The 128,479-nt window shown below is 48.9% G+C and overlaps 1 protein-coding gene across 4 annotated transcripts; it reads left to right on the top strand.

Moving 5' to 3' along the window:
* The first annotated feature begins 13,037 nt into the window (after positions 1-13,037).
* On the top strand, positions 13,038-120,854 carry SAMD4A (sterile alpha motif domain containing 4A). 4 transcript variants are annotated; one of them, XR_003987630.1, is made up of 13 exons: positions 13,038-13,098; positions 14,282-14,489; positions 81,392-81,922; positions 100,787-101,050; positions 105,447-105,556; positions 106,232-106,318; positions 108,940-109,252; positions 110,617-110,702; positions 112,617-112,735; positions 116,016-116,217; positions 116,497-116,623; positions 118,439-119,575; positions 120,589-120,854. XR_003987630.1 is itself a non-coding variant. In XM_030451568.1 (13 exons), the coding sequence occupies exons 1-13, from the start codon at positions 13,090-13,092 to the stop codon at positions 120,615-120,617; spliced, it is 2,169 nt and encodes a 722-aa protein (XP_030307428.1). In that variant the 5' UTR covers positions 13,038-13,089; the 3' UTR covers positions 120,618-120,854. The 4 variants fall into 4 exon arrangements, 2 of the variants coding, with proteins under 2 accessions (XP_030307428.1, XP_030307427.1); XM_030451568.1 differs by having other exon boundaries at positions 118,439-118,522; XR_003987631.1 differs by lacking the exon at positions 100,787-101,050.
* The last annotated feature ends 7,625 nt before the right edge of the window (positions 120,855-128,479 follow it).

The following is a 128,479-nucleotide window of genomic DNA, read 5'->3' as shown; positions in this document are numbered from 1 at the left end:
TTTTTCTTTTTTTTGTCATGATCCTGCTTGCAAACTCCTGGCAATCGTCTCTGAGGAAGAGATTTAGGTGGTGGAAAGAGTTGTTAAGACAGGGAGAGGTTGGGAATTGATGAGTGCAGCCACAGATTTCCAGCCAGTGATCAGCAGGTTGTTTGTAAGACAATTTATTAGGCCTATGTAAAATGATCTTCCTTGCCAGGGACAACATAGAAATAAACTGCTGGCCAAATCAGCCTTTTGTTTGCACTGTATACCAAACAGGAATTCAATACCCAGGTGTCTGTGGGGACTGCTCAGTGCTTGCAGAGAACTTTAGGAGACAGATGGTTCTGTGTGGAAGTCATCATGGTGAAGAATGGTGTCTGTGCTGCTCTTCAAGAGGCTGAGAACCTGAAGCAGAGAGGAGCTGTGATAGCAGAAGGAATGCATGCTGGTGGCAGCAAGGCTGTGCTTCAGGTGAGAGCACAAGGCAGATGTGGGATGCAACTCAAATAGAACCAGAGCTGCCTGTATTTAGATGTATAAAACTGGGACCATGGTTCTGTGTCTTTACCTCTCAGGAGAGGTCACAGAGCCATGATGAAGACCCCCCTGGCAGTGTCTCAGCCCAGGCTGGATGGGGCTTGGAGCAGCCTGGGCTGGTGGGAGGTGTCCCTGACCTTGGCAGGGGGTTGGAGCCAGATGATTTTTAAGGTCCTTTACAACAGATTGTCATTTAATTACTTGTCCTCTGTCACTAGGGGCAACCCTCACAGGCCCACTTTGCCACGTGTGTCCTAGTGAGAACGTGAATGTGCAAGAATGAGTGGGGGAAATCAGGCTTAAAACTCAAAATCCCCTTCACTTTCTCTGTGGTCTCATTGAGTTTTGCCACCAGAACACCTGACAGAGGCAGTGGCTGAGTGTAGTCTCCTAACCTTGTTCTGCCCTTAAAGGGGAGCAGCTAATGTGAGGATTGTGGAACTAATTACACTTCAGACTTTCCTTGATAAGCATGTGGCACTGTTGTGAAATGGAGAGCTGGGGTAAATTATTCTGGGCCTCTCTGAGCTCTCAGTAAAAATAATGTAAGGACCAAAGAACCTGAGAACAGCCATTTCCATACAAACAGCTTAAAGTGCCAGCATTTGGGATTGTGCTGTGCAGATTGTTATTCCTGAGGAGCAGCTTCATGCTGCACTTGCTCCAACCTGGAGTTGGGCACTTCTTGATAGTTACTAGGGACTTTGTTTCTCCACTTGGGTGATCAGAGAGGTGTTGTTTACTGCTTGACTACAGCAGTCCCTGATGTTAAATTAAGTAATTGTAATTTCCCAACGAGACAGCATGATCCAAGCCTGTGGGTTTGTTATATCTGAAAGTGAAATGGTGTTCAAGTAAAGCCCACAGAGAACTGCCTGCTCTGTCTCATCCTTCAGCCAATCGATGCCAGTATTAAATAATAATGGCAGACAGGATGTAGCTGTGCAGGGCTGCCAGGCCAATCTATTTACCACTAAGTCTGTCCCAGCTTTTCATTTGTTTCGTGTTCTTTTAATAGCCTTTTCCAGAGATGCTTAGTTTGCTTGATCAGATTTAAAAAGCTTTCTTGCTGGCTCAAATCAAAAACCTAACTGAGAGTTATAGAAAGTACAGTGTCTGGCTTTATTATGTTTGCCCTTCTGCTAAGAAGCCATCTCAAAATATAGATCAGGTGAGATGTGAAAGGAGCAGCTCTAAAGCTGCCGTGTGTGTCCCTGGGTTGTCTTAAAGCAGGAATTCAAGGCTTTAGGCAAGAAATAAAACCACCTTGTGACCCACACAGGCTGTTCTGCTCTGTCACCCTGTTCCTAACAGATGTAATATAACATTCCTCTTCCTCTCATTATAGATGATGTCTATGGATTGGGTGACATCAAGGAGCCTATGCAGACTTTTGATAACCAGACTTGATTCTTTAGCAGTGTTGCTGTAAGACAAATCTGCAATGATTTTTGCTGCAGGAGAGAGGTGGGAGCTACCTCACCACTTGGCTTGGTTCATCAGCTGTGATCAGAGCTGAGAATTTGCAATGAGTTCATCAATCTAAGTGATGTTGCTTAGGGATATCCCAAGGTACTTTTCCAAATGCCAGTGGACTATGAAGTGGACATCTTCCTTTCTGTAGAGAAAGTTGCTCTGTTAGGATTTTCCTTCCTTCCCCATGCCTCCTCCAAGTAGAGAAGAGGGCAAATGGTAGGAGGAGACAATTCAGGTCAATTCATCTTAAAATGGTCTTCCCATTTCTGGGGGGAATTCAGAATTAACATAAAGTGCTTTGAGGACTGGCTAATTCCCTAACCCCTTACTCCTCCTAGGCTGAAATGCTGCTGTGTACCACTACAGACTCAGCAGAGACTCACCACTACCACTGAGGATGACCCTTGGCCATCAGAGCTGAGCTACCAGTAGCCATCCCTTCCAGCTTGCCACAGTGCTGTTCCTCATCAGGGAATTAAGGGAGGGGGGAGTTCAGCATCTCAGGTTTAGTTGGGTCTGAGAGATGAGAACCCACATTCACATTTTTGTTCAGCTTTATGCTGAGTTTCTGAATGACTGATTAAAATGATTCATTTCCTTGATAACATCAGAGTTAAAACTATAAATACGAGGAGCCAGGAATCAGGGCCTGAGTGTCTCCTGGTGGTTTGTGTGTTGCTCAGTCTCCCCATGCCCTGGTGAAGCTCTGTAAGGTCTGTCAGGTGAAGGAGGTGTGGGACAGGGAGGTCCCTGCAGTGAGTGTCAGGATTTCCTCAGGTGTCCTGATACCCAGAACAAACAAGGAGTAGCCTCTGGCACTGCAGCAGATGTGCAGCCCCTGCAGAGGCTGTCCCTGGTGTCCTGTATGTTTATAGCTAATGTAATTAATGCCAGGAATAGCTGGATTTTTATCTGATACAGCAGTAAGTCCTCTGAGCTAAGCCATTAGTAAGGCTTGATATTGTCTCCCTGGAGTATGCTGGGCAGGAGTGGCAAAGAGGACCAGGATTTGGGTTATATTTCTGGATAATGAGTATTATTACCATTTCCATATTGTTTTGATGGCACAGAGTGGTGCTTTGTAATGCAAATGCACACCTTAGTGCAGCTCTCAGGCCATCACCATGCACTGGATAGCCCCTTACTATGCAAAACCAGCCTCCAAAACCAGCCAAACCCCATTCCCTACCTTGCCACCACTCTCTGGAGCAGTGATAGCCACAGTCTTCTTGGATGCTTGCCCAGCCAGTGGCCACAGAGGGGTTTGGAAAGTCTCTGCTGTACAGAGCAAAGTCACTCAGGTGTCTCCACATTGTTTCTGTATTGCTTTTACTCCCTCATGTCTGGGAGCAGTGTGGGTGGAGAGATACCAGCTTGCAGCACAGCAATGGTTATGACTGTAAAAAGGGGCTTCTACTGGTCTGGTTCCATAAATTTCTAGGAATGTGCAACACCTACATAAAGGCACCTTTGTCTGGATGCTGCTGCATCTGAGTGAGGAGAGTTCCTGCTTTAATTACCCCATTTCATAATGGGATTACTGAAAACAGTAAAAGCACTGTATGGAAACGTAGTCTCAAGACTAGATGAAGTCTTTCACAGAGTCTGCTGTCCAAAGTGAGGAGTCTTTCTGTTTCTCTGACAGTCTTGTGGAAGGGAATGACAGCATAAAAATTCCCTCTGAGGTTACTGAGCCTTCATCAGGGTTCAGGGAAACCCAAGAAACTCCTTTTACTCCTCCCTACATGTGTGCTCCCCAGCCACAGACACTTCCCATAGTCATGACAAGGAGTCACAGCATTTCCATTCTGTAAAAAATATCTGTACTACCTGTGCAGTGTCCAGGTACTCCTGAGGGTTGAGTGAATCCCAAAATTTCTTCTGTAGGACCAGCAATAAATTATCTGGACACTTAGTTCCTTCCTGTTTCATATCCTCAGTCTGTGGCATCCTTGTACCAGCAGCAGATTTGTACCTAGAAAGCTTTTCTAGGTTTTAGGTGCCTCCTCCAGCTTTTTTGTCTCAATCACAGGAGGGTTTTTGGTGGTTCCTAATGGTTTTTTACTCTCCCATGGCATAGTTACCTCACATCTAATATTTCTTGGCAGATATTTCAGTAGTTGTGTAGTCAGGGGACTGGTGAAAAGTCTAATGCATCACTTCTCTTTCTCATAGTGCTATTTATTTTGGTGTCTATCAGCTCCTTGCAAGCAATATTTTAACAAACAGGCTAGAGGGAGGCTTGCTAAGTTGTGAATTTGTTTGATAGTTGTTCCTCTTCTCTTTTTTCTTTTAACTCTGCAGATGCTGCTGAGTTTGGAGGCAGTAAGACCCCAGAGATATCCCAGGGGTCATCATGCATCAATCTGCTGCCCCCAGAACTGACCAGGAGATACAGCTCTTCTCTTCCTTCTTAGCTGATCAGATGCAACACAGAGACTTGAAGCTACTTGATTTTGATCTCTAATTCCTGAAGACCCTCAATTTCAAGAATTTCTCATGGAGGGCAATAGCTCTTAAACTGCAAGCCCAAAATGCCCCAGTTTGCAGGAAGCCTGGGGTGGGGATCTTGCTGGCAGTGAGGCTGAGGACAATTCCAGCAAGCGGGGAGCCCCGAGGGAGTCAGGCACCGTATTTTCTGCTCCACTTGCCAAGGTTAGCAGACCCCTTTCTGTGGCAGCACATTTCATTGATCAAAGTAAGAGCAGGGCCCTGATTTATGGCAGATGACAGCTTGGAAAGCAATGCTTTTCACCAGGCACTGCCATACGTGGAGACAAGATTGACAGCCCAGCTGCTGCCTTTCTTTTGAAAGCTGGCTGCTTCCTAGGTGGTCTTTACCCAAACTCTCCTCCCCTGGGACTGCTTGCTCCAAGGCCAGCTTGAATCACTCAAGAAGTTACCTTTACATTTTCTTATAGGGCTCAAAAAGAGATGTTTGCCAAGTGCTGGTGGATTCTCATTTAAGAATGGTTATTCCAGGCTTTCAGTCTTGAAGTGTCTTTCCCAGGTGCATGAAAATGTCTTCAATCTGCCAGCCCCAGTGTTCCAGCAACTTCTTAAAAAACAGAAAAAAGTCTCCATCAAGTCTAACAGCATTTAATGCTCTATCATTAACAAACCATTTGTTTTCTCCTGTCCTGAAAAAAGTATTTGATAATTAAAGGACTTTTGACCCTATGACATATTTAGATGGGAGTCATTTATATCTTTCATTTTAGCAGCCTATGCCTTAAGTGTTCCCACAGTCTTACTGTTGAATCTACTCACAGTGACTCTTACTAGGCATTTATTTCACAGCACCTGATGGACTCAGAAGGTTCCAGGCTTTGCAGCAGTGCACCCTCAGCAGTGCTTTGCTGGCCTTCATTTTGGGGGGTTTGACAGGCAGGGAGGCAATGAGCAGATTTCTCTGCAGTTTCATAGAATCATAGAATTGGCTGGGTTGGAAGGGACCTCAGAGATCATCAAGTCCAACCCTTGATCCACTCCCACTGCAGTTCCCAGCCCATGGCACTCAGTGCCACATCCAGGCTCTTTGGAAATATCTCCAGACACGGAGAATCCACTACTTCCCTGGGCAGCCCATTCCAATGCCTGATCACCCTCTCCAGAAAGAAATTCTTTCTCATCTCCAACCTAAACCTCCCCTGGCACAACTGGAGACCCTGCCCTCTTGTCTTGCTGAGAGTTGCCTGGGAAAAGAGCCCAACCCCCCCCTGGCTCCAACCTCCTTTCAGGGAGTTGGAGAGAGTGATGAGGTCTCCCCTGAGCCTCCTCTTCTCCAGCCTCAACACCCCCAGCTCCCTCAGCCTCATAGGATCTTTTTCCTTCTATTCTTGTGACTGCAGCCAGTGAGACCTCAGCAACTCAGGGCTTCTCTATCCCCCTCTGGATACATCTGCTGTCGCTACCTGGGACAGGTGGACCTCCATTAGGCCACATTTTCAATAGTGTCTTTAAATGGTTCTAGTTGCTGCAGGGAGAAGAAGAAACCCATTTTGGGGGGGTTCTTTGGGGGTCTTTTTCAACCCCTTTCTTTGCAAACCCGAAGATGTCTCCACTTCTTTGATGAAGAGCCTTGTTTCTTCAAATGAGCTCCTTAAAGCATGAGGGTAGGAATAATTTGCAGTCTTTTCTATGTCTCTTCTGTGGAGCAACATAATCCTTTGTAGCAGAATTTGGATATGGACCTTGGTCTGGCTCACACTACAGAGTCAGATCTACTCACACAGATCTGATCTAATAAGGGGGTTTTATCCCTTCTTTGTATCTCCTTATTTCCACCAGAAGATTTTCCTTTTATTTTCCCACCTCTTGCTGAGAAACTTTTTGATACCCAATGAAGACAAGATTGGTGCGTTTGGGGACATTTGTGGATATTGCACCAAGGGTGTTGGGTGGCCCATGGTCAGAGCTGCCAGGGTCCCCCATCCTTGGAGAAGTGATGACTTCTGCTGTGCTCTACTGGGTGGTGGCTGGAAATGAGCTGGAGCAGCTGAGTTTGGTAAATACAAAACAAAAATTACATATTTCTTTTTAAAATATGTTTCTTTTTTAAAATTTAAAATTTTTTAACATTTCTTTTTAAATTTAAGCACCAGGTGGAACATCAAATGACCAGTCTGGTTCATCAGGGTGTTAGGGCTGGTTAGTCCTTGACAGCCTTTACTTACAGAGCTCTCCTGAGGACTCTTGAGCAGCAACCTCCATACCAGGGTGAGCAGACCACATCCTGAGCAAGCAAGTGGCCCAAGATGTGGTGGGATGTGGAAGGAGATGTGAGGATGATGTGCAGGGCACAGCTGAGACCTGATCCTCCCTGCCAGACCCATCCTACCTCTGAAGTACACAGTACCTCTTTCTCCAGCTCATGCCAAGTTTCACAGCTTTTCCCTTTCTTGGCTCTTCTTGTAACATGCTCAGAGGACTCAAAAAAAAAAAAAAAAAGCAGAATAGGTCTTAGTAGATCATTTCTAGCTGTGTGGACATACACTTGTTCTGCCTGCAGTCCTAGGTGTGACTTGTGTGGGCTTTGATGGAATCTGCATGTTTGGGGGCAGGAGAATCAAGGTGAGCAGTTTCCCCTTACGTTTGCCTTTCATGCTTAGATCCTCTGCCATTTCACCTGGTGAAAGTATGAAGGTTTTCCTCCACCCCATGTAGCATCCTGGCTACATCAAAAACCTCACCCAACCTGGCAACTCTTCCACTCTCCTTTAAGGAAATTTTCTTTACATTACCATCACTTTGTCAGCACCAGGCAATGTTCATTGTTAGTAACTGCCATAGCATCAGTGCTGCTGACATGTCTTGAGTTGGAACCAGGCTTCCGAAGCTAATTGCTTGAAAGGGATAGTTAGGGAAGTAATTTCCTCAATACTGAGTGCTAATGCACATCTCCAAGCCTGTCTTGGAGCTGCTGGAGCCAGGGAGTCGAGCAGCTCTGTTGAATGGTGCCTCCTTGGGGATCAGCTTCTTTTTTCATCAGGGCCATCTGCTCGCAACGCAGCCTCAGTCAGCTCCAAGTCCTACAAGCAGCTGCTTTCATTGCAGGCTGGAAATGGTTTGAAAAATCTGAGTGTTGTAGGTAAACATGATGTGAGGCTATGGGATACAGCCATCCAGGGACCTACCTAACCAGCAGGCATTTATGGGGTGTTAGTGAGGGGCCCAAAGCTTCTTAGACATCTTGCTGAAGACCCATCTGAGGTGTGAGCTGGACCTGTGCTCTGTGCTTGTGCTGATGTCTGGTTGGAGGGGCTGGGATGGGGCAGGACATGCCTCAAACCACCACACCAAATAACCAGGCTGCCCTGAAGGCCCAGCAGGGTTTGAGTCAGGTTTTGGCCACAACACACGCAGTGGTCTCAGTTTTGCAAGGATAAATCCTGCAAATCTTCATTTGCTGCTGATGGGATGAGGAGGTTTTGCCCCTTACATCCCAGGGGCTATTTGAAACTGGAAGAGCCCAATGAAAATTACTGCTCCCCTGGTTAAATAAATCCTCTGCGTCTTCTTCCACCTCAGCTCCTTCTCATCACCCATTCTGTGTGTCAGTGGCCAGAAGAACAGCCTGTGACATATGCAAGGGGTGATTTTTTCAGAACCATTAGTTAAGCTGATTTATTTTGTTGCTTCTGTGTCCCTGGAGTCCCTGTGAGCCAGCTCAGGGCAGAGCTGATGGTGCTGGAGAAGCAGATGCCAGTGCACTCACAGCACAACTTGGAGGTGTTCTCAGTGATGGAGTGGGGTCTGCTTGAGGCAACCCCTAAACAAACCTAACACGAGCAGCATTTTCCATGCTAACCAGTATTTCCCAGTCCACACATGCTGTGTTCATGAGGATTTAGGCTGCAACAGCTTATTTACCACTAACAGGGCTCAAGAAGGAGAGCTTGGGCATCCAGACTGCAAATGGATCTGTGTGGCAGGGTCATGCATGAAGGCCAGAAGTTGAGTGTTTCACACTGACCCAAAACAGTTCCAGCAAACTGTGGTGTCTGTAGAGCCAGGTGAGGTATTCCAGGGCCAGGAATTCTATTTTCTTCAGTGCAGAAGAAACCTGTGTTCCAGTCTCATGTAGACTTATGTAGGAAAAACCTTGGAAGATCACTACTGCTTTCATGGTGGATTCAGACCCAAGGTCAGCCTTGAACCCCAGGCTGGGCACAGGAGAGTTGAATTTAAATATAAATTTTTATCTGCTGCCTCCTGTTTGGAGGTTTTATCATTTTATAATTTTTATCATTTACTTTTTATTTTTACTTATGTTTCTTCTTTGTGTGTGTGTTTGTATTTGGCAGAACTTATTTCTATGAATTGCACAGCTCCACCACCCAAGGTAAGGAAAACTCTAGCATCCCAGTGGCCAGTTCCCACATCCCAGTGGCCAATTCTCACTCTGTTTAGGAACAAATGGAAGAGATGTAATTATCTCAGCCTGCCTACCATGGTATTTTCACTAATTCTGGGGGTTAATGAGCTAGGAAAGCTGGGCTGTTGTGTGCTGGTGGATATACTCATCCCTCCTTCAGCTAAGTATGTTATGGGCTGGCTTCCACTGAGATGAGCAACTGCTTCCTTCCAACTCCTGAATCCTTAAGATTCACTAATTTGCTCAGACCACCTGCTTGGCTAATATTACCACAGGCCTCTTGTTTTTGCTCTGAAGTGATAAACAAAATTGTAGGTGGTGCCTCAGTATTGCTCTGCTGAGCCACCCCACCATACTGGCAGTGGAGGTCAGCCAGGAATTGTCATATAAAACAGAATTATCCTGCTTCTCCCTTTGGCTGGGGTGTATCTGCTCCCAGGACACAGCATCTGCACATTGGATGCTCCATCCTTGGGGAAGAGAGTTCATAGAATCAGGGAATGTTAGGAGTTGGAAGGGACTTCCAACTCATTGAGTCCAACCCCCTGGTTGGATCCCCCAGCAGGATCCCCCAGGGCAGGACACACAGAACACATCCAGGGGGGTTGGAAAGGCTCCAGAGGAGACTCTAGAACCTCTCTGGGCAGCCTGTGCTCCCTCACCCTTGCAGTAAAGAAGTTTCTGTGCATATTGAGGTGGAACTTCCTTCACCATGGAGATGCTGATGGGTCCCCTCACCACAGCTGATCAGCTTGGAGATCCTTCTCTTGCACTGATCTGCACAGGCACCCACTCCACAGTGGATCTCGTGATGCACTGGGTATTTCTTCCTCAGGCTGCAGGTTTATTTTTATAATCACCATAGAAACCTCCAAACATCCCAGTGTCTGCAGTCGGGTCAGGATCTCCTCTGTGTCTGCTTCCTGGGGGTGCCACAGGCAATAGATGCTTGTAATTGCCTGAGTGACAGATGAATATTTTGGGGTTTATTATCAGGTTTGTTCTTGATGTCAAGAATCAGGTTTGTTTGTTATTGTTTTATTTATTATCAGGTTTGTTCTTGACAGAATCTGTGGCTTTGGCTTATTCATAACTTTCTCTGCATGATGGGGACACATCTCTCACCAACCCACCCAGCCTCGTGGAGTGCTGCATTTGATGCTTCAGCCCTAAATACTCATCCAGTGGCTTCTGTTACCTTTAGATGTGCAAAAGGACGTGCAATGAGGATGTTCAGAGGGCTGGAGCACCTCTGCTATGAAGCCAGACTGAGAGAGTTGGGGTTATTCAGTTTGGAGAAGCCTTGTGTGGCCTCAAAGGGGCTACAAGAAAGCTGGGGAGGGGTTCTTGAGGATCCCAGGTAGTGTTAGGACTAGGGGGGGTGGATTAAAACTAGAGGTGGGAGGTAGATTCAGATTAGATGTTAGAAAAAGTTCTTCACCATGAGGGTGGTGAAGGAACAGGCTGCCCATGGAGGTGGTGGAAGCCCCAGCCCTGGAAGTTTTTAAGGCTGGATGAGGCTGTGAGCAACCTGATCTGGTGGGAAGTGTCCCTGGCCACCATGCAGGGGGTGGGACTGGGTGAGCTTTAAGGTCCCTTCCATCCCTGACAATCCTATGATTCTATACAATGCAAAACCTGAGAGGTGTTATCAGGCAAAGCCAGCTTGGCAACCCTTAAATCAGCACCATGAACACAGCCTGGAGCTCCTGGTGTTGTGCACGCTGATGTTTCCTGTGTAAGACATCCCACACCAGTGCATCCCTGTGGCTCCACAGCCCATCCCGCTGGACATGGGGATGGTGGGAGCAGTGTCAGCCTCCAGGTGAGGGGAAAAGGGCTCTCGGAGGGGCCATTTATTGGGATGGAGCCGGAGGATGAGACAGATGGCTGAGAGAACTCCTGTTTGTTGAGCTGGACACCAGATGTCTGGACAGGTAAAACATGTTACGTGTGAACTCGTGAGCTGGGGGGTTGCATGTGGACCATTTGTTCTTGATGTAGAGGAGCTGCTGGAAGCCTCGTGGTGATCCTCAGCACAGACCCTATGAGGAGAGGCTGAGGGAGCTGGGGGTGTTGAGGCTGGAGAAGAGGAGGCTCAGGGGAGACCTCATCACTCTCTCCAACTCCCTGAAAGGAGGTTGGAGCCAGGGGGGGGTTGGGCTCTTTTCCCAGGCAACTCTCAGCAAGACAAGAGGGCAGGGTCTCAAGTTGTGCCAGGGGAGGTTTAGGTTGGAGATGAGAAAGAATTTCTTTCTGGAGAGGGTGATCAGGCATTGGAATGGGCTGCCCAGGGAAGTAGTGGATTCTCCGTGTCTGGAGATCTTTCCAAAGAGCCTGGATGTGGCACTGAGTGCCATGGGCTGGGAACTGCAGTGGGAGTGGATCAAGGGTTGGACTTGATGATCTCTGAGGTCCCTTCCAACCCAGCCAATTCTGTGATTCTATGATTCTATGATCTCAAGTCCTACTGCAGGACTGATGCTCCTGCACACAGCACCAGGTGATCCCAGTGGCTTCAGGCACCCTTTGTCTCCTCACTACTTATTTCCCCCCCCCCCAAAAAATGGACTTTTTAAAGCCAAAGTGGGGCCACAAACCCCGAGTTTGTTTTTCTCCAGCACCCACCCAGGCACACCAGTGCTTTCAGGGAGTGGATCCACCCATGAAAGGCTTTTCCAGGTTTGCCACGATCTCCTCACATCTCCCTTCCCTCACCATCTCCTGACACCTCACCTGCAAAGTGAGGAGGACCTTGCTGCAAAGGCACTGGTGGCACTTGTCCCCGCAGCACGAGGATGGGCCTTGGCTGCACCCAATAAACACCCTTCCCACCTTAGGGATGCTTCTCCAGGTGTTGGATTCTGCTGGATCTTTGCAAACCCCTTGAGCTGGGGTGTCTGGCTGCCTCCCTTTTTCCTTTCTTGGGACATGTGTGTATCGCTCCTCCCTTGCACACCAGGGGGAAAAAAAAAAAGAGGAAAAAAAAAAAAAGTAAAAAAAAATAAAAAAGGAAAAGAAAGGAAGGGAAAGGGGAAGGGAAGGGGAGGAAAGGAAAAGGGAAGGGGAGGAAAGGAAAAGGGAAGGGGAAAGGAAAGGAAAGAGGAAAGGAAAGGAAAGAGGAAAGGAAAGGAAAGAGGAAAGGAAAGGAAAGAGGAAAGGAAAGGAAAGAGGAAAGGAAAGGAAAGAGGAAAGGAAAGGAAAGAGGAAAGGAAAGGAAAGAGGAAAGGAAAGGAAAGGAAAGGAAAGGAAAGGAAAGGAAAGGAAAGGAAAGGAAAGGGAAGGGGAAGGAAAGGAAAGGAAAGGAAAGGAAAGGAAAGGAAAGGAAGGAAAGGAAAGGAAAGGAAAGGGAAAGGAAAGGAAGGGAAGGGGAAGGGAAGGAAAGGAAAGGAAAGGAAAGGAAAGGGAAAGAAAAAGAAGGAAAAGGGAAAGGAAAGGGAAAGGAAAAGAAGGAAAAGGAAAGGGAACGAAAGCCATAATCAATTTATAAACAATAATTTCTAAAATCCCTTTTTCCCGGTACTTAGCGGAGCAGAAAGTAGTATTTCCCCCCCCCCCCAAAAAAAAAAAAAAAAAACCCAACCCTGCCATTACCCTGCAATCCACTAGATGGTGGTTTCCTCCAGCGGGAAACCCGCAGATTTTTTTATTTTTTTATTTTCCTTCGTGGGGGGGGGGCAATGACTTCGTGGACTCTTCTCCAACCCCTCAAAAAAGAATTAATTTGGGGGGGGTGAAGGGGTCGCAACAGATCCGCAACCCTGCAGGGGGGAGTCTGGAGTGGGGGACGCGATCCACACCCCCCCACTCCCCCGGCAAAACACGACCCACGCCCCGCCCCCCACGCCCCGCCCCTTATGACGTCACCGCTATGCAAATGACGGCATGTGGTGGGGAGCGGGGGTTCGGCGCGGCGCTGGGCTCAGTCTCGCACCGCCGGGCCGCCGCCGCCGCTCGCGCCCCGCGCACCCCCCCCTTCCCCCCCTTTTTTTTTTTTTCCCTCCCCAAATCCCCCTTCCCCCCCCCCCCCCCCACCCCTCCATCCCTTCTCCCCTTTTCCCCTCCTTTCCCTTTCCCCCTTCCCCTCCCTTTCCCCGCCATGGCACGGCCCCCCCCGCACCCTCCTCACCACACACCGCGCTGACGCCCCCCCCCCCCCTTCCCTCCTCCTCCTCCCCCGCACACTCACCACCCCCCCCCCCCCTGGGGCCGGTATGAGTCAGGTGAGTAACTTTGGGGTGGGCTGTATGGTTTTTTTGGGGGGAGGGGGGAAGAAGCACTCGCTGTCGTGTCCCCCCCGCCCCCTCCCCCTCAATCCTCCCTCTTCCTTTTGGCTTTGCGGGGTTGGATGCATTCAAGAGGGTCTTTACCCCTCCCCCCCCCCCCCCCATAAGGTTGTTGCGGGGGGGGGATTTTCCTTCCTTCCCCCCCCCCCCTCCTCTCCTCCTCCCTGTGGTGTTTTGGGGGGGTTGTTTGTGTCCCTGACGTACGGAGGGGTTGTTGTTGGTGTCGTGTTCCTATCGCTGCTCTGTGTTGTGTCCTGTGGTGCTTGGATGCTTTTTATTCTTTTTTTTTTTTTTTTTTTTTTTTTTTGGGGGGGGGGTTCCCCCATGCCTGGGGTGCTGTGGGAGGGGAGTTCCCTCCTTTCTTCCCCCCCCCCCCCCCACCTCAGGGAGCGCCATGCGTGAGGGGGGGGGGGACCACCAACCCCACTCCCCCCCCCAACCCACCCCAACATTGGGGGGTGCTGGGTGCAGCGCTGGAGGGTGCTTGGAGAGGGGGGGGCGGGGGGCTCCCCTTAGCCTGGAGGGTGCCGGAGATCGGGGGAGGAGGGGGGGTGTGAGGAAGAACCTTCCTCCTCCCCCCTGACCCCCCCCTTCTGTCTTCCAGGTGTGAGGCCCCGCCGGCAGGAGCAGCCCCCGCCGCCCCCTCCCTCCGCCTCCTGCCTGGGGGCAGCCCGCACGCTGGGGTTTTCCTTTTTTTGGGTTTTTTTTTGGGTTGTTTGGGGTTGTTGGCTTTTTTTTTTTTTTTCGGCCTTGTTATTTTTTTTTAATTTTTTTTTTGCCCCCCCCTTCTCCAACACCTCCGCCTCCTCCCTCCCTCCCTCTTTCCCTCCCCGCCGTGTCGCCGTCAGGGACTCCAGCACTGCACCCAAACCAGAAGAGAGGGAGCAAAGCCCAACCCCAGCTGCGTCCAAACCAAAAACCCACCCTTTTTACTGCAAAGGAGATTATTTTTTTTTTTCCTCTTTCTTCCATTTCATTTTATTTTTTTAAATATATATATATATTTAAATTATTATTATTCCTGACCTAAAAAACCTAGGGGAGGAAGCAGAGTCGGGGGAAGGCTTTCCCGGTTATTTATTTTTCTCCCCCCTCCCCTCTCCCCACCTCCCCTCCGCAGAGGTGTCTTCACCATGATGTTTCGAGACCAGGTCGGCGTGTTGGCCGGATGGTTCAAGGGCTGGAACGAGTGCGAGCAGACTGTTGCGTTGCTCTCCCTGCTGAAACGCGTCAGCCGGACCCAGGCTCGTTTCCTCCAGCTCTGCCTGGAGCACTCCCTGGCAGACTGCACCGAGCTCCACATCCTCGAAGGGGAGCCAACAACCCCGGTGAGTGGTTTAGTCTTTTTTTTTATTTTATTTTTTATTTTTCCTGTTTATTTATTTATTTTTGTTGCTGCAAACCTCGGCCGATGGATGCTCTAATGCAGGCAGAATTAAAAAAAAAATAAAATAAAACGGCAAAAACACAACATAAAACCCACTTCGTGGCTCCGTTGCCTTGAACAGCTTCTCATCTTTTATTTTTCAAACGGGTGATGGCTTATTTCAGTTTGATTTTTCACAGCAAACTACTCTGGTCTATGGCATGGCGTAACTACGGTAGCATGAATGATTGGTGGTTTTCTTCTTTTTCTTTTTTTTTTTTTTTCCTCTCTCCCTCCCTCCCCCCCCCTCTCCCTCCCCTTCCTCCTTCCATGCAGTTTCCTGTGAAATAAGTAAGTCAGGTCACGTAGAGTCTGGATTTTCTAGGCTTCTTTTTGGACAACGTGGCTTGGCTTTGCTTTCTGCAACATGCAGAACCAGCCCGTCACTACCTTAGAAAAACTGTTATTTTTTTTTAAAAGTCTGACTGAGCTGATTTATCCTTTTTTTTTTTTTTTTTCTTTAAAACAAAAATAATAAAAATGTGGCAATTCCTATTTCATCATTCAGATCCTGTTTGGACGCATTTTTTTTTTTTCCCCTGCAGCTCTGAATACCCCCTTGTGTTTCAGTGGAGCTCTAAGAAAATATGAGTAGCCTGTTTTGTGTTACTGAGCATTGAGAGGAGGAGGCATTGCAGAAAATGTGCAGGGCTGCAAAAGTCTGATTTTTAGTGTTATTTAGACATAACTACAAGTTACTCAACTCCACAGAACTAAATGGAGGCAGAGCAGGATGAGCCATGTGCGAGTTGTGCTGTGCATTAATGTATTTCTTTAGTGGGGTTTGTGCATCACAAACAGGTCTGTTCCCAAGTGTGTACGTGTGGATATACGTTGAGGTGCAAGTTGGTTGTAAGCAGAGTTTCTGAAATACAGAGTGCAAGTAGACAAGGGAAAAAAAAAAAAAAAGTTGCAGCATTCTGTGTCCCTTGGAAAAACAACTAAAAGAGAGAAAAAAAGTGCAGGGGAAAAAAAAGCCACAAAACAAAAAAGCATCCCATTTAGATAAAATCCCAAGGGGGTGTCCAGGAGCTTTTGCTTTTTTGGGTTGTGCATGTCAGAGCAGTGCTGGGGAGCAACGTTTTGGGCTGGCTGGAAACCTTGTGGGCTGGAGGCGGCCGGATCCCGAACAGAGCCCCCAGTGTTGCCGGGGCGGGAGGAATGCAGGGTCCTTTTTCCAGCTGTTCCCTATTAGAGCACCGAGCCGGCAGGATTTGGCAGCTGCTTGTGCTGCCATTTGATGACAAGGTCCAGCCCAACACTGCAGTCTTCCATCGAGGAACATGGGATTTTGGTTCTTCTGCAGGAAACCCAGCCCCGGGGCTGCTCCGGAGCGAAGGGATCGGGGCTGGCGGTGGGGGGAGCAGGCTTGGAATTGGCTGTTCCCTTATATAGCTCGCAGGAATGAGAAGGGAGGAATGCTGCTGAGTGCAATAACTGCAGCTTTTATAAACAGCTGAAGGGCCCAACCTCAGCCAGTTGGGTGGGGAGGCCCCCGGGGGGGGGGGGGAATGGATGGGGATAGGGAGGGAGTTTGCTCCAAACTCAGCTACTCCGGGATGAATGTGCAGCCTCCCGTGTCGGGTGTAGCAAGGGCTTGCTGTGATTCCTGCTGTGACACATTTTTAATTTAATTTAATTTTTATTTTTTTTTAAATCAGTGCCGCAGTTTCTCGTTCAGATGGAATTCCTGGTGGTAGCTATGTCCCTGTGGTTGGTTAATCTAATGAGAGGAGAGGGAGGGGGTGATCTAACTCCTGACCACAGAAAAGGCGAATTATAACAGGAAAAAAAAGTGTTTCAAAGTCTTCCCAGATGCAAAGGCAGTGTGGGGGCATTGGCTTGATGGAAAGCAGGGTGGAAAGCAGGAGTTGGGCCCTTCCCATCTCTACTCGTGCGAGCAATCCCTGCTTGCCCCTGTAATCCCATTGACCTTGCTTGGCACGAGGATTTCTCCTGTGAGCAAAACTTGGCATCCAGCCTCCTGCCTGTCCCTTTGGGGAGCTGCTCGTGCTTTCCCTGACGTTTCTTCCAAAAATGAGTTGTTCCTCCAGGGCATTTGTAACTGCGACAGCAAAACCTGGATCCATTGAGTTCTTTCTTGCCAAACACCCCTCCATATGGCTCTCCCAGGAGGTGGGCACTTCTATGCATCCCATGGAGCAGGACACGTGTTTTTACAAGCTTGGCAATCCCATTGTGGTGGGGAGGGAAGGGCAGCTGAGGTTTGTAACCAAGAACTACTGGGAAATAGCTTTTGGTCTCCAATGTTAACACTGTCTGCTTCATAAAACTACCTCTCTTTTTTTAAATTGCTTCTGTTCAGTGTCCATTTCACAGGCAGCCATTTGTCTCTTGCCTGGCAGTGGAATCACACCAAGTTCTTCTGAAAAGCAGTGTCATCATCTAACCTTGTGTTACTCCTCAGTGTCTAAATCCTGTTGTTTGCTTAACTAATTTGGGCTTCATTCCTTCCCAGGCTGGGGCTGAGGTGGCTCCTGGTGTGTTTTTTGGGCATTTGGTGTCTTGGAAACAGTGGTTTCCTGCTTGTAGGTGTCCTACCAGCATCCTTGTTGATGTTGGGGATGTGGCATTGGTGGTCTGCAAGGGGTTTGGGGCAATGGGTGCACAGTTTAAATGGGGTGTAGGAGGTGGCTGTAAGTCACAGTGTAGTAAGCCAGGAGTTAAGCAATGCTGGTCTGAATGCAACGTGCTGGTCTAATGTCCAAGTTGACTTCAGTGGTGGCTCCTCATGAGAAAGGATTTGGTTTGTGGGAGCAGGACCTGTTGCTTGCCCCAAACTTCTTGAAGAAGTGGAAAAACTTGAACATTACTCCTAGGTCACAGCTGCTAGAAGGAAGTGGCTGCCCTGCTGTGTTTGTTGGTGGATGGGCATCATCCTTGGGAACTTCATCACTAACAAGTGAGATGAGGAGAGGTCCAGAGGGAGAAGGGAGCCTGAAATCCTCACTGGCTGGTGGAGCTGGGCTCATGAGCTGTTGGATGTGTGGGTCAGACATGGAGGAAAGCTCCTACCAGCAAAGGTGTTCAGGTTCATTTTTGCCTGGTAGGCTCCAAAAGTCTGCTGGATGGCAGATGAGGTGGGAAAACCTCAAGCAAGAATAACAACTCTTTTTCAACTTATTAACTCACATGAAGAAGCAAGTATATTTATTATACAGGAGTTCTATCTTAATTTTTTTCCAAGTGTTGAGGGTATTTTTGATCATGACAGCCAAGCCCTCTTTGTTTGGACTGCAGTACTAATGGGGCTCTGCTGTGTACAGCCACGTGTGACACTCAGAAAGCCCTGAGGAACCTCTCCTGCTTCAGTGGCTCTAGAAATACCTGCTCAAGCATGGAGGGGTGGGATATATAACCCCACTGCCCACCTCAGATGAGAGAGACATCTTGCAGAAAGCTACATGGGTGTCTCCTAGCAGGCTGGAGATGTGGGTGCATGTGGTGCAGGGCCTGCAAGACCATCCAGAGTGTGTTTAAGCCTATTGCTTGATGGTAGAAGATAAAATAGAAGTGAGAAGCAAACACAACAAGAAACCTATAGGTTAGGTGAAGCATACAGCTGGTGGTTATCCTACCTACATGGTGGCTATAAGGAGGCTCACTGACCTTCAGTGGTTTTAACTGGTGAAGAATGTGTCTCAGAGCTGAGTTAGAGCACAAATGGGTTGGCATTTGGTGCGTGGAGAAGAATATGGAAACCATATTATCCATGCTCAGAAATAGAAGTTTCAGGTATTCCATAGTGCTATTTAAAAGCCTGCTATAACTTCCTTCCTTCCTTCCAGCCTGGCCTTGCTGGGTGACTGCAGTCCCAGCTGCTCAGAGCTGTCAGGACAGGGCGACCTCCTTCCAGCTGCCAGTAAAGGTCAGGCAGAAGAAGTGGGATGTGCCCTGTGGTGGGAGCAGGACCTCTGGTGTGCCTGGGCCAGCTGGCTGGGGCTGAGACACCAGGGCTTGCCAGGTATAGCTGCTCTGTGGGGTATAGATCCCATGAGGAGATGGGGGCTGCTGTATCCATGGAATGCACACTGGAGGCCTTTGGTGTTGAGTGCAGGATATGCTTCAGCTCCCACCTGCTCAGGTATCCCCTCTCTGGTGGCCAGAGTTGTCACTGAGGTTTTTTTCTGGAGTAGTAGTCCCACATCCCATTCCACCAGCTTCTCAGGTGCTGTGGTTCCTCACTCCTGCAGTCTCATCTGGTCAACAGAGATGCCCAAAGGCTCCTGTGGGTCCTGCAGGCATCCGAGCACCCTGCTACACTGAGGGCAGTGGAGAGACAGCTTGAAATCTTGTGGTCTTGGAAGGACAACAAGCTTCCTTTGCTCCGTGCACAGGACATTAACTACTTCACATGTGAAGGCCAAAATCTTTATTTGATTTCAGCAGGCTGTCAAGTATCACAATGGGAACATCAGAATGACCTAGATTTCTTGTCCTGGGAAGAACTGGCTGGAGAAAGAGGCAAGGGTTGCAGGGAGCTGTCATGTCTTTAATTAGACCAAGTGATGCAGCTGGAAAAAACAGCCAAGCACAAAGGTGCACCAGCTCAAAGAAGGGCTTGTGTGGTTCTGGATCATTTGTTTTTATTTTCCCTTTACTTTACCAGCTGGCTAAAAGGTATTCCCCACCCTGCAGACCTCACCTCAGATCCTAAAGTTCTTGTGGCTCCAGCCCAATGACTGTTACTGCCACCGTGGCCTCCCAACTCATCAGGAAGCTGCCACTCCTCCCCTGTGCAAGTTTCACAGTGACCCCCATAGATGCAAACTCATCCCAGTGCCCAGCTTGTAGATAGTTTCTTGATATTTAATTTTAATTTAATTTTTCTTGGGTTTGCCATTGCAATGCTGAGCTCTGGGAGTGATGGGAAGTTTGAAGTTTTGGCATCCTGTGGTCCCTCCACTCATCACTGCCCTGAGGGGGGGTATGAGCAGCCTTGCCAGCTCTGCTCATTAAAAAACATGAGCTGGGACTCTTCAAGGGTGAGATCTGCTGAGCTGTTGGACATTGGTTTCTTTTAATCTGCGTGCTCTTGCTTGAGCTGCTGCCATGCATCTCGCCCAGGTTTTGTTTGCTAACCTGAGGGCTAAAAGCTATCTGTGCTGGGTTTTTTGGAGAGCAGCAAGGGGAGGAGTGATGTTAGCCAGGGGATTGAAACAAGGCCCAGTACTCTTGCCATTCAAAGATATTTTTATTTTTATGGATGCTTTTCAGAGTAGCAGTGAGATTCAGTGCAGGCCAACATTTGGCTTGCACCAACCCTGGCTGGAGGCAGGTCTGTGGCACGGTGTGAAGAAGGTTCCTCTGGGCTCTCCTCTTCCCCCTGCTGATGGGACTTAGAGGAGACACCCCTGGGCTTGCAGTTGACTCTTTGTTTTCTCTTATTTGCCAACAACACCTTCCCTGGTGGTTCCTGGCACTCCCTTGCAGTTGGAGGAGGAGGAGAAGCTCTCTGTTGGCTCATTCCCCAGACACCAGCAGTACCTAATGGTCCAGGTTTTGCTCTGTGGGGCAGGAGCTAGCAAGGGTCAGGTCATTTGGGTGGCTAGGGTGCTTGTGGAGCTTGCTGGGGGAAAGCTGCTTTATTTATGTATTTATTTATGTATTTTAAGGTAGCAGTGCTTAAAACAGGAGAGAGGGTGGAAAAAATTAGCTAATGAGAGCAGTGTGATTTGCTCCCTGGAGCATCATGAGGTGCAAGAGGGTTTGCCCACGAGTGGGCTGCTCTCTGCTAAAGAGACCCTTGCTTTGCAGTGTCCTTCTGCCATTTTGTTCATATAATGCATGCCTGATTTTGGGGTTAATTCCCCCAGTGACTGTAGTTGGGGAAAAACAGGAGGGCTGGGAGCAGCTCTGGCTCTGGAGCCAGGCTGAGAGAGTTGGGGGTGTTCAGACTGTGAAGAGAAGGCTGCAATGGGTGACCTTAGAGCACCTTCCAGTGCCTGAAGGGGCTCCAGGAAAGCTGGGGAGGGACTGGGGACAAGAGCAGGGAGGGGATGGGATGAGGGGGAAGGGTTTCAAACTGAAAAGGGGAGATGGAGATGAGATGTGAGGAAGAAATAGTTTGGTGTGAGGGTGCTGAGACTGTGGAACAGATTGCCCAGAGAAGCTGTGGCTGCCCCATCCCTGGCAGATGTCTCAGCCCAGTTTGGATGGGGACTTGAGCAACCTGGGCTGGTGGGAAGTGTCCCTGCCGGTGGTGTTGGACAAAATGAATCTTTAAGGTCCTTTCCAACCCAAATCAGCCTGGGTTCTGTGAAAACCCCACCACTGAAGTGTGCGTAGAAGATGCAGAGAAGCGTTTGAGCATTATCGCAGATCAGAGTCCAGAGTTTTCTGCCTGGACAGGTTGTTGTCCCTTGATTTCTATCCAAATGCTATGCTTCTGCACTGATACCTTCTCTTTGTGATTGGAAAAGTAGTTGGGATTAAGTTTTGCCCCAAGGTTATGAGTGTAGGGAGGAACCACACAGGGTACAGCAATCTCAACCCATCAAGTATGGCTTGATGAGAAAAGCCCAAATCTAGCTTTAAGTCAGAACCAACACAGAGCCATCAACTAAAATAATCCAGTTCATGAATAACATATCTCCAAATGAGAATAAAATGGATGAATGGGCAAAGCACTCTGCTCATACCCCAGGCTCCTGCTGGTGGATCACTGTTTTGCACAGTTTGTGTCCTTTGGCATCTTGGGCCTCAGCATCCGAGTGGAGCTGCTGTGTGCCTGTCTCACCATTTATATGTCACACGTTTGCATTTGGGCCAGTTGCTTTTAAAACAGCTGATGCTCAGGTTCAGCCAAAGTTTCCTGCAAAGTCTCCCTAAAGCAGTTGTTGGAAGGTTTCTGAGGACGCCAGTGGATCGTGGTACAAATTCTCATCTTCCTCGCAATTTTGTGAGCCCCAGTCTGTCTTCTTCTCATCCCCACCAAAAATACTATTATTATTTAGCTGAATTTTGTGGCTCCTGAAAGTATTTTTTTTTCCTCAAACCAGGAGTTATGTTTGCAGTCAGTGTGAGTAACTGAAATAGTAATTAATGTGGAACACTTGCTTTATTTTAAGATGCATTCGTCAGTGCTGTAAGCTCTCCAGCTTCGTGCTTGTGTCTAATGTTACTGGCAGATAACTGTGGAGAAAGGGCACCTCTTGCACTGCTGCTGCATCCCAACCTCAGACCCAGAGCTTGACAGCTCCTTGGGGCTGGATTCATCCAAGGGTGGAGGAAGCTGGTGGATCCAGCAGCTGCTGGGCTGTTGCTTTGTGGTTCCCCCCTGATCTCGCCCACTTTTTGGGTGATGCCAAATGAGCGCAGGAGCCCCGGCTGAGCACAAATCCTGTCTGAAACCTGGGAGCTGCGCGTTTGGCACCAAAGAGTTCCAGCTGGGATGACCCCAGCATGACTCATGGTGTGCATATGTATCTCTGGATGTGCAACATGCCCCTTGCATTTTCTCTCTTTTTCACCTGAATAAACAAGGGCACTGCTTTATTTGCTAACTCCTGGTTGCACAAGACCTGCTGAGACATTTAAAGGGGCTGCAGGCCCTGGTGCAGGGACACCTTGATGTGTTTAGTTTTGCATGCTCTGACCCTAAAGAGGGGAGACCCCAGAGATTTGCAGAGGTCACTGCTGAGTGTGACTGTGGCAGTGGCAAACAGCCAAGCCTGTGGATTCCATCTTGGCTTCAGGAATGACAAATAAAGTTGAGGTTGGAGCGAGCAGATCCGTTCCCCGGACTTTCGCCTGGCGTGCCGCTTCCTCGTCCGCAGCAGATGCGTTGAGTGGAGGGGCAGGATCCCAGCAAAACAAGGTTGGGATTGTTTCTGTGTTGGAGAAGGTGGTGCTGGCTCTTTTGGAAGGAGTTTTACAGGCAGAGGATTGCAGGCTGTGTGTTTTCTCCCGGAACAGAGGGCTTGGGATAGTCATGCTCATCCCGTGATGGTTGTGCAGTTTGGTCTGCTCTGATTCTGGGTGAGAGAATGAGCCTGGTTGGGGTGGGGAGTCCAGATCCAGAGCGAGAAACAAACCCAGTTTGCTTTGTGCCAGGTGGGGGTGGCTGTGTGAGACAGATGGTATTGGGCTTCTTACTGACCTTTCCATGCAGGAGGCAAGGTGTCTGTGTAAGGCTTTAGCAGATCCTAAGGGAAGGATTTTATAGAATCACAGAATCATTTTGGTTTGGAAAAGGCCTTTAAGATCATCCAGTCCAGTTGTTAACCTGCCCACTGCCAAGGCCACCCCTGCCCCATGTCCCTCATCCAACATCTCCAGGGCTTCTGAAAACCACTCCAGGCATGATGGGGACTTCCAGCCCTGCCCTGGGCAGCCTGGGCCAGGCCCTGACAACCCTGCCAGGGAGAAAATTCTTCCCCAGCTCCAACCTAAACCTCCCCTGCCACAACTTGAGGCTCTTTCCTCTTGGCCCATCCCTTGTTCCTTGGGAGCAGAGCCCGAACCCCGCCTGGCTCCCAACCTCCTCTCAGGGGGTTGCAGAGAGCCAGAAGGTCTCCCCTCAGCCTCCTCTGCTCCAGGATCAACACCCCAGCTCCCTCAGCTGCTCCTGGGGCAGAGACTTCTGCTCCATACCCTTCCCCAGCTCCATTCCCTTCTCTGGACACAACACATTCCCCCACCCAGGTTTCACAATTCACAGTTTTATTTCTGGTACTTGCACATGGTGACTTCATGACATGGGTGTACCCAAGATTTTGGTGATGTTTTTTGTGATGGGACTGTGTGCTCACAGAGATGTGTGGGGTGCAGCAACCTCATCTGTGCTTCCTGGGGCTTGGAGCTCCTGCCTGGCCTCAGAGAGGGCTCTGCCTCCTTGCTGGTGAAATCTGTGGACTTCTGATCTCTTGAGATTGGGTGGTAACCATGTGTGTTTGCTACTATTAATTCTGCCTGCTGCCCTTGCATTGATTTCTGGGCATTTGCAGTGCTTGAGCTAGAGGAGAAAAACTTTTTTTGACATTATATAAAAATAATCCAGGAGGTGGAGAAAGCTTTTTGCTGTATGTGCTACCTGCTTGAACAAACTTGTGGTCATTTTGTGTTGTGAACGTGGGACTTTCTCTGTGTGGAAGACATGGATGGGTGGTGCTGATGGCTTGGGAGCACCAAGGGCTGAGCCACCTTCTGCTGTGATCCCTGCAAACCTTCCCTGACATTTTCAGGAGGTGCACATGGCCCAGCATGTTGAGCTATGGTGCCTGAAAATGCTATTTTACTTAAAGTAAGGTTTAATATTGTGAGTGGTGTCTGCAGGATCCAGCAGCTTTTGCTCCACTTGAGGCAGCCCTGGAGTGGAAGCACAGGGGTGCTTTAAAAAGCTTTTCTGTTACTGATCCTTGCAAGTAATTTGTCCCAGGTTTCTCTATGTGTTTTGTTTGTTTTTTTTTTTAAGTAAAACTTACTTCAGACAACCCCCAAACCTGCCTGCCTTGTAACCACTTTGTTCTGCTCCTTGCCCATGCTCTGTTGCCTGCTGGGGTATGGGCATGTGTTGAGTTTTAATTGTTAAAAGAAGTGATTGAGTGGGTGGTGGATAAAACAGGGCTTGGCCAGGCTTAGCTTGAAACATTTTAAAACTTGCTTTCCATTCTGTTGTGTTTTTTCTTGTTTCTGTGTTTTGAAAGAAAGAAACCCAACCCTGAACATCACAGATTGGGTCGTCTTAATTTTTAAAAACTTTCTGTTCTCCCTTGGTCCCTCATCTGCCATGGGAAGTCAAGAAGGAAGAAAACTGGGAGAGAAATGTAAAGGAAAAAAACCACAACTCTTGTGTAGAAACTTGCCTGATCTGACATTTGCAGGCAGAACATGGTGTTTCTGCAGCAGCTGTGGTCCCTGTTCATGCATGTCCCTGTTTTTTGTAGTTTTGCCTGTTGGGATATTTCCCCTTGTTTCTCAGGGCAGCAAACATCAGTGTGATTTTTCTCCCTTTTTTCAGTGTGTTCCCCAATGTGTTCAAATTGCCTGTGGGGTCAGTGTTGTTCTGGGTAGTTGTTGTTAGTTTTTTTACCAAAAAAAAAAAATGTCTTACAATTCTGAAGAAGTGGATTATTAAAAAAAGAATACCAAGTCCCCAGGCTGTTCCCTCCAGATAATGTGAATGTAAAGTTGAATTATAACTACCTGAGTGACCTTTAGATAAGAATTGTGTTGACTGGTGGTATTAGTTAAACTGATAAGAATTCTTTTTAAAAGAGGAGGGAAAAAAAAAAAAAACCAACAAACCCTCCAGTAACCATAACAACTTACTCAGCAGCACAGGGCTCCTTCCTGATGCTGGGATCCCACCCAGCAGCCCCTTAGGGGGACCAGGGAAACCTCCCAGAGCTTCAGGTTGGTGCTGTGAGGATGGCTTGAAGTCACTCAGCTGCTCTGTTGTGTCAGCCTCTGCATGTTTCATCACCTGTAAGGAGTTGTAGCTGGAAAGTTGGGCTGGACTTGGTTCTCTCTTGGCAGAGTGCGTGGATTTGAGTGTTGGGAGGGTGGGTGCAAGAGGAGAAGGTGCTGGCAGCAGAAGATGTTTTTGGAGTCAAAGGAAGATGCTTTTGATGGTCCTTGCCTAGAAATAGCAACTGGGTAAGGAAGCTCTTTCCTACCATTGCTTGTGCTGGCTGCACAGTGCAGTCCTTGAGCCCCCATTGGAGCTGGGTCCCATCTGTGTGCCCAGCAGATTGCCACTCCTGTTTCAGGTGTATTATACGGAGTTTGGAGGCTGATGTGAACATACACACACTTAAAGCCTTCTTACACCCAGCTGAGCCCTTCTCAGTACGTTTGCACGTGTTGCTCCTGGGGAAGAGGTCAGTTTAAAGCAGAATTTGTACTTTTGCCATGGTCTTGGCTACCTGCTGTTATCAGCAGTTGCCACTGAGATTATTAGTGCTAAAGAAAACCAACTGTGAGAAATTGATTTTTCTTACCACCTGCTTTTCTTCTCCCTTCTCCATCCCTTTGCACTGGTAGTACCTGTGTGTCCCAAGGTTTTTGTGGGAATATCCATGCTCCTGGCTTGCAGGCTGAGGGTGAGCCCAAAAGTCATCACACAAGAAACAGCAGCTTGGAAAGCAGAGACTTAGGAGGTCTGAAAGGAGAGGAGACAGGCCTGATAGAAGGAAAAAATATCCTAAATATCTTTGAATTTGGTCTAGTAAAAAAATCAATAAATCGTTTTAATGGATCCAGAAGAGGCAAAGGTGTGCAACTATTCAGGAAACCAATTAACTTAAACCTGCTTGGTTAAAAGAGTGGTGCAGCAGCCGTGAATTCTTTTAATGGCAGCTCTTATGCTGTGTAAAGGTGTCTTCTCAAGGCTGTGCTCAGTAACCTTTCATCACATTCTTCTGAAGCGTCAGTTGATGCTGAATGCTTTTTGTAAGCCCATGTCAAATCTCGGTCAGCCAGAGAGCCTTTATAAAAAGAGGTGTCTGCTTGTACTCAGGCATACGTGGATAATAGCTGCTGTAATTCAGCTGCCTGACTGGGCTACCCAGCTTTTATAAATGACTGATGAAATTCCACAGGAATGAGTATTCTAAGTGATGGGCTGCTGAAAGTGGTCTCTGTACTGAGAAGTAGAGGGAGTCTCTGTCCCCAGGACAGGTGGCCAGCCCTGTCCTCCTTCCACTGACATCCTGGGTTTGTATTTCACACAAAGCAAACGTTGCAGTAAATAAAACTTTCGTGTTGTGGTTAAATTGCAAGGCTCTGCATTAGCTTTATCTGAGCCCTGCTCAAATCTTTCAGATTTGTAATTGTGTTTATTATTTCCACCCCCCTTCCCCCCTTTTTTTTTTTTTAATGGGAGAGGGTGAATGCTCGAGATCTCTCTGGACAAGCCAGAGCAGCTGGAGATACTGGTTTCTCTATGGAGTGAAGGAATTTCATCAGAGGAGCTATTGTTCAACGTGTGTTCTCAGCATTTTGGCAAACTGTTCTTTAGATTTAACCCTACAGAAAAGGGAGGTGCTCTTTGCTGGGCCTGAAATAATTGCAAAAATGTGGGCAGATGCTTTTGCATTGTTAGAAGTCAATACTGGTTGGTATGGGGAAGGATGGTGGGGGATTAAGGCACGAAGAAGCCCAAGTTCTTTAAATCCCTCCTGAAGCCAACTGGATGTTAGATTGAGTTTCTGGTTGCTTTCTGGTTTTAAAATAGAAATAGGCTTGTGCTATTGAGAGGTCCATAATTCTTGGTGTGTAATACCCAGGGGTCCTGGACACCCACAGACCCCCCAGATCCCACTCCAGCAAGTTCTTGTGCCTGAGCAGGAAGATCTGGTACAAGAGTAAGGATCCCATGCATGGCTTAGCTATGCAAGTGGGAAAGAACCACCTCCAGCTCTGAAATGCTTGTGCCTAGCTTACCTTGATGCAGGGCCCTTCTAAAACTTCTTTCTCCTTGAATTATTTATTCCTATCTTGCAGTTTGAGTCCTAGCAGAGCTCTTTGCATCACTGTGCATCCATGTGCAGCTTTCCTCAGCCCTTTTTGCCCTTTGCATCTCCTGCAGCAAACATCTCAGCAGAATGTGCCTTCACTGGGTGACTTTATTTGCTTGGGTTTTTTTCAGTGTAAAAAAACCCAAACAAACCAACCCAAAAAGGGGAGACAGGTCAGCACTTGTTAATGACTTCTTGCATTCCAAGGTTCTTGTCCCTGTCCTGCATTGGAGAAGCAGGGCTATCCTGATGCTCACATGCTGCTTCCTTTTTGGTCTCTCCCAGCACTGCAGATCCCAGAGTGTTGGAGTTAGGAAAGGATCTCTGGGATGATCCAGTCCAACCCACTTTACCAGAGCATGGTTCACCCAGAGCAGGTTGCACAGGATGTGTCCATCTGGTTTGGAATATCTCCAGAGATGGGAGACTCCACCACCTCTCTGGGCAGCCTGCATCAGTGCTGTGTTACCCTCAAAGTACAGAAGTTCCTCCTCACGTGTAGACAGAGCTTCCTGTGATGCATTTTGTGCCCATTCCCTCTTGTCCTGTCATTGGGCCACCACTGAAAAAGACTGACCCATCCTCCTGACTCCCACCCTTTTAGGGTATTTCTAAGCCTTACAAGATCCCTTACTAAGTCTTTTCCAAACTAAAGACACCCACCAGCCAAGCTTGGATCCCTCTGCTGAATTCCACCCTTTAACCTGTCCACCTGGGATGATGGGAACAAGAGAGAAGTAATGTGCTGCTTGATGAACAACCCTGCTGAAGTCAGCCATGCTTTTAGCTGGGTTTCATTCCAGCTGGCAAGTCTTGCTCACCAGTGAAACAGATAAAAAATAACTTTGGGGCTTTTCCAGGCCATCTAGCCTGGGCTTCAACACTGCCAGGGATGGGGGCAGCCACAGCTTCTCTGGGAAACCTGGCACAGGAAACCTCAAGTACCCTCACAACAAACTATTCCTTCCTCACATCTCATCTCAGTCTCCCCTCTTGCAGATGGAAACCCTTCCCCCTCATCCCATCCCTCCCTGCCCTTGTCCCCAGTCCCTCCCCAGCTTTCCTGGAGCCCCTTCAGGCACTGGAAGGTGCTCTAAGGTCTCCCCATTGCAGCCTTCTCTTCTCCAGCCTCAACACCCCCAACTCTCTCAGCCCTGGCTCCAGAGCAGAGCTGCTCCAGCCCTCCCAGCAGCTCCAGGGCCTCCTCTGGGTGATGGATGAGAAGGTGGCTTGAAACAAGGAGTGTAAATTACACCTGGGTGTAAATCTGGAGGGGTAACTCTGTGGACAGAACAAACTTGCTGTGCATACAGCAGTTTTCACAAGTAGTCTGGGCTCATCCAGGAGGGTGTTGCCCACCCGTCACCCCAGCATCATCTCTCACAGGGGAACCAGAGGAGAAGCTGGAAGCCATCAGCAGTGGTCAAAGGGATGATGGAGCTCCTCACTCACCCTGCAAGGCAACTTCTTCTTCAGCCCATTCCTGCAGAGCTTCATTCAGCCTCAGCTTCACCAGTTGCCAGCCTCTGCAAACCATACCTGAGGGGTTTTTATTTTAATCTGACTTATGTTGGTTCAGTTTACCCATGCGATTACCCTAATTTGCTTTATTATGTGCAAGAGATTAAAAATACATCTAGCAGGGAGGATTAAAAGCTGCTAATCGGGCTGTTAAGAAACAGGTGATGTTGCAGGATTTCCTTTCCAGGTGTGGTGGAGCTCTGCAGCAGAAGCAAAACCTGATCCTTTGTAGTTGCAGTTTTGGAGCTCATTAACACCCGTGTGATTGTTCAAGGAAATGAGAAATGGATGAACTGAAAATAGAAGACTAAATCCTACCACATAAAAGCAGTAGTCATGATTTAAGAGCTGATTTTTGTTTGTTTTGGTTTTTTTGGGTTTTGGTTTGGGTTTTTTTTTGTTGGTTTTTTTTTTTTTTTTTGATGTGAACCTGGAACAATTGGGTTGCTTTCCCTGTTAAAGGATTTAAACAACTCACTCTGATTTTCTTTAATGTTGCAGTGCTTTAAAATAATGCAAGGGTCAGTCTGAATGTAAACTTAATTCCACTTTCAAAGCAGAGGGTAACCAATTTCTCTATAGATTTAGAATTTAACTTTGAGAGGGACATAGCAGGAAATGAGAATGCTGGACTCCTGGCTAAAAAAATATGTGCTTGGGGACTTTTCTCCTTTTTTGAATGAGGAGGAGGGGAACCCTATAAAAGTCAAGTTTCCTTTAATTCTGTGTGCTTTCATAAGTGTTCCTGGCCCAAGAGGACATGTGGCAGGAGGTTAAGACATGGTGAAGGTGGCCACACATCTTTCAGAAGCTGGCAAACCCCTCTGAAGGTGTTATCTTTTGTGTTCCTCATCACTTGATTTGTCCAGGTTTACCTGTCCCAAGGATGCTGGGAGCTTTTCCCCTGGGTCTGAGTTGGTTTGGTGCTGCTGTGTTGATCCCTGTCACACCATCCCAGATGGGTGTTTGGCTTTCAAAGGTTGCCACCTCTTGATTTTTCAAAATCTTTTTTGTTGTACCATTAAATCTGTGTGTTAATATTAGCTTCATCATCTTAATATAAGAAAAAGCAAAACAACCTGTTTGAGTTTGGATAGCTTTTGGTGTGGTACCTGTTCTGGCCTCCCATGTTAACAAGATTCTGCCCCTGTACTCAGCCACAGCTTGAGTCCTGTGTCCAGTTCTGGGCCCTCAGCTCAGGAAGGAGATTGAGGTGCTGGAGGCAGGGTCCAGAGAAGAGCAAGGAGGCTGTGAAGGGATCCAGCACAGTCCTGTGAGAAGGGCTGAGGGAGCTGGGGTGTTGAGGCTGGAGAAGAGGAGGCTCAGGGGAGACCTCATCACTCTCTCCAACTCCCTGAAAGGAGGTTGGAGCCAGGGGGGGTTGGGCTCTGCTCCCAGGACAAGAGGCCATGGGCTTCAGCTCTGCCCAGGGGAGGTTTAGGTTGGATATTGGAAGAATTTCTTTCCAGAGAGGATGATCAGGCATTGGAATGGCTGCCCAGGGAAGTAGTGGATTCTCCATGTCTGGAGATGTTTCAAAAGAGCCTGGATGGTGGCACTGAGTGCCATGGGCTGGGAACTGCAGTGGGAGTGGATCAAGGGTTGGACTTGATGATCTCTGAGGTCCCTTCCAACCCAGCCCAATTTTATGATTCTATGAAGAAGCCCAGAGTCATCCCTGCCTGTTTTACAAGGGCATGGAATGATGGGACAAGGGGGAATGGTTTTAAGATGGAAGAGGAGAGACTGAATTGGATCTGAGGAAGAAATAGTTTGGTGTGAGGGTGCTGAGCCCCTGTGCCAGGTTTCCCAGAGAAGCTGTGGCTGCCCCATCCCTGGCAGTGTCTCAGCCCAGGCTGGATGGGGCTTGGAGCAACCTGGGCTAGTGGGAGGTGCAATGGGGTTGGAGCTAGATGACCTTTAAGGTCCCACCCCAACTAAACCATTCTGTGATTCCATGATCTTGCAGTCTGTCTGGGCTGTGGTGCTGCTCTGATGTTTGGTGTTGGTAGCAAATCACTGTCACTGTGTCACCTCAGTGTGTCAGATGCTGCCCAGGGTCATCCACTGCTGTCATTAGTGAATCATTTTAACAACTTGTCCCTTACTGCGTGTGTTTAATTTTGCTTTTCCAAGTCTGGACTGCTTCCATAACCTGTGTGTATGTCCCTTTCTTCCATAGATCATGGTATCCTGCTGCTAGAGGCGGCCTGAAGCTTGCTGATACCATGAGCACAGATGGGCAAAGGGGCACTTCTCCTACTTCCCTTCCTGTGTCCAGAGGGACTGTTTTTCAGGATGCAGAGGTTGCTGGTGATCCCAGCAAGCTTTTGCTGCATGTGGACACAGTGAGGAGATTTCCCATTTCCCACTGACTTTGCCTTTGTGGGGTCTGTCAGGGAGCTCTGGGTATTGCATAACAATGCCCCTGGTGCTGCTCCCTGGACCACTCTGCCTCTTCCTGGTGGGATGCAGCCAGCAACCTCCATCCCCCTCAGTTCCAGCTGGAGTCCTCCCTGGGCATCACCCTCCTGCTGGCTGAGCTGGGGCCAAATAAAAATCATTTTTCTGTCTCCATCTCCTACCTGCTGCCTGCCTGCAGGGAGGGAGATGGGGCTGTGGACATCACCCCTGCTGTGCCTCAGGCTGCTTTTATCTCCCTGAAAATATCTGCACACCCTGGTTTGCAAATAGCATCAGCTCTGCCTCCCCCCCCCTCCTGAGCTTTTGGGGCTTTTTGTTTTTAACTCCTTGCGTGCTCCTGGCTGATAGAACTTGGTGGTAGAAATCCCAGCGTGTGCCCTGTGCTTCTGCTCTTCTTTTATTGAGTTGTTTTGGTGTTTGGTTTATTATTATTTTTTTTTTTGGCAGCAGAGACCTTGTGTTGCAGCTCCCAGCATTAACTTTTCAGCTCTGTCGTGGTTAATTTAAGGGGTGGTGAGAAAGTGGGTCTGGTTTTTAAGAACTGGGCATATCCTGATAGTCCCAGTCTCAGTCCTGAATAACTCAATAAGCTGAAGAATGCTGCAATATCTAAAATTAAATCTGTTCTTAATTGCTGGGTTATAAATGGCAGTGTTTTCTCCAAATGGGATTAATTTTTATTTTTTTATTTTTTTTTAAGTGTCGAAACAAGACTCAGCAGCACAAACCCCACAGTTAGCATTAATACAACAAGGTGCTTCCAAAATGTGCCTTTTGGCATTGGTAACATGCAATACAATCTTAACAAACCATAAACTATGTCAAAATACTGTTCAGGTGGTAATTAAAACTTTAAAAGGCCCATAGAATAGATGAGTACATTCCAAATTGTGACTTTTCAATGAAGCTCTTTCATAAAAAACATTGTTTCTTGCCAAAACAAATTCAAAGGCATTTTTGTAATTTCTGTTGGGGAAAGGAGGAGTGTTTATCCAGCCTTTCATGTTGGCTGGGCTTTTTGACTTTTATTTTAAAAAGGGAAAAAAAAAAGGCAGTGCAAAGAGAGGTATTTTTGTCTGGATGTGCATTAAAAAGTCTTGCTCCTGTCCTCTCCAGAGCTGTTGGCTTCTCCAAGTGAGATGAAGGCTGGAGAGGGCTATGCCTCAGGGTTGGCTTGAGCATCCCAGCTGAAACCCAGCAGTGGTGGCACCCCCTTGTGCATTGTGTTTGGGGCAGACATGAGGCACAGAGTGCTTCCTAAAGGCACAGAGATGCCATGGATCCTGCTGACATCAATGGGAAAGCTCCCCTTGCTTCCCGTGGCTCCAGCTTTTGGAGGAGCAACCCCCCGTGGTGGCTCAGGATGGGGTTTCCCTGCTTGCTTTGCAGAGCATCTTCTGCAGCAACAGGCATCCAACCAGCACTCAAAGCAAAGCTGCTTGAGGTATTTATAGGTTTCCCCTCTGAATTTTTTTTTTTTTTTTTTTGGTCCTTCCAATTTTGGACATGTTTTTGACAGCTTTTACCTGCTGAGTCACCATTCATCCTCTTGCACGAGCCCTACTCCTGCCATACCAATTCCCTGAGCAGGCTTGAGCAACCATCATTTAAAAATAAATCCTGTCAAGCAAGTGTTTTCTGGTTTGTTTTTTGGGTTTTTTTGGGGTTTTTTTCCCCTTTTTTTTTTCTCCCCAACTGCTTTTCCTGCTGTGTGTTTGCTTTCTTACCCACGATGGTTATTTCACAGATGTGATGCCTTCACATAGCTCAGGATGGCTTTAGGATGATTTATCACGTCCTGCTGCAGGGTTTGGTATGGAGGAACTGTATGTTGAAAGCAGATAACAGCCCAACTTTTGAAGAGAACTGATATCTGATGGTGCAACAAGTGCTCTGGTTTTCCTAGGATGGATTTTTTTGGGTGGGTGGCAAACCACAACTCCAGCACAAACTGTTTGATTCTTGCAGCTCTGCTTATTTATTAGTAAATAAATAGCAGCCGTGGTTTTTACTTCTGATGGATGAAGGGAGGGTTGGTTCTGCTGAGGGTAACCCTGGTATCCAGGTCAGTTTTCTTTCCCAGTGACCAGGTTTTCTTGTAATGTTGCTTAGTGCTTAATCTGCAACCCTTGTTTGCAGACTGCTTGTAGGTGACCATACTGCAGTGTCTCTGTCCCCCAGAAACCATATTGAAAGCCTTTGGATATGTCCAATGTTGCTCATTTAGGGCATTGAAGCACCTGCCCTCCTGTCACTTCAGGTGCTTTCTGCCCCCAAAATGCATCTCAGAGTAATCTTTATTTGCTCTGTTAGCTATAGTTTCCTCTGTTGGGTGGTAAATATTGAGAATATGTCAGGGGGCCAAGAAGGCCACCAGCATCCTGGCTGGGACCAGCCCTGGTGTGGGCAGCAGGAGCAGGGCAGGGATCATCCCCCTGTGCTGGGCACTGGGGAGGCTGCACCCCAAATCCTGGGCTCAGTTCTGGGCCCCTGAGGCCAAGAAGGACATTGAGGGGCTGGAGTGTGTCCAGAGAAGGGAATGGAGCTGGGGAAGGGTCTGGAGCAGAAGTCTGCCCAGGAGCAGCTGAGGGAGCTGGGGGTGTTGATCCTGGAGCAGAGGAGGCTGAGGGGAGACCTTCTGGCTCTCTGCAACCCCCTGAGAGGAGGTTGGAGCCAGGGGGGGTCGGGCTCTGCTCCCAAGTAACAAGGGATGGGCCAAGAGGAAAGAGCCTCAAGTTGTGCCAGGGGAGGTTTAGGTTGGAGCTGGGGAAGAATTTCTCCCTGGCAAGGGTTGTCAGGGCCTGGCCCAGCTGCCCAGGGCAGGGCTGGAGTCCCCATCATCCCTGGAGGGGTTTCAGAGCCCTGGAGATGTGGGGATGAGGGACATGGGGCAGGGGTGGCCTTGGCACTGCTGAGTTAATGATTGGTCTTGATGATTTTTAAAGGTCTTTTCCAACCAAACTGATGCTGTGATTCTACCATTGTTTCAAGCCAGCACTGGTGCTGGAGATGAAGGGGCCATGCTTTATGGTGTGCATCCCTGTTCTGCATGGATGCTGTATTCCTTATTTTGTGGCTGTTCCCACCTTCCTCCTTTCTGGGGAATGCACTGCAGAAATTAAACGTTCAGTCTGTTTCTAAATTTCAGTTTAATATATTAATCTGTCTATTCATCCTCCAGGTGGTTGCATTTCACTGTAATACAGCTGCTGGTGGGATACTAATCTTAGTGAAAGTCTATTTTAGCTTTCTCCTGGTCTTGCAGGCTGCTGTCATCCCCCGGGGAGAATCCTCCCCCAGGGAAGAGGAAGGGAGGCTATTTCAGGAGGAGTGATTGGGGAGGGAACAACTGCAGCTTGAAACCAAAGATGGGTTTGGGAGGAGGAGGCTGGGAAAGGGGCTATTTCAGGGAATGGCTCTTGGGCACAGAGGTGCCCATCCGCCTCCTTCGTGTCCAGGGATGGTCTGAGTTTTGGTGTGTGCAGTTTTATGTGTGACTGTTTCTTGACATTTTTGGTATGGGAAGAAGTAGAAACACAGAGTGGTCCTGATGGGAGAGGTGCCTTGCTCAGACCCTGGGTGGTTTCACACAGTCATAGAAAGGTTTGGGTTGGAAAGGACCTTAAAGCTCATCCAACCCCCTGCCATGGTCAGGGACACCTCCCACCAGCCCAGGTTGCTCCAAGCCCCATCCAGCCTGGGCTGAGACACTGCCAGGGATGGGGCAGCCACAGCTTCTCTGGGAAACCTGGGACCTCAACACCTTCACCCAAAAGACCTTCTTTCTGAGTGATGGAAGCATTTGGGGGGGTGTCTTTTGGGTTTTGTGGCATTGGGGTTGTGGTTGTGTGTGGGTGAGTCTGGCATGCAGAGAGGTGTTCAGCACTGACCTCTGCCTTGTACTCTGTGCCTGCTTCTTCAGGAGATTTTAGATTTCATAAGGATCTTTTAGATTTCATCCTGTCTTCCAAGAGGTTCTGTTGCCAAGTGACCTCTTAATCCAGCTGGAGTCACCCTGCATGCAAACACACACCTTCTACTCATTCTTCTACTTTATTCTAATGAGTGGCCCATCTTTTCTATAATTAAACTTTTCATAGCCTGAGCATACATCGTGTTGCTCAACCTGTAAATCTTTGACCTTGGATTTAACAGCTCCCTGCAGGAGTGAGGTAGATTGTGAAACCCATGGGATGTATTTGCAGTCCTGGAGCCATGCTCTGTAGAGCCCTTGTCCATGTCAGCCCCTGTAGTCCTTCTTGATGACACAGAACACAAGCTTTGTACTTCTGCTGCTTTTAAATCTGAGTAATTCAGTAATGAATAGCTATCAGTTCATTATTTTCAAGTTAAGGAGAAATTCTGTCCTTTTAAAGCCTTTATTTAAGAGTTGGTTAGCAAGCTGATTACTAATCTTGCACAACTAACTGGGATTTGAACCTAAGGCTTCCTTTTATCATTGCAATTCAATTTCTCTTTTGTTACAGCAATCTTCGTGTGGTTGTCAGAGAGTTTAACATCCAGCTCAGACACAGGGTGACACACTCTGAGCCTCCTCTGCACATGTATGTCTAAAAACAGCTTTTATTTTTCAGTTTCCAGGATGCCTGTGAGTACTCAGCACTAGAAAGGAAAACAAAAGCCCCACCAACACCAACAGTTTTTGCAGAAGAAGGTTTCTAAAAACACATCTCCTGTTTGCAAGGAGAGGGTTTGTGCCTGGGCTGTAACACAAAAAAATTGTTGTCTTGTTTTGCTAAATTTGCAAAGGGGCTTTTCAGTGCTGGGGATTTGGCTTTTTTTTTTAACAGTTAAAAAACTGGGTAGCATAGGTAATGGTTTTCCCCTCCTTTCTTATCCTTGCTGCTGAAACCACAGTAGAGCTGTGTGTGTGCAGGGGGCCCTGTTGGTACAGACTGTGTCCCCCCTCCTGAGCAAAAAGGATTTGTTATTGCAGGAACAAACCTTCAAAGTTTGGGGATGGGGCTGGAGCTGCTGCTCCTTCTGTCCAAAGGATTTCATCTTCCTGTTCTATAGTAAGCAGAAGGTGAATTGTGCCATGCAGTATTTAAATTGTTTTTGAAAAAAAATCAGCTTTTTTTACAGTGACTTTTCATCCTTCCTCTCGGGTGTCCCTTTGGCTGGTGATGTGTGGTAAAGAGGAGGGAAAAAAGAAAGGGAAGTCCTGCTTAGGGATAAAGAAAAGTGTTTTGTCCCTTGTGCTGGAGCTGGGCAATGAAGCATGAAAAGGGCTGGGATGGGACTCATTGTGGCTGAGTGTTCCTCAGCTTTGGACATTTTCCCATCAAAGCAGAAACCACACAAATATCTCGGGTTTTATTATTGCCATGATAGAGGAAGCTTTTTCTGTCTGAAATAATAGCTATAGGGGATTTCTTGGGTAGCCTAGAGGGATAAGATCCTTTTGTTCTGCACTGGGGCTGCAGGGGCTCCTTGGAGCAAAGACTTTGGGCTGTCCTAGGTCACTGAGGATGGTGATGATGTACTGTGGCATATAGGAACCTTGCTCAAAACACACAAGCTTAGCTTAATTTTATTTAGTAGTGCCCTTATCTGTGCTGAGTAACAGTTGGATTTGTTGGTCTTAAAGATTTTTCCAAACTTAAATGAGTCTATTATTCCACTCTGGGAGAGGGATGGATGAGAACTTAATGAGTGAGTTTGAGGAGGTACCTGCCCACCTGGCCTTACTGTGGAGTGGGGGCAGTGGAACCCTTTGACTTCAGGGATGATCCTTTAGAATCACAGGATCATTTTGGTTGGAAAAGGCCTTTAAGATCATCCAGTCCAGTTGTTAACCTGCCACTGGCAAGGCCACCCCTGCCCCATGTCCCTCATCCCCACATCTCCAGGGCTCTGAAACCCCTCCAGGGATGATGGGGACTCCAGCCCTGCCCTGGGCAGCCTGGGCCAGGCCCTGACAACCCTTGCCAGGGAGAAATTCTTCCCCAGCTCCAACCTAAACCTCCCCTGCTACAACTTGAGGCCCTAAGTTCCTCTTCTCCCATCCCTTGTTCCTTGGGAGCAGAGCCCGACCCCCCCTGGCTCCAACCTCCTCTCAGGGGGTTGCAGAGAGCCAGAAGGTCTCCCCTCAGCCTCCTCTGCTCCAGGATCAACACCCCCAGCTCCCTCAGCTGCTCCTGGGCAGACTTCTGCTCCAGACCCTTCCCCAGCTCCATTCCCTTCTCTGGACACACTCCAGCCCCTCAATGTCCTTCTTGGCCTCAGGGGCCCAGAACTGAGCCCAGGATTTGGGGTGCAGCCTCCCCAGTGCCCAGCACAGGGGGATGATCCCTGCCCTGCTCCTGCTGCCCACACCAGGGATGGTCCCAGCCAGGATGCTGGTGGCCTTCTTGGCCCCCTGGGCACCCCCTGGCTCATGTTCAGCTACTCTTGACCAACACCCCCAGGTCTTTTTCCTCTTGGAACTTCCCAGCCACTCTGTCCCCACCCCATAGCATAACATCCCACCCCACATACTGAGGAATGGCTGTGAGAGTGATGCCCCTCATCCAGACCTCTTAAAGCTGCTGCTGTGCTGCTTTCAGCTAAGAACTGGGAAAAGTTTGTGTTAAGGCCCGGTCTGGTGGGTGTCAGAGCTGCTTCCCTCCTCCAAGGCAACAAGATAAGTTCAAGGAAAGTGTGAGGATGGATTCCCTCCTCTCTCAATCCCCTGGCAGCACGTAACTCCAAGGCTCAGCTGGTCCAGAGCTGCTCTCTTGCTGTTTCAAACTTAGGATCCATCTCTCGCAGGCAGGGGATTGAGTGGTTGTGCCACAGGGCAGGAGCAGGTCAGGCTGTGATTGGAGCTGCTTTTCCTCCTCATCATCCTCCTGCTGAATCTGCTGCCCTCCCCAAACCAGTTCTCTTATTTCCACCTCAATTGTGACATTCCCACTCCCCCTTCAAAGTCATCAGCAATTAAGGATTTTATATTCATAGAATGGTTTGGGTTGGGAGGGACCTTAAAGCTCCTCCATTGCCACCTCCCTGCCATGGTCAGGGACACCTCCCACCAGCCCAGGTTGCTCCAAGCCCCATCCAACCTGGGCTGAGACACTGCCAGGGATGGGGCAGCCACAGCTTCTCTGGGAAACCTGGCACAGGGGCTCAGCACCCTCACACCAAACTATTCCTTCCTCACATCTAATAAATCTCCCCTTTTTCAGTTTGAAACCCTTCCCCCTCATCCCATCCCTCCCTGCCCTTGTCCCCAGTCCCTCCCCAGCTTTCCTGGAGCCCCTTCAGGCACTGGAAGGTGCTCTAAGGTCTCCCCATTGCAGCCTTCTCTTCTCTAGCCTCAACACCCCCAACTCTCTCAACTTCCTCATGTCCAACCTCAGTCTCCCCTCTCCAAGTTTTAACCCCTCTCCCCTTGTCCTCTCCCTACCCCCCCATGTCCAAAGCCCTCCCCCAGCTTTCTTGTAGCCCCTTCAGATATTGGAAGGTTGCTCTGAGCTCCCCTGGGAGCCTCCTCTTCTCCAGGCTGAACAACCCAAATCCCTCAGCCTGGCTTCCCAGGCAGCTGCTCCAGCACTCCCAGCATTTCAGTGGCTCTGCTCTGGACACCTCCCAGGAGCTCTGTGTCCTTCTGATGTTGGGACTGCAGAACTGGACACAGTGCTCCAGGGGGGGTCTCACAAGAGCAGAGGGTGGAAAGAGCAGAGTTTAGGGGTAGCTTCAGATGATGGAGGCAGAGGAGGACCATCAAGAGCAGCATCTGGGGGGCTTCAAGGTCTGTGCACCCACATCCCAGCATCACTGATGTACAAACTTGTCCTGTAACTGCATTCAGGGTATAAAACACTTTTTTTGATTGAAAAGCCAAAGTCCATGTTGGCACAAACTTGCAGAGTGCCCAAGCACACAGCTCCTGCCCTTGCAGGCATGGGTTAAAGTCAAGAGTATCAGCATCTATCTTGATGTTTGACCTTTTGTGTGCCCTTTAGTGCAAATACACTTTTTTTTTTCTTTTTCAAAATGGGGAAAAAATAAAAAGGAAAATACACAAAGGGCTGAGCTAAAAGTAATCCCTGTGGGATGGCTTTATCTCCTGCCCCTGATTGTTTCATGGTCTCTCTTCTCTCTGTAAGAAGAAGATAATGTAGCTGGCAAGGGTGCTGGGGAGGTAAATTAATGCACACTGAGGTCTTTGGAGAGAAAATGCTGCTGTAAGCACAAGGTGTGGGTATAGGCACAGTGCTGAGTGGCACTGGGATGGCATTTGTGAACACAGAAATGTGCTGTTATCTTCCAGTCTGGCCTTAAAAATCACCTGTACTGTTGAAAGTGTAAGTACAGGAAGCGTAATCACCCATCTTTTTGACCTCCACTTTCTGAAGTGAAGCCCTTACTTGCTTTTTGTACCTGTGTCCTCATTTTACATCACGGTTCCCCACTCAGGATGTGCAGTTTCAAGACTTTATTTTTCCCACTCTGATGGTCACAGGGAATTGAAGCTCTTCATCAGCAGAGGTCTGACTCCCCTCCTGTCATCAGGCAGTGAGTTTCAAATAAAAGGCAAGTTTCTTTGGGTTGGGAAAAATAAATAAAGCTCCACCTGAATTTCCTGAGGTTTTTTGTTGGGTTGTTGGTTTTTTTTTTTGGTCAAGAATAGCCTGGAATGAGACTTGCAAGAAACAAATAAGGGCTGAGGTGTCTGGGCTGAGTAGAATAATTTATTTGAACTGAGTAGAATAATTTATTTTGAGCACAGGCTCAAATTGGAGCCTATTTTGAGCAGGAGGCTGCAAGAGCTTTGCAGTCCTTCATGGGGGTGAAGGAAAGAGAAGTGAGGATGGGGGCTTCTGCTTTGAGCTGTGCCTGGATGTGGCTGTGCACATCCTGGCCGAAGTTTAAGACCCTTCCCTATTTATCCAGCATACAAGAAGAGTTGCTTTGCTTCATCATCATGGAGATGAAGGGAAAAGGTGAAGTTTTTCTGCAGACCTTTCAGCTGCTCTTGCACTGAGGTTTCCTTGCTTGAAGCCTCAGTGCAGTTTCTCTGCAGAGATGGGAGTTTTCCCCTGTAGGAACAGGGCTCTCCTTAACAGAAGCTCTTTGAAAATAAATGTTTTTGGTCTGGAAAATACTTTTCAGCTCTTTAGATCCTTCAGCCAGAAGGGAGCATGCTGATCCTCCTGGTCTGGCCAGACAATTTCCCTCTCTCATTCCCGGAGCTGAGCTCCTGGCTTTCAGGGGAGCTGGATTTTGTTTCGGCATTTTCCATCAGCTCTGCAAAATGGGGTCAGCTCTTGCCTTGTTGCTCTCTCCAGCAGCTGATGAGCTCCTCAGGCAGGAAACCCTCTCTCTCGTGCCTAACCTGGCCCATGGTGCCTCTTAGCAGGAGATAAAAAGCAGATGCCATGCAGGGCAGGGGGGAAGGTGGTTCCTAAACCTTTTAGTTCTCCCCTACACCTTTTAATTCTCCCCTTCACCTTTTAATTCTCCCCTACACCTTTTAGTTGTCCCCATCCCTTCTCCCACCCCAGAAAGGAACAGTGATGGGTGGCAGCATCGTTCCTCCCATCCCTTTGCCTGTTTTCCCATGGCTCCCACCCTCATCACGAGGGGTAAATAAACCCAGAAACGCAGCCGGGGGTCTCCCTGCTCGGAGCAGCCATTCCAGCACACCAGTTGCACGGATTTCAGCCAGGGCCAGTGGGGTTTTTTCTGCCAGCAAGAGCCAGGTTGTGTGATAAAGGCCCCCTTGTTAACACGTATTGCCTTAAGCTGTGTTTCCACAGCTTTCCATCTGTTTACCAAGAGGATTCAGACATGTAATTCCACCGGATCTGGCTGCTTACGGAGAAGGCTGGATTGTTTGTGTTTCATAAATAAGGCCAGAAAATGCAAGGTCCAGAGCACTGAAAGCCAGCTCTGCATCCCTCCTTAAGGGGGTTTCTTTTTTTGGGTCCCGTTTTCCAGACTTTTGATTCTTTATTTTCTTTCAACCCCCTTCTTTCTGGCCCACACTTGCTCTGCTAGCCACCTTCTCTCCCAAAACTTAGCAAAACCTCACAGGACAACTATATTGCCATAAGAAAAGGCATTTCTGCCACCTTTGGACCCTCTGTGGCTTTGTATCCCATGCTTTTATCCCTGCAGGATGTGACCCCTGGCACAGCCAAGCAAACCTTGCTGCAGGAGGAACAGCTGGGGGTTGCTTTTAGCATCAGCTCCTGCCTTCTGAAATCATTCATGGCTCTGTGTCTGGTTTATGCCCCTCAGGAGGAGAGTCTGACATGGTCTCTTCATTCCCCCTGCTCCCCTTGTTCACCTGGAGGGTTCTTTTTTCTGGTTTAGTCCTGCTAGTACTTTTATATTATATGATACAACTTCATTTGGAGGGGTGATAGCTTATGCATAATGAGACCTGGGTGCCCCTAAGGAAGGGAGGATTGATCCATCAGGAGGAGATGGTCCTGGAAAACCCCTTCCCTGTATGGCTGGAGGTTTGGTGGAGCTGCTCTCATCTCTGTGAGCTTTCATGCTCCCAACCACCTCTCCTAGTTGTCCTCCTAGCCATAAACCCAGGCTGGTTTCTGCTGGCACCTGTGTGAGCTGGGAGCTCAGCATCCCTCATTCATCTCTGGTGGAGCCCACAGGCAGAGTGGATCTGGAAGGGTAAACGAGCAATTTGGTTAATTAGAGCTCTTTGGACCTTTTCCAGCTGGGTATATGTGGAAGCAGGGGACACCTGGTGTTCTCCAGCTGGGCACCTGGACCACAGCTCCAGAGCTCCTACCCAGACCCTGCAGAGATGGTCAGGCTCTGCAGGAAGGGAAAAAACCAACCCGAAAACCTAATTTTTTTTTTCATGAAAAGGTCACTGGTGATAGTTTAGTGGTCCAGCCTGTCCTCAAAGCACCTAGTAGAGATTATTAAAGTAAAAGCAGTGCTGGTACAAAGGCAGCCATCTGTTCATCTGAACAGGGAGGTGTTGAGTCAATTAGCAGAAGAAGTGTTTGGAGGAACATCTGTGAAGGGGTAGGAAAGATTTCCCTTACCACCAGCACAGCAAGTCCTGTTCCCATTGGACCTCTGCTTGGTCTCTGGAGCTGAGCCAGACTTCTTCTGGGAGACTTGTCTCACAGAGATGCTGCTGCCTCCCCTCAAAATCAGAAAAAAATTTAAAAATCAGTGTTTTTGCAGTCTTGGGATGGTTTGCAAGACAAATGATATGCAGGGCAAGAGCAGGGTCTGTCCTCCAGCCAGGCAAACCTTGGTTTTCCTAAGTTGGAAAGAGTTGCTTTGGATAAACTTGGTAAAGTCTGGATTTGTGTCCTGTTGGAGTCAGTGAACAGACTCCTGTTGTTTTATGGAGCTGTGGATGAAAACCTGAGAGCTTTCCTTGGGTAGCAACATACAGGGCTGGGACCTGGGGATGCCCCCAGGTGTGTGAGAAACATCAAGCTGGGGTCATTTATCTGTAATTCATGGTGCTGGGACCCTCAGGACTGAGACTGGGGAGGTTTAAGGGTGGTCAGGGTGTGCATCATCAAACTCCTGCCCTACCCACCTCTCTTAACCCTGTCCTGCAGGGTGCTCTGTCCTCAGCCTGCCAGGGGATGTGGTCAAGGGACATCCCAGCAGATGTATAGGAAGTCCTCCCAGTAGCAAGGCCCACAAAGCAATGTTTTCTCAGTAGAAATTCACATTTTCCCAAAATCCAGCATTTCTGGGGACTTCCTTAGGTTCTGTCTGGACCAGCTGGGCTGAGATGTAAGTTTGGGAAACTCATCCCATGAGCACAAGAACAATGGGAAGCTTCTCTGGGGCTGCTTCTTTCTAATGGAAAACAGACTTAAGGACTTTTGTTTCTTGTTCTGAGCAAGTAAATGAGTCTTTGAAGCTTTGCTCTCTCTCTCTCTCTCTGACTTTTCAGCATAGCAGTGAATATAACCCCCCATTTTAAGTGTATCCTCAAGGAAGAGTTTCCATGGTGTCAGAGTTAGGGATGAGGGATCATCAGGACTGTAGCAGTTTGGGGATGATGCAGGATGCACTTTGCAGCTTCCACATTTTTTGGTCAGGGCTAATCCTGCTGGGGCTAATCCTGCAAAATAACCAGGAGCAGAGACTCTGCACTTTGTATCTTCAAAGCATTGCACAGCTGTGAACTTGTTAACACCAAACTTCTATCTGCTCAGCCACAAAACTGGGGACCAAATTGTGAACCACAGGGGTGCAGTTCCAGCTGGTTCTTCCCCCTGGTTTGATGTGCAGCTGGGCATCCTGTCACATCCCAAAGACAAGGGAACATTTTGGGTCCATAAAACATTTGACACCAGTGTTTAGGATGTGTTTAGGAGGACGTGACCCTCCAGGCAAAGGTTTGGTGGTGGTTTGAATTCATAAAGAGCAACATGTGAGCTCTAGAACCAGCATAATCTTCAAGCAGGCTACATCCTAAAGACTCTATATTCTGAGAAAAACACAATTAGACCCTTGTGGTTGTTTTTTTAAGTGCCTGGCATGATGTTTCCAATGGCATTTTATGTTTCAGACTGCCTTGGTAGGACAGCAGTAGGATCTAGAAATATCCAAGGCATTAACAGTGTCTCTGTCTCACTCCTTCTTCCCATCCAAAGATAATAAGAGCTGCAGGGTTAGCCCTTCCCCCAGAGCTGCAGGGTTTGTGTTCCTCTTCCTTGCATATTTTGGCAGGGAGAAAATAGCCCTGAAGTGCAGTGAAAGACAGAAATATGCCAGAGCATCAGGAATCAGACCAGTTTCTTTAAGGATGGAGTAAGAGAACATAAAGGTTTTTCTTTCTTTCTGAAGGCATCGTGAGCAGAGCCATGGTTTTCAGGGATGGAAGATCATAAAACACTTTTCCTGGACTGGAAAAATGATTCAGACTGACAGATTTCAAAATGAAAATAAATTCTCATTTGGAAAAGCTGAATTTTTCAGAACTGCTGCTTGCCTAGTTTGAAAACAAACAAAAAAACCCCAAACCTCACATTTGCCTTGCATTTTTGCTGATGCTATTTCTCTGTGCATTAATTATTTGAAAGTAGCAGTAACTTTTGGACTATTCCATTGTTTTTTAAATCCATTGTTACTGGACAGGGTGACTTTTTTCTTCTTCCCTTTTGTGCCCATTCACATCAGAGCAGTCACTGTCTCTCTGTGCTGGTGGGCCAGATGGTCACTGCCAAACAGAGGGGAACCAAGAGCTTGGGTTTGGTCACTACAGACTTTGTGTCTCAGGCATTGAAAAGCCTTGGGGAGCAAAAAGTGTAGGAAAAGGGGAGGTTATGGACAGTTCCAGCCTTTTGTGGCATGTGCTGGTGGCAGGAATCTCTGTGCTTCATGTACTGAAGGTATTTGCAATTTGAAAGTGTGATTTTTAGACCTGATAGTGTCACTCAGCTGCAAGCAGGGAGGAGATTAAAAAAAAAAAAAGCAAAAAAACCCTCCAAAAGCAACAGAATGATGCATTTGTGCTCCAGTGTGTGCCTGCAGTCCAGAAAGAGCCACCAGGCATGACACTGGTGTGTGGCTTCGTTGTCCTGGGATGCTGAGGACGTCTGTGCATGGGCTGTGGTGACACCTGCTCACTGAGGTCCGTGCTCCCCATGTGCCTGTCACGGGCTCAGCGTGGACGTTGTGTTTTCTGTTGTCAGCCACAAGAACTCGTGCAGGCTCCTGGGTGAGTTGCTGATGATCTTGGCATGGCCACAGCTCCTGCTGCTCCGGGCGAACCTGGCTCGGCTCCAGTGGGAGCTGGTCACGTCGCCCAGAGCTCCAACCTGGTGCAGCAGTACAGAGCTTTCCCTGGGAAGAATTATCTAGTGAAGTGGCAGGGAAAAAAAAAAAAGTCACTTTATTGCCTTGTTTAATGGATGTGCAGTTCTTTCTACAACTGCATCTATCACCATGACCCCAGGGTGCTGATCCAGTGGTGAGTGCAGTGATGGATGTCAGGTCCTACAGGGGGAGAAACCTTCAAGAAGTGGCTAAGAAGTCCCTGGTCATAAGAGGGGAGGCTTTTGATTTAAACCAGGGCTTTTTTAGGATAAAAGAAGATGCAAAGAAGAAATACACAATGTGTCAGTCATATTTAAAAAAAAAAATAGCTAAAATCATCCCACTGAGATGGCACGGATCATTCTGTGGGGCTCCTGGTGCCCACCATGAGTTGCTCGTGGTGCCCACCATGAGTTGCTCCTTTCACATCTTGGTTTCAGTTCCCTGCAAGCAGCCATGCCCCTGTGGTGCAGGTTTCCTCCTGAGCAGCACTGAACTGCTTCAGTCTGCAGCTTGTCTCTCTGCAGAAGGCTGCTTGTGCCAACTGCAAGCCAGATCTTCAGTCTTTCAGAGATGAGGTGGCTTCAGACACCCACAGGTTTTGTTGGATTCTGTTTTGGGTTTTCTTTTTTTCTGGCATGCATGCATCTAAAATGGAGTGGGAATGCTTCCAGTGATGAGCACTGGAACTTAAGCATTTGGGAAGCTTTTTTTTTTTTTTTTTTCTTCCAATCTAGTTCTATGCACATTGTCCCTCACTAGTGATGGCAAAGAGCCTGCAGGTATTTATCACAGCATCATCCATCCAGCTTCCCCCCAGCAGCTCCCAGCCTTTGTAGGCTGCTGTGGAATTCAGGTGAAGTGCAGTGTGTTTTACAGAGCAGGGAAAATAAATTTAAAATAAAAAATAAATGATAAATGAAAATTAAACTTCAAATTATTACAGTCTGCTTTAAGATAAAAACATTGCTGTGCTTTATAGTAAGTGTTTGAGTGCTGCTTGTCTGCTGCCAGGGTGTTAAAGTCAAACTGGTGGGGATGAGGAACTGATAGCAAAGTACCTGTAAAGAGATAGATATTGAAGTGCTGGATTTCCTTCCTTTGTGTTGAAGTGTCCAGTGGCTCTTCCCTTTAAAGCAAAAAGAGTCATCAAGGGGGGAGATGAGGCTGGGGGTGTTTTCCTTTTCAACCCCCAGGTTAAGGTGAGATGTTACTTCTAAAATCTTGGGGCCAGCCAGAAGAAGATTAGAAAAATAATAATAAAAAATAAAAAAGGAGCAGGTAGTGTGAAATAGAAGTGAAATGAGCTTTGATCCCTTTGCTTTCTCCCTACGTGTTTCGTGGTGCTGGAGCTGCTTTTGTCACTCTGCTCTTTGTGAGCCAAGTTGAACGGATTGCTGCAAAGAATGAGCCTGTAGTAAATATAATGATTCATCATTCCTGCTGTAGTGAAAAAGGGAGGTGGGGGAATGTCTGTCAAGTTCTCCCAAGTCCTTGAATTGCACGTGTAGGGATTTTGAATAACCTCTGAATTAGGAAGGAAAAGCACTAATTTTAGTGTCGAGGAGATATTTAATTGAAAAGCAACCAATGGGACATAACTCAGTTTTAGGCAACTAACAAAAAAGTATAAATACAAAATAAGTTTTAAAATAAAGTAATTGGAAATTAATTGAAATTTAATTTTAATTAGGTGCCTGAAATTGGATCATCTGGGTCCCGGAGGCTCCTGTGTCTGTCTCTTCACTTTCTTTTTTTTTCCCCCTCTGTAAGTCATATGCCAATTAATATTTTAAAAGCACTTTAAATAACTTCATGTCTGCAACCTGCTGCAAGTCAGTGGGACTCAGGTGTCCAGAGGTTTAGGAACCTGTGTGCAGTTGTAGTTACAGAGGAGCTGCAAAAGGGAAGAAGCATTCAGGTCTCTGTGTTAGACACACAGTTTTCATTAAAAGCAGGAAAAAAAAAAAACCAGAAGAACTCAGACAATTTTGCTGTTCTGGAATATCACCTGTACTGGTTTCCTGCTCCTGGCTGGAGAGAAGAGAGAATGGTTGGACCTCTTAGAGAAGGTCTTGCATGGTTTTCTCTGAAGTAGATGTCTGGAGTTGCAATGGTTTGCTTTTCCCAACACCTTAAGGCTGGGCAGTGGTACAAGATCCATCTTTTACCCTTTGGGGGGTTGATTTCCACCAAGCAAGGGTTCTGTAGGGTGTCTGGACAGACTTTTGGTTCCCCATGGTATCCCAGGTGTCTGTCCAGGCCCTGCTTCTCCTCAGGGAGCTCCCAGGGCTGGAGGAGATGCCCGAGCACTGCCAGGCTCAGTCTCCATGGTCTAGGGGATGCCAGAACTTCTCAGGGCATCCCTGACTTTCCTGGGAAGGCTGGGATGCTGCTTCTGGCTGCTTTGAGGAATTTCACCTTGGATCCTGCCCTGGACAAGTGAGGACATGGCTTGTACCAGGCGTTGGGCTGGTGGTGTGGTGAGGAATGTCCTCTGTCTAGACAGATGGGTCTGACTCAGGGTTTTGGGAAGGGCTTCACCAGCTCCCTTGGGCAGGGCTCAGGTGCACCCAACCACTTCTATATTTATGCCCAGAGAGAGAGGGCAGGCTTGTGACTCATTTGGGCAGCCCAGCAGCAAGATGAGCAAGGTGCTCCAAAGATGAGTGGATTCTGGAGTGCTTACCAATGCTCAGGCCAAGCTCTCCTCTCTTGGGCATCTCCAGAGTGGCCTTGAAGGAGAAACAAAGGCTCAATGAGAGCAACCTACAAGCCAGCAAGGATTGTCTGTGCTGGGTGCAGGGGGAAGGAACCATTCCATGTACTTTCCCACCTCCATTGCGTTCCTGGACTGGGACCCTGCTGGGTCCCTGGTGCTTGAAGAAGCTGGCAGCATGTTCTGGCTCCTCACCAAGGATGTATCTTGATGCTTTTTGACTCCAGGATGCCTTGTCGTGCTTCATCAGTGTCTGAAAGTGGTGCCTTTAATCACAGAATCCCAGACTGGTTTGGGTTGGAAAGGACCTTAAAGACCATCTGGTTTCATCCCCCTGCCATGGTCAGGGACACCTCCCACCAGCCCAGGTTGCTCCAAGCCCCATCCAACCTGGGCTGAGACACTGCCAGGGATGGGGCAGCCACAGCTTCTCTGGGAAACCTGGCACAGGGGCTCAGCACCCTCACACCAAACTATTCCTTCCTAATGCCAAACTTAAATCTCCCCTCTTGAAGCTGGAAAACCTTCCCCTCAGCCCATCCCTCTCTGCCCTTGTCCCCAGTCCCTCCCCAGCTTTCCTGGAGCCCCTTCAGGCACTGGAAGGTGCTCTAAGGTCTCCCCATTGCAGCCTTCTCTTCTCCAGCCTCAACACCCCCAACTCTCTCAGCCTGGCTCCAGAGCAGAGCTGCTCCAGCCCTCCCAGCAGCTCCAGGGCCTCCTCTGGACTCACTCCAACACCTCCATCTCCTTCTGGGCTTGGGGACCCCAGAACTGGACCCAGCACTGTTGGGGGGGGTCTCACCAGAGCAGAGCAGAGGGGGACAATCCCCTTCCTGGCCCTGATGCTGGGGATGCAGCCAAGAGGGTGTCCAGAAGTGTTTGTGTCCTTGCAGGAGCTGTGCAGAGCAGTCTGTGTGTGCCATGTGTGCAGGACTTGTATGCCCAGCATGGGGGTGAGGACAATGTCTGGAGGAGCAGAGGTCTCTCTTCCCCTCACCCAGGTGTAGCAGAGTCCATCTGCTTGCAGGGAGCTCCTCAACTTGATACCATTATCTCCCACCTCCTGGAGCTGCAGAAAAGATGGGTTTCACTCAGGAAGTCCAAGCAGCCGTGTTATTTATAGAAGAATTATTTGTTTGGACCTGAATAACCTCGGTGTTTGTTGTCAGGGAGGCTGAGATCAGCTTCCCTGTCCTCTGTGTTACTGCACCTTTGCTGCTTGGGGAGATCCTCTTGGTTCCTGGGGTGTTTCCCTGGCCAGGATCCCTTCCTCCCCAGTTCCCTGCCCATCTTAGGACACCCCTGCATCCTCCTGGGCAGCGTCCCAGGGTGTCCCCTCTCCATGCTGGTTGTCCCACACCATCCCTGATAATCCCTGGTGCTGGTCTGTTTGCTCAGAAAAACTCTTTTATTTAAAAAACATCTCCCCATGTGGATGGAGCAAGGTGCCCTCCCCCCCAAAAAGATGCTGATAACCCCCCCATTTTTTCAGCACAGGCTTCACAAGGGTATGTTTAGTTGCATCTTAACTCATTTTGCTGGTTTCCCCATTTCAGCTCTGAAGTGAAATCATCCCTCAGCCTTTAACTAAATGGAAACTTGGTTTAGGTGCCAAGATAGAGGCAGCAGAACCTGAAACTATTTTTCCAAAGTGCTGGAAACATTGTGCAGCTACAGCTACCACCGGGCAGGCAGGATGGAAATGTTCACATCAAGTTTGTTACCCTCTGATACCAATTTTCCAGAGATAAGGTTTGAATCCCCTGCATCGTTCTGCAACGAGGTGGATTTGTTTGTCTCTTCAATACAAGGAATTTTTTTTGTTTTGTTTTAAGCTGAATCATCTTATTTTGGCTGAGGGAAGAAGATAAATGGATTTCTTCTGCACACTTGCCCCGTGCTCTTTTTCATCAGCAGAGCAATGTAAAGGCTCCTCACAGGAATTAGGAATCTAATCCTTTGTTTTCCTTTTTTTGTTTGTTTTTTAAATTAAGGGAGAGAGCTCATTCCTCCTATTCAGCTGAGAGTCCACATGAAATAAAATCTCCCAGAGTGTGGTGTAGGGTTGGGTAATGTGCATAATGCTCACTGGAGCATCTGCCCCATCCCCAACATGTGAATCAAGAAGAAAACTGATACTTCTTTTTTTTTAATTCTTCCTTGTTTTGTTAAAAATGAGATGTGGGGGGGGTTGAGAAGAACTTCTGGAGCTCCTTTGCATGTATATGCAATCCTCAGGTCTGTCCTCGCTGCTAATTTAAAGGCCAAAGTCTCAAAGGTTTCCCAATATATATCATCTACTGCAATCATCTTTTGCATTAAAATAACAATTAAATTTACCAGTAATTTTTAGTTATTTTCCTATTTATTTAATGTCTGGCAAGGAGGGTTATTTTTTGGTATCACCTGAAGGAGAGCAGCACGTCCTGCCGGAGCTGCCTCCAGTGCAAGGGAAAGGTCTGTGTGGTTTTGTTTTTTTTTAAATTCCCTAAATATGATTCAAATCTCAAGTACGAAAGTCTGATGAGGGGAAATACTCCACCAGAACATTTGCTTGTGGTTTTTTCTCTTCTCTCCCTCCCTATCCCCACCCCACCCCCCTGTGCATGCCTGTGAGAGAGGGAGAGCAGGGGTTTGTGTGCAGGGAGGGGGAGGCACCAGCCAAAATTTTCCAGCAGGGAGCTGCTGGGGCTTGGCAGGCCCAGTGCTCCATCTCTTCTCTGGGATATTTAGAGGGAGATGGAATATTTCAAACTGGGATAACTGGGCTTTAATCCCCTGCTGAACCAACAGCAGCTTCACAAGAGGAGCAGCTCTCCCTGCCTCTCCTTTTGTGTCCCTCTCTCTTCTTTTCCTCTCCCCCTACCACCTCCAGCCACCATGCTTTTTTTTCTTGGTCCCAAATGGCTTTTTAAATTTGGGATGAAACAGGCTGGCACCATGGGATGGGGAATGAGGTTGCTGTGGGGTAGGAGTCCACCAGCTCTGGGTGACAGCCCCCAGCCCCCCCAGGGTGGATGGTACCACTTGCAGTTTAACTATAGCTAGATGAAAGGAAGGACTGCTTATCTAATTACCCCAAAGGATAATTATAGCAAGGAGCAGAAGTCGAGGGAATGAACTTTCTGGATCTGACTCATCCACTTTGCTCCTCTCCAGCAGAGTGGAGTGGGTGGGGATGTCCCCAGAGATACTTCCCAAGACTGACGCTGTCCTTGGACACGGGGTGATGGCTTCATCCCAGTTATCTGCCTGATCTCCAGAGCTATGGAGATGCAAGTCAAGCCTAAGGATGCAGGTCAAGCTCCCAGCCCTTTGGCTTCAGTAGACTTTGAGGGACACAGGACATTGCTGGGTCACTGTAGAGCCATGGGAGAAGCCAGGGAAGTCCCTTTTCCAGGCATCAGTTTGGGTTTGGTAGTGGGGGTCTGAGGGCTGGCAGTGGGTTTGCCGGTATCACCCCTTGCATAACGTGAGGCTGGAGAACTCTGCTCAGCAGTTCCCCAGCCCTGTTCCCTGTTCCCTCTGCCTTTTCCAGTGGGACCATCTGCACCTAATTAAGGGCAGAGTTTTCTTCCAAGCAGCTCATTCCTGAACCAACACTGTGGAAAGGTGTGCTCCTTCTTCAAGAAGTTGTCAGAGGTCCTCCCGGACCAGCCGCGGGAAGACAAGAAATCCCCCTTCACATCCAGTTAGTCTTTAAATATTTCTTTCCTTCACTTACCCACCGGGCTTCACTCAAAGGATCAAAACTCCAGATAATCTCCCCTCCCCTCACCCCCAGCCCAGATTTCCTTCGCCACGCTTTCTAACTGGATAGCAGTGATGTACCCGCCAAGGAATGCCGGGAACCGCTGCCGTTCGGGATCTTCTCCCGGCCCACGGAAACTCCGCATTCTTCAGCCAGCTTGCGGCACGCCAGCGCATTCCTGCTCCATGAGGTGGAAGCAATAGTGGTAGTGTGAGCTGTGATTTCTGCAGCTGGGGTGGGGAAGTGCTGCTTTAAAAAGCCTCTTAATTATATTCCTTCTCGGCAACGCATCAGTGCCGTTTTTAGCCCATCGTGAGCGCTGCGATTTTTCTCTTAACTCCCGCCTATTAGCTGATTGACCTACTTCTTTTTTTTTTTTTTTTTTTTTCCTGCCATCACAAAATGTTCTATTTTCAGGCACTTTAAAAGAAGAAAGGGTGGGAGGGGAGAGAAAACAGGGAGCCCAGCCCTGTTTCGTTGCCGTCTCCTCGCTCGCCTTCTGATGGTGGCATTCGGTTCTTCAACGGGAAGCATGGATGCAACACAAATCCCTGTGCAGCCTGGTTGTTTGGACATCTCCCTAATTCACATCTCAAGTGCTGCTTTGGACATCTCTCTAATTCCCTAATTTCCATGAGCAGTGATGCTGGCACAATTTGATGCCAAGGTTGCACAGAGGCAGCATCCCTTAAGGTGGGAAAAGATAGGAGTGCTCTGCTTTCCAAGTCTCTTAAGAAATTCCCTTGTGGCAAAACCAGTGTGTTTGCTGCAGGCTAGGAGAGGACCAGCTGCTGGAGACACCCATCTGGAGCCAGATGTATGTCAGGGTGATGGACCTACTGGGTTTGTGATTGGTAGAAGGAGCATATTTATCATAAATCAGAGAATCACAGAATCATGGAATGGTTTGGGATGGAAGGGGCCTTAAAGATCATCTAGTCCAACCCCCCTGCCATGGACAGGTACACCTCCCACTAGACCAGGTTGCTCCAAACCTTTAACACTTCCAGGGATGAGGCAGCCACAGCTTCTCTGGACAACCTGGGCCAGGATCTTACCAGTTTCACAGTAAAGAATTTCTTCCTGATGTCTAACCTGAATCTCCAGTTTAAAGCCATCACCCCTCATCCTATCACTCCATCCCCTTATAAAACTTCCCTCCTTGTCCTTAGCAAGTTGGAGCCCCACAGTGACCTGCCCTCGTTTAAGCACTGATGAAGTTGAAAGGAAAGTTGGTTTGTCCTGTTTGCATATTAAGCAGAACTTCCTTGAAGGAAGCTGTTGAATGGAATCATTGCCGACGATGCGGGAGGTCGGGGCCTCTGGGGCCAGGGATAAAATGATGAATAAAAGATTTGCTGCCTGGGGGAGGGGGGATAAATCCCTCTGTTAGTCCCCTGTCAGCAGATAGTGCACCTGGGAGAAGCATTCGTGGTAGCTGGCTTTGGGGGAATGATTAAGAAAATTCTATCTATTTATTTTATCCAGGAGGACACGTGGGATCGATCCATCTGTGTGAAAAAACCAACATGGGTGGTTCAACAGCACTTGGTAGCTGGTTTTAAAAACACAAAAGGGTTGTGAGTGAAGGCTGGAGATATTTAGGCTGGAGATGGAGTTTGGGTTTCTAGCTGGTCGTGTTAATTAACCTTTGCAGAAGCTTAGCAGGGTGGATTCTGCCTGCAGTTCACGTTGGGGATGTCATGTCCCACAGGGTACCAGTGAAGATTCTATGGGCCAGGGTGCAGAGATCCCTGCCTGTAAAATTCTCTTTTAAGTCAGCCAATTGGAGTAAATGACCACAGCACAGCTCTTCCTCACCCTCACATCAAATGGATCTCTTGACTGGTCTTGTAATCTGGTTCTTTGGTGGTGTTAATTTCTTCAGCTGGCGTGAGCAGCATCTTCCCCAGACCTGCTGCATTTCTTGCCTGGGCTTCAGCCTTGTCTCAAAATCATAGAATCCCAGACTGGTTTGAGTTGGAAAGGACCTTAAAAACCATCTGGTTTCATTCCCTCTGCCATGCCCAGGGACACCTCCCACCAGCCCAGGTTGCTCCAAGCCCCATCCAACCTGGGCTGAGACACTGCCAGGGATGGGGCAGCCACAGCTTCTCTGGGAAACCTGGCACAGGGGCTCAGCACCCTCACAACAAACTATTTCTTCCTAATGTCTCATGTCAGTCTTCCCTCTAATCTTAAAATCTTTTCCCCTCTAACACACTGTTCCTGTCACTCCAGGCCCCCATCTTTCCTGTAGCTCTTTCAGGCACTGGAAGGTGCTCTAAGGTCTCCTCAGAGCCTTTTCTTTTCCAGCTCTCTCAGCTCCAGCCCTCAGATCATCTCCATGGCCTCCTCTGGACACACTCCAACAGCTCCACGTGGTGCTGAGTACCCCAGAACTGGACCCAGCACTGCAGGGGAGATCTCACCAGAGTGGAGTATGTTCTGAAAATGTTTTCAGCACATTCTGAAAATACTGCTGCCTTTTCTGGGGAGAACACAGGATGTTACAACCTCATGGCAGGCCCTTAGGTTACCCTGTGTTGACTGTGATCTCTCTGTTTCTTCTCTATGAAGTTACCTCCTGGTGGGACCTTTCTTCACACTCTGTGCTCAGACTGGTGCATTCTAGACAGGTCGTACTTTTTTCCCCTCCCTACACTGTAACAAGCAGATCAATAACTCTTTTTACTCTCAAGAAGGTTTTTGATCCTTTCAGCCAGGGAAGACACTCCTGCAGCTGAGTTCCTCTCCCCATGAGGAGCACAGCATCACAAGAAGCCCTTCAGCTACAGCCACAATGCTCCTTTTGCTTCCAAAAGGTGCCAAAACAAGCCTAAAGCAGTAATGCCCTGAAAAGCCTGGTCCCACAGGTGGTTCTGGTGGAGCTGGGAGAAGCAGTGAGTCCACCCAGTGCTGCTGGCACTCATCATTCCCTAGGGATTGAGGAGGATTGCATGGAGCCAAGCACCCAGATTCATCTCACAGGACTGGTCTTTCCTAGTCCTCAGTAGGTGTGAAAAGATAAAACAAAATCCTGTTGCAACTTCATCCATCTCCCCCCAGCCCATGCTTCCCATCTATTCTTATCCTTCCCTGATAAAGTGTATTTTTAGCCCTGGGCTCATGTGTTTGCTGTGCCTCCTGCCCAGCCACGGACAGCCACGTGGGCTTCCCTGCCAGGTTGCTGGTCCTGGGGGTCCTTTCCCTGATCATGGATGGCTGGTTACAAACTACAAATGAAATATAAAACCTCAGAGGGTTCCTAGCAACCTGTTGGGTTTTTTAATAATGTAATAATGTGTCCTGTGCTAATGTGTTGTAAGAATATATTACAATACAAACGTGCTCTGTCTTTAGATATTTAGAATTATCTTTTCAGTGGGTGACTCACCTAATTTTCCAAGTACATCCCTGTATTAGAGATATATTAGTTGAGACTGCACATATCAAACCTTTTTTGGTTTAACATCCATTAATCATGGTGGTCTTCCATATTTATGCTCACTGTTTGCAGACAGTTGCCTGCCTGAAAACCATTTACCTGATAAAGCTGTCAAGTTGTCATTACCCTTTTTCTCCTTGTGCCCTGGGAATGGGTGTTTTCTTTTGAAGGATGCTAATATTGGGAGCTCTGATCCCTTTCCTGTCAAATAATTGAAATCCACTCGTGTGGACACCTTTTTTTTCTCCATGTAGAGTCTTGCCTGCAAGCTGCTGTCTTACCTGTGCAGACATGAAGATCTTAAGGGAAAGGGCAGCATGATACAAAGAGCATATCAATAAGGTAGTTATAAACCAGGATATATCCACCCAGAGTGATGGAAAATCAGTCCTAAATCCCTGGAGGATCACACAGACTCTAGAGGAGCAGCTCTAGACAGGCTTTCTACATGCCAGACAGATAGATGGGAGTGTAACATTTGCTCAGGAATAAGAAATGGAAAAAAACTTCGCCCCAACCTTTTAATACTAACTCCTCTAAATCACATTTTTATTGACTTGTTTAAAATATGATGCAGGCAAAAAATCTGTTTCTCGGGAGCGACTTATGCTGGAGTTAAAAAACAGAAAGCAAATTCTGTCCCCCAGCCAAGGAAAACTTGGATTGGCCATTAAACCCAGGATTTTGTTGGCTAGCATTGTATCTGATTACATGAAAGTGTGGGAGCTAGTGCTTTCTAAAACCTTTTTTTCCAGCCTTTGAGATGTTCAGTCCTATCACTTACTGTAGCTCTTCAGCACGACTCTCCTTCCCACCAGCCCTCCGCCTTCTCGACAAACCCACCTGCTTCAGGAAGCTCAGGAAAGGCACTTTTTCTCCTACATGTTTGCTTTTTTAAGTGAACGTTGCTGTTGTTCTAGACAAAGGATCTCTGAAACCATTTTGCTGAACTGCAGAGGAGGTGGGGAAGCTTGTTGACTGTAAGCATCTGACCAGCTTACGTGGTTTCGACTGCTGGAGGTGAGAAACTCTCTCAGCAGGTGTAATGACACAGCCCAGCCCAGCCCAGCAGGATCTCTGCACCTCTCTGTGGAGTGGAATTTAATTCTCCTTGGCAGAGAGGCATGGGAAGGCTTAGCAGTCCTCCCTTTCTTTGCAGGAGGAGCATCAGTTGATGTGTGCAGGATGCTCAGGAAGGAACAAGCAGAGCAGCCGCCCCTTGAACTGCTTAACTCTGAATTTTCTTGATTAATGGTTTTTATCTTTACATTCTAGATAAAGTTTCTGGAGGTAGCTCTTATGTAAACCTCTGGAAAGGGGTCTGGGCAAACTCTGTGTGGGACAACATGGCTTGTTTGATGGAGTTACCTTTGTCTCATCATTTCTTTGAAATGCTAGAAGATAATATTAAAAGTAACGATGAGATGAGTTGTGTTGGGCCATGGAGAGTTGGCCATGGAGAGCTGGCCCATTCTGACTGCTCAGAGCATCAAGATAACTTCCCTGTCTTTCTGCACTAGTAGTGTTGGCCCATTTGGGACACACTTGTCTTCTCTACTCTTAGAATCACAGAATCATAGAATTGGCTGGGTTGGAGGGGACCTCAGAGATCATCAAGTCCAACCCTTGATCCACTCCCACTGCAGTTCCCAGCCCATGGCACTCAGTGCCACATCCAGGCTCTTTGGAAATATCTCCAGACACGGAGAATCCACTACTTCCCCGGGCAGCCCATTCCAATGCCTGATCACCCTCTCCAGAAAGAAATTCTTTCTCATCTCCAACCTAAACCTCCCCTGGCACAACTTGAGACCCTGCCCTCTTGTCTTGCTGAGAGTTGCCTGGGAAAAGAGCCCAACCCCCCCCTGGCTCCAACCTCCTTTCAGGGAGTTGTAGAGAGTGATGAGGTCTCCCCTGAGCCTCCTCTTCTCCAGCCTCAACACCCCAGCTCCCTCAGCCTCTCTTCATAGGATATGTGCTCAAGTCCCTTCACCAACCCAGTTGCCTCCTTTGGACCTGCTCCAAATCAATCTCCTTCCTGAACTGAGGGCCCAGAACTGGACACAGGACTCAAGGTGTGGTCCGCCAGTGCTTAGTACAGGGGCAGAAACCTTACAACCTTCCTGTGAGGAAAACTGTCCTGTCTCCTTGGTCCAGTGCTTTGGTGGCCTTATTATAAACAAATTTTCCCTAAACTAATGCTCCTTGTAGCAGGTTGCACTGAGTTTCTGAGTTTTCTGGAAGCTGACCTTCCATTATAAGATGAGGGCAAGTCCCCAGGAGCTGTGGTTTCTGCAGGACCTGTGAGTGGGAACCTGGAGGACTCGGACTTCTCTGTCATAACTGGAAATCATTCTGTGGCAGGTGTGAGTTTTGCTGCTGTGGGTGCTTGGTGGTGGGTGATGTTCTCCAGAGCTGCTCCTCATGGTCCTGAGGAGCTCTTTTGTGAAGCCTGCATCTTTGGTGCTGGAGTTATCTTTCTGTCCTTTATGATAACACCTCTTGAAAGGGGAGGTCTTGGCTGGTACAGAAGTTGTGGTTGGCTACAGTAATGCAGTGAGGATGATGAAGATGCCATGAGACACTTCACTGGAAGACACCAGCATTCAGATAGCTGAGGTGGCAATAGCTAGAGAGGATGAGCAAAGTTTTGGGTTGATACTGTGGATGTGTTGTTTATTTTGGGAGATTCAATGGCAAGCTGAGATGTTTGATTGGCCTCTTCATCTCCTGGGCTAGATTTTGTTTATGAAAAGCAAGTTTCTTTGTCTTTCCTGTTGTTGGCTCTTGGGTGAGGTCTTCTTGCCTGTTGGTGTTGAAGTTTCAAGGCAGTTGGTGCCCACAGCTTTGATCTCAGTACTGTCTGCAATTACATTGCCAGAGCTTTTTTTTCCCCCTTAAGTCCTCACCCCATGTGCTGTGAAGGTGCCTGCAGCATAATAATAGCCATAAAGCTTGTGAAATAACCCAGGAAGAAATGACAGACCTGTCCTTCATCAAAGTCACACATTGGCTGATCAGGTGGTACTTTATACTCTGATTCTTCTTGCAGAAGTTTGGAAAAACTTGCCCTGCAAGTGCCCAGAGAGTCCCCAAGCATCAGACTGTAGCAAAGAAGGTGCCAAAGGACTGAGGGTTCCCAAGGACAACCAAGCACCTGTGTCACATTGATCTCAAGAGCTTTTGTGGGTCTTTACTATGTGAGGTGGAGAGGTGTTTCACACTGGAAGGTACAAATCAGTCAGGGTTTTTCTAGGTCATATTGATCCATGGTCAGAAAAGGACCAGGAGCCAACCTGTGGTGTTGCAACCCAGCAGATGGCCAGGTTGCAAAACTGAATTGCATCTCTCAGACATGTTTGGCATCACCAGCATCAGCTTGACCTCCTTCATGGTTTTGCCCAGAAAAATCCTTCTGGACAAAAAAAACTCCACTGTAAAGGCTAAGAGCTATCAGGGGAGAAATTCTGCAAAGAAGTCCCAGCCCTATTCATCTGGAGAACCCCAGAGGACTTTACCTGTCCAGAAGAAGGTGGATCTCCTCATCCTGAGCTGGAGTAGCCCACTGTGAAGGGTGCTGCTAAGTGGAAGCCAAATACAAGAGTGATGGTAGAGATGAATAATGCAGAAACTCTGAACAAGCAATTTGTGTGCAGGAAGTCTTTGGACCATTGTTTTCTCTTCAGAAGCAAGGATGCTTCATTAATCCCAACAAATAATGCCAAGCCATAATTTATATTCACACCAGACATATTTACATAATGAAAAGTAACTTCCCTTGATCTTCACCTAAATGGAGATAAGAAGCAACTGTGTTTTCAGGCAGCCCCAGCAAGTCTGTTTCTGAGTGTGCTGAGAGGCCAGATGATGAAAGGACCCAGTGGTGTCCCAGAGCCACCTTGATGTCCTCCTGCCCCGTGCTGTGCATCTCTTCTGCAGCAGTGTGCAAAATGGGCCTTCAAGAAAAGAAGAGTTAAAGAAAACCACTGGGACTTGCAGGGAGTTTGCCTTGCTTCAGGATCCCAAAATATTAAAACCAGCAGCTCATGCAGTCCAGACCACAACAGAATTAGAGGCTGTGGTAGAAGCCTCCAGGAAACTGGTTTTTTATGGTCAGGCCACGTATCTGTAACCCAGTTATCCCTGGTGCTGGGAGAGAGGGCAGTGTGCTGCCTTTCCCTGGGGTGAAGCTTCTCAGAGCCCAACTTTTCCTTGCACAGAGGGCCAGAAAAAGCTCATTTAATGCCAGCTTTGCACAGGAGGCAGCAGCTGATGGGGCTGTTGGGTACCTCCCATGTCATGGGTGTACCCAGAAAATGTCTCAAACAAAAGAAGGTGGTAGAAATCTTCTCAGAGGTTGGGTGTATTGATTTAGTTTTTCCCCAGAATTTGAATGTTATTCACTTCTCTCAAATCCCAGACCTCCTTCCCACCTTTCCCTCCTTGCCACACGTGCAGTCCTTCTCTTCCAGCAAGTGGTAGATCCTCTACCAGCTTGTTGGGCTGTTACTTGACCCAGTGAATGGGATGATTGAGGACGGGGGGAAGTTTTTTAACCCAATTCTGCCTTCATTTGGTGTTGTGGGAAGTCATTGTTGGAAATGGCAACCTCAGTGTCAAGGTGGACAGCAGGAAGGACAGGGACAGCCACTCATCTTCCACTGGTAAGATGAATGTCTCCTGTGCCTCCACTTAAAGGCACAGGAAGCTTTCAAGTCCTGTTAAAAATGCCTGAAAAAGAGAAAAAACTGAGCTGAGGATGGAGGAGATGCTGGTGAGCTGCAGCCTTTCAGTTCCACAGCTGAAAGGATGCTTTGCTGAGCACTACCTGGGGGAGAAAATAAAAAATCCTCCTCTCCTCATCTCCTTTCCCTCTCCCTCTCTCTCTCCCTCTCCCTCTTCCTCTCCCCTCATTCAGCAGCCTCTCCTCTTCCCATCCAGGTTGGTGTCAGCAACACTCAGGCTGCAGGAGAGGGGCAGGAGGTTGTGCCAGAGCTGTGATTTGGGCTGGTCCCGGGCAGCTGCATCCCAGGGAGAGCAGCAAGATGCCTCTCCCAGCCTTCATCCTGGCTGCCTTGGGAGCTGATCAAGTTTCACCCTGAAATAACTTTCTTCTGCAAACAGTGGTGGCTGTTCTAAGGTCTGAAACCTGAGCGTGGCCTGGCATTGGTGGCTTTATCAAGCCAGGAATTTATTGCGTCTGTCGCCTCTCCCCCAAAACTGTTTCCCAGTTTTCCCCCAGTGCTATTCAGAATTGAATAGAATCATAGAATCATTTTAGATCTAAAAGACCTGTCAAATCATCAACTCTGTTCACCTAGCACTGCCAAGGCCACCACTGCCCCATGGCCCTCAGCATCACATCTACACAGCTTTGAAATCCCTCCAGGGATGGGAATTCCACCCCTGTCCTGGGCAGCCTGGGCCAGGCCCTGACAACCCTTTTAGGGAGGAAATTTCTCCTAATATCCAGTCTAAACCTCCCCTGGAAAGGGACTGTTGGGACATTTGGTGAGACTGGGAAACCAGAGCTTCTCACTGCATTTCCCACCTCCTCCCAGTGCTGCTCCGGGCTGGTCCTGCTGAAGCTGGTGCAATTTCATGCAATTATCAGAATCTGCTGGAGAAGCATCTCTGGAAATAGGATTCCCTCCTGCTGCATTTCCATATAAAACTTCTCCCTGTTGATTTTGCAGCTTTTCTTGTCACACTGCTTCACACTGAGAAGTGCATTTTGCAGTCGGGTGACCACGTGTGCGTCCTCCCTGGCAGCAGAGGGACCATGGCAAGGGGCAGGTCGGGGTGTTTGTTGCTGATGTCTAATTTTCTGCCTTTAAGAAGCCTCTTGCTGTGTCATTTGGGAAGTAGCCCAGAGGAGGAGCAGAACTTTGGGACCATGACTCACATGGGCACTTTTCAGAATTACCAGCATGCAGGAGATATCAGCATCCAGTTCCCTCCACTTAAGATGTTTCTCCTCCTCCAGGAGCAAACTTGGAGTAGCTGGTGGAAGAGTCCTCAGGCTTTAGTGAGAGGCTGCTGACTGCAACAGCAGCTCTCCACATGAAATACTGGACTGGGTTTTATGTTAGCCATGAAATGCCATGGAAAGGCAGAGGAGACAGATGATATCTCAGACTTCTGTAAACCCCATGCTGAACTTTCCCTTCACATCACATGAGGAGAGATGGAGACCTGGGATACCCAAGTAGTTGAAAATATCCCTTCAAAGTGGGAAGTGCTGAAGCTTCTCTTTCCCCATGGGGAACTGGGATGCAGACCTGATCTCCCCCTGAGATGAAGGGTGGAGAAACAGCTCTGAGTGGGATGATGCTGTTGCCATATTGCAACACAGCAAAGCCTTTTTCTGGCTTTTCCATGTTGTGTGGGTGCAGTCTGCATCTCTCCAGCCAGGCTGAATTGCTGGAGGTATTTGGCAGTCAGGTCCTTCTGTAGGGCAGACCTGGCTGCAGCAGAGCCCAGCTTCATGGGATTGCATGAGAAAAGGAGAGAGGGGAGAGAGAAGAGAAGGAGAAGAAGACTTCAGGTGGAAGGAACCCACACTGATCCAACTTTCTGACCACTTTAGGGCTGACCAAAAGCTAAAGCATGTTGTTATGGGCACTGTGCAGATGCCTCTTAACCATAGGCTTGGGGCACTGAGCACCCCCCTAGGAAGCCTGTTCCAGTGTTTGACCTCCTTCTTGGTAAAGAAACTCTTCCTCATGTCCAGTCTAGGCCTCCTCTGATGCAGCTTTGAACCCTGTTGTGACACCTTGACCTTCCCCATGGTAGCCCTGGAGCATGTAGGCTCCTTCTCCCACCAGTACATCTGTATCTTTTGATTCCTCATCATCTTACATCATCTTACATCTTCTTCCAGCTTTGCTTCTAGCCACGAGAAGCCTCTGGCACCATTTCTAAAGGATCCAGGAGGTCTCTCTCCCTTCATTCACTGTTTGCAGGGATGGGATCAGGCCTTGAGGCATTGTAGGGACAACTTGAACTGCCAGGAGTGCTGAGGCAGGATTTACCTCCTGCAAAACCCCAGAGAGTGTTGTGTGGCTCTGCACCTTTACTACATCTCTGCTTGTTCACCACCATGTCTCTGCAGATCAGCTCCGAGCTGCTTGAGGAGCATGGTTGCTGATCAATAGCCTGGAGGGGAAAAGAGGGGTCAGCAGCTTCTAGAAATGCTGTCACTTCTCGTGTTCATCACTTCTGAGTAGTGTAGGTTGAATATTTCCATGTGGATTATTCCAATGTGTTGTTGCCCTGCAGGGGAAATCAGCAGAGATGCACGGAAGGGGATTTTCCTCTGCAGGAAAATGGCTCCTTCCCTCTCCCTCTGCAGAAATACCTGGTTTCCATTTTGTTGGCAGCATCTTCCCAAATATTGTGGAATTTGGGCAAGCAAATGGAATCTCAGATCCTTCTTGTGGTATTCTGGCAGTTGAAAATGGACCTTTTAGCCAGACAGGGGGAGGAAGAAGGATTTTGGGTTGACTGAAAACTTGGGTCATTTGGTAAAAGCTTTTCAGGTTTCTAGCACTGAGAAGTGTTGAAGTTGTCATTGCTCAGAGGTTGGAGAGTGGTTGGGTTTCTACACCAGTCCAAAGGCTCAAAAATACAGTGTGTGAAATATCCATTTGACATCAAACACAAAACATTGTCCTTCCAGAGCCTTCTGATATTCCCCTGGGTATTTAAGGATGATCTTCACTCTCTTTTCCTTTGCTGTCCATGCTAATTCTGGTGCTCAGCATTGATAACACCAATATTTGGGCCACCCTTAACTCCTGGAGCTGCATCAGCTGCTGCCAGATATCCCCAATACTTTCTATACAGTAGCAGAACAGGACCATACAAGGTTTTTTTTTGGGTCCTCAGCATAATTTTGGGGACTTCCATGCTCAGCAGCAGTTATGGCAGAAGAACCAGTGCCTTCAGCACCATGCATGGCCAAACCAACCAGCTGAAAAGCAGGGATGTGTAATTCCAAGGATTCTTTGTTCTTTTAACTTAAATGTCCACGTTGAGCCATGTCTTGTTGTGTTTACTGGGGAAAAAGCATCATGGAACCCTTCCTGGTGAAATAGTTGTGACTGAGGTGCCACCAAATCCTTTTAGCTCCACTTCAAACGAAGCCTTGCAGCTCCTGAGATGTTTTTGTGAAACACAAATAAAAATTGAGGGAACAGCAGTTTTATTCTGCAGGAACAATGTGGCTCTTTGTTTTAAGGGCCCGCAGCGTTTCATGGGTATAAAAAGAAGCAAAATGTGAAGCTGGTTATAAAGGAAAGACAAGCTGGCTGCCTCGACGTGCCAGCCACGGGCAGCACTGAATTTTTTGTGAAAGAAGCATTTTAAAGCAGTGTTTCTGCCTCTGGAGTGCTTGTTACAGCTGGCAAAGGTACAGGGAGTCAGCTCAGTGCTGGTAGCACTGTGCTGGTATAAGCTGATAACTGGTTGACTAAAAAGTCCAGGGGTTTTTGGTTTGGGCTTGGTGATTTTTCTTGGTTTGTAAAAAAATAAAAAAAAAAAGAAAAAAAGAAAAAGAAAAAAAGAGGAGTTCCACTTTCCTTGGAGATCTCTACCCTGGACACACAGATTTTTTCCTGTTCTCCCCGACTCAGCCCCCAGCTCTCCTCTGCCTCCTCTTTGACAGTTTAGGGTAAGATCAAAGAGGGTGGAATTTGGGAAAGTCTTCTCCTTCGGGGCACTCACTGCTGGCTGTGGTCAAGTTCCTTGCACTGGGTGATGGGACAGCAGAAAGGGAAGGGATGGAAGGGGTGGGTGTCTGCATTGCTCAACTCCCCTTGGGACCTTTCTGCTTGGGACCCTTGGGGCCTTTCTGCTCCTCCCTGCTCCACAGCCAAGCTGTCCCAGTTTTCTCTTCATTGTACTTTAAAGCCAAAGCAAATTATGGTAATTTTTACCCAAGAGGGAACTCTTGTCAAGTCTGAGATCTGATCAGATCAATTAAATTCTGGGGTTTTTTCCAGTTATTCACTGCAGAATTTGAAGCAATGGGCAGCCAGGTGTTTCCCAGGTTCTTGCAAGGCAAAGAGTTGTGGCAAGGCCTTGATTTTTACACCTGAAGCATTGCACAGAAGTTTTCATTTTTATTTTTAAAGTATTGGCTACATTTTGTCTCTGAGAAGCTTGGTAACTTAATAGGCTCTTGCTCTTCTGTGTTTGGGGTGCATGCAGCAAGAGGGTCTCCCCTGTACAGATGTTCTGTGTTCTCTAATGCTGTTTTCCAAGTATAGACTCAACATCCATGTAGCTTCCAAGGTTCCCAGAGAGCTGAGAACCAGGTCAAACCTCAGACCAGACCATAGTATTTCTCATCTTAAAAAAAAACCCAACAAAAAACAAACAAAAAAAGTCTTGGGAGAGGTACAGAAGTTTTGCATTTGTGCATGAAGATGATTTGTTGGGGAAAGGGTTACTGGGGGGGGGTGTCCTCTTCCCACCCATCCCAGACACTTCTGAAAATCTTAACAAAAGAAGGGAAAACCATCACAGCACAGCCAGCAGGTTGAGGGAGGGGTTTGTCCCCCTCTGTTTTGTTCTGGTGAGACCCCCCCCCAACAGTGTTGGGTCCAGTTCTGGGGTCCCCAAGCCCAGAAGGAGATGGAGGTGTTGGAGTGAGTCCAGAGGAGGCCCTGGAGCTGCTGGGAGGGCTGGAGCAGCTCTGCTCTGGAGCCAGGCTGAGAGAGTTGGGGGTGTTGAGGCTGGAGAAGAGAAGGCTGCAATGGGGAGACCTTAGAGCACCTTCCAGTGCCTGAAGGGGCTCCAGGAAAGCTGGGGAGGGACTGGGGACAAGGGCAGGGAGGGATGGGATGAGGGGGAAGGGTTTCCAGATGGAAGAGAGATGAGATGTGAGGAAGAAATAGTTTGTTGTGAGGGTGCTGAGCCCCTGTGCCAGGTTTCCCAGAGAAGCTGTGGCTGCCCCATCCCTGGCAGTGTCTCAGCCCAGGTTGGATGGGGCTTGGAGCAACCTGGGCTGGTGGGAGCTGTCCCTGGGCATGGCAGGGGTGTTGGATACTGATGATCTTTAAGGTCCTTTCCAACCCAAATCAGTCTGGGATTCTATGATTGATGGCTGGCAGATGCACACAATCGCCCCATTAGCTCCTGCATTCTTCCTGAGCAGTCCTGGACACCTTTGGGTGCCACATGGAGGAGGTTTCAGTGTTCATCCCAAGAGGTGGATGAGCCCCTGGCACGCTGGGTGTTCCCCTCTGTCTTGGGGACCTTTTTGTTTGCAGCTGTGACTCGTGGGTGTCCACACAGTCACCCCAACCAGCAGCACGTTGTTCACACTCAGACCCTTCACTTCATGTGTATAAAAGCCAAACTTCCCTTAGAATTCCTTTTTCTCCAGGCACTGCATTGTTCTCTTAATACCTGGAAATCATTTTAGCCCCTGCAGTTCCAACACTGATCTTTATTTTTACCATTTCCATCTCTGGTGTGGGACAGGAGGCAATGGTAGCAACCCCCAGCATCCAAAGACAGGAACCAGTTTGTTTTATCTTCACTTTGGCCCCCTTGAATTTTGCTGAGGTTGTCTTGGACCGAGTTCCAGGGTGCTGGACCAAGCCCACCACATTCAGGGAGAAGTGGGTAATTTCTGCTTTGGGGTTTTAAGGCAGAGAAGTGTTTGCAAGAACTCTTTGAAGATAATGACACCCCCCCCTAAATTTGATGAGTGACAGCATTACAGAGCATGCTCTGGATGGTTAAGGATGGGTGATGAGAGGACTGGACGAAGAACATCGTTCCCAACAGTGCCCAATTTGGACTTCCTTTAAGAAGGGAGTGGTGAAAGGGAGGGCTTAGCCAAAAATAAACGAGCATCTCAAAGGCAGATGGGCCTATTCACAGACCTAAAATTACACCACTGGAGGGCCAGGCAGGATGAAAGGAATTAGTGTCTGGTGGCAAAGGGAGGGCAGTGTCACTGCCCGGGCTGGCTGACCAGATGGCCCGGGCTCTGTCGGATGTCCTCTTGCAGGTGGTTTCAGCTTTTCCCCATTTGCAGACCTCTGTGTATTATTTTTATTTTATTTTTTTATTATTTTTTTTTCCTGGGAGGTGCAGATTCCTCTGGAGCAAATGTGGGCTGGCTGGCAGAGGCTCTCAGCTCCTGCTTACCTTTTATGGACCTGCTGCCACCCTGCTTCTGCAGCCACAGCAGGTCAGAGCCAGCAAGCAACAAGGAGCCTTCAGCTCAGGCTGGGATCTTGCAGCAGGATCTTTAACCCCAGGGACCAGCACCTCAGCCCTGCCTGGGGGGAAAGCCCATAAACATTCAAGCACCTTGGTTTCTTGATACATGTGGAGCTGCTCAACCCAATGTCTGTGGATTCCTTGTGTTGTCCTCGATGAAATAAGGTGCAATGAGCTGCTGGTTGTGGCAACTCCAAATGCCCGGAGCTCTGTCCTCCTGTTGAGGGTGTTGAGGCTGGAGAAGAGAAGGCTGCAATGGGGAGACCTTAGAGCACCTTCCAGTGCCTGAAGGGGCTCCAGGAAAGCTGGGGAGGGACTGGGGACAAGGGCAGGGAGGGAGGGGATGAGGGGGAAGAGTTTCCAGCTGCAAGAGGGGAGATGGAAAGGAGATGTGAGGAAGAAATAGTTTGGTGTGAGGGTGCTGAGCCCCTGTGCCAGGTTTCCCAGAGAAGCTGTGGCTGCCCCATCCCTGGCAGTGTCTCAGCCCAGGTTGGATGGGGCTTGGAGCAACCTGGGCTGGTGGGAGGTGTCCCTGGGCATGGCAGGGGTGTTGGATACTGATGATCTTTAAGGTCCTTTCCAACCCAAACTGGTCTGGGATTTGATGATCCCTGCATCCCAGACAGATGCTGAGGCTTTTCAGGGTGCAGAGGGGCCAACCCTTGCTCAATGGATTGTTTTGTCTTCTCAGCTGGAGCACCAGAAGCTTTTCTAGAGTCATGCTGTGCTTCCCATCAGCAGCCCAATCTGGGTTAAAATGACCTTTTTTTAGTTTATTCCCCCTTTCTCACTGTTATTTTTAGCCTGGAGGAGCCATGACCTGGTTCATGGCCCCACCCCACAAAAGGTTGCACTGGGGGGGATAGGAATTTGGATCCCAGAGCACATCCAAGTGGAAGGGGAACCCTTTGGGCCCCAATCTGTGCCTCAGCCCCACTTTGTGGGTCACTGTGCCTGTATTCCTGTAGCATGGCTTCTGACAGGATCTGAAAACCTGTAACATTTAAAAGCACCATTGTAATGCAAGAGGAAAACCCAAGAACTCAGATTTTAATCCTTCTCCCCCTCCTCACAGGATGTGGAGGGGGCTTGGATTGACTCCAGGCTTTGTAAACATTAATCCTACAGCAAATCACACCACCCTGCGCAGGACAAGGGCAGAAACCTCTGCAAGAAGTTGCTGTCTGGTGCTAGGGGGGGGGTTTGCCTTCCTACATAGCCACCTTTATTTTTATAATTTTCTTTTTGAGCTAGTATTCCAGGAAAAGCCCATTAAAAACCTGGCAGGAGCCTCCTGCTAGTGAGCAGCTTGCTGGAGCCGAGCGCCGACGTGTGATGCCGGAGGAGCCGCGCCGATGGTTGGGGATGACTGATGGTTGGGAATGACTGATGGATGGGGATGACTGATGGTTGGGGATGGCTGATGGTTGGGGATGACTGATGGCACGGGGTGTTGTTGGGAAGGAGGGGAAACACTCAGCTCCCTTCCTTTGTGTGCCCTGGGATGCAGAGGGAGCTGCGCCGATGCCGTTGCTTTCGCAGCCTTCCAAGCTCCAATTGAATTGTGGATGATTTCATCCTGGCCCCTTTTTTTTTTCTCTCAAAGCCAGTGGCCTGCGTCATGCAGCAGTGAATTTAGGCAGATTTTATTTGCATGTGAGTCACTGAGCTTTTCCAGCTGAATGTCACCAAGTTGGAATTTTTTCTGGTCTGATTTTGTTGTTGTTTTTGTCTCTTGGTGTTTTTCCGCCGGGTGGTGGTGTGTGTTTTTTTTCCCCATCTCTGCCTGCAACCCCTTGTCCCTCCACAACCCCTCCCTCAAAATTAAAAAGATAACTATATATATACATATATATATAGGAAACGGCTAAATATGAGTTTGAGTTGGCAGGGTGCAAGGACAGGATTATGAATGTTTGGGGAGGGGGTGGGGGAAAGGATGCTTTATGTTGCTGGGAGGGAAGGACTGAAGCCAAGTCAAATTGAGGGCTCTAATTTGGGAGCAGTGTTATTACAGGTCAGAGGGAGTCAGTTACTGGCTAAATTGGGAGAGCTGTCACATGCAGGAGCTGTAAATGCTGCTCACATGGCTGGGGCACACAAGCTCTTGGACAACTCGGTTTGGTTGACAACGCTTTAGGGTTTAAAATAAAAATAAAAATAAATAAAACCTGTTTATTTTCCCTCAAGATACAGGCTCTGGAGCAGTGGCCCTCTGCCTCCGCTGCCTGCTTGTCCCAGCCCTTGCCTGCCCTTTGCACAGAGAAGTTTATAAATAGAGCAACTCCTCCATGATGTGCAGCTTCAGTCTCTTTATTTTTATACTGGAATCTGTTCAATGATTAACAGTTTCAACCATGTGCTGTATATCAATACCTTACATACCCTTCATAACTTATTTTTAGTATTATTTCCCCTTCCCTCCCCCCTTCTAAATCCTTTATCCATGTTAGGCAACAGAGTTACAACATTCAGATAATTTTATTGCTTTTTTAGCCTTTGAAGAAACTTTATCTTCATTTCTAGTTCAGCTCTTGCTAAAAGGCTTTATGCAATCGAAGTTAAGAAGTCAGAGGAGTATTTCCTCTGGGCCTGTGGTTGTGTCTGTAGTCTCCTCCCTGAAAGCAAGGAAGATTTGGGCGTTTTTATGGATTAGGTTCAAAGGAGAGATACCGAAATCACATTTTTTATTTCTTTGGCTTCCTTCATCCTAGGAAATTCCACTGAAAATCTGAATTTCAGTGCATGCAGAGGCCTCTGAGCAATATAACCCCAGCTTGAGTGCAAGCAGGCAGGGAACTCATTTCCCACCTGTATCCTCATATCCCAGAAGCAGCAAAACCAGCAGTTTTGCCATCACTGAGCTCATGAGCTCCAAGAAGTGGTGGGACTTCTGGAAGCAATCTGTAGCCCCCTCTTTAATTCAACTTCTAATCCTTGCTGACCCATCCTTTTGTCATGGGCCAAGCTGCCTCTGCAGCCTGAGCTCAACCAACTTTGCATGTCAGCCAACAAAAGCCACTTGACCCAGGATCTTGTCGGGGCATCTTTGTCCATCAGACCTGGCACGGCTGCTCTGATACATCTGTCTGCTCGTGGCATGCCCAAGGGCTGATGGATTCCCCTCCTCTCCTCCCCTTACAGCCCAAGAGCAGCAGTTTCCCAAGTTGCAGCATTTTGGTGTCATTTCTTCTGTGATAGCTTCCTGCCACCCACCCTCTAGGGATGGTGCTCCTGCCTTCTGCTGCTCTCCTACACCAGTGGGTGGAGGTGGAGAAACGCCTCACCTGATGGTGTCCAACACTGCTGATAGTCCTTTTGCAGTTTTGCATGCTCTTTCTTCTCAGATAGGACCCAGATGCTATTTTCCTGCAGCTTCAAATTTCAAAAAACCATCCTCCTCATCTGAGGCTGGGAAACATGAGCCCCCTGATGTCCAGAAGCTTGTCTGCTCCAGTGAGTAAAGAGAAACCAGCACTGTGAGTTCTTGTTTGGTGTCAGGCTGGCTTCCCTCTTCAGAACAGCTTTTGTAGGAGGTTGGTTGTTTTGCCTACCAAATGTTTGTCCTCCTTTTGGCCTTTTGGGTGAGAAGCAAGGAGGTGGGACCTCATCCATCCCCAAGGTGTCCTGCACACCAGTTTTAGCCACGTCACGTCAAGGAGCTCAGACACCACCGTAGGTGTGATGTAGGTTTCCTTGGCACCTGTGGGGCTTCCTATAAGGTCTCCCAGCGTGTCATCTTTGTTCTGAGTCACTGAGATGCTCTCAACGTTGCAAAGCTCTGCAGAAAATTAAAAGCCACGTTGCTAGGGAGTGTTGTGATAATACATGGCATTACGCTCCCTTGCAAACAAAACAAATCCATAAAACCTCCCATCGGATGCACGGTGTGAAAATGGAGTGTACTGCAGCTTGGTATTTAATATGTCATGGAAAAAGGCTTTCTCATTCCTTCTGAATTTCCTGAAAGTCTGCTTTGGGCTGAAAACCGTAGCAACTGCAGCCAATTTTGAGCAGGAAAAATCCCTGCTCTTGTTGCTGTCTGCAGAATCACGCTTAATGCTCGTGCCATGCGATTCTCCAGAGCTAAAAATATATTGCTCCTGGGTTTGTACAAACAGCCTCCTTAGAACTGCAGCCCTGGCAAGCTCATGAGGTAGAGGGGGAAAATAGTGTCCCAAATGTGAATAGCTTTTTTTTCTTTCTACTCATCCTGCAGCACAGTAGAGCCTGCGATGTTTTGTGGAGGGTGTTCTTCTTCTGACCAAAATATTGGGCATTTTGCTCTGCTTTGAGTGTAGAGCTTGAAGGGAGAGCACTGAGCTCCCATTTGGGGTGGTTTCATCACCCTGTTTGGGGTCACAGGATATGAAGATCTGGGCAAGGGTTGTCTTTGAGGCTGGCGTCAGTGCCTAAATTCCCAACTCTTGCTAACGCTGTCCCTGCTGTGAGATCAAGAAACACAGCCCAAGGTTGAGGTGCTCAGCCTGGGGACATCCTTTGTAGTCGTTTCTTCCCCACAAGGACAGGACCAGTGCTACAAAGCAGACACTTGATGGGGCTGCTGTTGCTTTGGAGAGCTTGATAGAGAGGGAAGTTGCCTCTGATAAAGATCTAAACTTGCTGCCTTTAGAGGGGCAAAGAGTCAAGTGGGGCTCATGTCTTGTCCCCCAGAGGGGTTTTTGTGATGTTCTTCTTTCTTTCCTCAGAATCATAGAATCATTTTTGGTTGGAAAAGACCCTTATGATCATCAGGTTGACACATAAACCCAGCATTGCCAAGGCCACCACTAAACCATGTCCCTCAGCACCACATCTACCGGGCTTTGAAATCCCTCCAGGGATGGGGACTTCACTCACACTGCACACAGGGGGATGTTGGGAACTTGTTGCAGGAAGGTTGTGTTTTGGGACAGAATTGTTTTCAGTGGTTACATTTGCATTGTTACATTTAGGAAACCAAAAGGTAATTAATATACAGTGAGCTCCTTGATCTTGGTCATTAAAGATGGAGAAGATGCTCCTTCATGAAGCCCTCTGTGCTCCTCAGGATTCAGCAGTGTTGAATCCTGCAGTATGATCAAAAAATGTTCTGCTTTTCATGACTTTATGGCTCTTTCCTTTGTTTTTCCAAGGAACCAGTGTGTCCTGCAGCAGGGACTTCCCCAGCCATCTCCTTTTGCAGGACCTGTTGTGCCTATTGCTCCATTTTTTATGGCATTTCTTCCCTTGGTCTGTTCACCCCCCTCCTGCTCGGTGCTTCTCTGCAGTAACCACTAAGGTGGAAAAGAAACATTGCCTTCAGAAGTACAGGATGAGGTCCTCCTGCCCCATGCTGAGGTCAGCTCTAGCACAGGCATAAATTCAGACCCCTTGAAGGTATCAGGGGGTGGTTGGTGGGGTTCACACACCACACTGCAGCCACAGATCATAGAATCATAGAATTGGCTGGGTTGGAAGGGACCTCAGAGATCATCAAGTCCAACCCTTGATCCACTCCCACTGCAGTTCCCAGCCCATGGCACTCAGTGCCACATCCAGGCTCTTTGGAAATATCTCCAGACACGGAGAATCCACTACTTCCCTGGGCAGCCCATTCCAATGCCTGATCACCCTCTCCAGAAAGAAATTCTTTCTCATCTCCAACCTAAACCTCCCCTGGCACAACTTGAGACCCTGCCCTCTTGTCTTGCTGAGAGTTGCCTGGGAAAAGAGCCCAACCCCCCCCTGGCTCCAACCTCCTTTCAGGGAGTTGGAGAGAGTGATGAGGTCTCCCCTGAGCCTCCTCTTCTCCAGCCTCAACACCCCCAGCTCCCTCAGCCTCTCCTCATAGGATATGTGCTTAAGTCCCTTCACCAGCTTAGTTGCCCTCCTTTAGACAGATGTGCTTAGAGACATCAGAGGTGTCTCCTTGGCTGTCTTTGCCACTGTTTTGCATGGAGCTGTTGGTCCAGAGGAGACCACAAAGGTGATGCAAGGGCTGGAGCACCTCCCCTAGGGAGCCAGGCTGAGAGAGTTGGGGGTGTTGAGGCTGGAGAAGAGAAGGCTGCAATGGGGAGACCTTAGAGCACCTTCCAGTGCCTGAAGGGGCTCCAGGAAAGCTGGGGAGAGACTTGGGACAAGGGACTAGAGGGATGGGATGAGGGGGAAGGGTTTCCAGCTGGAAGAGGGGAGATTTAGGCTGGATATGAGGAAGAAATTCTTCATGCAGGGGGTTGGAACTGGAGGATTTTCAAAGTCCCTTCCAACCCAGACCAGTCTGGGGTTCTGTGATTTGGGTGAGACAAGGAGCAGGTTCACTCATGTTTCAGTGTCAGCTTTCCTCTCCTTGCTGAGCACTTGGCAGGTCTGCAATAACCTTTATGGGGGAGGCTTTTTTTCCATTAATTGGCGTTGGTGGCAATAAGGAAAAGGCACATGCTGGAATTCCTACTAATTGGCCTCTCATGGAGGGAGAAGGCTGCCAGGTTCAACAGGGAGGGTATTGATGTGCTCTGGATGGGGTACAAGGAGGGTTTCCAACAGCATTCTGACTTTGTCTTCTTTAATGTTGGCCTCTTGAGTGAGGCTGATTTAAGGAAAAGAATGATGTCAATTGGCCCAAACAAAGTATTGTGAACAGGTCAGCATGCAGATGCTAATTACTGCAAATAATAATTGAAATCCCTTCATTTGGAAACACGCTGTGGTTCATCTTTGGTTGAGCTGCTTGCAGAGGGTTGTGTCTCCAGTAACATTGGAGAGCAGGTGTTTTCTTGGTACCAAAATGTTGTGGGTTTTTTCCCCCCAAGGACATCTGAGAGTGCTGGTCCATTCAGCCCTGCTTTGAAGGTGCTCTGATGGGTGCCCTACATCAAACTTTTAGTCATTTCTGACTTGGACAAATGATCTGACTTGGCTTTTGAGAACTTTTTATGGAGAATGTTGTTAAACTGGAGAAAAAGGGTATAATAAAACAGTAATTTAAGAGCAATTTACTGACAACTGGAGCCCTTAAATGCACTGATATATGATTGTGGAAGGATGGTATCAAGCCTGCTGTTTGAACATACCCTTTGTCACTTGGAAAATCCTTAGGCAGTTTTAAAAACACTTTCAGTCATTAATTGATGTCCTTGTTGCTCATGATAAGCTGTTGTCTAGCTCATAAATTACATATCATTCATCTCACCCACTTGGTCCAAGCCTCAGTCAATGTATTTGTCTGCTTCACTTGTGCAATGCAGTAAATTGTGCACAAAAACAGGAGGATAACCCAGTTTCTGCTTTCAGACTGAAAAGGTTTCTCTTGTTTTGGGGTTTTCTGGGCTCCTTTAAAGAACTTGAGAAGGTACCATGCATTGCTGTTATTTTTTGGAGACACTTCACCTGGTGAGACCCACACATCTGTGTGACAGTTCCTCTCAGCCATTCCTTCAGGCAGGGTTGGTGTTTTCCAGGTGGGAACCAGAGGTCTGCTTGCAAAAACCAAAAATAGAAGAAAAAAACCAGGCAGTTAAGTCCTCCATGGTTCCTAAATGCAGGCAGCAGGGTGTTGCATGCCTTGGTTTTATCAGACATCCCCAGGCATTGTCATTGTCCATCCAGCCAGGGTGGTTTTACCTTTGGAAAACTCTGACTGTTCTTGGTCCATCATCATTAACAGCTTCAGGAGCAACCATGTGGTGGTTGAAGTCACTCAGTCATCTGTGAGGAGGCAAGTTCAAAGGCAAGAAAGCCCTTCAGGCAGTGCAGCATTAGAGGAGGATCCATTGCCACCGGACAATGAAAACAATTAGCAGTTTGCAGGGATCCAGAAGGGATTAAGCAGATTTGTGACAGAGAAGTGATGAGTGCTTATTAAATTGACAAATGTCACCTCTTTCTCAAGCCAGGCTTGGGGATAGCATGGGACTCAGCCTTGGAAGCAGGGCCCTGCTATATTTGGTGCTATATTTATCTGCAGGCACCCTGCACATCCATCAGCTCTGCTCTACAGCAGCAAAATAGGATTGGGTTAGTTACCCTGTGTTACAAGGGAGTTCCACATCCCACCTAAATTCAGTCTCTCACCCAAGAAAAAGTCCTGTAATGAAAATTAGGACTTTCTGCTTCAGGGCCACCAGCAGCTACCAGTTCTTCCCAGTAAGGAGCTCATGGGGCTGGCAGGGGAACTGGGTCTTTAGGGTGTTGTCACATCACCAAAAGGAGATGATAGTGCAGTGACAGCAGTGGGATGGACAGGGAATTTTGGGGAGTTTTGGAGCAGCAAGGTGGAGTTCCTGGCTTTGGGGTTTCCTCTGTGCTCAGATTTGCCATCTGCAAATCAATAGAATCATCATAGTTGGAAAGGACCTTCAGGATCATGGAGTCCAACCATCAGTCCAACACCACCTTGACCACTAAATCTTCTCCCAAAGTGCCACATCTACCCATTTTTTAAATACCTTAAGGGATGGCAATTCCACCACCTCCCTGGGCAACCTGCTCCAACACTTGAACACCCTTTCAGTGAAGAAATTTTTACTAATATCTCATCTTAACCTTTCCTGGCACAACTTGAACCCACTGCCTCTTGTCCTATCACTAGTCATGGCCTCACTACAACCTCCTTTCAGGTACTTGTAAAGAGCATCCATTGTCTTGCTGTTCTCAAAGCCTTGAGACAGGAGGGATCAGGTATCCTTGAAGCAGCCTGAAGGGGAACTCATGAGGCTGTGGGGTCATTTCTGCCTGTGACCCCCTACACCCCCACAGGGAGCCTGCTGGGACCCTGGGAGGTGGAAGCCCCAAACTGGGACACATCCTAACTAACTGCAGGACTTGTTCTGGTAAAAATGGTGAGACATCCCAGATGTCCAGGAGGGCCTGGTAAAGAGCTGAAACAGGGCTCCTGTGTTTGGGGAGAGGGTAGAGAGGAGCTCTGGAGGGACCTCCAGCCTCTCTCCCCCTTCCCAGAGGCAGCTCCAGCTTTCCTCCTCCTGTGCCTCACTCCCCAGATCTCTGTTTTCTGGCAGATAGGATTAAGCCTGACCTTCTGCCCCATCTCAGAGAGAGCCAAATCTCTTTCAGATCTAATTATTTTCCGTTTCTGTTTAAATGTGCATATCCTGCTGCTGGCTGAAAAGGAGAACAGCTTCTGCCCAGGCCAGGCCACAGAAGGGCATCTGGCCCTTCACCAACCACGGGCTTTTGGATCAACACCTCATCTTTTGGGGCTGTGATTTCAAACCTTCAAATCTCAGTCACTTTGCAGATGACACCAGGGTTGGGTGGCAGTGTTGATCTGCCTGAGGGTAGGGATGCTCTGCAGAGGGACCTGGGCAGGCTGGGTCAATGGGCCAAGGCCAATGGGATGAGGTTCAGCATGGCCAAGGGTTGGGTCCTGCACTTGGGTCACACCAAGCCCAGGCAATGCTCCAGGCTGGGGACAGAGTGGCTGGGAAGTGCTCGAGGGAAAAGGACCTGGGGGTGTTGGTCAACAGGAGCTGAACATGAGCCAGGGGGTGCCCAGGGGGCCAAGAAGGCCACCAGCATCCTGGCTGGGACCATCCCTGGTGTGGGCAGCAGGAGCAGGGCAGGGATCATCCCCCTGTGCTGGGCACTGGGGAGGCTGCACCCCAAATCCTGGGCTCAGTTCTGGGCCCCTGAGGCCAAGAAGGACATTGAGGGGCTGGAGTGTGTCCAGAGAAGGGAATGGAGCTGGGGAAGGGTCTGGAGCAGAAGTCTGCCCAGGAGCAGCTGAGGGAGCTGGGGGTGTTGATCCTGGAGCAGAGGAGGCTGAGGGGAGACCTTCTGGCTCTCTGCAACCCCCTGAGAGGAGGTTGGAGCCAGGGGGGGTCGGGCTCTGCTCCCAAGGAACAAGGGATGGGCCAAGAGGAACTTTGGGCCTCAAGTTGTGCCAGGGGAGGTTTAGGTTGGAGCTGGGGAAGAATTTCTCCCTGGCAAGGGTTGTCAGGACCTGGCCCAGGCTGCCCAGGGCAGGGCTGGAGTCCCCATCATCCCTGGAGGGGTTTCAGAGCCCTGGAGATGTGGGGATGAGGGACATGGGGCAGTGCTGGCCTTGGCACTGCTGGGTGAACAATTTGATTGAAAGATTTTCAGGATCTTTTTCAATTGATTTTACCATCTCTTGGAGGTCTCAGGCAGGTCTCCCAGGAAGTGGCTCTGGCACTATCCTGTGTGTTTCCAGTGGTGACCTTCAGGCTCATTCCCTCCATGCAAGGAAGATGAGTCCAGCCAGGCCGTGGCCTTCTGCCTCCCCCATCCTCCTCCTCCCCTTCACCTGGTTTTTACCAGGCTCTGCTTTTTCTGCATGTGCTTTGCTACATAATTCCTGTGTACAAGTGGGAAGAACTCCTTTCAGCAGGGCATCGTGTGCCTTTTTTTTTACTAATATTTTGGGTTTTTTTCTGCTGCATCTCTCCCCACTGAGGGTGCTGAGCTGGGGTTTGTCTGTGCTGTCCCAAGGGCACTGATAAAACCTGGGGGTGATAAAGGGATGGGTGACATCCCTCTACAGGAGGAGGGGAGAAAATAAGATGGGGTTTCACCTTCCAGGCAGCCAGCCAAGAAGTAGGAGAGAAAAGGGACAGATAAATCAGATGAAGCGTGACAGAAAGCTTTGCCTGCAGCAGAATTACATCTGCATATGGAAAATCTGGAGATGCTGCAGTGGGCAAATGCTCAGCCTTCAGCTGGTGCAGGAGAGAGCTCTGAGAAGTGTCCCCTGTGTGCAGTAGGTGTTGTGTGCAACTGGTAGGATTTCAGAGTCGAGCAACCTGGCCAAGCAGTTTGCCCTCAGAAGATGTTAAATGTGCTGTATCCATATCCATAGCATCCAGGTGCTTGGTGCTGTATCCATATCTGGCATCCAGATGCTTGGTGCTGTATCCATTTCTGGCATCCAGGTGCTTGGTGATCCCCAGGTTGGGGCACAGAAAAGTGGTGAGCAGTGACTTGTGTTGAGCTGCAGCTGGTGCTGTTCATGGTCATCTTTGCAGCACAAATCTGTCTCCATCAGCTTGACAAATTAATTATCTGGATTCACGTTGACTTCTGTGCTCTCTGGACTTGTAGAGAAAATACTGATAACACTGAGAAAGAGTAATGAGATGGGTCTGTGACCAAGGGCATGTGTTTCAGGGGAAGGCAAAGCTGTGTAGGCTGTTCTGTACAGAGAAGGTGTTATCCCTAATTCCCACTGGAATGGGAGGATGAGGAAAGCAAGGATGGTAATCCATTCATTGCTGAGAGAAAGGAAAGATTTGGGTCATATTTCTCCTTGCCTACAGGTCCCTCCACTTGGTGGGGTCTACAGTGAAAGGGAGGTGTTGTGTGGACATCCCAGTGGTTGCATCCACAGGAGGATTTAGATGCATTATCCCACCTAAGAGCTCCACAAGCAACAAGTCCTTAACTCTGAGGATCTCCTCTTGCTTTCTCAAGCAGCACCAGTGGAGCAGAGCTGCTCCAAAGTGCTTTGAGGTTGCTCCTGTCCAGAATACCCAGTACTGAATGGGTAGAGCCTGGCTCAGGATGGAGAAGGTAGTGTTTGGATCCCTCAAAGAGTGGCTTCAGTCTCACAGGGCTTTTGGCAAGAAATGTTGGTGTGCTGGAAGGGCTCAGGGTGGTGAATTATGACCCAAAGTAAAAATTGCTTTGCATTGCATCAGAAAGTGAATGGCCTGGACCTGCTGTGGGGTGGACCTTGCATTCTGCTTACATTGATCTATTTTTTACACCTTCATTTAGGTTGAGCATTGGTTCTGTTCTTTAGCACCAGAACACCTTCACATCATCTCCAAGGGAATGAGGGTGCACCCAGAGTACTGAAACTCACTCCTGTTCTGTGCCAGAGCTGTGCCACACTGTGTCCACTCTGCCTCTTGGTGCAATAGCACCAGATGACTTGGACACACTGGCTGCTGGGTTGGGAAGTGACTTTGGAAAAGGAGTGGGTTTGCAGAGAAGTGAGTATCACTGCAGAAAGTTCCAGCTAAAGCCATCAGTGTTTCCAGCAAGCCATCTAGTGGCTTCCTACTAAAATGGTTGCATATCTTCAAAATGGGAAGGTGAAGCTGGAAGGCTGAGTGCTGCTCATCACCACAGTTGTGTCAAGGAACTGACATACAGGGTTTGGCTCTCACTGGGAAAAGGCCCTATTGGAATAGTCCTTTTTGGGGTGTCAGGGTGATGGGGTAGTGGAAGGGTTGGATTGGCTGCTGGACTGAAGCATGCATCTTCCCAAAGTAAACCTGATGGGTGATCCTACAGATTACAGATTCACAGAATGGTTTGGGTTGGAAGGGACTGTAAAGATCATCCAATTCCAACCCCCTGCATCCCAACCCTCATTCCATCCAATTCCAGACACTTCCCACTAGACCAGGCTGCTCCAAGCCCCATCCAACCTGGCCTTGAATACTTCCAGGGATAGGGCAGCCACAGCGTCTTTGGACAAACTGGGTCAGTGTCTTGCCATCCTCCTAGTGAAGAATTTCTTCCACACATCCAATAGAAATCTCCCCTCTTTCAGCTCAAAACAGTTCCCCCTCATCCCATCCCTCCCTGCCCTTGTCCCCAGTCCCTCCCCAGTTTTCCTGGAGCCCCTTCAGGCACTGGAAGGTGCTTTAAGGTCTCCCTGGAGCCTTTTCTTCTCCAGGATGAGCAACCCCAGCTCTCTCAGCCTGGTTCCATAGGAGAGGTGCTCCAGCCCTCAGACCATCTTCATGACCATCTTCTCGATGAACAGATCTTCATTTCACCGACAGAGTTTGGTTGACATAGCTCAAAAATACCTAAAGGATATAGGGGTAATCTGTGATTTAGAGGAGCTTCCTGTCTGGTATGGACAGGAGGCAGCAGGTGGAGAGGGAGAACACAAAATTTTGGGCTTTTTTATTACTATGAGAAGTATTTCATTTGGTGAAGTTTTGGGCAGTGGTATTTATGCAAAGAGAAGAAAGTCCTTTTTCACCAGATGGCTCAGTTGTTGGCACCCTTCAGCACAGCGTGCAAAAGGGACTGAAAGTTTGAAGGCTTCCTGGAGGGGTTTGGTAGAACACTGGAGGACAGACTGGCGTGGGGCTGGGAGGTGTCACTGGGGTGGCTCAGGTATATCCTAAGTTATCCTTGGCTGGGGTTTTATCAGAAATAAACTTCAGTGATGGAGATTTCATAGCCAATCTCTCCTTCTGCCTCACTCACCCTACCTTAGGAAGTTTCTTCATGCCCAACCTTATTTGCCTTTGCTACAATTCAAACCTATCCCCAGGAGACATGGAGAGCAGCTTGTCTGAACCAGTCTTTACCTCTCCAACAGAGGCTGGGACAGTTTTTAGGTGCAGTGTGGCATTTTGACCAGTATCCAGCCTAGGATGCTTCCTGACCTCAGCTCTTCCCTGGTGCCACCCAGCAGTTCCCACCTGCATGCATTTGCACCTACTTAATGCAGCTGATTTTTTCAGACTTTTTCACCAGTCTCAACATTTTTTGATACCTAACCCAGTTTTCTGGGGTATTTTCATTTCTCCTGATGCAACACCCAAGCAGTAAATCCATTTATCCATCACCTGTATCACTGCTGACACACCGGGTGGTGTCACCGCCGGGACAAGTCCCCTTGCTCAGCACATCCTCCTGGTGTGACACTGAATCACCAGTAACAACCATCCCCAGGTGGTCTCCTGATGAGTTGTGTGGCCACTTTTAGGGCAGTTTCACCCAACTGTGTTTCTCTGCTGAGGAAGCCATGTCCAATATCCAAAATCCAGCCTAGGATGCTTCCTGACCCCAGCTCTTCCCTGGTGCCACCCAGCAGTTCCCACCTGCATGCAGACATTTGCACCTACTTAATGCAGCTGGTTTTTTTCAGACTTTTTCACCAGTCTCAACATTTTTTGATACCTAACCCAGTTTTCTGGGGTGTTTTCATTTCTCCTGATGCAACACCCAAGCAGTAAATCCATTTATCCATCACCTGTATCACTGCTGACACACCGGGTGGTGTCACCGCCGGGACAAGTCCCCTTGCTCAGCACATCCTCCTGGTGTGACACTGAATCACCAGTAACAACCATCCCCAGATGGTCTCCTGATGAGTTGTGTGGCCACTTTTAGGGCAGTTTCACCCAACTGTGTTTCTCTGCTGAGGAAGCCATGTCCAATATCCAAAATCCAGCCTAGGATGCTTCCTGACCCCAGCTCTTCCCTGGTGCCACCCAGCAGTTCCCACCTGCATGCAGACATTTGCACCTATTTAATGCAGCTGGTTTTTTTCAGACTTTTTCACCAGTCTCAACATTTTTTGATACCTAACCCAGTTTTCTGGGGTGTTTTCATTTCTCCTGATGCAACACCCAAGCAGTAAAACCATTTATCCATCACCTGTATCACTGCTGACACACCGGGTGGTGTCACCGCCGGGACAAGTCCCCTTGCTCAGCACATCCTCCTGGTGTGACACTGAATCACCAGTAACAACCATCCCCAGATGGTCTCCTGATGAGTTGTGTGGCCACTTTTAGAGCAGTTTCACCCGGCTGTGTTTCTCTGCTGAGGAAGCCATGTGCAGCAGCACCTAATGGATATCAAGATCTACCGTGCTGGCTGCTTCCCCAGCTCCTCACAGACCAGTTCCTCTGTCACAGGGGGAAATGAAATTGTTCCTGACAAATCGGTGTCGGCAGTCACTTATCATCTTGTTATCTTCTAAGTGCTTGCAAATAGGTTGCTTCATTATTTGTTCCCTTGGTTTTCCAGGAGGTTGACTTAAGTGAGCAGTTTGTAATTCCCCGGTTTTTCCTTTTGCATATTTTTTAAAGCTTAGCCATACGTTTGCTTTTTTTTCCCAGCTTCTAAAGCCTCTGCTATCTGCTGTGAGCTAACAGGAACAACTCCTCCATGCTTCAGCTTAGCCCTTCCCTCAGTACTTTTACACTCCTGGGCTGGTGGATGGACTAACACCCTGGTTTGGTTTTTCCCCTTTTTCTGGGATGTTTCTTCTCTTTCCTTTCTCTGGCTCTTACCTGGGTTTGGATCTTGATCTTGGATCTTTGGATCATTTGGACCTTGACCCTTTCCGTTTTCCAACTGGTATTTTTAAAAGGTTTGGTTTATCCACACAGTGCTTTGGTGTAGTGTTTTCTTACATTACAGGAAATTTGGGGTAAATCAGGACTTTTATTAACATCAGGCCACCGGCAGTGGAGCGACATGGGTGTAGTTTGGGTGATTTTCAGGAATGTCTGGTAACTCCTGGTGTCCAGACCAGCACACCTTGCTGTGACCTGGGGTTTTTGGAGAGCAGTGACCTCCCTGCCTGGGAGATGCTCCCACATTGGCATCCCTTTGGCATGTCAGATTTACCCTGCCAGCTTCTGTTTATTCCTTCATCACCTCTGTTTGCTGATTTCTCAATTCCCTCTCTTCCCTTTTTTTTTCCCCGTTTCTCCAACAGGAATCATTAACCAGTGGCAACAGGAATCCAAGGATAAAGTGATATCCCTCTTGTTAACCCACCTGCCTTTACTCAAGCCCGGAAACATCGAGGCAAAAGTCGAATACATGAAACTCTTGCCTAAAATCCTGGCCCACTCCATCGAACACAATCAACACATCGAGGAGAGCCGGCAGCTGCTCTCCTACGCCTTGATCCACCCCGCCACCTCCTTGGAGGACCGCAGCGCCCTGGCCATGTGGCTCAACCACTTGGAGGACCGCACGTCGGGTGGCTCGGGTGGCTTTGGAAGCCAGAGCAGAGCCCGCTCGGATTCGGTGGATTACGGGCAGCAGCCCCACTACTATCACCAAAGACAAAACTCCGATGACAAACTCAACGGGTGGCAGAACTCCCGAGACTCGGGCATAAGCGTCAGCGCTTCCAGCTGGCAGGACAAAAACCTGGCGTGTGAGAACGGCCACCTGCCCCTCTACTCCTCCTCCTCCGTCCCCACAACCATCAACACCATTGGCACTAGCACAAGCACCAGTAAGTACCCGCTGGAAGCACTGGGAAGGGCCACCCATGGCCACTTGTCACAGCACGGTCCCTCCCCGTCCCGCTAGAAAGTACTTTTTTGCCATGGTTAGCAGAGGGGTTTGGTTCATCTGGGCCACAGAAAACTCCTTTTTTTTTTTTTTTTTTTAATTTCTTTCCCATACCTACTTTTTTTATTTCCTGCCTGCCTTTTTCTTTTTTTGTTATTATTATTATTTTTTTTTTCCTCTAGACATATGGGATTTTAAAGACCTGGCAGCTGGAGAGAAGGCAAAACCAGCCAAGCTGTAAGAGCAAAAAAAAACGTGTGTTATCAAAGGGAGCCCCTTTTATTTCATGTAGCCATGTGTAGGTTTGCAGTTCATGTTTGAAGAGTTCCTAAAGCAAGCAGGGAGCTGATGCTTCGTGTCCAAAAGTGAGCTGGGGGACTTGAAGCAAGTCCAGAAGTGACTTAGTGGGTAGAGACCACTCAAGGTGTTGGTTCTGGAAGCAGGACTGGGATCCATGATGTTCAGGGTGTATCTGAAATGTTCCCTCGTATTTGCAGTGCCTGGAGGTGTAAAGCTGATGATGACTGGGGGGGTTTAGATGCATAGTGCTCAGTGGTTTCCAGAAGGATTGGGTGGCTCTGCACTGTGGAGGCTCTGCCAGGCTTTGCTGGGGGCAATGGACAGTGCAGAGTCCAGCACAAGGCTTGGACACTTGGAGGTGCTGCAGAGCACAGTGGTTGGAGATGTGTCACTGGTTTTGTCTGAAGATGTAGTGCAGATGATCTTTAGAATCATAGAATCACAGAATCATTTTGGTTGGAAAAGACCTTTAAGCTCATGGAGTCCCAGCTGTTCAGCCAGCACTGCCCCATGTCCCTCAGCACCACATCTCCAGGGCTTTGAAACCCCTCCAGGGATGATGGGGACTCCACCACTGCCCTGGGCAGCCTGAGCCAGGCCCTGACAACCCTTTCCAGGAAGAAATTGTTCCTAACATCCAAGCTAAACATCCCCTGGCATAACTTGAGGCCATTTCCTCTGATTCTGTCACTTTTTCCTTAGGGGAAGAGACTGATCCCCCCTGGCTCCAACCTCCTTTCAGGTAGTGGTAAAGAACAAGAAGGTTTCCCCTCATCCTCCTTTTCTCCAGGCTGAACAACCAGACTAAAGCAGCTGCTGATGCCTGCAAGCCATCCTTGGCAGAGAAGGAGCAAAGCATCTTCTCAGCAGGGTTCAGGAGCACCTCTGCCCACCCACCCCCTCTCTGGTGGGCTGTCACACCTGCCTTGCTGTCACCTTGGGTGATTGCCACCATCTCAGCAGCAAAACTGTACATCCTCTTTGGGGCTTTCAGGAGGTCTCTCCAACACACTTGCCATCTCCCTAGATACAGGGAGGTGAGGGCCCTGCCTTCTCTATCAGTGTGCAGAAAGCCACAATTTAATAACTGAAAGCTTCAAAATGGTCACTTAAGGCTTCTGGGGTTTTCCCTCTCCTGTATTGAGTGGGGTTTTTTAGGTGGTGTTTCAAATGGATGCTATGAACCGTGGCTCTGGGTTTCTTGCTGTAGCTCCCTGCTTCCCCAGTGTCCATCCTTGCAGGCAGCTCTGCCTTCTCTGCTGCCCAGGGATTTAGCAGAAAGCTCTCAGCTTCTCCACTGACTCTGAACATCACAGCCCTCCTTGTCACCCCACCTTGTCTTTGAAGGCCTGGCTTCTGCTGCCATGGGGCTTTGTGGTGTTCAGCTCCTCCAAGACCTGGGTCCTTGTGCTCTGGAGGAGAGATGTCATGGGAAAGGCTTAACAAGGTGGCAGAGTGAGAAGAATCATAAATGTATTTGCAATTACTATGTTAAACTTCTCCAGGGATTATTTTGGGGGGTTCTTCCTTGTGGTTTTTGCACACCTGGTGGTTTGGACACTTTGCATGCCAGGGAGGTGGTGGAAAGAGGTGGCTTTAGGAGGGATCTGGTTCCTTGTGTCAAGAGCTGGCAGTAGCAAGGTCTTAGGGGGGCACTGAGATAATAATTGACAGTGCTGGAGCTCCACAAGATGCATCAGGTCTGAAGGACACTTTTCAAAAGCACTTTTGTGTTTCTTTGAGCCTTATTTTGCACACAGAACAGAAGTAGCAATGCACCTCTTGCCCGGTGAGGTCCCCAGGTATAAGCAGAAAATGCTGAAACTCAGGCAACAGCCTGAGCTGCCCACACTGCTGAGGTTTTTTCTTAAATTCTCCAGAAGAAAGTGTGCACAGCACTGGTACAGGAGCACCTGAGGGTCTGTCAGCATGGATTTCACCATGGTCTTTGAGGTAGGGCTGCATCCTTACTGCATCTCAACCACTCAGCATCCTGTGCCCTGAGTCCCACCGTGGCAGCCCTTGCCTGGCACCATCCTACCTGACAGCTCATTTGGTGTCACTGAAGCAGCTCACTCACACCATGTAACTCTGAGATGAAAGATTTATAGAGTCCATATTTTCCCCGAGCATCCCATCAGGAATCTGACCACACTTTCAGCCCATTCTGCTCCTCAGTGTTCATAGAATCATGGAATGATTTGGGTTGGAAGGAACCTTAAAGACCATTTAGTTCCAAGCCCCATCCAACCTGGGCTGAGACACTGCCAGGGATGGAGCAGCCACAGCTTCTCTGGGAAACCTGGCACAGGGGCTCAGTACCCTCAAAGCAAATGTTTTCCTAATACCTAACCTAAATACACCCTCTTTCATCTTGAAACTATTCACCTACATCCTATCAGTAAGTGTTAAGCTGTTGTAGCTCCTGCTGATGTATTTTGGTGCCAGCATGGCCAGACAACCTGCAGGCTAAGCTGGAGATGACCTGACCACACTTCATGTGTTAGTTCAGGAGTTTCCTTAATGCAATATTTGCTTGGACAGGGGCACAGTAAGTCCACAGATGGATGCTAAAAAACAAACACGGCCGTCAGCCTCTGTCCCAGCCCCTTGAGTCAATCAATACCTCCAGTAATCTTGCATTCCAAAGCAAAGCCCTCAAACCCTCACTGTTTGTTTAGGTTTTAAGTGTCATTATTTTTAAATGCTCCCTCTTACTAGGAGGTGTTTATCTGGGCAGGGCCTTAATCCAGCTACACCCTGCAGGACCTTCCCCAGCCTGGCCCTGCAAAGGCCCTACCTCTTCCTGACACCAAAAAGGGGCAAAGTCCTTCCCAGAGAAGTAACGTGGTGCTCTTGCCCAAGGTCCTTTCATCTGGTTTTGTGACATAATTAAATTTAATGCTCTGACAGTGCCAGGTTTAAATCTGGGAAGGTGAAGCTCACGTGACACTTGTGCTCTCCTGGTCATTGACTTGACCTAGACCCAGGCTTTGAGACTTGGTTCAAGGTTGGTTTATCTCCAAGTCTCTCTTAATGGTGCTGGTTGGTCTTAGCCAGGCTTTGAGGAGGTGTTCCTGGACTTCTCCAGGCTCTGTAGGGTAAGTCTGGAGCTTTTTGAAGACATCACTCTGGATGTACCACAGTAATGGTGATAGAGGAGCTGGACCAGCTCTGTGAGTGATGGGGTTGGGTTTGGAGGGATCCCATGAAGTTCATGCCCATCCACTGCATCACTGTGGTGGCCACTCAGTGGAGCTGGAACTTCAAGTTTTAGCATGCCAGGGGTAAGGACAGCTTAACCTTGGGTTTGGGAGAGCAGGTGGGTAGGAGACCAGAGCTGCTCCAGCCATGGTGGGACTGGGTGAAGCCCAGAGCTTGAGCTCTGGGGCCACGTCAGGCATTGGTTGCAAAATGCCTGGATTGCACAATGCCTTTGCAGTGGAGACAGGGCCTGGAAAGTCTGAAAGGACAGAAAACAGCTGCTGGCTTTCAAAGCTGCAGGCCAGCAGCTTCTTGTGTGAGGGCTACAGATCCTTCTTTTCCCTGGGTAATGGGTCCCACTGGAGCATGACCCCATGGTATGAGCTTTTGGTTGTCAAGGATAAGTACAGCGTTGCTTAACCCTGTGTTTTCCACCTTCTCAGAAGGGAATATATAAAGAGGAGAAGGAGGAGAAGTGTGGTAAACACATTTGTCCAGCATTGAGAAGGTGGAGTAAAGGTACAGAGGTCTGAACTGGGCCCTGAGCTCCACAAGCAAGGGAAATGAGAAGCACCAGGTTTGGAGGGAGCAGTAGCAGCTCCATTTGGAGTTGACAACAGTGAGACACAGCTAAAGAGGTAAGGATTTGGGTCCTGGCTCTGACATGCATCTGCTGGACAAGTGTCTTGGTCCTCTGTGCCCAGAGTACAACCTGGGGATACCAGTCTGACTTCTTTTATCAATGTATGGTGAGACTTTCCTGTGCTCTCACCTCTGGTGCTGTGCCATGGAATCACAGAATCTCAGAATGATTTGAGTTGGAAGGAATCTTAAAAATAATCCAGTTCCACCCCCCTGCCATGGTCAGGGACACCTCCCACCAGCCCAGGTTGCTCCAAGCCCCATCCAGCCTGGGCTGAGACACTGCCACGGGGTTTTTGGCAGAGGAGTGAGGACCTCCTTACCTCCCCAGAAGAAGAGGCAGCTCAGTGCCAAGCAGGAGCTGAGCCAGGATGAGTGTCTCCAGTTGTCACCCTGCCTGGACACAGCCTCTGGATGGGCTGTATTGCTGCCAGCAAGCAGTGGCACATCAGGTTCCCTGGTGGGGGGTGGCCCTGGAGAATGTAGGCTGCATTTGGTCTTGCTGGAGTCTTCATGTAGCTAGGAGTCTATCTTCTGTATCTAGGAGTCTGTTTTCTGTCTGTCCTTTCCAAAAGAGAAGGAGGTCCCTGGATGGTGGCATTTGAGTGCCCCACATTCCTGTCCTTGGGGAAGCATCCAGTGTGTCCCCTGGTTATCTGCATCTTGGGTCCCTTGGAGTGACATCAGTGCTTGGGGGCATGGTGTGGGTGGCACCAGAGGGTGAGGTGCTGGTGTGCATCACAGGACAGTGCTGGGCAAGTACAGTCAGAAGCCTTGGAGAGCAGAAATTCCAGGCACTGGGTTCTGTTCAGCCAGGAGAGGTGTTGCAGACTCTGGTGTTAGCCAGGCTGCAGCCACCCTTCCTCTTCTACTCAAATTTGAAAGCTGCTGGGTGTTCAGGTCTGCTACACCTTTCCCAGGGGAATCTCATCCAGAAAACTCTTTTTGTCCTACAAGAAGAGGAGTGAGCAGTGAAATGCAACAGAAAGACTCACCTATGCATCCTCCTTGTCCTGAGAAGGAAAAATCTCTTACCTTGTCCTAGAGCTGACGAGAAGGAATAAAGCAGTGTCTTTCCTTCCATGCAGCCCAGTCTGGATTCATGGCTCTCCCCCTGCACCTTCCAGCTCTTGAGAAATGCTCCTGTTTCAAAGTCATGCTCAGGTGGCATCAGCAAGATGTGTACTAGTGCTCAAATTTGCCATACCACCAGAAATACAGATATTGGTGGTCCCAAGGCACCCTGCAGAAGGCAGAACCATCCCATGGGCTCTTGTGTGAAGATTCCACCAGGGGCTGGTGGCTCTGGAGCAAGCCCAGTGCTGGCTTGTGGAAGACCCTGCTGTCCTGAGCAGGGCTTTCTGTCACAGAATCATCAAATGGGCTGGAATGGCCTTTAAAGGCAACCTCACCCAACCTCCCTGCAGAGACCAGGGACATCCTCACTTAGATCAGGTTGCTCAGAGCCCCATCCAACCTGACCTGGAATGTTTCCAGGATCCCACCTCTCTGGGCAACCTGTCTGTGTCTTAATCCCAATTGTGGCCTTAGGCAGGTCAGGAGTTACTAAACTGTTTGTTGATGTTTGTGTTGCTCACAGCAAATATTTTCTTCCTCTAATTTAAGTCCTCCCCTCTTTCAGCTTGAAACTGTTCCTCCTCATCCTGTCACTCCATGCCCTTGTAAGAAATCCATCCCCAGCTTTCCTGTGGCTCCTTCAGGTGCTGGAATAGACATCAGAGGGAAGGTGCTGGGACTCCCATGCAGAGTTAGCTCAACACACCAGTTTGCTTGCCCAAAACCAGAGAGTGCAAAAGTCTCAATAAAGTTACAACAGTGAAGCAAACAAATGCAGTGTTCTTGCCAGGGAGGGTTTAGCTTTGGACTTGGGAATTGCCATCAGAAACTTGTTCCTTCATTGGCCATGCTGTCTGCTGAGACTTTGCACCCTGGCATTTGTCCTGCCAAGAGGGGACACCTCTAACATTTGGCCTGAGGAAAGCTCCTTTGCCTTTATTACCCTTGAACTTTTCTGCAGTGTTAGACAGGGGCATTTGTGCTCTTGCTTATGCCCTGGAGTGTTGCACGTAGCCATTGGAGAACATTTCTAGGAGTCACTTATTTTGCCAGGATCCAATTGCTACAGGATCTTGCTAATTCTGTAGCATAAAAACAGCTGTTATAGAAAAAGATAACAAGTGAGCAGGGTTGTTTTCTTAAATCCATGCAGAATATGCACAAATACAACAGCAAATGGGACTGTGAGTGAGGACAGCATAGATTAATTTAGGTTGGAAAAGATCCTTGAGTCCAAATGCAATCTTCTACTCCAGCTCTACTCCAGCAGGTGCAGATTTTCTGCTCCCTCTGTACCTCTTTCTTGGTTCCTGGGAGATAGAATCCATAGCTCTGCAGACCATCTTCCAGCCAGCAAGGAGATGAATGGTCACCTGCCCTCAGGCTGGAGCCATCAAGCATTGGAGGTGGTAGCAGTGGAGGACAAGAGTGAGGAACTTTTGGGATGTCAGCAATCCTGGAGGGAATCTGCTCCTTGCTCTGGAGTGGTCACTGCAGAGCTGTGTTCCACAGCCAATTTCCCTTCCTGCTGTTGAGGTTGCTCCATTTGCTGTGTCCCTCACCCTCTGGTTAGCAAAGAGGGTCCAAAATAAATAATAATTAAAAAAAAGAACAAGCTGTGCCTATTGTCCACAAGCTGAGCTGCTGGTCAGGATCTTTTTAGTTGTTGGGCCACCTCTGTGTGCTCACTCCACCATCTCCCAAGCTGCCCAGACCTTGATGTCCAAGCAGGGGGGCCAGGTGAGCCAGCCCACCTTGGGACCACAGCAGCCCCCCAAGGTGGGCAGATAAAGGAGACTGCTCCCCCTGGATCCAGACCTGAAGCAGCAAGATACAGGCTGGGACAATTGGTTTGGAGTCTGACTAAGGCTGGAGTTGCTTCAGAGAAATCCAAACCCCAGCACTCCCTTCCTTCCTTGGTGCCCTCTTGAAAGGAGGCTGGAGTCAGGTGGGGTTGGTCACTTCTTGCAAGGAACAAGTGACACAACAAGAGGAAACAGCCTCAAGTTGTGCCAGGGGACGCTTAGATTGGAGTTTGGGAACAATTTCTCCCTGGAAAGGGTTGTCAGGGTCTGGCCCAGGCTGCCCAGGGCAGGGCTGGAGTCCCCATCATCCCTAGAGGGATTTAAAAACCATGTAGATGCAGGAAGATGGCTTAGTGCTGGCCTTGGCACTGCTGGGTGAACAATTGGACTTGATCTTAAAGGGCTTTTCCAATCTAAATGGATCTACAGTTCTGTGATCTCTGCTGTGCACTTGGTCACAGGGACTCAAAGGTGAAGCTGCTTGGAGACATCGTGGGCAGAAAGTTGGTTTGGCCCTACCTTCTGGTTTGTCCTTACCTTCTGCTCTGTCCTTACCTTCTGGTCTGTCCTTATCTTCTGCTCTGTCCTTACCTTCTGGTCTGGTCTGTCCTCACCTTCTGAACTGTCCTCACCTTCTGGTCTGTCCTTGCCTTCTGGTCTGTCCTTACCTTCTGGTCTGTCCTCACCTTCTGGTCTGTCACCTTACAGCATCCATGTTGCTGTGTTTGTTGGTTCCTAACCCAGTGTATTGAAATGTCTTGATGGATTCTGGTACTTGGTCAGAAGCTGTTTTATTGTTGAGACTTCAATTTAGCTGCTCTGGCATTTTCTGTCCCTCCTTTGAACCTCTTCTGCCATCTTCCCTTCACCACTTTGCTTCTGGAGGGTTTCTCTTCTCTGTCTTCAGCCAAAAAGGGGCCTTGAGAGGATGCAGTTGGCTCTGGGAGGATGTGGTTGACTTTGGGGGCTTGCCAGTGATTCAGGGGGAGATGTGGTTGGCTTTAGGGGGATGCAGTTGACCCGGGGGGGGAGGGATGCAGTTGGCTTTTGGGGGATGCAGATGTCTCTGAGGGGATGTGGATGGCTTTGGAAGGATGCTGTTGGGTTTGGGGGGATATGGATGGATTTGAGGAGTGCAGATGGCTCTGGAGGAAAGTGGTTGGCTCTGCTGGATGAGGCTTGCTTTTTGGGGGGGTGCAGTTGGCTTTTGGGGGATGCATTTGGCTCTAGGGTGATTCAGGTGGCTCTGGGGGGTGCAGTTAGCAAAGCAAATGTCACCCCAGACATCAGACAGCTCAGAGACTGAGATGGGACCCTCTCTGCCATTCCCACCCTGTGTTCTGGTGGGAGCCAGTGACAAGGGGGGGGCACACATGCAGCCTGGACCAGGCAGTGCCTGTCCTGCTGTACCCAGGGTGTTGGGTGGATGATGGAGACCTGCTGGCCAAGCAGAGGGGTTGGACAGGGAAGTGGAGGTGCTTCCCACAGGCATCCTGTAGCCAGGGGGTTTCTATGGAATGGTGGGATGGATCTTGTGGTCCTGCCTCTGCTTGGCCCCTTGTCAGCCATGATGCTCAGAGGCAGAGGGGTCACCTGTGGGTGGAGGGGTCCTGTCATGGTCCCAAAGGGAAAGAGGGAAGAAGACCTCAGTGGTGACACCATGGGTAGTACAGAAGCACTCATGGATGTCACCAGTTGCTTTAGGCTGCTGGTAGACCCAGACCCATGTGGATGCTCCTAAACCAGCCCTTCTAACACCAAACAGTGCTTCTAGGCACTTAAATAACCCACATAATCTGATTTGCCACAGCCCCAGCAACCATCCCAGTTGATAGGTGGGTGTCTGGGTGGCCAGTGAAGAGAGGGAGCACTGGGTGCCAGTAGGTGCCATGTGGCTGCCCCTGCAGAGGGCATGTCACACATCCATCCTCTGGCAACACACTGTTGCTCCCTCCAAACCTGGCAGATGCAAGGGTTGATCCTTGTGTGGACCCACACATCTCCTTTACAGGGCAGCAATCCCAAATTCACCTTCTATTCAGATGGAATGAGGCCACCTGATTTGGGAGCCTCTATTCCAGCAGCACCCAGGGACATTACCACCCTCTGGGCTTGTATCCCAGTACAAATTGTCCATAAGCACTGGAGGACCTGGTACTCCACAGCCATTCCTTGTCCATCAGCAGTGGGAGCTGGGACTCCATCCTTGACCTGCAAGTCAACATGGTGGGACCTCCAAACTTGTGTCTCCACCACTGCCTCCTCTTTCCTTCCAGCAGCCCAGGAGTCTCTGGGAAGGGTGTTAAGAAGCAGCAGTGATGGTTCTGTGCATTCCCTGTGGTCCCTGAGTTTCCTCTCACCAATGAATCATCCTTCTGACCTGGAAGTGGTGCAGAAGCCACCAGTGCCACCAGGATTGATGTTCTCAGGGTTGTAGAGCAAAGTCAGACATCCTCAGTAATTCCCTCAGCCCCATTGGCAGTCTCCTGTCTCTGTTGCCTGAGAGATCATGTTGGAGGATGGACCCTCCTAGACCTGGGTGTATGTTACCAGCTGCCCTGGTGTTGGATACTGGTTCAGGAGACAGTGAGCTCTGCTTCCTCATTGCACAGGAGCTTGCTGCTCTCCTGAGAGAAGCTTTGCTTGTCCCATCACCCTCTGAGCAGCCATGGGCCCCCCTGTCTGTGGTTTGCATCACAGCCACCATCAGTGTGTGGCTGGGGAGCCAGATACCCAGGGTTGCACCTCAGCATCCCCTCTAGTAACATGTCCATGAAGTGCATGATGAGGACCACCTACAGCTGGGGATTGCTCTCACCAACTTGCCCCTGGACTCCTAGTTGCCAGCAGGCACTTTCTGGGTGCCCAGCAGGCAGCTACAGGAAAAGAGGACAGGTCCATGCTGGCAGAGATGTGCAAGAGCCCTAAAACCCTTTTTGCTCCTCCACAAAACCTTTTGTGACCACCTTTCCCCATGAAAATCAGATTTGTGATGTTTTCCGGAGCATCTTCATGAGGCAAGAAACCACCTCTCTGGGAAGAGTCACCTTGCTATTGCTTGTCCTTTGAAACCATGCAGCTCTGGGCTTTGGCAGCTAAAGAAATGGAGAGAACTGAGTTCTGCTTCACCCCACCACCAAACAGCAGCTGCAGAGAAAGCTTAGGATCATGGAATGGGTTTGGTTGGAAAAGAGTTTTAAGATCATTGAGTCCAACTGTTCACCCAGCAGTGCCAAGGCCACCACTGCCCCATGTCCCTCAGTACCACATCTACACAGCTTTGAAACCCTTCCAGGGATGATGGGGACTCCAGCCCTGCCCTGGAAAACCCTTTCCAGGGAGAAATTGTTCCTAAGCTCCAAGCTAAACCTTCCCTGGCACAACTTAAGGCCATTTCATCTTGTCCTGTGGATAGTTCCTCACCTCAGCCTCCTTTCAGGAGGGCTCTGAGGAGGGGAGGGAGTGCTGGGCTTTATCCAGAGCAATTCCAGTCTCCTTCCCAACTGCTCTGGGACTCACTGTGTCCTCCTGACTCACACTGCTATTTAATTAACTTTTGACTTCTAGTTTAAAGGAGCAGTGCACAAAATAGTTATTTACTTCGTTTAGAAATTCTTTTAATCCTTACTATAATTACAGCTTCCTCCTTTCTTTTTCTTTTTTTTTTTTTTTTCTTTCTTTTTGTTTTAATTTTTCTTAGCAGGGGGAAGGGAGGGAGGGGGAATATTTGCCTCTCTCCTTGTGGTTATCACATCCTTCAAATTGCTAAAAGGGATAATAGGTCTGGTGATTATATATAGGCACCATCTGCTCTGTGGCTGTTTCCTATCAAAGTGCAGTTAGGAGAGAGCAAGAAGGGATATTTTCTCTCCAGCTATATTAAGACTTTGTTTTTCCATCTCAGCTCCAAAGCAAAGCTCTCTGCATGCAAATGGATCAAACACTCTTTAATCAATGGCTCCGTTTTGGCAGCCTTAAAGCTGAATTATTTTTTTTTTTTTTCATTTTATTTTTCAATTTATTTTTTATTCCTTACTTTCCCCTCAGGTTTTCTCTCCCCCTTCGTTATGCAGTTTTATTTGAGGCTGGTTGCTCTGCTTTCCATGTTTTCATGTAACCACAGTCTCTCCCAGCCCCATTTGCTGAGCAAGCTTCCCTCGTGTCAGCCAGCACAGAAATCTGTCTCCTGACTCCTGTGCAAGGCAATATCTGAGCAATCGGGTGTGTTTTGGAAGAGGATGAGGGCAGGATTTTAGGATGCATATGCTGTCAGTGTGTAGAGGAGCTGGAAGGCTGAGCTGAGTTAATTTGGAGCATTAATGGAAAGGAATTACTATGTGGTTTTTAGGAGAGCAGCTGCAGCTATCCTGGTGCTGCTGGGGACTGCTGAGTTTGGAGAGCTGGGCAGAACTTTGGCTTTTTCTCATGTGGGGAGCTGGATGCTGCATTTGGTCCTCAGTGGCCTCAGAGACCCTCAGAGACCCCTCAGAGGCTTTTCTTCTCTCCTGGAGCTGGTCACATTTTGTGCTCCGGGAAGAAGAAAACAGGGAATCACAGAATCCCAGGCTAGTTTGTGTTGGAAAGGACCTTAAAGCTCCTCCATTGCCTCCCCCCTGCCATGGTCAGGGACACCTCCCACCAGCCCAGGTTGCTCCAAGCCCCATCCAACCTGGGCTGAGACACTGCCAGGGATGGGGCAGCCACAGCTTCTCTGGGAAACCTGGCACAGGGGCTCAGCACCCTCACAACAAACTATTTCTTCCTCTTATCTTAAATCTCCCCTGTTCAAGTTCTAAGCCATTATCCTCCACCCTAACACCCCTTCCCACCTCCCCAGCCTCCGTTTCTTGCATCCTTTTGGCTGGGAGTTAAATCCAGATTCACACTGGGTCTTTCAGCTCCCACCTTGCTGGATGCTCTGGTGGGAAGCCCCACGTGAAGACCTTGGAAGCAGCTCCCAGGCTTTTGCTCCTGTGTGAGACAAGCTGGGCTTCCTTCCAGAAATGCCTCCATCCCCTCAGATGGCTGAAGCCACCAAGAGCTGTGTTTGCAGGGCTTTAGGTCCAGCCGTGCTCCTGCTGCCCCAGAAATGAGTCTCTGACAAAACCAGCAATTCCTGATGGAGCCAAGCAGTGGATCCATGCTTGCTCCTGTCCTCCAGAGGCTCACAAAACCCTCAGCAGAGACATCCCCCTTCCCTGGCCTTGCACACACTGCTTGGAGACAGCAGCAACAAATGGCTTATTGTTTCTCTGTCCAGTTTCTTGAACAGGAAATTGTGTTAAACGTAATTTTTTAAATTAAAACAAAATTAGCTTGACAGGCTTTTCTGCAGCCTATGCTTCTTCCTAATTTCTTTTCATGAGGCAGCACTCTGTTTATATAGAATGTTGGGGGTTTTTTTCCTACTACACCCAGTTACATTTAGGACCCTTGGTTTCCCCCTCCCATGGTGCTTCTGTTTCAGAGGCAAGGATATGGTTTATCCTGCCTCTGAACACGGTTGAAGTCACAGCCACAGAATTCAGAGGAAAAAAAAAAAGAAACAAGAAAAAAAAATGCAAAGAAAAGGCTCCAAGGGTTTGGGGATGTTGAGCTGAAAAATGTTCCATCAGGTTCTGCTCCATCCATGCTGGAGGTGCCCAGGAAGGTGGCTGGGTGCCAGCTGGGCAGCATGACCCACTGGTGGCTCTTTCTAAGGGTTTTGGGCACAGAAAGGCTGGAAAAGCCACGAGGGTTGGACTGCCAGCATGGGAGAACCTTCCTGGAGGAACAGAGGCTTCGTGAGCAGGGTAGCAAAGAGGAGGTGGAGGAGAAGACTGAGTTGAACTTAGTGGTTGCTTTGTGACAGGGAGGTTGCAGGAGCTGCTCAGTATTCCTGCTCCATGGGGGTGCCTCCGGGCTGCAGTGTGGCCTCAGTGGAATTAAAAACATCCCCCCACTTCCTAGAGGAAATTGGGGTCAAACTGCTGCTCAGGGTACCTGCAGACCAGAATAGAATTTTTACACCATCAGACGCTGCCTGAGGATGCACCATAAGCAGCTTTGCAGCCAAGAAGTGCTGCTTGTAGACTAAAACAAAAAAAAAAAGCATCACCCAGGAACTTTTCAGTTCCTTATCCTTTCTCCAGCACTTCTCTAAGCACCTGGGAGACAGGCTGAGAGAGTTGGGGGTGTTCAGTCTGGAGAAGAGAAGGCTCCAGGGAGACCTTAGAGCACCTTCCAGTGCCTGAAGGGGCTCCAGGAAAGCTGGGGAGGGACTTGGGACAAGGGCAGGGAGGGATGGGATGAGGGGGAAGGGTTTTAAGCTAGAAGAGGGGAGATTTAGATCTCCTTGCCATCCCTGGCAGTGTCTCAGCCCAGGTTGGATGGGGCTTGGAGCAACCTGGGCTGGTGGGAGGTGTCCCTGACCATGGCAGGGGCTTGGAACCAGATGATCTTTGAGGTGCCTTCCAACCCAAACCAGTCTGGGATTCTGTGACAAACACAGGGTTGTGAGGTTGTTTTAAAGGTCCTCTGGATGTTAGGGCCCCAGCAGGGACCATGCAGAAGTGGAGGGCATGCTGGGAGCACAGACAGTCTGAATACACCTCTCTACCCACCACCAGTGGGTCCAAATGCAGTGGGAACACTCACATCATCCCCATGTGCATCTTGTCCAGGATTTCTGCAGCACTTCAAGGCAGTTTTGGTGAAGGGTGCTCAGGGGTGAGCACCTCGTCAGCTGTCACACAATCCTTAGAGGAAAGTCTGCCTGCAGAGCCCAGTTCCTTGTCTCTTAATTACAGGAATGGGTGGCTTTTTCCTTCTCAGGCTGAAAAATTGGCCCCGAAACCCTGAGAAACCACAACACAAACAGCTGACGCCTGTTCCACGTGGGCTTCAGAGAACAAAAAAAACCCTCTTGAAATTAGCCCTTTGCCTGCCAAAATAGGCAACACCACTTCAAAAAGGAAGAGAGAAAAAAAAACAACCCAGGACTTCACAGGGAAAGCACTTGCAGAGTTCCTCTAAGCACATTGTCATGCTGGCCAGCCCAGCCAGTGCTTGGTCCATGATAAAGCTGTTTTGCCCAGGGATGTGGTGGCCCCACAGGGATGCTCCTCCCTACATGGTCTGCAGTTGGTACCATTGTCACCATCACTCCTCCCTCCTCTTCATTTCATGTTTTTTCCTTTGGAAATATTAAGCAAAGCTTGGTTTGAAGCTTGAGAGCACTTCAGCAACACCTCCTGCATCTCAGCACCGTTGGCTCCAGGTCATTTATCGCATTTTTCCTGAGGATGCAAAACAACCCAAGCTCATCTCAGAGGCATTACATTTAGCATCATCTGCTGGGTTGCAGCTGATCCCAACCCAAAGGCCACGAGGAGCATTCTTGCAAGGAAACACAACCTGGCATGGGCTGAGCAGAGCTCCTGTGGCCATTCAGAGCCATGGTTGTGAAGCAGAGGTGATACCAGTTGATGGCTCCATCCCATTAAATCCCCAGCTGGAAGGAGCTGGAGCAGGCAGCACATTTGCAAAGCAACTGGTGGGTCCCTGGAGAGAGCAGGTGGCTCTTGAACCACCTAAGTGAGCATGCAACAGGCAGGAAAAAACCTAAAGCAGAAGTGGGACACACTTAGAAGTCCTAAGGGATCTGTGTGCCAGTGTGGCTTGCACTTAGGAGTGGTGGTTTCCTCTCTTTGTTGGCACAACTGGCACCACCACAGCACTCAGAAAGGCAGGCGTGCCTCTGGCCACCTCCTAGAAGCTTATCTTACCCCAGAAGAATATATTAGATTTCCTTTTTACATTAAAGCTTAGTATTTTTGTAGTATTTTTTTTAAAAAAGAGGCTTGAGTGTAAGGCTGTGAAGTCACACTCGCTTTTCTTCTGCCAATAAAGCACATGTGGACCATTTATTTTAGCAAGAGACTGAAGGAGTGACTTGTCCTGATGACAAGCTCCTGCTCAGCCATCAGCAGTGTTACTGAAATTAATGAAATCATATTAAATATGCACATTTATTAATCTCCTTTCTGGGGGTTGCAAATGGAAAGCGAGAGAGGGATGTGCACACCAGGCTGGTGCCAGCTTGGGGCTTGCAGTATTTTTGAGCCTCAGTGGTGAAGCTTAAGCAGAGCTTAAAGTTAAGCCAGTGCTAAGAGTTCTTAAATAAATTATGCCTGGTACCAAGAGTAGCTGGGGTGGTTTCAAAGAGGTGGTGACTTCTTCTGCTTGTAGCATCCTTGGCAGAGGAATTATCCCCACCACATCTCATCAGGTTGTGTGAATTCACTCATAATTCAGTAAAAAATGCTCATGGTTTAGTAAAACACAGTCTGGTGGGATCAGGCATTGATTTATCTCGGGCAAAGAAGTGGAATTAATTTTTTGTATCCTGCACTGGATGATTTCTGGTTGTTCCTGCCCATCCTGCAGAGTTTATTAGTCCTCCTCCAGCTGACACCAGCTTCTAATTAGGGGATATAAAATTAAGATGGAAGAGCAGTAGTTTGCAAGGGGATTGCAGCTCAGGAAGGAGTCTGGGCTGGATTTAAGCCCAAAAATACCCTCTTGGGTGTAAGATTTTGGTGTGGAGAGGATGGCTTCAACACTGTGGTGTACCAGAAGGAGGACTAACAGTAGCCCCTTGCCTCCTGAAAGGGGAGAATTAGCTCCTGTTCTCCTTGCTCATTTCCCTTCATGTCTCACTCATCCAGAGGACACAGAAGTTTCCTAAGCCACCATTTTTCCTACAACAAATCCAGGATGGTTTCTGTCCCCATTCTGGGCTGGGGGCAGCAGGCACAGAAGGGGCTCCAGGCGATGCCACTGCAATACTCAGCCCTGGTGATGCATTTCAACCAATGTATCAAGTCTTTTCCCATATTTTCCCCCATTTTTAATACATTTTTAGTACTAAATATATTTTTTTCTCCTGGGAGGGTGACGTGACATCTCCAGGGCCCCATTACAGTGTTGCTTTTAGAGTCAAATTGCAAAGCCAAGAGGTGAAATAGCTTGGCCGAGACCTTCTTAAATCCATCTATTTCCCCATCAGGATCTCTCACAACTGCAGGAAACATAACACTGCTCTGAAAACAGCCCTGGCTCCTCACTGACATCCTTTTGTGCCAGGAGACTTCTGGAAGATGTTTCTATAGTTATCTAATAGGAAGGGAATAAATTCTTCACATAAACATCCCCCTCGCTTCCCTGCACGGTGGTTGTGTTACACACCAGGTGAGGAAAGTGTTTCCAGAATTAGGAACAAGTCAGATAGTGGAGAAATCCACAGGTTTTTGGCCTCATCTACCAGCTGCCTCTGGCACCAGCTGCTTTTTACAGGTGCTTAAAAAATGCAAACCAGCTCTGGTGTGGTTTTTCTCTCCCCTCCTTTTATAACCCTGCTACTTGCTCATTTTCATTCCTCTTCAGGGCAGCAGAGATGCCTTTGATGGGGGGTTTTCCCTCCAGGCTTTAACTGGGAATTAAACCTGGCTTAACTTTTACAGCACAGTACACCTGGCTGGGGGGTTTTCCACTCAAACTCATTTGTTTTAAGAACTAACAAATGGAGCAGCAGCCGTGAGTAGTTTTGATTAATTCCTGCCAGTGGAAAAAAGGGGGTTAGGGAGCTTTGTGTTGGATCTTGGGGAGGAAAGGCACCAAAAATTATTAGTTTCCCTGGGATTGTTTTTACAGATTTAAGAAATTTGATTTTGAAAGGAAAAATGAAATGTTTCTGCTGGGCTGGAAGGTCATTTTAATCCCCTTGGAGCAAAAAAAACCTGCTTTTTGTTTCATCTACCCCTCCACGAAGCTTCCAGCAGCTCATTCTGAGAAATTGGTGTCTTTGGGCTGAATTTGCTCTTGTCCCTAGAAATTATTCCTTGTTAGAGCAGTGTAAATGTTCTGTGAGCCATCACAACATGAAACCCAGGGGCACATTGAGCACAGCCTTGGGTTTGATGGAAACCAGAAAGGACCTTCCCATAGTGCTGGATCCAGAACCTTTCCTGGTGTTCCCAGCTAAATCCAGAGAGATTTTATTATTTTTTTTTTTGGTCTCAGTTACCAGGAAACAGCCCTCGTGTGAAATTAAACTAATTTAATTGAGAGTTACTACAATAACACATTAAACAAGTGTTTTACAGCCTAAATTTGTACATTAAAATACATTAAGTGCATTTATGGTTCAACCAGCAGTTTGGTGGCTTTGTGAATGATGGAGTTTAATTTTGTTAAGCCAACAGACCAATTTTTTCAATTCTTTTTCATTACAGGAAACAAAGATAGTTTGTCCCTATCCATCTTTTCCTCTAAATACCAGGGATGGTATTTAATAAGTATCAATATAAATATATTATCCCTATTAAACAGCAGACCTGAGAAAAAGATAATTTAAATCTTTAAGGAGATAACTAGAAATGAATGGGACAGGATGGAAGAAGAGCAGTGAAAAATTGAGAAGATTCAGTAAAAATGGTATTTAAAAATCTATTAAAGTTGCAACACTTCTCCCCAAAAGTGCTAGAAAATCTATTACTTGGGGTTTTTTAATACTCTAGCCTACACAAGATGTATTTCTGTATTCAGGCATGTAAATACCTACCTGTTGTAAAGCCTTTCTTGAGGAGTAGCTCCAAATGGCAGGAGCTGGTGCATCAGCCTTTTCCTTGCAGTGTGAAGAAGTTCTTTGGTAAAAACAAAATGAACTTGGTGGGATCAAGATTTCAGCCAGGAAATGCAAACCTGGATTTGGAACTTGGAAGGAAAACCAAATCAGAAGCTTTCCAAACATCATTTTTTTGGGGGGGGGGACACCAGCCTCACCTCTTTGTATGGGGTGTGTTTCCCTCATTGCTCTGGGTGTTTGCTTTTAGGGAGGGTTCAAGGCTCGTGCTTGGAAGCCCACCTGATGCTGGGATGCTCTCATTGCTGGTGACAGCTCAACCAGGGGCAAGGTTGAGGTCTCAGCAAGGCTTAGACATTTCTCTAGCTGATCAGAACCTCTGTGCTGATGCCCAGCAGAGGGGGAGATGCTCAAAGCTTCAGGGCATAAGCCAACTCCTAACCCACAGGGAGAGACAGAAGCTTCCCCTGGGTCTGTAGCATTCCCATCCTGGGGAATTTTCTGTCTTTCCCAGAAAGATAAGAGGCCCAGATGATTTTAGGGGGTTGTGTTTCATGGTCTCAGTGTAGTCACAGAATCTTGGACTGGTTTGGGTTGGAAAGGACCTTGAAGACCATCCAGTTCCAACCCCTGCCACAGGCAGGGACACCTTCTACCAGACCAGGTTGCTCAAAGTCCCATCTAGTGGCTTCAGAATATTCCCATGACACCTGCACCAGCAGCAGTGCCTTCCCTGCCAGGAGATGACTGCCCAGCTGGTCCTGAGCCCAGGTTTGCTCCAGAGCTGCTTGATTTTTCTTTTTTTTTTTCTTTTTCCCTAGAGATGCAATCCACACCTTGCCTTAAGCAACCTGATGTAGCTCATCTAACCTCATCTCCTTGCAGGTATTCCCATCCCCTTTGCTTGCCAGGAGGCCAAGCCAAGAGCTCAGGGTAGGGCTCAGGTAGCCACGGGCACTGTGAAGCCATCAATGAGACACCCTGGCCAACCACCACCCATTTTCTGATTTCATTAAAGTTTTTTTTTTCCAAATCTTTTTTTTCTGGGGGACTCTGCCACATCCCGGGCCGCGAGTGGGGGATCTTTGATTTGAGATACTTTTTTTATTTTTTTTTACTATTATTATTATTTTTATTTATTTTTTTTTTCCAGTTCTCTCAGGCCAGACACACCACAGCCCTTTGAAACGCTCTGTGTCCCTTACCCCACCCATGAATGTGCCAAACCAACCTCTAGGACATGGATGGATGTCTCATGAGGACTTACGAGCTAGAGGACCCCAGTGCATCCCTTCCGATCATGCCCCCCTGTCTCCACAAAGCAGTGTAGCCTCTTCAGGAAGTGGTGGGAGTGAACATTTAGAAGATCAGCCTTCTGCTCGTAACACATTCCAGGAGGAAGGGAGTGGGATGAAAGGTGAGTGAAAAAACAAAACCAAACCCAATGGGTGACTTCTTCCCCCCTCCCCCCCAAACCCATCCCCAGAGGCAGGAGGGGAAAAAACGTTTTCCATGCAGCACTTGGGGCTTGGTTGATGGTTTGGGGTGAGAGTCCTCGTAACCAAATGGGGCATTTGGGCCTTTCTTGACATTTGAGAAATTAAGATTTTAGGGAAATGAGTTAGGTTTTCTTTTAAGCAGTGGCTGGTCCTGATCTGATGTCTTACAGCTGGGTGCTGGTGGGCTGGTTTGGTTCCAAAAATCCTGCAAGCTGCCAGCTTTTCAAAAAGCTGGATTTTTATTCCATAGCCTGTGGCTCTTGGCTGTGAGTTTGCTCTCTTCTCTTTTTCTTTTTACAGTGAAAAATAGCTTAGTGTGAGCTTAGCAAGTCCTGTGTCATTTACCATGGTGGTGTTTGGTACCTACCCAATATTTGGGGAAGTTTGGGCTTAGGATGCTTTATCCTGTGTGGAGTCACCATCCCTGGAGGGATTTAAGGGTCACGTAGATGTAGTGCTTAACATTATGGTTTAGATAAGGTCTTGTCAGTGGTTGGACTCAATGATCTTGAAGGTCTTTTCCAACCAAGGTAGTTCTGTGATTCTGTATTTCAGTTGTTACACCTGCATTTCACAGAGATTTTGAACTGTAAATATATGTAGTAACCCTGTTGGTAAACGGAGCAGAAACAAAACCACATTGCTGCAGTCAAAGCTGGAGAACAAACTTCAGGCTGTGGAGGAGTGAACAGATAAAAATTGGGCAGACACATGGATTGGATGTGCCAGTGAAAAGCCAAAACGACTGAAAATGAACCTGCAGCTATCAGAGACTGATTTAAACAACTGCAATTTTCATTAGTGCAGAGCAACTCCATTGTGTGAAGATGGGTGATGTGTCAGAATAGGGGAATAATCATATTTTTTAAACAATCACAGGGGCTGATTTTATCCTAATCACATCTGGATAAGCATAAATCTTTGTAATGGGGAATTGGGTTTGACTTGGCACTCTGTGACTTTGATGTGCATGAAATAAAAGCATGGAAGAAAAACCCCCCTCAGAGGTTCCCTCAGAGGCTCAGCCCTCTCCCTGCCTGGACCTTCCACCACAGCATTGCTCAGGGCTGGAGGTGTGATGGATGAGTTTCCTGATGGCATTCCTGAGCAATAAGGGTCCCCAAGGTTTCTAAGCCTGGGGACAGATCAAGGAGACCCTTTTCAGGAGCTGGTGGTTCTAGGCTCTGTTTAACATGGTGTTTCTCCAGGTTTTGCTTCTGGAGCTGGGGAGGAGACCATGAGGAGCTCAGCTCCCTGTTATCCACAGGGATAGAAACTTTATGATTGATTTGTCTGGACAAACCTGCAAAACCCAAAGGTGTATTGCCCAAGTAGTCCACAACAAATAAATCAATTAAATAAATTGCATGGATGAAGGCAGCTCCTTGCTGCTGCATGCAGCCCACCATGGGTCATGGGTTCTCTTCCTTGGGTCACCCCTTCCTGAGCATCCTCCTTCCTGGGGGAAGGTTTGCAGACATCTAAACCTGCTTCTGCCCCATTGCTGAGTTGGCCAAATTGCTTTTATCCTTTTTATTCTCTTCAGGGATGTGTGGAAGTTGTCTACAACCTCTGGTGCCTACAACTGTCATGTCCTCCCCTCTCCTCTGTATTTTCTTCAGACTGAACCAATCCAGTTTCTTTCCCAGTGGGTTTTTTTTTTCTAAACTTGGGGTTGTTGCTTTTCTCTTGGATGATTTTTTTTTTCAGAAAGTCCATATTTTATTGAAGGAATGTTGCCAGAAACTGCAGAAGGGATCTGAGCAGTCTTGCCATACAGAGAGCATTCCTCTGGCTGTGTACCTCATCGTCCTCAAATAACACCCCACCATGGGCTGCCTGTGGCCCATTGTATCCCCACAGCTTTCCTGCAAGAAAAAAAAAAAAAGTACTGCCTGTTCCCTGCCCTTGGGTTGTGCTGTTTCTTGTTCCTACAGAAACACACAACTTTGTGCATTTTTATTGGGCTGCATCTTATTCCATCCAGACCGGGTGCATGGTTTGCCAAGTGCCTTCTCTGAATTGCAGCCACGTCTCCCTGGGCTCCTGCAGGCTCTTGTGGTTTGGTGTCACCTACATCTCTGGTTGCCTTGCTCCTTTAATACCCTCCAGGGCATCCAGGAGAACAGTGGGGGAACCAAACCCATGGAGGACCCTCATCTGATGTGGCTTAGCAGTTCATGTCTCCTAATGTCACCTATTCCTCTCCTTTCCATCTGTCTTCATACCCTAATGTCACTTATTTCTCACCTTTCCCTCTTCATGCTTTGGCTTTTTCCCAGCCCCTGGTTTCTCCAGGAGAAGACAAGGACACTTTGCTACCTGCAGAACCTGTTTGTCCATCTCCTCCTTCTTGGGGTGTACCAGGAGGAGGGTTTGGGTAGAGCTGGAGGGTTCTACTGTGAGTGTGTTTATGGCTTAGCATGGTGTGCCATAAGGGCTCTTCTGAACTGGCCTGGGGATGTAAAACCATAGAATGGGTTTGATTGGAAAAGATCATTGAGTCCAACCCTTAACCCAGCAGTGCCAAGGCCACCCCTGCCCCATGTCCCTCATCCCCACATCTCCAGGGCTCTAAAACCCCTCCAGGGATGATGGGGACTCCAGCCCTGCCCTGGGCAGCCTGGGCCAGGCCCTGACAACCCTTGCCAGGGAGAAATTGTTCCCTAAACCTCCCCTGGTGCTGGAGGCTGTTTCCTCTTGTTCTATCACTTGTTCCTTGGGAGAAGACACCGACACCCACATACATGTATGGCAGGATTAATTGTTTTCCTTTTTCAGTTTCTTCTAAATTTCCATGCCAGTGCCCAGACAGATGTGTCCCAGCTGCCTCCAGCCTGTAATGCCTGCTGGGGATGGTGCATGAAAGTCCTGGGCTTGCTGCTCGCATCAGACACAGCATTTCTGAGTCATGCCATGGCTTAGCAATTAGCTCCTGGTGATGGGTGATTAAAGAGTAGCTCTGTGGACATCATTTATGAAGTTTGACTTTCCAAGGACCATGAAATTGCCTTAGATGACCTCGCAGCTCCTTGCTGCCTCTTCCTCATGGGAAAAGGGAAAGCCCTACCACTCCTCCTCATCCCTGGGATGGCTCCTTCTCCCCAGTCTGCTCCCAGGATTGCAGCCCTTGCTGGCGAGAGGGCTCTGGGACCCCCAAGCTCCCCAAAATTAAGAGGTGGTCCAGGGTGAGACTGATGCTAAGGTAGAGAAGAGCTGCTCTGACCCTCTGCAAAGGTTGGAGATGGGGTTTATTCAAGACTGAACATCTATGTGAAGTTACAGCTGTCTTCTGAAAGTGTCCCCATGGGTTTGCTGTCAGCAGGGATGTGCACCAAAGGCAGATGTCCCCAGGGGACATGGGATCAGGCAGACTTTTAATGTGTCATTAAAAAAAAGAGGTGGTTTTGTGATAAGATGATGGGGAGTTTGGAGCTCTCCACCTGTGCTGGAGACAGAGGCTTTCTGCTCATAGCTTTTAATGAGCTGTCTGATAATAACTTATATATTTTTTTAAGCAGATCGATTTAAAAGGCCTCAATTTGTGGTTTTTTAGGACTGTTGCATGTCAGGATTTTAGGAAAACAGCAAAGTTCAGGCCATCCATGCTCAGTAACTGCTTTGCCCCATGTTTGGTTTGGGATTGGACACTTTTGGTGCAGCATATGAGGATCTTCAAATTCCTCAGAGTGTCTCAGGCCAGGTTGGATGAGGCTTGGAGCAACTGGGAGGTGTCCCTGCCCATGGGAAGGGGATTGGATCTAGATGACCTTTAATGTTCCTTCCCACCCAAACCAGTCCGTCAGTCTATGAACTTCACTGAAATGCAATTGCTGAGCTGTGTCAGAGGCTGTCATGAGCTCACACCATGTTTGCATCAAGGTGACCAACTTGGGTTTTGGAAAAACCTTTTAAGTTATTTTGTTAAGCCCCTTTTACCAGGTCTGTATCCACCAAGCTTGGTGGGACCCCTTGTCCTGGCTGCAGCTGGGACAAACTGGAGCATTTTTATCTTGGCTGTGACATTGGTTTGAGCAATAGCTTGGATCAGAGAGGCTTCAAGATCTGGTAGACTCATTTGTAGTGGAGAAACTCATCCTGTGAGCCCATGTCCTCATCCAAGGGCTGGTTCCTTCTACCATCCATACCCATAGCACCTCCAAAGGGTTCTGGAAGTTCAACCAGGTGTCTGAAGCACAGGTGGGATGGTGGATGGCACCTCATCAGCTCCTCACCTTGTTGATGTTCTTGCACGTGGTTGACCAGTGTCACAAGCTAACCAGGAGCTCTCATCTCCTTTATTTTGTGCTGCAGATGTCCCAGCCTGGCTGAAGAGCCTCAGGCTGCACAAGTATGCTGCCCTCTTCTCACAGATGACATATGAGGAGATGATGGCCCTCACTGAATGCCAGCTTGAGGCACAGGTATGTCCCACCTTGGCTGCACAGGGCTCAGCCATGGTCCCTACTCTTGCCCTGAGTAGATGAGATCAGCTCCAGTCCCTCTTTGTGCATCTTCACATAGAAGGTGTTTTGCCTGCAGGTGGTTGGGAAGGTACCAGAAAAAGGAAAACCAGGTCTTGGGGGGTGAAAAAAACCCCACATTGTACCTAAAAAATGCCTTGTCACAGATTTCTTACTGGAGTCCCAGCAGAAAGGTCCCATCATTGGGAACTGGACTTACGGGTTTTTTTTTTTTCCAGTTGGGATGAAGGAGCTTTGGGGGCATGGTCTGAAGTGCCCAATTTCTGTAAAGTCCATGGGATTTTGGTGGCCAGTTGCCACTCCAACCTTTGAAAGTTTTCCCTCTGTCACATCTGCCTCCACCTTAGCCTAGAGATGGAGAGGACCCAGCAGCACTTCCACTGTGTGAGATATACCAGGGAGGGACAGACTTGCTGGAAATCTCCCTCTTCAGCAAGTCCTTAAGTGATTTTCTATGCCCCCCACTAATCTCTGCACTCAGAAATTTGATTAATTTGTCAGAAATTTGATTAATTTGTAGCAGCCCTTTGTGTTTAGGGGAGGAAGGATTTGGGCTGAACCAGCTGTCCTGGGGAAATGTTCACACCAAGTTTTGTGCTGGTTGTTTTTTTGCAGAACGTTACCAAAGGTGCAAGACACAAAATAGTCATCAGTATCCAAAAGCTAAAAGAAAGACAAAACCTGCTCAAGTCTTTAGAAAGGGTAAGTAATTGCAACCACTTTTTTATTCCTTCTTTTTCAAGAGGTCAGGAATTTATTTTGGTTATACATGTTGAGATCTGATCTTGAATGGTGTCTCAAACACTTTAGTACCAGATGCAGGTTTTGTTTGGGGCTGTATTTTGCCATGTAGCTCCTAATCCATCTCCAGCACTCAGGCAGCTGGGATGGAAAAGCCCCTCAGCACCAGTACAAGCTCTGCCCAGCTCCAGGTTGCTCAGAAACACCAGAGCTCTGGGTGATGGAGGCATCATCCCAATGCTGCTGGTGGGAAGGTGGTTGACCACCTGCTGAACCATGGTGCAGGAGCAGTTCCAGCCACACAAAGCCACTGTCCCACTTGAGATATGGATGGGCAGAGTCTTTAACCCCTGTTTATCCCTCAGACACTCAGTTAATTCTCTCACCTTAATGCCACTGCCCCTCTTAGGAGATCCCCTGCATGCACAGGGACCCCCAGTCCTGCCCCTACCTCTCTGTCCCCAAAAAGAGTTGGGATTTCCCAGTGTCTGTCAGGTCGAGGACCACTGCTCTCTTCTGGAGCATCATATGGGTGATCTGTCCCCAGATAAAAAGCCTGACACCCACGACAGTACCTGAGCAACAGGAATTTCAAAGGTGAACAAACAGAAACTTCATTTTCCCTCCCAGCAAAGCTGAACCTCTGCAGAAACAGCTGCTGGAGGAGCCCCAGCACTGTGGGCTGGCAGGGAGCAGCTCACCCATCCTCCAGCTATTTATTATTGCAATATTATATTATACTTAATTGCACTGTCTTCAGACAGCAGCTCATCAAGTCTCCCACCAGGGGCTTCTAAATACCTCTGTGGTGCTGTTTATTGTTGTTTTCCTCAGCTCCCTGCTCCACTATTTATTTTTAAGACAGGCTCCTACTCAGAGTATGGCTAATAAAGCCATATTTCCCTCTGCATATTAATAATAATTATTACATCCAAAGGGTTTAAGCCCATTGGATTGATGAGCTTGCTTCAGTGCTGTGTTTTGCAGGCAGCTGAACAGCCTCTTCCCCTACTTTTCCACCTGGGTTTTGAAATACAGTGTTGATAAATGGCACAGGGCAGGAGCTTTAGCCCCATGGAGTTGCCACAAGCAGCTACACAGGTTATAAAATACAGGAGGTCAGTGGCAGTGGCTGCTTTGGAGCCCTGGCTGGGTGTGTTTAGATTGTGGAGTTGTGACCTTGTCCCACTTTGCTGGAGCTCAGAGCTTCTTTACATTGGGAGGAAACATCTCTGGTTTTCCAGGCTTCCCATCCCAATTTTATTTGATTTTATTTTTGGCTAAACAAGAGCATGTGTGGGACTTGGGTTTTTTTAGTTTGCAACAGATTGCTGCTTTTTTGGAAAGAGCTGCTCCACCCCTCTCCATCCGTTAGCAAAACAGGATTTTTCCCCCAAAACTTGTGCCCAGCAGCCTGAGACCAGGTCTTGGAGAGGAGTGGAGCTGAAGTGTCTGAAGGTAAGCCTGGGTTGCAGCAGGAATTAGGCTGAGCAAACATTTCAGTGCTTCTCCTGGCTCACACACAGCCTATGCACCCACTTTGTGTCTCTTCCCTGAGCACAGCCAGGATTCATCCCAAAAGCTGCCTCTTTCCCAGGAGCATCCCACAGGCCAGACCATGCAAGAGTGTGCAATCAACTATTCCAGTCCAGGCTACATCAAAACCAAAATGCAGCTATTTCCCATCAATGGGAGGAAGATCTGACCATAGAAAGGGGGGTCTGGATCCACATTATTATTGAGAGCAAGGCTGGGATTGTACCCAAACCCTCTCCCTCCCAGGTGGACCTTTCCCAGCATCTCCAAGCTGAGTATTTTTACTTTATGGATCTAAGTTCACCTGCAGCCCTGTGGTCTCCCTGTTGGGAGTCTGACCACAACCCACCCTGTTCCTCTTGAAATCCTCCCTCTGTCACCTCTGCATCTGCTCCCCTAGTCCATCCCAGTGTGAATGGGGATGTCCCCAGTTTGCTGCTGTAGGATGAGTTCCTGCATCCCAGCCCTGTTCCTGGACTTTGTAATGATGGTCCCAGGGCACAAGGATGCTATTGCTGTCTCTTTGGGGCAGAGCAATTATGAAGAACCCAGTTTGAATGTCATGCTGGAAACCAGAGACAAAATTCCAAGTAATCCCAAGTAAATAGAGAGAAAATGTCACAGTTGTGGGACTGGTGGGGAAGGAGCCAGATGGTCACTGCTCTGGGCAGTGAAATCTCTGGGGCTCAGTTGCTCTCATGGGATTTGCTTCTTTCTGGTGGAAATTTGGAAGCACTGTTGCTGGATTGCCACTGGTTTGGGGTCCCAGTGACTGACAGGGTCATGTTTATCTCTGAGGCTGCAGGTCTGAGCACTTCCAAGAGATCATCAGACACAGTCCCTGAGCAGCTCCAAGCTCCCCCTGGTCTAAGCAAAAAGCGAATGAACCACAGCTGGTGAATGGGAACTGCAGCAGGGTCCTGGGGCAGGAGGAGGCTCCCCAGGGTTGGGGGGGAGTTCTTGAGGGGTAGCAAGGGTCTGTTTCATAGCCAATGTCCCATTATCCCTACAGGGACAAACCCTCTTCTCTCCTCTTAAATCCTCAGGACATCCTGGAAGGTGGCAACTTGCGTGTCCCGCTGCAGGAGCTACACCAAATGATCCTCACCCCCATCAAAGCTTACTCTTCCCAAAACTCCAGCACGGAGGAGCACAGCCGGGACACTGATTCCCATCACCCTTCCTCCCTGCTGGGCTCTGACACCCAAGGTTCTGACTGCAAGGACTCAGCAGCAGCAGCAGCAGCAGCAGCAGGGGGGATGCAGCAGCACCATTTACCGGGATGCGAGGGCGAGTCGGGGGGTGGCCCTTTGCCTGAAGGTGACCTGCCTGGACAGTTCACCAGAGTGATGGGGAAAGGTGAGAGCTTGTCACCTCTTCTTGGTGTGCTTACTTAGGGACACCTACCTCAGGGCAAGGCTGGGATGCTCCTGAGCAACTGCAAAAAGCACTTAAGGGGTTTTTGAGGCTTCCCGGTGCTGTGGGAAGAGATAAGAGGGTGAATTCTGGGGAGGGGCATTGATGGGGTGGGTTTCCTGCCCCAGGAGAAGGATGGATATCATCCTTTCCTTGCCCCAAGTGAGGGATGGGATAGCATTCTCACCTTGCTCCAAGTGAAGGATGGGATAGCACCCTCTCCTTGCTCCAGGTCAAGGGTAGGATCCTCCCCCTTCCCCAGGTGAGGGATGGGTAGCATCCTCACCCATCCCCTTCAGAGCCCATCCCACCAATCCAGAGATGTTTTCAGGAGCATCCCTCAGGCTTGCTTTGCTCATTGAAAGGCCACACTGGTGACTCAGGCTTAGCCTGAGTGCGTATCAGCTGCATCCAAGCCAGTTTTAAAGCCCTGATTTGGGTGCAGAATATTCAAAATACCCTGGTGCTGTCCCATGCCAAGTGCTGGGTACACAGGATTAATTTGGTTGGATTTGATGACTTAAGAGGTCTTTTACAACCTTAATAAGTCCATGATTAACACATTGGGAGGTGCACAAGAGGGATGTGAGGAGGGGTGGACACTCAGTGCCATGTACAGGGCTCTTGGAGCAAATTTGTGTGAGCTCAGATGTGTCCTAACCCCCAGCTGAGGTATCAGTGCTGGCTGTCTGCAGGGAGATCTCCCTGGGGAAGAGGGGAGGGGATGGGAGTCTCATCCATGGGCTCACACAGGAGACCAGGAATAGAAAGAAACTTACTGGGATGCCACAAAGAAACATCAGCCCTGTCCCTATTTCAGACCTTTTTTGTAAAAAAAAAACCAAAAAACAGATGTGATCTTTTCTGTATATAAACTTGGTGCAGAATTTCTCCCCAGCTGATTGACTGCACAGGCAGACAAGGCAGGGTTAATTCCCAAAGAGGTTAAAATCCATTGGGAAAAGTGGGAATCCCTTTGCACAGGGGTGGATTTTGGCCGTAGGAGCAGGAGCTCGAGCCAGTGGTGCTCTTGCTGCATTGTAATTAGGAAAAGGGAATAATCCCAGCCCCCTGGTTTGCTCAGGTCTAATTCCAGTGACTTCAGTGGTGTTCTCTAGATTTACACCCCCCTAACAGAGAACAAAATCCAGCCCTAAATATAGGACAGCACAGCAGGAACTGGGGAAGGGAGTTTTTTTCTCACTGATGTTAAGACCTGCTCATGGGACAGGGGACATCCTTGGACTCCTCAGCCTCTAACTCAGTCTCCCCAATTCCCATTTCTCTTCTCTTTCTTTTCTTTCCAGTATGCACACAACTTTTAGTTTCCCGCCCTGATGAAGAGAATATAAGTTCCTATTTACAGCTCATAGACAAATGTCTAATCCACGAGGTGAGTCGTGACAGATCATCTAAAACTGTTGTTCCTCATCACTTAGGAACTGTTTCCAAAGTGTCTGTTGATGTCAACCTTTTGGTTTCTAACACAAATATTTTTGGGGGGTATTAATAGTAATTCTGACAGAACAGGGCTGCAGCAGGCAGTAGCTCCAACGGGGTGGTTGGAAACATTGCTCCCCCTCCACTTAATTGCCAGGGTATGGAGCTGGGGAAGTCATCCAGCTTGTGACACAGCTTGATCAGCTGGATGAAAGAAAAAAAAAAAAAACCAGGATGAGTATGTGTACAGACCCAGCCATCCCTTGGCATTGCCACCTCCTGTTCCTCACACATGGTCTTGGGGTTTTGCAACGGGGGCATCTGTTTCTATTCCTTCTGGATCTGCCTTTTGCCAGGAGATGGCTTGGGACAGCCAAGACTGTGTCACAAGGTTCCAGCACACTCCTGCCTGGTGGCAGGGAGGGATGGGCAGTGTCCCTGGTGTCCTGCAGAGTTTTGTACCCCTGCCAGCTGCACCTGGAGGAACAATCTGCTGCTCATCGCCCGCCCATATGGCAGAAATCAGGGGGGAGCTTGCACAGCCTCTCACTGGAGCTGTAGGCTTTAAACGTTTCTTAGTTATTTGTTTATTAAAAAAAAAAGCTGTCAAAGCAGTGAAGAATCTCCTCAGGTGGCTGCAAACCCCAAATTTTGCTGCAAGTGTGTGGGAGAGGAGTGAGGCAGCTCACAGCCCAAGGTTTGAGCAAAGGTTTGATCCACGCAGGACCAGGCATGGGGGGGACTTTGAATCGGGGTGAAATAGTGGGATAGTGGGCAAAATGAGAGTGCTGCAATGTATTTTTTTTGGCTGGACACCTCGGCTGATCCTGGGGGGGTTTCAGCACCCATGGTGTCACCCCGTGTCTGGCCCTGTGAAGTACAGGATGGTGGCAGCCACTGTTTGGGTTTGCTGGAAGACAAGCTCAGAGCTGTGGGTATGGTCTCACATGAACACAGGCAGTGGCTGGAAGGCAGAACATGTCTGCTCCTATTTGCTCTTCTTTTGGAGAGCATCCAAACCTGGAAATGGTGCCTAGAATGTTTTGGACAGCCGAGCAAGGCATCCTTAGGGGTGCAGAGACATGGTGAGCAGGCTGGTGGGAGCAGATGCCCAAGGCTGGAGAGCAAATCCGAGAAGACAGGGAGCTGCAGAGGGGCTCTTTTTCCAGCAGCACCTGGGAGGGATCTGGTGGTGTCATTGTCACCCCACCAGTGCCAGCCTATGTCCCAGGACCCAGTGTCTGCATTGGCTCTGGCCAATCAAGTTAGGAATAAATCAGGGCATGTGGGTGTCCCTGTGACCCACAGTGCTCACCTGGAGATCTGGGGTGTTGTTGGGGAAGGTCCATCCCCTGCATGGGTGACCTTTGCCAGAAGTCCAGGTGGGTGAGAGGGATCACCCCAAGAAGCTGTCAGTGCCCAGAGGAGGAGGAGGATGCTGGATGCTTTGGAGCAGCTCTGCTTTCCAAATCCTGACACTTTCCAACCCTGGCAGCATTTTCTAGATACACATCCAGGTGACATAAGTCAAACCCCATGGGGAGTTGGGCTCAGCCCCTGGCAGCTCGGAGGGGCACAAGGAGGGTTTGGGGAAGCCTGGCTCTGCCCAGAGGGGTTGGCAGCCTCAGGGGAAGAGCTAGGCTGTCACTCCAGGCCACAGGGGATGCTGCTGGACCACTGTCAGCACCTGAGATGAGTAAATCCTCAGGAGACACCAGGGTTTCCCTCTGGACTTTCCAGTGGGACTCAACTCACTCCCCCGCCGCTTTTCATGACACCACACCCATCCACTCATCCCTGCTGGCTTTGTACAGAAAAACATTCGTGTGTTTCTTAATTTATTTTTTTTTTCTTTGGGGGGGTACAGGCGTTTACAGAGATCCAGAAGAAGAGGCTGCTGTCATGGAAACAGCAGGTGCAGAAACTCTTCCGGTCTTTCCCTCGGAAATCCCTCCTGGAGCTGTCGGGCTATCGGCAGCAGAGGAGGTACGCCAGGTTTGGGGGGGTCAGTGGGAGCATCCTGATGGCTCCCAACAGGGAGGGAGGAGATGGATCCTGCCAGGCTCAGGGAGGAGGTTTGGGAAAGGTTCAGCAATACAACCCAGGCCTTGCCCAGCAGTCCCTGCCCCACCAATTCCCATCACATCTCCCTGGCTTCCGACCCGGAGCTTCCCAGCTGTATCCCAGCCCCTGCTGCTGCCCTTTACTGGTTACATCAGTGCTGGTATTTCACCAAAAAGCCTTCATCTGTCAAAAAAAAACCAAAACAAAAAAACCCCACAAGATGTGAAGCCTGCAGAGAGTGCAGAACTGGAGGGGCTCAGTTTTTTTCACTTAATTCCTTGGGGATGCTGGATTTTTGGATGATCCTAGAAAGCTTTGGGGTTATAGCAAAAAGAGATATTTTTAGATCAGTTCTAACAACATCACTGGGCTTTTGTTTCATGCTGCTAACTCTGTTTTATTGCAGTGTTGTGCAAGTTCTTTTTTTTTTTTTTTTTCCCCTCTAAAGAAAGATGTTTTGGACATAACTGGGAGTGTTGGGACAGCTGGGATGTGAGTTCAGAAAGAAGCACAGACACAGAGTGTTCCTTGGTGGAATTGGCTGGAATATCTGGGAATGGAAAAGCACAAGTGGTTCAGTGCTCATGGCAGGATGAGAAGCAGGAGAGACAAGAGCAAAAGGTTTTGATGGACCCGTTTGGTCTGGGCCATCACCCATGCTGACCCCAGGCACAAGATGGGGCTGCCAGCCCAAAACAGTCCCAGCCCCTTTCCCAGGGCTGCTTAGGATGCTCTCCAGTTTCCTTGCTGCTTTTGATTAGTTTGCATTTTGCTTTTCTTCTGCTCCTGGGAAGCTGCATGTGAGGAAGGAGTATGTGCCCAGTCCTGCTTATCTCATGGAGAATCAATGGCAAGAGCTTTTTTTTTTTGGACAAGGTTTAAAGAAACCCTGTCCTACTTCTGCCTGGTAAATTTATCTAGTTTTGGACTCTCAGTGTGTTCATGTCATCTGAAGCATGTTTGTAACAAGCAGGAGAGATGAGGGCTGGGAGGAAGGTGAACTGAAACATCTGTGAGGGTGATGAAGTGCTGGAGAAGAGCAGGGGGGAATGTGGAGCATGGAAAGTGTGGGTTTGCAGAGAGCTCCTGCCCTCAGCTGTGCTCAGACCTGGTCACCACATTGCAGTCCTGCTGCCCAGCTCCTGGGGAAGGGACCCAAAGCCAAGGTTGTATGGTGAGGAGACCCACACTGCTGTGTTCCCAAGGATTATCTGATCATCCTTGTGTCATTTCCCTGGTTTTAAATGCAAAAAACCCACCTGGGGTGGGATGCCAGTGTGTCTGACCCTCCCCTCCAAGGAGGAAATGTGGTTTCATGTGCTGAGATTGGTTTCTCAGGACATTTGGACTGTGTGGTCTTGGGTCCAGATGTGATCACTGGATGGAAGTTTGCTGTGCAGAGACAGGAATGGGTGTAGAGTCAGTCCCACCACTGCAGGAATTTACCTTTTGCCCCTCACTAGGAAGTCTTGGACTTGTTAGCTGTTTTAACCAAGTTTTCCAGAACTTGTGAAGTCTTAGAAGGCACCAAGTTCATTAAAGTTAACCTCCTGGAAGGGGAAAAGGTCCAGCCCTTCAAGCATTCCCAGTAAACAAAGCCCAACTGCATGAGCTGAACTTTTAGGAGACACTAGAGAATCAACACCTGAGAGATCTCTTGTTATGCTCAGAGGAATGAGGAGTTTAAGTCAAAACCAAGGAGATCAGGTGCCAGGGGCTCTGGTGCTCAGGGAATTACCTGTGTTGCTTTAGTCTTTATTTAAGAACAGGCCTGTTTTGCAGGAGTAAAATAAAAATTTAAACAAAAATGTTAATTTGAGAGCTGCAGAAGGGAGGGAGGGAGGGTGACTGGCAGGCAGGGTGAAGAAAAGATGTTGCTGGTTCATGTCCAAGCTGCTTCTTTTCCAATTTAATGTGCAGGATAGAGGAACATCCTCAACAGGATGGGAAGATTGGGCAGGAGCAGAGCTTGTGGTGAACCTGTGGTGGTGGATGAGCATGGGGTGGTGAACATCAGTCAGGACATGAGGGGCTGGAAGCATCAGCAGGACATGGGATGGTGAATGTTGGTCCAGGACATGGGGTGGTGCACATTGGTCCAGGACATGAGGGGTTTGCAGCATCAGTGCAGGACATGTGATAGTGAATGTTGGTCCAGGACATGAGATGATGCACATTGGTCCAGGACATGGGGGTTTGCAGTATCAGTGTGGGACATGGGATGGTGAATGTTGGTCAAGGACATGGGGTGGTGAATGTTGGTCCACAACATGAGGGGTTGGCAGCATCAGTGTGGGACATGGGGTGGTGCACATTGATCCAGGACATGGGATGGTGAATATTGGTCCAGGACACAAGATGGTGCACACTGGTCCAGGACATGAGGGGTTGGCAGCATCAGTGTGGGACATGGGGTGGTGCACATTGGTCCAGGACATGAAGGGTTTGCAGTGTCAGTGCAGGACATGGGGTGGTGAATGTTGGTCCAGGACATGAGGGGTTTGCAGCATCAGTGCAGGACATGCGATAGTGAATGTTGGTCCAGGACATGAGATGATGCACATTGGTCCAGGACATGGGGGTTTGCAGTATCAGTGTGGGACATGGGATGGTGAATGTTGGTCAAGGACATGGAGTGGTGAATGTTGGTCCACAACATGAGGGGTTGGCAGCATCAGTGTGGAACATGAGGTGGTGCACATTGGTCCAGGACATGAAGGGTTTGCAGTGTCAGTGCAGGACATGGGATGGTGAATGTTGGTCCAGGACATGGTTTGGTGCATGCTGGTCTAGGACATGAGGGGTTGGCAGCATCAGTGCAGGACGTGGGGTGGTGAATGTTGGTCCAGGACATGAGATGGTAAATGTTGGTCCAGGACATGGGGTGGTGCACATTGTTCCAGGACATGAGAAGTTGGCAGCATCAGTGTGGGACATGGGATGGTGCATGTTGGTCCAGGACATGGCGTGGTGAATACTGGTCCACAACATGAGGGGTTGGCAGCATCAGTGTGGGACATGGGGTGGTGATTGTCCAGGATATGAGATGGTAAATGTTGGTCCAGCACATGGGGTGGTGCACACTACTCCAGTCCTCGGGGTGACAGCTCTGATCCATTTCTTCACGGGGACACAGAGGTACCCTCAGGACATTCCCTTGCAGGACCCCACTCCTCACCCACGATGCTTTCTCTCTCCTCAGCCGAGGCTTTGGGCAGTCAAACTCCTTACCCACAGCCGGATCTGCAGGGGCAGGACTGGGCCGGAGGAACCCCCGCCAGTTCCAGATCCCCTCCCGGAACCTCCCCACCGCCCGCCTGGGGCTGCTGGGCCCCACTGGGCTCCTGGGCACCCCCCAGCGCAGCCCCGCCGCCAGCCCCGCCATCCTCAAGCAAGGCAGACAGGTTGGTTGCTTGGCCTTCGTGGCATCTCCACCTTCTCCAAGCCCTTCCCCAGAAGCTTCCTTTGTTTTGTTTTTTTTTTCCTTCTTCCTTTTCCTTCCTTTTTCCTCCTTCTCAAGCCATGCAAGCAAAACCCCTTTGTCCTCCTCTGTGCGGCCGGGCGCGGGACTGGAAAGAAAGGGGAGGTGGGGAGGAGTGGGGGTTGGAAACACATGGCTTGGAGGCTTCTGCTTGACACCTTGCACCCTGTTTTTTGGGGTTTTTTTTTTTTGCTTCCTGCAGAACCTCTGGTTTGCCAACCCTGGGGGCAGCAACAGCATGCCCAGCCGGAGCCACAGCTCGGTGCAGAGGACGCGCTCGCTGCCGGTCCACACCTCCCCGCAGACCATGCTGATGTTTCAGCAGCCAGGTAAGGAGCAGGGCTTTGCTTTTTCTTCCCCACAGCCCACCAAGGTGAGGGAAGGCTGCAGGAAAGGGGATGGATTGGTCAGCCTCTCCACAGGCACATCACCCCCCACTGGTTGGATTTGACTGGGTTGATGGAAGTGGGGATGTCTCTGGAGGGATTTTTGAGCCTATAAATAACATCTTGGCCCTGTGTATCAGTGCTGCTGCCTTACCTTGCTTCCTTCTGAGGAGCTTCACATCAGATAGAGAAGGTGGAAGCTCTTCCCTTCACCTTTTTTATTCTTTCATGGATGTGGAGACTCAGAGGGACTGTGGGAGAAAATCTCTTTCTGGTGCACGTGAAGGGAGAGGTTGCTGAGTTGGTGCCTCCTTCCCAAACACCTTAAAAAATGCTCCCATCTATAGGAGCATCCTCTGGTTCATGGGGATTCCTGCTGAACCTGGACCCTGAGCCTGGAGCATCTTCCCTGTGAGGACATTTATGCCTTTTTCTGTCTTTCTCAGGGGTAGGTGACCCCACCCTTGGAGGAGGATTGGAACTAGATGATCTTTCAGGGCCCTTCCAACCCAAACCAGTCTGGGGTTTTATGATTCTATCCCTTCATTAGTCTGTAACCCTAAACTAAACCTCATCCTTAAGCTTCTGCCATGATTTCAGCTCAGCACCCTAGCATCAGGTGCCTGCAGTGGTTTAACCATAATTTAGGTGGCAAACACCCTGTATAGCAAAAGGAGCCTCTGTTCTGGGGTATTGATCAACCCCCAGGACAAGGGTCCAGTTCTGCAGGCACTGAGGAACAATAAATTGGTCTCACTCTGCCCATTAGCCTGTGGTGAATGAGGGCACAGGAGCTTTCAGGGAGCCAAAGATACAGACTGAGTGGTAAGGAAAATAAGAATAATGTATTGCTGGGCTCCTGAGCCACTTTTTGGCAGGACCTCAACCCTCCTGGCTCTCATCCCATGGTCCTGAGAGCTGGTGGCAAGCAGGAGATGTCATCCAGTGGTAGCAAAAGCTTTATTTCAGCTTTTGCTGCAGAGGAGGGGAGTGTTTTGATGGTGCATGGATCAGGCCCAGCATTGCTAAGCTGAACCATTCCTTTCCACCCACCTGCTGCTGCCAGGCCATGGAGCCCCTGCAGATTTTAGCCCTTGGTGGTAAGAAACAGGAGAGCTTTGAGCTCTTCTTGCTGGAGGTCCCTAAGCAAGGGAAATGAGAAGCACCAGGTTTGGAGGGAGCAATAGCAGCTCCATTTGGAGTTGACAACAGTGAGACACAGCTAAAGAGGTAAGGATTTGGGTCCTGGCTCTGACATGGATCTGCTGGACAAGTGTCTTGGTCCTTTGTGCCCAGAATAGAACCTGGGGATACCAGTCTGACTTCTTTTATCAATGTATGGTGAGATTTTCCTGTGCTCTCACCTCTGGTGCTGTGCCATGGAATCACAGAATCTCAGAATGATTTGAGTTGGAAGGGACCTTAAAGCTCCTCCATTGCCACCCCCCTGCCATGGTCAGGGACACCTCCCACCAGCCCAGGTTGCTCCAAGCCCCATCCAACCTGGGCTGAGACACTGCCAGGGATGGGGCAGCCACAGCTTCTCTGGGAAACCTGGCACAGGGGCTCAGCACCCTCACCCCAAACAATTCCATCCTCACATCCCATCTCCATCTCCCATCTCCTTTTAAAGCTGCTCTCGCTCCACGCCCTCATCCAAAAAATAAAACCTCAAAAGCCTCATGGTCCATCTTTGGGGTGGATTCCTACCTCATGCTGCTCCTGACTGAGTTCCTCTCATCCTTTTTATCCTTGCAGAGTTCCAGGTGCCGGTGACTGAACCTGACATCAACAACAGGCTGGAGTCCCTGTGCCTGAGCATGACGGAGCACGCGCTCAGCGGTGAGCACTCCCTCCTCCTCGGCCTCTTCCAGCACGTCCATGCCACCGAGCCCCCCGCCACCTGCCCCCCACCCCCCAAAACCTGGGACAGGCTGTGGCTGTGAGGGGACGGGATGGACGGATGCTCCCAGGGAGGGGAATGCTCCCGAGGGCAGTCGGAGTGGGGACGGTGACATCTCTGGGCAAAGCTGCCGAGGCAGAGGGATAAAAAACGGACGCAGGGATCGCACCCGGCACGAGTGGAGTCCGTGCTTATTAGCCACTAGTTAATAATGCTAATAATCATTAGCATTAGCTCGCTAGTTTGTTTTATTAGTTCTCCATAAAACCCTCGCCACCACCGGAGCACTCCAACGCTTCGCAGGTTTGGGAGTGTTTTACCTTTTTTTTTTTTTTTTTTTTTTTTTTTTGTCACCCGTGTCCCTCCTCGTTTTGGCCGGGGGGTGCGGGAGCCCCGGGGGCACCAGGGGGTAAAGCAGCAGCTCCAGGGGTTTGCTGGGGCTGTGCCAGCTCCTCCTCGCCTGGGGCAGATCCGGGGGCACTGGGGAGGGAGCAGGACCAGGTGGAAAACCAGGTTGGGAAGATTGGAAAACGCGACGGCAGCGGGATGGAGAGGCCAGCACAGCAAAAAGCACCAGCACCAGAAGCACCCGGTGCCCCCTGAGCCATGCAGCAGACCCCCCCCAAGAATGAAGGAGGACACCCTGGTGATGGGACAAGCATCTCCTCCGTCTTCTGGACGAGCTCTCCAGAGCATCCCCACCCCCCAGTATCCAGCTGGGGTCTCACCCCTGGACTGCGTCCGACGGTGGGAGCGGAGCCCTCGGGGAGGATGCTGCTGCGGGGATCCCACCTCTGGCACGGGCTCCCTGCAGCGATGGGACAGCCCCCTCCTGGGGACAGGGACATCAGAAGGAGGACTGTCAGAGGCAGCAGGGCCCTGGCAGTGCCACGGCCACAGCCCCGGCTGGGAAAACGAGGACACTTCTGTCACCCGAAGCGTTTCTCCGGCGTGTGCCCAGGAGAGGCTTAGCTGTCTTGTTCCTCTGCAGGGTACTGTTCCTCCAAGTTATTTTTTTTTCCAGGTCACATACCCCGAGCCTCTCCAAACTGCTCGTGCTATAAATAGCTCTTTAAAAAAAAAAAAAAAAAATAATAAACCTTTGGGGTATGGAAAAAAAAAAAATCCAACACAAAAAAAAAAAAAATTCCAGTGTAACAAACCTGTTTGTTTTTAGTCCTGTGGGGGGGGAGGTGGTTGTGATGCTCTGGGGTGGCCAAGAACAGGGATGGTTTTTTGGGGAATTAACACTCCCCCCAAGCTTCTTCATCTCAGGGACAGGGATTTGGGATGGGGGATGTGGGGTTGGAAATGCTGATGGGTGTCCCCAAAAGAGCTGCTGGTGGCCTCGGGGGGTGGAAGAGAATGTGCTGGCAGTGGGGCCGTTTGTTCAGCTTTGGGATGGGGTGTGCATCCCCCCTCTCCCTGTGGCCCCCATTCATGTTGTCACAGGACACTGGGGACAGGGGCTCTGGGGATGTAGAAACAGCTCCTGGGTTTTGTTTTCCTCTGATAATCCTCAGATGGAGGAAAATTTTGCATGGCTTGTTGCTGGGGAGACCTCCAGGATGGGCTTTGTCCTCATCCCCCCCCATTCTTGTCCCACCATAGTGGGGGGGGTCCCAGACTCACACCTACTTTGTGCCAAGTCCCAGCTGCCCCCAACCCCCCCTCTGATGTTGGGAAAGGTTCCATGGGGACACTGCAGAGGGTCTGGACCAGTGCTGGGATGGCAACTCGGGGTTTGGGGGGAGGGGGACTGCTGTGTGGTGGGGACAGATGGTGGCACAAAGGCACCAGCAGAATGCTGACCCCCCAAAACCCTTCTGCACCCCTCTGGGGAGATGGGGATGGGTGGCAGGGGGGGTGATGGGGGTGGTGATGGTCCCATCGGTGCATGAGTAGCAGGGTGGGGGATGCTCTGGGGGTCCATCTCCCACCATCCCCAGCTCGGGGGGGGGAAAGCGAGGGGGGCTGTTCCTAAGTCTTTTCTTCTCACTTGCAGATGGTGTGGACCGAACCTCCACGATCTAGAAGGTGTCGGGACGGGGCGGGGCCGCTGGCCGGGACAACAACTGCTGCGGGTCCAGCGGCGAGGTCGGGGCTCAGAGGGAGCCTCAGAGACAGCTTTGCATCCTTCCTCCTCTCTCTCCTCTCTTTCTCTCTCTCTTTTCTCTCTCTCTTTCTCTCTTTTCTCTCCTGTTTTAATTTTTTGTGAATGTGTAGATTGTCCTCGTGAACATATCATTAGACTTGGAATTTGTGTTGTCATTTATTACATCCATGCTATGGGTTTGGGGGGTAGGGAAGGGGGAGGGAGGGAGGGAAACAAAGCAAAAAACCAAGAAAAGCAAAAAAAACAAAAAAAAAGCATGGGGAGGGGGTGGAGGGGACACAGCAGGAGAGTGTTGACAACGGAGGGTTCACCCCAGCACCGTGGGGAAACCTGGTTTCTGGTTAAAAATGAGTATTGAATACCACATGGGGGTGTGTGACCAAAAAAAAAAAAAAAAAAACCTTTTGGGGAGGATTTGCCCATCCCAGTGAGGACTTCAGGGCCTGTGGTCCCATCCCTTGAGTTTCACTGCAGTCAGGCACGGACTGGCCTGGCAAGCCTAGAGTTTAAAAATAATAATAATCATAATAATAACCCCCCAAAAATGTCCCTTTGGTTGAGCCAAGAGCATCTGCTGTGTCTGGGCAGCAGAGGGGGTGCAGGGATGTGGGGGGGTGGGATGGGGACATCTCACCTGGCAGAGGTGTCCCAGGGGATGTTGGTGAAAGGAGGAGGGATGCTGGGGGTATTTTGGGTGTCTTTTTGCCTGAGTGGGTCCCAGGAAGGTTGCTGCAGTTTGGCTTTACACATCCTCTCCCTTCCTAAGTTTTTCCCCCCCCCTTCAGCTTGCAGCCCAAATCCATCCTGATGAGGGGTGAAGGAGAAACTTGGGAGCCAGCCAAATAAAAAACCAGCCCCCAAAGGGCACCAAAATAACACACATAGAATAAATAAGATATAAATACCAATACAAATCAGGTCTGAGGGCATTAAATAGGCAAAAACAGGATCAGGGACAGAAAAGAAAAAGAAATACCCATGGGTGATGCTCAGCATAGCACTGGCTTCACTGCTCCCAGTTCTCTGATGGACTAAGAATAAATTTAGAATTAATTAATGAAGGGAACTGATTGGGGGTGTGTGGGGAGGGGTTTGCAGAAGTATCCCCCAGATTGTCTTGGCCCTGAGCAGCGATGGGAGCATCCATGGGAGATGTGTGAATCCATTTGCCACGCAGCATTTTTCAGTCATTTTTCATACAAAAAAGAAAAAAAAAAAAAAAAAAAAAAAAAAAGAAAGAAAGAAAAAAGTGCCAAATACCATGTTTTCTGTTTGCTGTTCCTCAGGTGTCCCGTTTCCCAGCAGGCATGAGATGGGGAGGGTGTGGGGGAAGTGGAGAAGGGAAACCCCAAAAGTAAGGGAGGTTGGTTGGGAGGTGATGTGAGGAGGTGAAGGTGAAGTGGGAGGCAAGTGGGGGGCTTGGGACCTGGGTCACCCCCCCCCGAGCACCCCCAGGTTGGGTGAAACCAAGGTGTGGCCACAGCTGCCATAGCAGGAGCCTTCCCCAGGGGAGGCCACAATGTATTTACGGAGCTGAAATTCTATTTCTTCCTTTTGCTGGCTGTAGAAACAGAGGTTATCTGATTGTTCAGGAGATGATATTTTGGATATATTACCTATTAACTTGCTATGGCTGGTAACCATGATAATGTCTGTTATTAACAACCACCAAATAATTCAATTGTGGGGTGGTTTTTGTTTTCCTTTTGTTAAAAAGAAGAGGAAAAAAAAAAAAAGCTTATTTTCCATTGACAGTGTACAGGTTAAATAGCTCCTCAGTTGTGTTTGCTGTTTCTTGTGGGTTTGTTTTTTGAGGTTGTTGGTTGGTTTGGTTTGTTTTTTTTTTTAAAAAGCTTAAAAAAAAAAAACCAAACCAACCACAAACAACAAATAATAACTGTGGCTTCAGTTGCGTTCGGGAAATCCATCCTGGCTCTGGAGAAGCCTGTGCTGAGTGCAGGCAGCAAAGCTCCAGGGAAAGGAGGTTTAAAAGAGAAAAAAAAAGAAAAAAAAGACAAAAAAAAAATTAAATATATTTATAAAAAGGAAAAAAAAACAAAACCAAAACCACCAGTTGCATGAGTGAGGCTGTGAAGTCCAATCCTTAGTAATAACGCGGCAGTGCCTTTCTTTTTTTGTATTCAACCCCCCTGCTACTTTTTCTGTACCACAGGGAGGGAGTTGGTGGGTGAGCATCTCCCCCCCTTCCCCGTGACCCCCCACCCATCCCAGGCAGCCCCTGCTCCCCCCCCCAACCCACCCAGCACCCACTGGGGACCTTTTACTGGTGCTGATCCCCTGAGCCGTCCCTGGCTGCAGCTGGGGGGGGGGAGAGCAGCCCAAGTGTCCTTGGGGCTGTGGATGCTCCCCAGGAAAAACAAACAAAAAAAAATATCCCCTCCCTTAAGGATTTGGGGGTGTTCTTCCCCAGGGATAAGCCCTGAGCTGGGTTTAATTGCTCAGCTCATTAAAAAAAAATAATTAATCCGAAGGGGTAGAAGCTGAGAGGGGGTTGTGGTAAAGCCCGGCCAGCATCCAGCAGGAAAACCAGAAAATAATAAAATAAAATAAATATAGAAACTGTGATTTAGAGGCAGGGTGAGGCTCGAGGTTGGTCAGCACTTAGGGAAACTCTTTCTGTTGTCACCTTTCTCCGTGTCGGGGTGCAGCTGTGCCCCAGGTTTGGCTTTTCTGAATGTGCCTGATGGGAAATGTGGGTCCTGCAGATGTTCTATAATTTGCACACAGCGAGGGTGAACACTAAAAAAAATAAAAGAATAAAAAAAAAAAAAAAAATTAAAAGAAGAAGAGTTAAAAAAAAATAGAAAACAAACAAAAAAAAAAAAGTTGATTTTATACGAGTCATCAGAGTTTGCAAAGTGAGTTTTATTTTTTGTATTCCTTTATCTTTACTTAAAGGTGAATGTGTATTCCTCTGGGAGGAATAGGAAGAAAAAACACAAAACAAAACAAAACAAAAAAACAGGAATGTTAATATTAAACAGAATACTTCCTCCCTTATTAATATATATATATATATATATATAACCCTTATGTATTTATGCATATTGTAAGCTTACTTTAAAAAAAAAAAAAAAAAGAAAAAAAAGCTTTGAACTCTTTTCTGTTGCATGCTGTTCCTGGGCAGCCTTTTATTGTACATGCATGCCTTTAGTCCTGGGTTTTCTGTACAAATTTAGTGCACAAAGAACTATTTTTGCCTAGTTAATGTTGCTGAGCAATGCGTATTTTTTAAATCATTTTTGGATGGGGTTTTTTTGGTTTTTTTTTTTTTTTTTTTTTTTGGTTTTTCTGGTTCTCTATGGAAATAGCATGTCTGTTACATGTAAAAGCTTCCTGATATAAAGAAATACTCATGTTTGGAGATGCTGGTCTATTGCAAGTGTACAGTTTTCCACAAATGTTGTTCCCAGTGCAAAGCCCCTCGTGGTTTCCACTCGCTCCAATGTATTTATTACTCATTTCCTCCCGTGTAATGAGGAACCATGGCTATATTTCATATCAACATTATACTGACAGTGAAGGGAGGTGATTAATACAAGGTTTTGTAACACTGGGGTGTGGTGCCTCCTTATTTACACTCAACTTGGCAGATGGCCTCAGGCTTGCAAAAAAAAAAATAGATAAAAATAGAATTTAAAAATCCCTGAGTGCTCCAGAGGGGGAGGAGGAGCTGTGAGGTTCTGCAGGGGGTTTGTTATCTTGAAATAAAGCCCATGGAATGAGTTTGGCATTCCCCGTGCAGCCCCTACCCTGTCCCTTTGGGATGCCCACACCCTGGGAGCTGTTTAGATAATGGGATTTTTTCTTTTGAAATCACAAAGAATTGGGGCTGGAGCTGCTTCAAGGCTGGGGCAGCAGAGGCTGAGGAAGGGACAAGCCTGGAGCCAGGGTGGGGGTTTTAAACATGGGGTTGGTGTTCATCCCTTCCTTGTAGTGCTGGGTCCAGTTCTGGGGTCCCCAAGGCCAGAAGGAGATGGAGGTGTTGGAGTGAGTCCAGAGGAGGCCCTGGAGCTGCTGGGAGGGCTGGAGCAGCTCTGCTCTGGAGCCAGGCTGAGAGAGTTGGGGGTGTTGAGGCTGGAGAAGAGAAGGCTGCAATGGGGAGACCTTAGAGCACCTTCCAGTGCCTGAAGGGGCTCCAGGAAAGCTGGGGAGGGACTGGGGACAAGGGCAGGGAGGGATGGGGTGAGGGGGAAGGGTTTCCAGATGGAAGAGGGGAGATTTTAGGTTAGATATGAGATACTAGAAAGAAATAGTTTGATGTGAGGGTGCTGAGCCCCTGTGCCAGGTTTCCCAGAGAAGCTGTGGCTGCCCCATCCCTGGCAGTGTCTCAGCCCAGGTTGGATGGGGCTTGGAGCAACCTGGGCTGGTGGGAGGTGTCCCTGACCATGGCAGGGGGGTGGCAATGGAGGAGCTTTTAGGTCCCTTCCAACCCAAACCAGTCTGTGATTCTCTGATGAAACCCCTACACATGTCCTGAGGTCTCTGCTATTTAAAGATGCTCCTGAGCCCCTGGGCAGGGCCACCCCAGGAGGGAAAGTTTGATGGTGGCTTTGGGTCCCCCCCAAACTACACTGCCCAGGAGATCACCCACATGGGCTGTGGCTCCCTGCACCCACTGTGCCTGAGCCCTCCTTATACAGTTGAAAAAAACCCAAAAACATCTCCTCAAGCCCAGCCCAGCCCCATTTCCTCCCATTTGCCTTTCCATGGATGTGTTTGTACTTCCTGGGTGGGAAGGTGCAGGTTTCTTGGACTGTAGAAAAGAAAAAAGGAAAAAAAGAAACAAAACCCATGGGCCCTGGGATGGAAAATTAGTGCTTCAGGAGCTGAAAAGTCCACAGCAGCCACATGGTTGGGGCTGCCACTACCTTGGCAGCTGCTGGGGTGTTCTGGTGTCCACCACAGGATATGGGATGAGCCCAGGTTATATAAGGAGCCTCTTCTCTGTGTGTACCCCACAGGGTACTTCCCATTCCAGGGAAGTTTTTCACTCAGGATGGAGAGGACTTTCCCAGAATTGCTCCTCAAATTCAAAGAATAATTACTTCCCCAAGGCTGTTGGCTGAGGCTGCACAGAAGAAGCAGTGCCAGCCAAGCACCCACTCCCAAATGACACCAAACCACATGCCTAATCCCCAGGATGCCCCAGGCCATGTCACCAGCAGTGTCACCATCCTGCTGGCCCTGTCAGCTTCTGATGAGCAGGGTATGGTGTGGAGCAGCTCCTGGGGAGGAAAATCATCCTTAGGGATGCGTGTCCCAAGGGATGGGTGTTCCTGCAAACAGCACAACCCTGCTGGGAAGGATCTCAGCATTTCATGGAAAAAGCCAAAATGCTGTTCAGCTGCTGGGCCACCTGGGCTGGGCAGTCCCCACAGGCACCCTGGGGTCACAGGTCCTGCCATGGGATCAGAATGGATTTCCTACATCCATAGAATCATGGAATCATTTTGGTCAGAAAAGACTTTTAAAATCATCCAGTCCAACCCTTCCCCCAGCAGTGCCAAGGCCACCCCTGCCCCATGTCCCTCATCCCCACATCTCCAGGGCTCTGAAACCCCTCCAGGGATGATGGGGACTCCAGCCCTGCCCTGGGCAGCCTGGGCCAGGCCCTGACAACCCTTGCCAGGGAGAAATTCTTCCCCAGCTCCAACCTAAACCTCCCCTGGCACAACTTGAGGCCCAAAGTTCCTCTTCTCCCATCCCTTGTTCCTTGGGAGCAGAGCCCGACCCCCCCTGGCTCCAACCTCCTCTCAGAGGGTTGCAGAGAGCCAGAAGGTCTCCCCTCAGCCTCCTCTGCTCCAGGATCAACACCCCCAGCTCCCTCAGCTGCTCCTGGGCAGACTTCTGCTCCAGACCCTTCCCCAGCTCCATTCCCTTCTCTGGACACACTCCAGCCCCTCAATGTCCTTCTTGTCCTCAGGGGCCCAGAACTGAGCCCAGGATTTGGGGTGCAGCCTCCCCAGTGCCCAGCACAGGGGGATGATCCCTGCCCTGCTCCTGCTGCCCACACCAGGCCCATCCCTGTGCAGGTTTTTGGGGTGAGGGTCCCAGAGCTGCCCTGGCTGCTGCTTCACCCCTGAAGGAGCAGCTGGGGATGAAGGGCCACGGGATGGTCCTGATGAGCCAGGACCCCAAAGCCCAGCACAGGCAGGGCCAGGGTGGGCAGCAGAGCTGTGCTGACAGCTCAGGGGTGCCTGGAGGAGAAAAATTATTTTTTTTCCCCCTTTTCTCTCAATGAATACCCCCCCGGAGCAAGGCTGTAAGAGGATAAGTGTCCCAGCTCAGCCAGAATCTCCATTTTCCTGCATAAAATTTTTTTTCTGGTCAATTTTTAATAAAAAATGTTTTAAAAAAAACCTATTTAGCCCCTGGTTTTTGGCACATCAGCCCCAGCTCCATCCCAGGGAAGAGGTAGCTCTGGTTGGTGCCCTCTCGGGGCAGTGGGATGCAGCTGAGGGGATGGGTGTCCTTCTCCCACCCCTCCATGTCTCCAGCCTGTTCAGTCTCCACCCCTGACCTTCCCAAAAACCTTTCCCTGCCTCGGTGAAAGCTTTTGGTCCTCTCGGGGCTCAGCAGAGGGAGCCACAGACTGTGTGTCCCCAGCAGGCAGCTGCAGAGGAGGGGACCCAGGAGGACTCAGCCCTTGGAGCTTTGCGACCCCCACCCCTTGCAGCTGGATCCCTACAAAATCCTTTCCTCTCCTTCCCTCCTCCAGCTCCATTGGCTCCTTGGGATGGATTCTCCAGTTCCCTCCAGGTTTACCCCCCCAGGTGAGGAGAACTGGAGATGTTCAGAGAAGGAATTCCAGGCCAGAACCTGGAATCCAGTCCATTCCAAACCTGTACATGACCCCAGGCTGGCAAACCCCTGGATTTGGGATCCCACAGGAAGGATTTACACAGTGCTCAGAGCTGTCACCTTCCACAACCTCAAAACCAGAGCTCCTACCTCTCTCCCACAGGTTCCCAGCTATTTGTTGGACAATCTGTCCATAGGCCATTGCTAAAGCTGGATGCTGATGGCATTAATTATATGGGAAAAATAAGTTTTGCCCTTTTTTTTCTACTCACTGAAGCACTGCAGATGGAGCTGGAGAGGTCACCTCCTTCAGCTGCTCCCCAGCTCCCATGGGTGCTGCAGGACAAAGGAGCTCAGGACATGGCATGTGGAGTGGGAAAGCTTCTCCAGGGGAAGGGTGGGATGCTGGCAGGGAATATGGGTCCTTACAGGACAGGACAGAGGAGCAGAACCAACACCCTCCCATAGCACCCAGTAAAGAGTTCCCCAGGTCACAGGTAAAGGTTGGGCGGTGGGAACCCAGCCAGGAATTGCTCCCTTGGTGGGATTCATACCCCAGCACCACTGAATTTCCCCACAACATTTTTTTAAAGGGTTGCCAGGCTGGTGCTGCTCAGTTCAGGCACTTGCCCAGGGGATCCTTCACCTCTGGAGCTCTGTTGCAACCTCAGCATGGAGAAGCAGAGCAAACAGAGGCCATGTGGGACAGGTCACTCTCCCTTGCAAAGCCCCAGCACCAGAAACACACAAATGAAAGTTGCTTAAAAATAAATTGATTAATTAATGAAAGGTGCTGATTATATTTTTGGGGTATTTCAGTAAAAACTCTTTGGATACTGTGGTTTATTTGCTGGCCCTCTCAACAGCCCAGCCCCAGACTGACCCAGAGGAGCTCTCATGGTTTCTGTCCTCTCAACTACTGAGCCCTGACTGACTTGAAACCCAACTGGAATGC

This window comes from Calypte anna, chromosome 5A (genome assembly GCF_003957555.1).
Source record: "Calypte anna isolate BGI_N300 chromosome 5A, bCalAnn1_v1.p, whole genome shotgun sequence".
NCBI lineage: Eukaryota > Metazoa > Chordata > Aves > Apodiformes > Trochilidae > Calypte > Calypte anna.
Note: the sequence above shows the minus strand (reverse complement) of the source record. Positions and strands in the feature narration are given on the sequence as shown.

Bases quoted from the DNA above. Each gene is read 5' to 3' on its own strand.
- SAMD4A (XM_030451567.1), top strand. The intron at 106,319-108,939 runs GTAAGTAATTGC...TTAAATCCTCAG, and splicing joins TGCTCAAGTCTTTAGAAAGG to GACATCCTGGAAGGTGGCAA. The intron at 116,218-116,496 runs GTTGGTTGCTTG...TGCTTCCTGCAG, and splicing joins TCCTCAAGCAAGGCAGACAG to AACCTCTGGTTTGCCAACCC.